Consider the following 143,351-nt stretch of genomic DNA (forward strand, 5'->3'; position numbering starts at 1 on the left):
CCCGTGGATGTGAAAAACACTGAAGTTTTGTGCCATGTCTGCACAACTGCAAACACCTGGGACGTCCAAGTAGTGCTGGACCCCCAGCTGAGCCAAAGCTGCGCTATGTTCTCAAGTTTCCCACATCTATTCTGGGTCACACTCTGGGCAACAAAGCTTTGTGTCACATAGAAAGTCATTCAGCCTCAACACATAAATTCAAATGTGAATCCACGGGGCCAAGTCAAGGGACCAATATCTGAAGCAGATCCTGCGCTGCCGCCTCTGGCCTGTTCTTTCCATTCTGATCTTTTGTTCTCCAGGTAAATCCTCTTGATGCACCACTGATTCTCCAGATATGCTGGGATGCACTCCTCAGATAAGCTGGGGTATGGTTGCACCCCGGCTTTTGTTCAGCCCAGGGATCTCTGCTCTGTAGGTTTCTTGTTAGGGTGGAAAGTAGTGCCAATCACAGCTGATACAGGAGGACAAATTGCTTTGGGAACCAGAGCCTTTGGTTCCTTTGACTGTAAAGATGCTGCGTGACATCAAAGAAGGAACGTCTTAGAGGTAGCTACTACCTGTATCCCAGGCATAGGGTAGAAATATGGGATGGAGAGAGAGAGAGAGAGAGAGAGAGAGAACCAGATCATTGGTGAGGGGGTAGTGGATGAAGCCATGAGATCAGGTAACGTGTAATGGAACATGTGTCAGTTGGTGAAGAACTGGAATGAAATGTCCTGGTGTGATGTTTGGAGTATTCCTTTAATTTTAGTTACACTATCAGGAGGGAGGCTGGCTTGCGTGCTGAGCTGGTCAGGGCAGCTCTAAGTCACACATTGCTGATGAGTGAGAACCTCTGTTATAAATGGAAATGTGGACTGTCAAGCGCTCCTTGGCTGAAACTACGTGCTGCACAGGATCGCCTGTTTTCCTTATTGATTGCAAATAGACGCAGGGAATAAAAAGCTGGTGTGTTTTCCAAAAACACGACTGAGAGTTTTTTTTTAAACTGAAGTGGGTGTGATTTAGACGTTTCATGATTTCTCTGACACCAGAAACATCCTTTGGTGGGGTTCTAATTTCTTATGGAAGTTTGGTTCCAGAAGCTATTTAAGAGCCTAAAGGAAAGACATCAAGTGGATAAGATGTATCTTAAAATATTGAAAGTGGCAATTTCCTAGGTCCTCAGTTCTTCCCTTTCTGGTCTCTCCCCAGGGATCTTCTCCCACACGTGGCGGTTTAAGTCAGCCTCTATCTACAGTTGACCGTGGTCTGACCTCACTCTCTGGAATGCTCTGCCTGCCTCTGATTTTCACGGCATGTCAACATGCACTCCGATGGCATTCCTGACGGGGGATCTCTTTCTCCCGAGCTCTTGAAAGAATCCTGCTTCAGCGACTCCCAGGGAATGGTGGGAGAGGTGTTTTTTAAAAAGAGATTTGTCACACACCAAGGACAGCAGTCATTTACTTTGCACCCTTTTATGCATGGACTATTTGCATGGTAGGCTGTTCATTTCCATTCTCCTATTCTCCCAATCCATGAACATAGTATAGATTCTGAGGTCTTCTTGACCCAGGTCTGAAATCTCTCATGAACACATAGCCCAATGCCTTACACCCCCCAGGGATTCTTATCACATTAGCCTGTGTATTTCCTTCAGAGCAGTTATCACAACCTGAAATTATCTTGTTTGTTTATTTGTTTACATGTTTACTGTCTATCTGCTCCATCTAGAAGGTAAGCTCCATGAGAGCAGTGTCTTCTCCCAGCATCTAGAGCAATGCTTGACCACATAGTAGGAGCTCATGAAATATTTGTTGAATGACTGACTTACAGAATCAATAATTTTAAAATCATATAAAACTTATTAATTAAATTTATAAATTTATAAGGTTAAACTTTCCATTAACTCATCATCAGTATCTTTTCTTGTCTCTCTTAAACAATGATATTGTCCAAATTTAATTGGTATTATGACCAAATGTCAATTAACTATATTAGTGGCTCTCAAATTTTTGGATTCCCTTGACACTCAACAATTATTGAGGGCTCCAAAGGGCTATTGTTTGTGTGGGTTTTATCTACCATTATTTGGTGCAATAGAAATGAAAACTGAGAAGAGTTCAAAATATTTATTAATTCATTCATTACAAAATAATAAACCCATCATATATTGACATTAGTACCATATTTTTTTCTGTTTCCAGAACAAACAAAAAATGGGGAAGAGGGGCTTTGTTCTACATTTTTACAAATCTCTTTCATGTCTGGCTTAATAGAAGACAGCTGGATTATCATAGCTGCTTCTGCATTCAGCGTGTGGTGACATCACATATCGTGTAGCCTTCAGCAAACCCCACTGTGCACTTATGAGAGAACAAGAGTGAAAAAGGTGAGTCATTCCTTGGTATTATTCTGAAAATAGTTTTGAGTTCACAGGTGCCTCAAGAGATTCTTGAGTGGCCCCAGGGATCCTTGAAGCACATTTTGAGAACAAATGAACAATATTCACGGAGAGGAATACTTTTCTTTGCCTCAAAACCCCTGAGTTTTCCTATTTGCTTAAATAAATAAATAAAACATTTAAAGTGTCTTTTTTAAAAAGTTACAAAATCCAAGTCAGATTTATTTCTATGGATTTCCATTTTCATGGAATATCTTTTTCCTTGCCCTCACTATCAGTCTGTATGTGTCCCTAGATCAGAAGTGGGCCATATACGGGTCTTGTTTTTGTATCCGTTCAGCCAGTCTGTGTCTTTTGGTTGGAGCTTTTAATCCATTTACATTTAAGGTAATTTTCGATGTGTATGTTCTTGGTGCCATGTGTTGGTGGTTTGGGATTTGTTTTTGTAGGTTGGATTTATTTCTATAATGAAAGGATGGTTTCACATTCAAAGATCAGTGAATACACTTCATGCAATTTTAACATATTAACGGACAGAGTAGGGGAACATAATCCTCTCGATAGATCTTCTGGTTGATTGATAATTTCCAATTCATTCAGGATACGAATTCTCAGCTAGCTAGGAATAGAAGGGAATTTCCTTAACCTAATAGAAAGTACCTACCAAAAACTTCCAACAAATAGCATACTTACAGTATAAACATGGCAAGAATTTCCTAGGAGTCAGGCCTGCACGCCCTGGGCATAGCATGAAGCATTTCCTCTAAATTCTGCTTTAGCTTCAGCCCAGCCATTTCGATACGTATTCTTGTCATCCTGCTCGTGTCAAAACATGTTCTAATTTCCATTATGGTCATATATATGCATGTGTGTGTATACATGTACATAAATATTTAAAGGAATGCTAAAAATTTTACTTTTTTAGTATTTATATATGTATATATATATATTTTAGGAATACTGAAAAATTTCTAAGCATGTCAAGTTTTTATTTGTTGTTGCTATCTTTAAAGTGGATTTCAAATTTTACAGAGAATATGATAATGTCATGTTTATTTGGGGGTCGCTTGGTTTTCTTCTAGCTTAATGCATCTGTGTATGTGTGTGCGTGTGCGCGTGTGTATGTGTGTGTGTGTGTGTGTGGCCTGGTCAATTCTGGTAAATGTTTTATAGCATTTAAAAATAATCTGAGTGCACTAATTGTTGGGTCCAGAGATCTCTCCATATGTTCATCAGATCAATCTTTGAAATTGCTCAAACCTTGTATTTTCTTGCTAATATTTTGGGTTGCTTGATCCGACAAATACTAGGAGACAGGATGTGAAAAAATCACTTGCTATGGCTATAAATTGTCATCACATTCCATTTAGCATTACCAGGTATCTGTCGCCCAAAGGACTTGTGGACATCTAGTCTGTCACACTGGGGAAAGTAGAAGTCTCTGTTTTCTCCCTTCTTGATTATAAGAGAGATTTTGGGGGGAGAATAGGTAATATATGCACATGGTTCCGAATTTAAAAGTACAGAAAGACATGTAGAACCCCAGTCTCTCTCCCTGGGGGCATCTAGTCTTACCCATTTCTTGTGAATCCTTCCAGAGATTGCCTGTCTGTCTGCCTTTCTCCATGTCTAACATAGTCATTACCATTTACAATATAGATGGTTTCTCTCTTCTCTACCTTGTTTATATTTTTTATTACTTTAAAAAAATTTATTTTTTTATATTAATTTTATTCTATTTTATTTATTCATTTGGTTGCACCGGGTCTTAGTTGAGGCTCGCAGGCTCCTTAGTTGTGACATGCGAACTCTTAGTTGCAGTACGTGGGACCTAGTTCCCTGACCAGGGATCAAACCCGGGCCCCCTGCATTGAGAGCGTGGAATCTTAACCACTGCACCACCAGGGAAGTCCCTCTACCTTGTTTTTAATCCTTTAGAGATGTTCAGTGAAAAAAATCTCACCGTATTTGCCTCTTTTGAATGGCTGCTTTTTCCATTGTGAGAAAAAAATATATTTTTATATATTATATACGTTACTATATGTCTTGTATCTTATGTTTTTTTTTTTTTTTTTTGCGGTACGCAGGCCTCTCACTGTTGTGGCCTCTCTGGTTGCGGAGCACAGGCTCCGGACACGCAGGCTCAGCAGCCATGGCTCACGGGCCCAGCCGCTCCGCAGCATGTGGGATCTTCCCAGACTGGGGCACAAACCCCTGTACCCTGTATCGGCAGCCAGACTCTCAACCACTGCGCCACCAGGGAAGCCCCTTATATGTATTATTTGACTATCTCCCATTAACGGCTCTTTGTAGTGTTTCTAATGAATATTCTTGCACCTATGTCATTCCTGTGTGTATCTGGAGAAAGCATTTCTATGATATGAGCATATCAAAGGCATGAACATCTTAAGGTTTTCTGGACAACTGGCCAATTGTCTCAACATCATTTATTGGGTAGCTCATTTTCCCCTCATCTATTTGAAATGCTGTCTTTATTGTAAGTGAAATTTCTATACGTTTGAGTCTATTTTGATATTTTTCTATTCTGAGCCCCTGATATGTGTGTTTGTGTGTGTTTGTGTGTGTTTGTGTGTGTTTGTGTGTGGGTATTGATGGGCCGTGCTTGGTAACAAATTAATATCTGGAGTAGCAGTTCCCCCTCATTATTTGCTAGACTATTGTTAATTTTTCCAAATGAGCCTTAGAATTAGTTTGTTTACTTTTGCAAAACAAAATCAAAACATAAAACTATAAAACTTTGTGGGTTTTATTAGTTAAATTTAGAAATTTATTTAGGGGTCATCAACACTGCTGTGATGTTGTGGAACAATGAGACGCTTCCCATTTGTTCAAAGCTGCTGTGGGGTCCTTCAGGGGTGTTTCTAGTTTTCTCCATGTGGATCTGTCATGCTTCTTGTTAAATTGATCTGCAGGTCCTTCATGTCTTTGTCATGCAGCTTCATACATTTTCAGGCCATGTGGTTAAGGATGTACCAGTACAGAATTATTACCTCTTCTCTTTTTTTTTGCTCTTTTATCATTATGTAATATATCTCTATTTCTAATACGATCTTTTTGTCTTAACTACTGTATTTTTCTCCAATATTAATAGAGCTGTATTAGTTTTTTTTGACTAGTATTTACCTAATATATCTTTTTCCCATTTTTGGCTTTCAACTTTTTAGTGTTATTTTTAGGTATACCTCTTTTTTATTGAGATGTAATTGAGATATAACATTATATATTTTTATTTATTTTATTTTTTTATCAACGTATAGTTGATTTACAATGTTGTGTTAATTTCTGCTGTACAGCAAAGTGACTCAGTTACACACACACACACACACACACACACACACTATATACTGATATATATATGTACATTTTTTTTCATGTTCTTTTCCATTATGGTTTATCTCAGGATACTGAATATAGTTCCCTGTGCTCTACAGTAGGGCCTTGTTGTTTATCCATCCTCTATATAATAGTTCAGCATCTGCTAATCCCAAACTCCCACTCCATCCCTCCCCCAACCCCCTCCCCCTCGGCAACCACAAGTCTGTTTCTCTCTGTCTGTGAGTCTGTTTCTGTTTTGTAGATACGTTCATTTGTGTCATATTTTAGATTCCACATGTAAGTGATATCATATGGTATTTGTCTTTCTCTGTCTGACTTACTTCACTTAGTATGATCATCTCTAGGTCTATATCCACATTATATTAGTTTCAAGTATACAGCATGATTTGATATTTGTATATATTACAAAATGATCACCACAGTAGGTCTAGTTAATATCCATCACCACACAGAGTCACAAAATTTTTTCTGTGTGTGATGAGAACTTTTAAGACCTACTTTCTTATCAACTTCCAAATGTGCACTAGAGTGCTGTTAACTATAATGGCCATGCTAGACAGTACACTCCGCATTTATCTTATAACTGGAAGTTTGTACCTCTTGATTCCCTCTATCCATTTTGCCTGGTTGGGCAACCACCAATCTGTGCTCTGTATCGATGAGTGTTTTGTTTTTGTTTTTTTTAGATTCCACATAGAGTGACATCATACAGCATTTATCTTTTTCTGTCTGACTTTTTTCACTCAGCATAATGCCCTCAGGGTGCATCCACGTTGTAGCAAATGGAAAGATTTTCTTCTTTTTTATGGTTAAATAATATTCCTTGTTTTCCTCTTTTAAAAAAATTTTAAATTGAAGTATAGTCGATGTGCAGTAATATTATATGTTATAGGTGCACAATATAGTGTTTCACAATTTTTAAAGGTTATACTCCATTTCTAGTCATTATAAAATATTGGCTGTATTCCCTGTGTTGTACAATATATTCTTATAGCTTATTTTATGCCTAATAGTTTGTACCTCTCTACCCCCATCCCTATCGTGCCCCTCCCCCCTTCAATCTGCCCACTGGTTGCCACTAGTTGGTTCTCTGTATCTGTGAGTCTGTTTCTTTTTTGTTACACTCACTAGTTTGCTGCACTTTTTTAGATTCCACACATAAGTGGTATCATACAGTATTTGTCTTTCTCTGTTAATATTCCTTATTTTCTTTATCCACCTATCCATGGATAGATTCTTAGGTTGCTTCCATGTCTTGGCTATTGTAAATAATGCTGCAATGACCATGGGGGTGCAGATATCTCTTTAAGATAGTGTCCTCATTTCCTTTGGATATATACTCAGAAGTGGAATTGCTGGATCATAAGGTAGTTCTATTTTTAATTTTTTGAGGAAGCTCCGTATTCTTTTCCATAGTGGCTGCACCACTTCACCCCACAGATAACATGATTCTGGGACTATTTAAAAGGTTAATTGATCAGTTCAAGAGTTCCCAGACAACCCAGCTACTATACATTTGAGGCCCAAATCCACTTGAGGCTGGAGGTTTCAGGGGAAATTTTCTGTTTTACCCAGAACTCAGAGGAAGACAAGCATTGTCTTTCTGAGCTAATGGATAGTTTCTCTCCCTTTTACAGTGCGGGTAGACCTTCAAAGACCTCGCTTTTATGCAGGGGTCTTAGTTTCAGTTCCCTGCCTCATGTAGGTCTGAGGCTTCACCTCCCATTTCTGTGTAGGCTATGCAATCTAAGCCCGCTGTTTACCAGGTCTAAAAGCCTGTCTCTCCCTGCCAGTCATAGCATCAGCTCGCCCCCTTCCAGGTCTGCTCTTTCTGTTTGTACTTTTTTTTTTTTTTTTCGGTGTGCGGGCCTCTCACTGCTGTGGCCTCTCCCGTTGCGGAGCACAGGCTCCGGACGCGCAGGCTCAGCGGCCATGGCTCACGGGGCCAGCCGCTCCGCGGCATGTGGGATCTTCCCGGACCGGGGCACGAACCCGTGTCCCCTGCATCGGCAGGCGGACTCTCAACCACTGCGCCACCAGGGAAGCCCTGTTTGTACTTTTTATTTGCCATGTTTGCCTGTGTCATGTTTTGGCTCCTGAGGTTTCCCTGTCCTTATTGAGAACTTAGTCATACATTAAAAACGTTGTTATATGGGATCCAAAATTTCCGGGTGATGATAATCAGAAACTTTCCCTTTTATCATAAACTTCCATCTCAATAGTTACTCATCCATCCAGCCATTCATTCATTTATTCATGTGCCTAATACGTGCCAGGCACTGGTGGTACAAAGATGACAAGAATACATAAAACCCCAGGGGTTAAGAATCCGCCTGCCAAAGCAGGGGACACGGGTTCGAGCCCTGGTCCGGGAAGATCCCACATGCTGCGGAGCAACTAAGCCCGTGCGCCCCAACTACTGAGCCTGCGCTCTAGAGCCCGCGAGTCACAACTACTGAAGCCTGCGCACCTAGCACCCGTGCTCCACAACAAGAGAAGCCACCGCAATGAGAAGCCCACGCACCACAACAAAGAGTAGCGCCTGATCGCCTCAACTAGAGAAAACCCGCGCACAGTAAAACAAAGACCCAATGCAGCCAAAAAATAAATTTAAAAAACCCCAAAAAACCCAGCGTCACCACACACACACACACACACACACACACACACACACACACGGTCACTATATTAGTTGATGGCTGTGTTAATTAGCTTGATTGTTTAATCATTATATAAGGCATACTTACAGCAAAACATCACATTGTACACCTTAAAAATATGCAATTTTTAAATTTGTCAATCATACCTCAGTGCAGCTGGGGAAAAAGAGACGATAGAAGCTTGAGTTGACGAAGAAAACTTTTCGGAGGGGGCGGAACTTAAGGTGAATCGTGAAGATTAAGGGAAAAGAGACTGAGGTGTATTGAGCGCTCAGTGTGGCCGGCGCTGTTCTAGGTGCCAAGGTACAAAATGCGAGAGAAGCTCTACCTTTAAGGCTTTCTAAATGAGAAGAGCCAGAGATGGTTGAGGAAATAGGTCCTGGCAGTGTGGCATGGGCCATGTGCTCCGGTGGGGAGGCATAGACTGCCAGGGGAGCAGAGAAGAGGTCTTCAAGGAGATGTTTAAGTTGAATTTTGAAAAATGAGTGGCCATTTGCAGGATGAAGCCATAATGAAAGAGACTAACAGTTTTGACTGCATACAATTGAAAATTTACATATGAAAATAATAATGGTTGATATTTATTGAGCATTTACTATGTGCCAGCTATAGGTTTTTCAGCATTGTGCTTTATCAGGTTGAGGATGCTCTACTTGGGTCAGTTTTAGAAGCTCATCAACTTAGATAGAAAGGGCTGATCATCAGAATAGTGTCCTCCAATAGAGAACAGACTTGTGGTTGCCAAGGGAGAGAGGGGGTGGGGGAGGGACGGATTTGGAGTTGGGATTAGCAGATGCAAACTATTATATATAGGATGGGTAAACAACAAATTATATATAGGATGGATAAACTATTATATATAGGATGGATAAACAAGATAAACAAGCTACTGTAGAGCACAGGAAACTAGATTCAATATCCCGAGATAAACCATAATGGAAAAGAATATGAAAAAGGACGTATGTATATTATAAGTGAATCACTTTGCTGTCCAGCAGAAATTAACCCAGCATTGTAAATCAACTCTACTTCAATAAAATAAATTTAAAAAGAAGAGAATAGTGTCCTTCACCAGAATGCAGCAAAGCACTAACAAATTAGTGGTCTAGTGTGTAAGAGACTGCTGAAATATATTAAGACATCACAGATACATCTGTTTTGCCGAGGACTCAAAGAGCAGCCTGAACTTTTATGATTTGCTGGATTCATGGGCAGATGATGGGCTGCCTTTCTGCTAATTAGATTATTTTACCCACCAAATCGTCGTGGAGAAATCCTGGGAAGAGCAGTAGCGTATGCACACAGTGCTATTTGCCTAGAGGCAAAGGTAAGCTCAACAGAGAAGGAGAGTGGGAGACCATGACCAACTTCATTTCCACAAGGAGTTGGATGCCGGGTGACCTCTTAAACCAGCTATTGCTGTCTGCACCAGGATATCATCGCAGACCTCGGAGCGACTGCGTGTCCGTGGATGATGTTGTGTTAATACAGCAGTGGGTTCGCTTTGTGAAAGAGGGGGGGCAGAGTAAAAGGGAGAAGACATCTGTTACTTCTAGTGAGTTAAGCCTTCTAAAAAATATTTCCTTTTTAGTGACCACTTGTTCTTTCAACCCTTTGATCTTTTGCTCTGGATATAGGGCCTTTTCAACTCCCCCACTTTTTCCTCTCTGTGTTTGCAAAATGGTGATAATGCCTGAACCACAGAAAGAGAGACTTCACTTTGCAACCACATGCTTTTGGAGATGAGAGGTTGTGGGGATAAAGGAAGAAACCTTCTGATTCTTCTTGCAAAGACAGAAGCGCTTCATTCTCAAAAATTGTGTTCATTCCATTGATTCTCAGGAAACACTCGTGAAGCTCCGCGATCAAGTCCGACGTATTTAGTGATTCGGTGAACAGCTGACTGATCAGCATGAGAGAAAAGACCCTCTCAGGAACCAGCCAACTTTGCAATCGATTTCGCCTTCGTCAGGCTGACGTTGGGACTGGGCAGAGAAGACCCCGTGAGGTTTTGAAATGTCTTCGTGAGTATGGAGTCTTGGTCAGTGGCTTTCCAGGGGACTGTGCTGTGAAGGTCACCGGGCCGACGTCTGCTATGATGTCAGGAGATGCACGCTCTTGATTTTAAGATGATGCTTCTCTGTTTTCCTCTATCTCTTCCTCTTCCTCTCTCCTCCCTTCCTTCCCCCCTTTCTCCTCTTCCTTCTCCTCTTTTTCTTTCTTCTTCTTTTAAATAAGAGTTCCCCGTCCCTCTTCATTTCTAAGGATAAATTATGCTCACCGTGGAAAGCAACAACACGGTATGGCTGTTGCTCCAGGATACAGCTTGAGTTAGAAATCTGGTCCCATTGTTGACGAGCTGTGTCAGCTTGCAGAAGTCACTCATCTGCTCCACCCCAGTTATCCGGGTGTTAATGGGTGTACTCAGGCTAGTTACAGCCCAGAGCTGATGTCATATGGATTTCACCAGACGTTCATGTTCACACATATGTGCCCGGCACGTAGCGAGAGCTCCAAATATTGTGCTATTAATTAAAAATCCAAAAAACACAGACAACTAAAGCTACCTGTAATTCGATGGCTGGGAAATACATTTTACCTGCAGGAACATTTTCACCATCTAAGGTTTTCAGATGAAGGTCAGCCAAATGAGTTAATGAATATTTATTTAGCCAGACACTCTGCTGTGTAGTGAGAGGCATGTAGTTACAGCTTAGTCAACGTTCTCTGACTTTCTCCTGAGCTAATCATCTTTCTAGTAGTCATTCATTCATCACACTCTTTCAAAGGTATTTTTAGCACTTTTTGTGTACCAGATGCTACTCTAAGTGTTGGAGACACAACAGGGATCAAAGCAAAAACTTGGCTCTTGTGAAACTTACATTTCTGTGTGTGTGTGAGAGAAAAAGGGGGGAGAGACTAAACAAACTAGCAAAATGTATATAATAGGTCATACGGTGGTAAATATGGAGTAATTGTGTGTAGGATAGGCTTCGTGTTGGAGGTGGGTGGAAGGTTGCGTTTGGAATAAGACAGTCAGCTGGCGTGGGAGCACAGACCCGAAGGAGCTGGGGCTTGAGCCCTGAGGCTGGGGGGGTAACTCAGCGTTGCAGGTGGGCGGAACAGCCAGCACCGAGGAGTATCTGCCTCGTTTGAGCAGCAGCAAGGACGACGACGATGTGGCCGGAGGGTGTGCAGGCGGGAAAGCAGAAGGGCTGAGATCAGAGGGCCGTGCAGGCCGCTGTGAGCCTTCTCTGCCCCATTTCCAAGCTCACTGGCCTGAGATCTGCTTTGACCAGTGAAACGCGAGAGGAACTGATATGGGTCTTTCCTCTACAGAAGCTTCAGGAGCTAAAGCTTCTGTCCCGCTGCCAGGATGTTCTAGAAAGAGGCCACTTTTAAAAACTGAGATCTGGTGTGAAGATAATATGGAACCATATTTCGGGCCACCTGGTAGATTTGTAGTGTGAGTGAGAAATAAACTTTCATATGGCTCTTTTTCCAGGCTGTTTCTGGATTGGGCTTGTCCTGAAGTTGCATTTGCAAAGCACTTTGTATAGCATTTTTAAAAGTTATATTGTCTGTACCCAAAAACGAAGTGGGGAGAAGTTCCTGGAATCAGTGGGCCCTCGCCTTGCCCCTCCCCTGCTTTCTGCAGCCAAGCCTGGGGGGTCATAGCCTCTATTACGTCAAAAGGAGCCCAATTTGTCTCCCTGCCAGACTCTTCCCACACTGAAGCCAAAGTAACATTTCAACATGCAAATTTAATACTGTCTCTTTCCTATTTAAAGTCCTTCAGTGGAAAGGTAAATAAGCATCAAAAATATTAAAAGGGGATTCTTCACAATGGGTAGTGGGGTTGCGGGTGATTTCTAGTGTTCTTTTTTGTATTTTTCCACACTAAAACTGTTTTTAAAAACCCCACATAGTCCAAAAAAGAAAAAAAAGCCCTTTACCAGCTCCCTGTTTCTAGATGTGGCAGATTAAAGATGGCCTAGGAGCTTTGACACTCCTTCCATTGAGAGATCGGCTTCAGCGCCCTTCCCTTTGGAACCGGGCTGGCTGAAGTCTTGTGTTTGACCAAGAGCATGTGGCAGGAATAAGTTCTGGGACTTCCGGGTTAGGTCATCAAAAGCCACGCAGATTTTGCCTGGCTCTCTCGGGATACTCTCTCCGGGAGCTCTGGGCCCTCGTGGAAGAAGTCTGGCATCTTGAGACGTCCGTCCTGTGAGCAAGGCCATCTGAATCCTTCAGGCCAGCCCATCCTCTGGCTCAACACCACCCAGCGACCTCAGTGGATACCACATGGAACAGAAGGATCACGCAACCGAATTCTGCCAAAATTCCTGATCCGCAAAATCAGGAGGTGCCCTACTGCGACTGTTGCTTTAAGTGCTGGGTTAATTCGTTCGGTGGCGATCAATAACTAGAATTCCAGAAGACAAAGCTTGTTGGCAGGGCTGAGGTCCTCCCACATTTGGCTCCACCTACGTTTCCCCTCCACTCTCCCTTCCCCTCCTACTGAGCTCTCTGCTAATCTCGGACTTCTTATAGGTTCTTGAACCCGCTATGGTCTTTACTCTCCGTGCTTTTGTCCACGCTGGGCCTGTTTTTTTTTTTTTTTTTTTTAACAACAGCCTTATTGACGACTAATTGATACCAAAAAAAAAAAATGACATGTTTAATGTATGTGCGTGTGTGGTAAGAAAGCTTAACATGAGATCTACCTTCTTAACAAATTTTTAGGTGCATAATATTTTAACACTAGACACAAGGCTGTACAGTAGATTTCTAGAATTTACTCATCTTTTAAAAAAATTTTTATTTTGTATTGGAGGAGAGTTGATTGACAATGTTTTGTTTCATAAGAACTTACTTGTGTTGCATAACTGACCCTTTCTACCCATTGAAGGACATCTCCCCACGTGCCCCTCCCCCAGCCCCTCCCCGTTCTAGTCTCTGCTTCTAGGAGTTTGACAGTTTAGATTCCTCCTAGCAGCGGCATTTTACATGCTCCGTGAAATAAGCCAGTTTCAGAAGGACAAACCCAGATGATTCCACTTGCATGCTGGGCCTCTTTTCTCCTTTCTTCTATCTGCCTGGACTGCTCGTGCTAATGTACGTTGTACCCGCTTCGGTGGTGCTCGTGCACGCATCACATCTGTTCCCAGGTCCTCCTCTGCCGTTGGTCTGTGTATCAGTGCCTGTTGCTGCTGTATCAAATTACCACAAACTTAGTGTCTTAAGACGCTGCAAACTTATCAGGAGTCCTGGAAGTCAGAAGTCCTGGATGGGTCTCACCAGGCTAAAATCAAGGTGTTGGTAGGGCTGCCTTCCTTTCTGGAGGCTCCAGGGAAGAATTTGCTTCTCGCATTTCACGTTGTCTAGAAGTTACCCACGTTCCTTGACTCGGAGCCTTCTCCATCTTCAAAGCCGGCAATGGCTGGTCTAGTCTTTCTTACGTGGCATCTCTCTGACACCGGCTCCTCTGCGTTCCTCTTCTGTATTTAAGGACCCTTGTGAGTACATGGGGACCACTCAGATAATCCAGGATAGTCTCCCTATCCTAAGGTCATCTGCAGCCTTAACTCCGTGTGGAACCTTGACTCCCCTTTGCCATGTGATATAAAATATCATAGATTCTGGGGAGTAGAAGGTGGACATCTTTGGGGGCCATTATTCTGCTGACCACAGTCTGTGAGCTCTTGCAATACAGAGGCTGTGACCTTCTGCGTGACTGTCCTCCAAAGCAGGACAGGAGCCTGCTGCATACGAGACACCCACGAATAGGTATTCCAGGATATGGACCTATAATAAAATAAATAAAAGGTGGGAGATTTGTCCGGAGCTTACACGCTAGAGCAAGGGTCAGCAAACTACGGTCTATCCTTTGTGAACAGCTCACAGGCTAAGAGTGATTTTCCCCTTTTTAAGTGGTTGAAAAAATCTGAATAATATTCTGTGAAATGTGAAAACCAGAGATTCCATAAATAACGTTTTCTGAAACGTAGCCATGCCCGTTCGTTTACGCATTATCTGTAGCTGTCTTGATGCTATGTTGGCAGAGTTGAGGAGTTGCAACAGAGACCATATGACTGCAAAGTCTAAAATAATTACCGTCTGACCCTTTACAGAAAAGAAAGCAAGCCAATCCTTGCTCTAGACCCGTGTCATCCAATGTAACTTTCATGACAATGGAAATGTTCTCAATCTGTCGTTGTCCAATACGGTGGCCACCAGCCACCTGTGGCACTTGACATGAGGCTAGTGCCAGCGAAGGACTGACTTTTACACTTTATTTTAATTATAATTGATTTCAGTTTAAAGAGCCACCTGTGGCGACTGCATTGGACGGCTCAGCGCTGAGAGAAGAGGAGACAATAGTGGGGATGAAGATGCCGATAGTTCAGGTGCCAGGAACCCTACTAAGAGAACAAGGTCGATGTTCTTCTAATGCCCATTTTACAGATGAGAAGACTGAAGCTAAGGAAAAGGAAGCGATCTGCCTAAGGTTACATGGCTTGTCAGTGTCAAAGGTAGAACCCAGGTAGGTTGACTGTGAAGTTGTCACTCTAACCACAAACCACCTCAGTAAGATGAGACATGTGCACATTGAATTATAACGTGGAATGTGCTGAGTGCCATGAAATAAGGGAAAACAAGGCAGGGAACTACATGAGGGAAGAACATCTGACCAGGGAGGAAAGAGGCAACTTCATGGGTGCCAAACTCCTTAAGCTGAGCTTTGACATTTGGGCAGGATTTTGACTGATAGCTGTGTGCTTGTAGGCAGTGACCTACATCAGCACGTGGCCTTGGGAAAGCAGAGGGCGCTAAGGGCCTGGAGGGCAGGGCCGCTGTAAAACCCATGTCAGAACTTCGCTAGCCAAGGGCCACAGAAGTTTCTCGACAGGTGGGTGCACTTCCTCTTTTCTATCAATAACAGCCATGTAAATGACCTTGTCTCCCTTTCACTTTTTTTTTAAATAAATTTATTTATTTTTGGCTGTGTTGGGTCTTCGTTTCTGCGAGAGGGCTTTCTCTAGTTGCGGCGGCCACTCTTCATCGCGGTGGCCACTCTTCATCACGGTGCGGTGGCCTCTCACTGTCGCGGCCTCTCTTGTTGCGGAGCACAGGCTCCGGACGCGCAGGCTCAGTAGTTGTGGCTCACGGGCCCAGTTGCTCCGCGGCATGTGGGATCTTCCCAGACCGGGGCTTGAACCCATATACCCTGCATTGGCAGGCAGATTCTCAACCACTGAACCACCAGGGAAGCCCCCGTGTGTATTTTTCTGTCTCTCCCCCTAGGGACCAGGGACCATGTTTGGGACCCTTGTAAGGACGATCACAGTTCCTGGCAGGGTAGGTTCACATTAAACTGTCATTGAATGAGTGGTCAAGGCAAAGCATAGTAGAGACAAAAATATATGCATTAGTTTGATGCAAATCTAAATAAAATCACCTGAAGTTCCAGCCGCATAATTTCAAAGCTGGGGTGAATCCTAAGCGCTGTTTATACTATTGCCACTTGGTGGTGCCAGGTTAGTTGGCGCCCGACAACACCCAGCAGCCTTCCTCAGGATCAGTCTTCAGGAATTTGTGCTTTGCCTAAAATGCTGACACCTTGTACTCCCAACTAGGGCCGAAGAGAGATGGGCGGTGGAAAAATAGAGAAGAGCAAGGGAATGCCAGGACAGGAACTCAGACTGTACCAAGGGGGTGGGAGGATAAGATGCGTCTGTAAGAACATGGGCCAGGAGGCCAGCTAGCTGCAAATCCAGAATCCCAAACTCCGTGCAGGGGGCAGGGATATCATGGGGGCAGGAGAGAGAGGAAGGAGATGGTTGAGGATATACGACCAAGTCAGCAAGAAGGGATAAGAAAACATTCAGACGTGGGGCACCGATTTCCATCCTGGAATCCAAATCGAAGAGCAGGCAGGGCTGGGGAGGCAAGCCAGGATTCAGTCCAGAAGGGCCAGCCATGAGAGCTGCTTAGTAAAGCTCACCCATAACCACGGTTAAGAGGGTAGAACGTTGGCTTCCCTGGTGGCGCAGTGATTGAGCGTCCGCCTGCCAATGCAGGGGATGCGGGTTCGTGCCCCGGTCCGCGAGGATCCCACATGCCGTGGAGCGGCTGGGTCCCGTGAGCCATGGCCGCTGAGCTTGCGCGTCCGGAGCCTGTGCTCCGCAACGGGAGAGGCCACAGCAGTGAGAGGTCCGCGTACCGAAAAAAAAAAAAAAAAAAGGTAGACTGTTTATTTCAAAGTGGAAAAGGCACGTAGGGTCTCTCCGCGTGGGCGTTGAAAATTTTTTCATGCTTTTCTCTATCTTAGAGAGGAGAATTTTTTTGTGTTCGTCCTCTACCGTGGAGATGGCCCCTGCACCGTAGAGTGAGGAGTTGTTCAGTGATGGCCCCTGATCGGAGCTCGCTTCTCTGGCTGCCATCTTCAGGCATGGGTGGATCAAGGGTTGACCAAAGTGTGGCCGGCCAGCCTGGACTCTCCACACAGTTGTGACTTTTGACTGGGTGACCACAGTCACTGTCCAGTGTTTTTTTTTTTTTTTTCCTCTTGGTTGACATGAAGACTGCACATTAACGAATAGGTCACTTCCTTATTATCCAACAAGAGCCTGGAGATTTTTATACTGTTATTTTCCAGGACAGGATAAGGGACATATCACTCAGAGCTCTTTCATGTAAGCAAAGAAACAAACCCTTGATGACATAAGTAGAAAAGGAATTTATTGAACGTATATTGGGTGGCTCACAGCACTTCTGGGAAGGCAGGAGAACCAGGCTCCGGCAATGTGCCAGTTGGGGCCAACACCCGAAAGCACAGTGTAGAATTGGTTGGGTGAGAACACCATCCAGGATTCCATCCACGGGACGTGAGTAGGAAAGCAGTTAATGGAAACAATGCAGCCTTGACATTCTGTGTATTTTCCCTGTGCCTTTCGAGGGATACAAGTTTCAAATGGCTTTAATCAGCACAACAGCCTCATGATTATTTATTCTCTAATCTCTTGCTGGCTGGTCATGCAAAGGAGTCCATGTGGAAAGACAGCTCTGAGCATCCTTGCCCCCTTGATTGCAGGTCAGAAGTGTCATCTTGGTTCCCGGTGCTGTGAACTGCCCTGACTCTTCACTTCTTATTCTGTGTCTTTGCAGCATCTGTCTTCTTCTAGAAACACTTGCCCCCCTCAGCTTCTGCGACCCCCATTCTCTCCCGGTTTGCTGCCTGCTTTCTAACATCCCTTCTTCCCTTTATCTTTATGTTCTTGGTCCTCCTCATGCCATCTTCCTTCTTCTCTTTGCTTCTCTCTCAACACCTGCTACCGGGAAGGATGTCACTCATGTCCACGGCTTTGAAATGAATAAGCTGATGAGTTCAAAGCCCTTAACTGTCTCCTGAGCTTCCAACCAGCACACAACTGACAGCCCCTCGTGGATGGCTCGCGGCCCCTCACCCCGCCCACCCCCGCTGCTCCTCCCGGCTTCTCTGACTCAGTAAAGGGCAGCAGCATTGATTCATTGGCTGCGACAGAAACCTAGGGGTCATCCTCGAGTCTCCCTCCTCCTGAAGCTCCACATCAATCCCTAGGTTCTGTCTCTCCTATTTCTTTAGTGTTTCTGGAATAGGCCCGGCTCTACTCACTTGCATCAAAATTTTATTAGTTTAAGCCATTCCCACCCCTCACCTGATTCTGGCAACAAACTCCAGCAGGTGTCTTTGCTCCAAGCTCCCTCATACACCCTGGGCCTGCCCTTGCTTGACTAGAGGCAGAGTGATAAAGTGTGTACTTGACCACGTCTCTTCCCTGCACGTGACCATTGTATGATTCCCCAGTGGCTCTAAGTAGAAAACCCAAACTTCTAAGGCAGGGGTTGCCAAACTATGGCCTGTGGGTTGACTTGCCCACGATATGTTTTTGTACAGCTCACAAGCTACAAATAATTTTTACATTTTAAAATTGTCGAAAGAAAGCAAAAGAATGTGACTTGAAAATTATATGAACTTTATTCAAAATACACAACGAATTCTTAAAACTCAACAATGAGAAAACAAACAACCCGATTCGAAAATGGACAAGAGATCTTAACGGGCACCTCATCAAAGAAGATACACAGATGGCAAATAAACATAGAAAGTGAAGCTGAACATCATAGGCTATTAGGGAACTGCTAATTAAAACAGCAACGACATACCACTACATACCCGATAGAATGCCTAAAATCCAAAACGCTGACAACATCAAATGCCGGTGAGGCTGTGGAGCAACGGGAACTCTCATCACTGCTGGCGGGAACGCAAAATAGTGCAGCCACTTTGGAAGACAGTTTGGAGGTTTCTTACAAAAGTAAACATACTCGTACCATATGATACAGCAATCGTACTCCTTGCTTTCGAGGGCAGGGCCATAGCTCATCCTTCCCCTTCTCTGCATCCCAGGCATCTAGGGCCTGCCCTGTGTATGCTCAGGAAATACCTTTTAAGTCTTCTGAACCTGACGTCCAGGCATGGATGAGCGTCAGTATCTGTGGACCCACTGAAATCAGACGATAAATGTCATATGTGTGTATGCTTGGCATATTTTCTGGGGAGAAAGAAAGCCCTTGTTTTCATGAGCTTCTCTGAGGAGACCATGACTAAAATTTTTTTTATTGACGTATATTTGGTTTACGATGTTGTGTTAGTTTCAGATGTACAGCAGAGTGATTCAGTTGTTTTTTTAAAATTATATTCCATTATAGGTTATTTTATTTTATTTTTTTTTTAATTTTATTTTTGTCTGCGTTGGGTCTTCGTTGCGGCGCGTGGGCTTCGCATTGCAGTGGCTTCTCTTATTGCGGAGCACGGCGCATGGGCTTCAGTAGTTGTGGCGCATGGGCTTAATTGCTCCACAGCATGTGGGATCTGCATGTGGGATCTGCCCGGGCCAGGGCTCGAACCCGTGTCCCCTGCATTGGCAGGCAAATTCTTAACCACTGCGCCACCAGGGAAGCCCTCCATTATAGGTTATTTTAAGGTATCAAATAGAATTCCCCATGTTATACAGTAACTTCTGGTTGCTTATCATCACTATTTTTCTTAAAGCCCCAGATCTGTGAACTACTGATTTCGGATTAGCATGAGTTAAAACTAGCAAAGGCAAAGGAGATCCATCTCTGGGAGAGAATATTCAGAAGACATTCATACAAATATCTGGGCTAGAGTTGACTCACGCTTGCGATGATTAATTTTTACGAGTCAACTTATAGCGAGTCCCTGGTACCCAGTTTTTGGTCAAATACTAGTCTGGATGTTGTTGAGAAGGTATTTTTTAGACGTGATTCACCTTTAGAACAGTAGTCTGTAAGTAAGGCACATTACCCTCTATAAACGCCTTAAGAGAAAAGATTGAGGTTCCCAGAGGAAGAATTTGGGCCTCCAGACCCTCTTCAGAGTCAAGGCTGCAACATCAGCTCCTCCCTGGACATTTGCCAGTGAGAAAAGCAGAAAGACTTTTGGCATTGGAATGCTTGCTGGAATTAGGTTATCTTTGAAACCACAATCTTGGGTTCCAAGGGGAAGCATATATACTCAGCACAAATAGGTGGTGATAGTCTGAAAACTCCTCCTTGGAAACCTGAAATACGTGCATCTGGCCTCACCCAATGGAAACTTTAAACATAAGAAGCACTAAGAAATGGCATGCCAAAATAGTCCTTCCTTTTATACATTGGCTTTCTTGTTTAAAACATTTTTTTTATTGGAGTGTAGTTGTTTTACAACGTTGTGTTAGTCTCTACTGTACAGCGAGGTGGAGTTCCCGTGCTACATGGCCATTTCTCATTAGTTATCTACTTTATACGTATTAGTGTATACATGTCAATCCCAATCTCCCAGTTCATCCCACCACCACCCTCTTCCGCCCTTGGTGTCCATATATTTGTTCTCTACATTTGTGTCTCTATTTATGTACACTGGCTTTCTTAGTTCAACTTCTGCTTACTAAATGCATAACTGATGTTTATTTTGCTTTTAAAATTGTTTGCTGCTGTTTGTTTCACAAACATTGTAACAGCAATTAAGGAATTTTGTTTTGAAGAGAAAAATTTACTTACAACGCCACTACCGTAGAAAGTCATTTTGTGGAGTTTTCCAAGGACACAGATTAAAAAAAAAAAAGAAGAAGAAAAAAAGGGCTGACAGGCCTTGGAATTAAGGGCAGAAGGCCTCTGGAGAAGGGGAAACCACACAAGCTAGGGTGGAACCACCGTCATTTCTGAAATGAATTTGATGAGTTGAAATTCTCGCAGCGGCACGGCCGGCTGCACTGAAACAGCCTTCGCAGCGTTTGGAAACCACCGAGGCTGTTTGGCTTTTCGCAGCAGCTGTCTCAGTGAACTCTCCCCAGGCTCAACTATCTGCTGCCCATTTCCCTTTTTGTCTTTCAAAGCCCCAGCCCAGGAGGATTTGGCAGCTAGAACAAGGTTGAGTGCGACGGACACAGGAAACGACGGCCCGTGGCTGGACTGGCGCCTGAATGCAGCTGAATGGGGACACACAGCCAGGCCTCAGCACGGAGTCAGCTGCCACCCAAAACACCAGGCTCAATGTCACCAGCTTGCTGCTTTCCCTGTTCTAAGCGTCTTGACTCTCTTAGGAAGGTAACACTGAGGATGGGACACAGTGCAACTCAAGTCTTAACCTAGTAGAGTGGGTAGCTCCTGAGGAAGGGGAGAGCAACTGGGAAGCAAACTAATATTTATCTATTGTATCCCGCCCTGTGCTGGGCACTTTCTTTACATACATGCTGCAAAGGAGAGTGATTAGCTCACTGCCTAGGTATGAAACATAGCAGTCACTTAACTGCTCCAGGCCTCATTTTCCTTCCATGACAATAACATAATAATAATACTGATGCTAGAGTTTATTATGAAGATTCAATTAATTATGATGAGTGAAGCACTTAGAACACTGCCAGGAACACAGTAAGTGCTCCAGACTTGTGTGCCGTTATTATCTTTATTGCTTCATTTTAGCACAGCCCTGCTCATCCTTTATGATTGAGGAAGCTGAGGCTCACGGGGATTAAGTCCATTACCGGAGATGGCAGAGCCTGAAACTAAACTCAGATTTATCCGACCGCAGTGTTTTCTTCTCAGAATGCGACCGGGCCTGCTCAGTGCTATCGAATTCCCCCTCCTGCTTGCCAGCTTAGGGTTCAGTTTAATTAGCCTTTCTTTGTACTGACAAGGGTGAAATCATATATACGACTGAGGCTGTGCCTTTCATCTCCCATTCCACCCATCCCTGGCGAAAGTCCCATGGGGGCATAGGTGGGAGAAGAAACTTCCCCCCCTACATTCCCCTCTTATAGGCTTAATCTGGCCTTTCTGATGTGCCTATGCTTCCTCTGACTTTCAGAAAGTCCGTCGCTGGGGGTGGGGGGGTGGGATAAACACAACTAAATAAAAGAAATACTCTGATAAGCAGGGGCCTTATCATACTGGTGGATTTCGGGGAGCAGCTGGCCTGTTAGGACAGTGATGTCCAACAGAAATACTATAAACACGAGTCATAGAGGAAATTAAAAATTTTCTAATAGCTATATTAAAAAGGTAAAAAACAAAAGCGAAATTAATCTTAATAATACTTAACCGAATATATCCAAAATATTACGGTTTCGGCCTGGAATCAGTATAAAAATTATTAGAGGTATTTATATATTTTTTGCATTATGTGTTAAATCCATTGTGTATATTACACATACAGCCCTAGAGCTATATACCCCAAGGGTACAACAGGTACCAGCCAGACACAAAGATACGTGTGTTCCAAGGACCTTCTTTATTCTTTTAGCGACTTCATATGTCCGAAAGCGTCCCCTGCCTCTCATCCCCTTTCCTCTTCCACGGGCGGATACTTGCATGGGAAAAAAAATGGCTGAAGCAGTATAGAAGTCGCTCCCCCGCCCTCCCCTCCATCATCCCCGATGAGGGCAGTTTTTACAGGCGGCTGAGATTTCTCGTGTGGTCACAGACGGTTTGTGCCCACCGGCACGTTTTGTACTTCTCATTATGCGGAGTCGGGGCGAGGATGGGGGCATTCCAGGAGCTAGAAGGACTCAGGCCTCTCTTGGACCCCGACAAAGTCCTTTCCAGCATTTTGTGCCCATAGGGACTGTGTGGCCTCCACTGGCGACAGCACCCATGGAGGGGAGAGCGGCCCGGTTGGCCAAACAGACACTTGGCAGGGCTCGGATTTCCTGGACCGGATGGCGGCCCGGAGCCCGGAGGCCGCGGCGCGGGCCGAGCACAGGATACGCGGCGGGCGTGCGCATCCCGGGATCCGCCCGCGCTCGGCCCCTGGCGCAGCTGCAGCGGATCCGCCTCCTCCTCCGGGGCTTGGAAGCGGCAGGAATTCCCCCTCCCCGGCCCCGCGTCCCCCTCCAGCCCGGGCTACGGGGCGGAGTCGCCCACCTGTCATCCGAGACGCCCCACGTGGGTCGGCCTGGGTTGGGGGCGGGGGTTGAAGGCAGGGAGAAAAGGCGGAGGCGGCGAGGGAGGTGGGAGTGAGGGTGGGGAGAAGAGAGGAGAGGAGGAGAGAGGGGAGCTGCCCAAAGCCGCGCGAAGAGCGAGAGAAGAGCAGCAGAGAGAAAAAAGAGGACCTGTGGCATCCAGACTGGAACAGGTAAGGGGCGGCAGGTGAACAGAGGAGGGAAGCCTCGGGCTAGAGAGAGTGAGGAGAAGACCAGAGGCAAGCGCGAGCAGAGCTGCGGACGAGGGACAAGGCAGGACGGAAAGAAGGGTAGAAGGGGGATCATTCCAGGCGGAGGAGGGGCGAGGGTCCTTCAACGAGCGGCGGCGGAGGACCCGGGGCCGCTGCCCCTTTAAGGTTGCCAAGGCGACGGCTCTGCCCAGAGCGAGGCGCATTGACGTCAGCAGCCGGGCACTGATTGGCTGCGACGCGGCCGTTTCCGGTGGAGCCGCCGAGGAGCAGCTGTAGCCGAGTGGATTCGGGCTGGGAGGGGAGCGCTGAGGTAGCTCCGCCGGCCGCCGCCTCGACCGCAGTCCGAACCCGCCGCCGCCCGCCCGCAGGTGAGAGGCCTCGGCGGGGGCCCCCGCGCGCCCAGCTTTGCCGCCAGCCGCCCATTTGGAGGCGCCGGGCCGATCCAAGATGGCGTCGCGGGGAGCGACCTGCGGGGGACGGCCGCACCCCCTGCGCCTCCCCGCCCGGCGCCTCCAGAGGGCCCCCCGCGGGCCTAGCTCCCTAGCCCGGGTCTGCGCCCCTCAGACCCCCGGGGTCCGCTCCGGCCGCCCCGCCCCTGCGGCCTCCCCGCTCGCCCTCCCGCGTCTCCTGAAGGACGGTGGCGAGATGTCCCCGGAATCCGCCATCGCCCCCCGGCCTTTCCGGCTGCTCCGGGGACCCGGCAGTCCTCGTTTTCCTCCCTCCGGCCTTTCCCGCGGGCGCTTCCCCTTCCTTCCCGGGATTGTCGCCCCGCCCCCGCGGTGGTCGTCGCCCGGCCGCTCCGTGGCTTTCTGTCCCCGCCCCCCCAGGTCTCCCCTTGGCCTTCCGACCCGAGCGGGATGCAGGATGGGCCTCCCTTCCTCTCGTGGCCGTGACTGTGGCCTAAGTGGAGTGAAGGGCACTTCCGTGTCCTTGCCCCCGAAACGTGCGCGGTACCTGTGACCCGCCCCCCCTCGCCCGGCAGCTCAGTGTAGGTGCGACGCCGACCGGCGTCGCCGCCGGAGGGATGCCCGAGAGCTGGGTCTTCTCGGTGCTCCGAGGATGACCCCGAGGAAGGGCTCCTGGCTGGTCTGAGGGTCTGCGGCCTGAATCAGCGAGTTTCTCAAGGTGTCTGGCATAGCGCCTCGCATGTGATCCCTTTGAAACGGAATTGTGTCACAACCGACTTTATGAAAGAAAGAATCTCAGTGTTTTCTGAGGAGGAGAGGCGATGCAGTGTACGTTTTGCAGCAGTTAAATAATTGGGGGCGGGGGGGGGAGCTAAATTGTTAGGCTCTTACAACCAAGTACGAGGACGGACTTAATCTAGGTGTATTCGATTAAAAAAATAAGACCGTGAAATACGGATATTCCGGGGTTCACACGGTGACCTGACTGCGCCAGTCCTGGGGCATTTATGTTAATATGCTACCTTATTTCCAGTGTCCTCCTTTTGGTGTTTTAAATACATTGTTGCAAACAACAAACCAGTCTCACGCTTAGCCCCAGTTCTCTCATTTCTACCACAGACCAGATCTTCGAATGATTTCTCTGATCCGTTGAATACATGTATTGATATTCCTGAGATGGATCTGAATGTTTTGAAGCATAAAAAGATCTGATTCATCATTGTTCTCGGTGGCTTTCAGTACAGTATTTTTTCAAATGCAGAAAATCCTACTGAAGTGGATTCTCACAGTTGGTGTGGCTGTCTGAACTGGAAGAGGGGCTGGTGTAAATCTGTCCGAAAGTACCGTGTTTTTTGTGTGTTTGTTTTGTTTTGTTTTTTGTGTTTGTATTAGAGTGTTTATTTCTGAAGTAGCAGCATGAGTCTTTTTCTGTGGCCTCTTAGTTTACGTGCTTGTCAGGGAGCTACAGACTTTCTCATGGTCTGTTAATTAGTTTACTCGTTATTGACCCTTACCATGAAAGTTGTCAAAACGAGATGCCTAACAGCACGGTAGCTCTTTACTCTGCTGATTCTTTCTCCTTTGACATTTATAATGTCATCTCAGTGGTTTTGTGTGCATTATATTTGGAAAAGACCAACTAGTATTGAATTCAGTTGCAAAGTGGAGGAGACCTCACTTTTGTCTTCTAATCTTAATTACTTAATAATTAGGAGTTGAAAGGAAAACAGTTTATGGCTCTTTTGTTAAATTAGTAAGCTTTTAATTCCAGGGTAAGGTTAGCTGCCCATTGTTATATTTGTTTATTTTACTTCACATCGAGGTAGTTTGAACCTTCTAAAATTCACTAAATGCAGTTTTATCTATTGAGTCTTCATGTGAGTTTGAAACTTAATGTTTTAACATTTTCCTGTCCAGATGAATAAAATGTTTTTTTTCCTGTCCAAATCTTTTATCGTTTACTTAGTAAGGTGTTTCTTTGTTTATGTGGGGTTTTTTTTCTGTTAAGAATTTGCTCTCTTACTAGTGGGTAAGTGTGTTATCATCTAGAGCTGGAATCTGGTAAAAAGAGTCTAGGATTAAAAGTTGCTTTTATAACTCATCTGGGGTTTCTTTTGTGTTTTAAAAAATGTTGATTGTGCTAGTAGTTGGCTAACCAGAGCCTTTGCTCCAGTGGTTTGCTGGGTGAGATTAGGACACTCCCCTGGGATCTGGGTTACGAATAGGGAATGTCAGATGTTCTTTCTTGTGCTTTCTTGCTTTCACTTAGAGCTGACTTGTGTGCCCTTATAATTATCTGTCCCGTTTGCCATGTACACACTTTGCACGGCATCATGATTTCTTTTGTAGGAGGAGAACTGAATGAAATTCCCTTAAGGGCCTGACTCCTCCGCACCCCGCCTCTGCCGGGGATAAGTGGCTCATACTTCCAACGGAGAGCTGAGGTTCTTCTCACTGTGGCTGCCTGCAGAGCCTAGATCCTGTGCAGCAGGACCTCAGTGAAACACTACTTTGAGAGAATGCTATTTCTGTACATACTTGACTCCCTAGCCCTCACCTCCCTGTTTAAAAAAAAATCTACGTAGAAAGAAATCCTTGTGAATCAGTTGCCTAGTGAATTTGTTAGGTCGAAGGCCAAATTGACATTTGCTCTTTGTAAACAGTTTTCACAGGCATCTGTGTGTTTTCCCCATAGTGAGCCATGGCGTCTGGCAGCACCGCCAGCGAGGAGGAGCGCAGCCTCCGGGAATGCGAGCTCTACGTGCAGAAGCACAACATCCAGGCCCTGCTCAAGGACTCCATCGTGCAGTTGTGCACCGCGCGGCCCGAGAGGCCCATGGCATTCCTCAGGGAATACTTTGAGAGGTTGGAGAAGGTAAAAATAAATGGGGCAGAGCATGAGATGACCCTGACGGTTGTTAAAGGGGATGCTGTAGAGTGTCGCTGATTTGTACCTTTTGGAAGAAAAGGAATTCTGACCAAATCATAATCTATAATCATCATCATCATCCAAAATAGAACTTCAGAAAAGAAATGTAGTTAACACACTTGAAGTAATTTTTAACTTTGTAATCAGTAGAATTTATCAAAACCAATCTGTATGCTAAGTTTACTTGGCTAACAGGTTTTCGTCTTCCAAACATATAGTTCCTTGTAACTATTGTAATTAGTACATAAAACTGACTAAATGAAATAACTGACTAGGTACAGTTGATCAGAAGTAGTACAGCACTGTACAGCAGAAACTAACACAACATTGTAAATCAGCTATACTCCAGTAAAAATTTTTTAAAGTACAGCAGTGGTACTGCTGTACCACTGAAGTGAGAAATTCTACAGTACTTGAAAGCATTTAATGCTTTTTTCTTCAGCAAAGGAAGTGAACTTATAGGTTTTATCCCACCTTTTGAAATCACTGTAATGAAACAGTTGAGTCTAGCTTGTGACTGATATTTCAGAAACTCTGAATTAGTGAAGTGTGTTTTACTGTAGAATATGTCTCAGGTGAATCGACTCTAGAACAGAGAGATCAAGATTGATGGTTATCAAAATTTTTTTTTTTAATAATTTTTTTTTTTTTTTTTTTTCCGGTACGCGGGCCTCTCACTGCTGTGGCCTCTCCCGCTGCGGAGCACAGGCTCCAGACGCGCAGGCTCAGCGGCCATGGCTCACGGGCCCAGCCGCTCCGCGGCACGTGGGATCCTCCCAGACCGGGGCACGAACCCGTGTCCCCCGCACCGGCAGGCGGACTCCCAACCGCTGCGCCACCAGGGAAACCCGGTTATCAAAATTTTACTTTACAGCTCTGGTCAGGACTTGTTTCCTCTTGAAAAAAAAATTAATGTAGTTTTTAGTCGTCGTTGTTCATCCTCATTCTGTGTATGTCAGTGGGACCTAAGCATGTGGAGTGTGCTTTTCTAAGCAAAATGATCATTTTTCATCAAGGTCGATGCTTCAGTTCACTTCCCTCAAAAAATGATGAATGAGAAAGTTTGGATTGTTAAATGTTTTGAGTAGTTTGTTTGATTTGCTTCTGAAATTCAGCGAGATAAATTTACAGGTTTTCTTAAGCATATTGAAGTTTTGATGTGGTTCATAATTGTGAACCAGTTGGGGGGCATTTTCTTAGATATATGATTGTTAATTATCTAATTGTATTGCAGAAATATTTGTAATCTATCCCACTGGTTTGGACAGTTTCTTAACCAGCATAATTTACTAGTAAAAGAGTCTGTTTTACTAGTGTTTAAAAAATGGTTGGGTGGCTCAGTGATCAGGAATTTTCTACTGTTTTCTTGAAAAGCTGTTTGTTGAAATTGGTGTCTAGTACCGTGATTAGACTAATCAAAAACAACAACAGGGGCTTCCCTGGTGGCGCAGTGGTTGAGAGCCCGCCTGCCGATGCAGGGGGCAGGGGACGCGGGTTCGTGCCCCGTTCCGGGAAGATCCCACATGCCGCGGAGCGGCTGGGCCCGTGAGCCATGGCCGCTGAGCCTGCGCGTCCGGAGCCTGTGCTCCGCAGCGGGAGAGGCCACAGCAGTGAGAGGCCCGCGTACCGCAAAAACAACAACAACAAAAAACTAACCAGTCCCGATGAATGAATGTAGCCTTGCTGTCTTGGAATTGTGGTAGAAAGTCTGGCTTTCTCTTATTTAAGCAGTTTCCTGATAGTGAAATACTGTAGCGCCAGGCTGCTGTGGGCCTTCCCTGTTTTGAAGTGAAGTGTGTTTCTGGAGACCTGATTCTGAAATTGGTCACTGTAAGGTGATCCCTCTTCTTCTCTTTGGACATCAATAGAAGCCATCTGATGAGGGGATGAGGTTGGTGAGACGTGAAGGGTGTGTCTTTTTATAGGGAGTGCTGCGTGTGTGGTGCTCATGTCAGAGCCTGTACTCTCAGCCCTGTTGAAGCACTGAGCAAGGGGAAAACAAGAAATGATGATTAAAGTAGTTTCTTTGCACGTGGGATTTTTTAATTTAATGATTGTTGGCTTCTTTGCCTTTTAATAAAAGTCACAGCTTAACGCTTTTTCTTATAATTCAAGGATCTTTGTTCACTTGTATACATTCCTTTAGCCAGGGTTGAATGTAAATATCTGGACTTTCAAGTAACTAGGTTTTCAACTTTTCAACAGGTCATTGTTCTGTGCATTAGGTGTTAGGTTATATGTGTGAAAATATGGTCACGCTCTTGTCATCTCTTTCCCTGTGTTAACCAAGGGTCATGTTTCTGGTACCCTCAACTGCTCGATAAGAGATGCACCAAAAAACTCCATTGAAAGCTTCTGCGTTTTATTTCAGACTGTTACCTGTAATTTGAATCCTCTTTTCTGCATATATTTATTAGAACCTCCCTGTCCGATAGATCAGAGGAATTTTAATAGCTCCGACCATGGAGTGTCTTCTGTGTGCCAGGTACCGTGTGAGCACGTTACATACATACATACATGCTCATTATTTCAGATGTGTGAGGTTGGTGGTCATCACCATTTTACAGAGGTAGCAGGTAAAACTAAGAGAAATCAGGTAACTTCCTGTGGTCACACAGGGTAGTAGCTTTATGTTGTACCATACGACCCCCAAATTTCATTCGTTTACTACAGAAGTCCTCATTTCTTGGTCATGTGCAGCTCTTGTGGGCTCAGCCCATCTTCTCTTCTTGGCTCCATGTGTCTTGTTCTGGGGTTGAGTGGAAGGAGCTGCTCCCAAGGCCGAGAGGGATCGGATGCTGCAGGGGCCAGAGTCAGATCTTACAAGAGGACATGCTGTGGCAAAACAAGCCACTTACCCAGCCCCAGGTCCGTGGGACGGGGACGTTTACTTCCCCTACAGGGAAGCATGGAATGGCAGGGGCAGGGAGGGGACACATAGTGATTGTTGAAAGCATATTAAGTAAGCGGTGGGCACAGCACCGGAGCTTAATACTCTAGGATGTGTTGACAGTAAGTGGACCGGGAGGGGTTCTTTTGTCTGTTTTTGTTTTAATAAGTGAGAGAACTGAGGAGGGAGGAGACTGACCGAAGGATGAACAGCAAGAAAACAACAGCAAGAAAAAGGACGTAAAACTGTGTAATAGAAATCGATGATCTCAGTGATGGCTCTGAGTCACCAGGATTAGGTTCTAGCTGATTGCTATTGAAGATGAAAACCCATGGAACAGTGTTAAAATCAAAATGCTTTTGGTACTTCAAAATTGTCTTAAAAATTCAGTTAGATAGAAGACAGTTCCAAATGAGATATTACTTGTGAAACTTTCCGTGAAATTTTTGTGAAATATCAGTGACAGATTTTGGGGTAGAATTTGTGTTTTCATTTATACTCTTGAACTTTAGACTTTGGGGGAGACTTGAGTTTTAAAGTTCTCTGTTAATATGGAATGGGAAAACCTCACCTGTTTACTGGAATTACCGGAATGAAAATGAAGTGGGTTTTCTTTAAAAATGTATTTTTTTAAAAAATGGTTGTATATTTGCACATGGTTCAAAATTCTGCAGGTACAAAAGGATATGACAATAAAAAGTCTTTTCCCCACTTCGTTGTCTTCCTACAGTGCAGGAAGACACTGTGTTCCAGGGATAATATATGGGCACTTACAAATTCATATCCAGCATGTGCATGGTATTCCATTGTATGGATGTACTAGTTTATTTAATCTCCATGTTGACAACCATTTTGGTGGTTTCCAGTGTTTTACTATTAAAAGCAGTGATATAATAAATAACCTTGTATATCTGTCATTTCACACACACGCATATTTTAGAATAGATTCCTGGCAGTAGACTTACTGGATTATTTGGTCAACAGGTAAGTGCATTTGTAACTAAATATGCAAATATATTAAAGTTGTTTTTGTTATAGGCTTTTCTTACTGTGTTTTTAATTGAAAATTAGAAAATCTAGAGAAATGAGAAAAATAAAGCCAATTCCTCCCTCCAAAAAATAAAAAAAAAATCAAACATGAGTCTATAATAGAGATAAACACTATTAATGCCTTGATTGTTATCGTTCTAGACTTTTCTTGCTGCATTTATATGTTCTTTTATTTGTCTTGATGCCAAATGCAGAGCTGAGTACCATGCAGGAGAAAAAGTAGGCAGGTCCTTAGTTTCTTTTTTATCAAAAAATTTTCAGAAATAGTAAATGCTGAGTTCATTTAGAATTTGAAAGACAGCTTAGAAAAATAATGGAGGGTGAGTCAGATGAATGAGAATGTAAATAGCTCACCATTCTTGGCTTTTTTCATTCTGATTTTACGTCAGGGCATAACTCTTTCTTTACTGAAGACCTGCGAGGAATTTCTTTTTAAGGCCCTAGATCTGAAAAATAAGAACGTTAAGTAGTTGATATCAGTTTTAAACGGATTGGTTTAATAAGTTTTTAAAAGCGAGTAAACTTTTTTTTGTTTTAACTTCAAGTGTCAACCCTGACCATAAAGAATGCTTCCAGCTCTGTTAGGAGAAGTATTGTTACATCCGATCTTAGTTAAATTCTAGGTTGCCATCACATTTCATTATTTGTTTACACCTGAGACTCCAGCTACAATATGAGCTCCACAGGCTCAGGACTCTCTCCTATTGGTGTTTTTTTTTTTTTTTAAATAAATTTATTTATTTATGGCAGCGTTGGGTCTTCGTTGCTGTGCGTGGGCTTCTCATTGCAGTGGCTTCTGTTGTCGCGGAGCACGGGCTCTAGGCACGCGGGCTTCAGTGGCTGTGGCTCGAAGGCCCTAGGGCACAGGCTCAGTAGTTGTGGCGCGCGGGCTTAGTTGCTCCGCGGTATGTGGGATCTTCCCGGACCAGGGCTTGAACCTGTGTTTCCTGCATTGGCAGGCGGATTCTTAACCACTGCACCACCAGGGAAGCCCTCCGACTGGTTTTTATGTTCCCCTTGCCTAGTGTAGACTTGGCGTGGCAGATCCAGAGAATACATATTGAATGAATGGAGTAGCACAGTGATCTAGGCATTCTTCTGTTACTTTGCTGTGCCTGAGTGATTATTCCTAGACGGCATTCTTGGGCGGGGCAGGGATCTCACACTAATTTCCCAGCCTTTTGTTTTGCAGTTCATTACTGTTGAGTGCATTACAAATCATTGTCAGTATATTATCATAATGAGTATATAATTTTTTATTTGCATGTTACGTGCCCTGTACCAGTGGCTTTTGTTCATTAATAAATACAGCATCTGTTACCCTCTGAGAAACAGTGAAGTCTTTCCAGAGTATTTCTTTCCAAGCTTGACTCTCCATTTTTTCCCCCATTTGTAATTGACCTTTGCCCCTTAACTTTCAGCTTGGTAATAGAGGGAGAGATTTGAAGTGACTGAGAAGGACCGTCATTGGAGTATGAGAATACCAGCTGAAGAATGCCATGCTGAAGGGTCTCATTTTATAAACTTATAATCTTTTTCAGGAGGAGGCAAAACAGATCCAGACTCTGCAGAAAGCGAGCGCTCGTGCAGACTCGAGGGAGGATGAAATCTCTCCTCCTCCACCCAACCCAGCGGTAAAGGGCCGGAGGCGACGAGGCGCCATCAGTGCCGAGGTCTACACGGAGGAAGATGCTGCATCCTACGTGAGGAAGGTAGTGTTCATATCTGAGCACTGGGACCCACGTGGTAGCCATCCAGTCTTCTCTGATGAATGCGTGCACTGTTTTGAGTAGTAAAACACAAACAGGATGGATCGTACTCCATCCTGTACAGTTCCTGGGTACTTGGGGAACAGGTTTCTGTAACAGCATACCATCAGAGGAAATAACTAACAGTAATTATGAAACGGTGCATAAGTGAGTTTTGGGGGTTTTCTTTTGCATGTTGTTGTTTTGCAGTAGAAGAGCAGGCAGTACTCCTTTTTCTCTTGAATCATGGTGTCAGTTTCTTGACATCTGTAATTCATGTTGTGGCTTTCAGCCTTTTACCCTACGAGCGTCATTTGTCTCAGTTGGCTCTTAGAGCCAGTCTGCCATTTCGAGTTAAGCTGTTAGCCTGAAGGGGGAAGGGAATTGTGCTTGCAAGAGGTTGTGAGACTAACAGTACCTGATCACAGCTTAGAAAATGACCAGTTGTCAGAAAATGCTTAGTTTTGCCTCACTAATCACCTTGGGCAAGGTGATTTTGGTTTGTTCCTTTAGTTGTTGACTAGGAACCAAATACTAGCCTTTAAACACAGGCCTAGATGTAGGCAAAGGGGATTATTGAGTCAATATTTGTTGAGAACTTTGTGGATCAAAGACAGCGTGAGAGTGTTATGTTGAAAATATTTAACTCAAAGCAGCCTTGTTTAAATACCGTAATGTAGCTTGACATTTCATTGTAATTTAGGTTGCAAGCATGAAGTGGTCTTGGTTTATGGAATCGTCATTTTGACTTTCTGTTCTTTCTTAGGTTATACCAAAAGATTATAAGACAATGGCTGCTTTAGCCAAAGCCATTGAAAAGAATGTACTGTTTTCACATCTTGATGATAATGAGAGAAGGTAGGTGCAGGTACTTTGTTACACTATTTTTCCAGTGCAGTTGGTGTCCCAAACTAGTCTCATCACTGTTGCAAGTTTTAAGGCTCTTAGTAATTGTTCACCTGATAACAATCCAGGCTGAAAATCTGGGAGCTTTAATTCTAAGGTTAATGTTTGAAATCCACAGAAGCAGCACATGAAATGTAACGTGAGGCCTTCTCTCCCTTGCAGTGATATTTTTGATGCCATGTTTCCGGTGTCCTTTATTGCTGGAGAGACTGTTATTCAGCAGGGTAAGGGTGGCTGCTTTATGGCACGCACTGTTATTATTGAAGTTGTTTTCCTCTTTAAGCCCACGATTTTCCTTCTGTTATACTACTGGGTTTTCTTATTTCTTTTAATTAAAATCTTCTGAGCTAAAAGGCACACTTTGCCTAAGGGACTAATATTTCCCTAACATCTGATATAGTTTTGTTATGGTAACTGTTAAAGGGAATTCATGCATTTTTACTTTGTATGGAATTCCAGAGCCACACATATTTCACATATCCTTTATATTGCTTATTAACCACTTACAAAGTAAAATAAAGTAGAAAATAAGCACAACACTTCTGTTCTTCATCATCTAGCCCGTCTCTTTGTAAGGTTCTGTGCCTTCTACTGGTTCTTACCTTTTTTGACCACATATAGTAACATGGATCTCATCTTTTGGTGTCCTCTCTTTTTTCCTTTCTTATTTACTCTCGATATTTTCATGGGTCTTCATAATCCATATATTTTCTTGTTTAGTGACAATCTGATATTTGTTGCTTACTATTTGAGTTGTTTCTTGTTTTGTTGTTATAGATGATGTAACGTTTAATGTCTTTGTACACACAAGTGGCTTTTTTTTTTTCCAGAGGCATTCTTTGCCACGAGCTGACTAAAAACTCAGTTTTACGACTTCTAAAATAAATTGCTGGACTTTTTTCTTGAAAGTTTCTGTTCATTTGTAATATACTCTTCTCTCACAGCATCTCTCTGACATAAGTTCATTATTTTACATTAATTTGGTTTGATTTGTGCTTCTTTAATTAATATGCTTCTAACTTTTTTTTACTCTCCTCGCTTTCAGGTGATGAAGGGGATAACTTCTATGTGATTGATCAAGGAGAGATGGATGTAAGATTTAATAATTGTAAAAATATGTTGATAATCTTAAAAGTCAACTTGTTGATATTTATTGCTTCTAAGAGTTTCTGAAGGGCTATTACATCCTTGTATGTTCGATTCCTTTTGCCAAATATTTTACTGACACAGATACTTTCTAAAGGTAATTTCTTCAGCTAGACCTACAGTTCAGAACTTTTGCTAGATTAGTGGTTAAGGCGTGTGTGTGTGCTGTGGAATAAGACAGGTGTCAGGGAGAGTCTAGACCGGTCGTGAGCTGGGAGACTGGGTATACAGCTTTCTTGGTTCTGGAAGTCTTGTTGCTCCCATAAGATTATTAGAAAACTCGGTACCTCCTGCAGGTAAAATGCTTGCCTAGCACCGTGCCTGACACAGTGCTCTGTAAATACATGTGGTTAATATTAATGCTTAGTTCACTTTTTTTGCCCTGGTCATCCTTACAGAGGACTTTTTCTGATCAGATAATTAAACTAGGTAAATTACAGACACTCTGAACTTACTTAACTCATTGTCAGAAGTCAGCTGTTTTGCTCCGTTGTGTACCGAAAATGTAACACATTTTATTTTTTAAAACAAAGTTCAGGATTCTGACCTCTTAAAAAGGTTTGCAGGTTTTTAATACTTACGTATTTGTCTATGTAGAAAAAAACAATGCTTTTGTATTTTAGGTCTATGTCAACAATGAGTGGGCAACCAGTGTTGGGGAAGGAGGGAGCTTTGGGGAACTTGCTTTGATTTATGGAACACCTAGAGCAGCCACTGTCAAGGCAAAGACAAATGTGAAATTGTGGGGTATCGACCGAGACAGCTATAGAAGAATCCTCATGGTAAGATACATGCGTTTTGGAGTGTGGCTCACAATCCAGGCTGTGTGACTAATGTTTAAATAGTATCACCACATTAAAATGAGAATATTTTTTACTTTTAATGATTGAATGCTTGTATTAAGCCCAACTTAGCATTATTCATTATACCGTTTGAGACAGTGATCTTTTAGAACAAAACTTTGGCCAGAAATAACATGGGAAACAAATGTGGTGTATACGCAGTGGTCAGCTTATGTTTGGGAATCTCTCCATTTGTCAGTCAGTGCATCTTCCCTTAGCTGATCTTTACACATTACAGTTGGCCTGAGAGGTGCTGCTTCCGAGTGCATGACGTTATTGAAGGCCACTCAGAAGCCATCAGCTTCTCTAAATGGAAAGGAGGTTAGCAGTGATGCAGGTTTCATGTCCCCTCTCACTGTAAAGGAATAAACGAAGTAATAAAACCATTGGAATGTTCTGCTGATGTAATTAGACTCTATGAGAACTTTCTGACAAATTTATGGAGTAGCTTGGGTGTTTAAGTCCCAGTAAATGGCATTAGTCATCTTAAATGGCTTTCTTAAATTTGTATATTACATGTCTGGCTGTTTGACAGTACGCGGTTGGATGTACTTAGAAAATTTTCTGTACTGGGGGATGGAGATATGTATATCTATTGTGTATATACTTGTATATGTATATGTAATAGATACATATTATATAATAAATATTTACATACTTAGAAAATTTTCTGTACTGGGGATGGAGATAATGTATATCTATTATATATATACTTATGTAATAGATACATATTATATAATAAATATTAAATAATATAAATACATATTATACATATATATTTATAAGTATATAAATTGCCAAGGCAGTTTACTGTGTAAGGGATGTTTATTATAGAGGAACTCTGTGTTTCCCCTTTCTGTCCCCCAGATGTATTTAGCAAACCTTGCAGATAAGACATCTTGGTTTAGTTTGGGGTTACGGCACTTTTTTTTGTCAGGGTGGGATGTTGTTTCTATGGTAGCAGTTGTATTTCCTTCCTTCTGTGGAGGATCAGGGTTGTGGAAAAGGACCCTGGGCTGGAAATATATTCAACTGTAGTCACATATATGACTTGGGTTTTTGTTTCTTTGTTTTGTTTTGTTTTGAGAACTGATTGTTTGCTTTTTTGACACTTCGCTAATTTGTGAATTCTTCGGACATATACCTGGTGTTTCTTTTAGGAGCAAGTTACTAAGAGCTTTTGATTGAACTGAATAGAGGGCTTACCATCTTCAACAGGAAGAAACCAGTCATGTATCAAGCAGCAGTAGCAAGCTTTGACTTCTCTGTTGTTGTTCATTTACTTGAAACAGAGTTTCTTACTCCACAGCGTGATGTGAATTACACTTTCTTTTTTCATTTATAGGGAAGCACACTGAGAAAGCGCAAGATGTATGAGGAGTTTCTTAGTAAAGTGTCTATTTTAGGTAAGTTTTGGAAGATTGCACGGAGAATTGTTGTATTGAAGTGTTAGTCATGCTTAAGGAAACTGATTGTATTTCATAAAGATTACTCCAGTTATCAACTCTTTTTCTTTTTTTAATGGTTAACAAAAACCATATGGAATGCAGAGTTGAAATGTGACTAAATTAGAAGTAATTTTAAAGTGCGTTTAATTTGCTAGTATATGACAGACCTCTAAATTAGAAATAAGTGTTACTTATTCCTCCTGGAGAGACAGAAAGACTGGAAGTGTTCTCCTGAGTGTGGACTTTCACAGTTGTTCCCCCTGGGACTTGTTTCTCTGTTGCTCCGTCAGTGAGTTTATTGGTTCAGGAAAGTGAGTATTTCCAAGAATGCATTTCCTCTGTAGAAAGAATAGGTGTCATTAGCTTGCTTTCTCTGAAAAAATGCTAGAAGTGTGGGGAAATTTAGAGTAAAGTAGGGTAATTGGAGGCATTTCTACATATTTTGTTATGTGGACTTAGAGACATTATTACAAGCTGTTCTTCATTGGGAGGGGAAATGGCGATTTATAAGGTAATATAGTCTTGAGTCATTGCTTTGTTACAGTGAATTGACTTTTTTGCCCTTATTTGTCCTTTCTCTGAAATGGTTACATTTGTTTAGTGTCTTGGGTGTTAGTTTGGCCTTTGGGAACAAAAGTTATTTTCTAGTTACTCTTGTTGGTTTTGTAAATAAATTCTACTGAGGATTTAAATTGATACATTATTTCTCTGAATCTCTGGAACTATTACTTTTGGGTCCTGTAATTGTAGGTTCGATTTGCATTGATGGCATTCTTTAGGAATACTTAACCGTTACATTTTTCTTATCCCTGTACCATCGGACGCAGTTGGTATAGGTTAACCTGGCCACTTGGCTACTGAAAGAAAGCTCTAGGGTCATCTGTAAGTAACAGGAGGATCTTGGTGAGACGAGAGGTAGTTGAAGACAGGTGCCATGTTGGATTAGAGCCACTACTAGAGTATTTTGGTTGACTTCTTTATACCTTTTGTTTTGAGATTTTTTAGCAATACCAAATAATGCAGAGAAATTCTTTTGATTCCTGCCTTTTAGAATCTCTGGACAAGTGGGAGCGTCTCACGGTAGCTGATGCGTTGGAACCAGTGCAGTTTGAAGACGGGCAGAAGATTGTGGTGCAGGGGGAGCCGGGAGATGAGTTCTTCATTATTTTAGAGGTAAAGACGGGGCAGCACTGGGCGGGGAATAGGGGGACACCAGTTCTCATTTACAGCTACCGTTCTTAAGATAAACAGTTTTATTTAAAAATTATCGTTCCCTTTGAAATGTCGTCGTTTGGTTTTCGGCCAGGCCACCACATTTTAAATGAGGGCTTTGCATGAAGTAATAGCCGAATTCTGACCTACTCGAATTAATTCTCCTCACAGAAGCCAAACAGAACTCAGCCATTTAGCACACAGGCTGTGACGTACTGCACCGTTCTTGTTAAAATCATGCATTTGGGCTAATTTGGCAAACAGGATCAAAGGCAGGTATTTAAATTCTAAATGTTACCATGTTTTATATCGTCACAATCCATGGAAATGTCTAGCAGATACTCTTGCCAGCCAAGGAGATCCACAGAGCAGATTCGCTGAATGTGGCTCAGTAGATGCTAATTGCTGTTGTTTAAGCCAGGGGTCGAGGAAGTCTTTCTGTAAAGGGCCAGACAGTAAGTAATTTAGGCATTTATGAGCCATAGTGTTTCTGTTGCAGACTCAACTCTTGTCATAGTGGGAAAGCAGCCATGGACAGTATCTAAATGAGTTGGTGTATTGTTCCAATAAAATTTTATTTATAAAAGCAGTGAGCTTGGATTTGGCCCTCCTTCTGCAGTTTGCTGTCCTGAGTCTGAACCCTCGAAGTACCTCAGCGTGATGAGAAGTACCTCCTAGCAGGAACTGTGGGGGTAAATAAGCGTCAAGCCTGTAGTGACTCTTCAGTTAACCTTTTATCCCGTGAACACAGAGGATTTGAAATAACTGCTGAGTCCTTTTTTTTTTTTTTTTTTTTTTTTGCAGAGTAGCTAAAATTGCATAGGATATTTAAAATGCCACCCAGGATTTGAAAGTATTAATGTGTTTTGCTTTTTGGTGATTTTGTTATAGGGTTCAGCTGCTGTGCTACAGCGTCGTTCAGAAAATGAAGAATTTGTTGAAGTGGGAAGATTGGGGCCTTCTGATTATTTTGGTATGTGGATTTCCTCACAATAAACACAGTTTCTGTAAGTCACTTCTCAGTGAGCTATCACAGTCTTTCATAATCTTGCCTTTTCTTCTCCTGAATTTTATTTATTTTATTTATTTATTTATTTATTTATTTATTTTTGCGGTATGCGGGCGGGCCTCTCACTGTTGTGGCCTCTCCCGCTGCGGAGCACAGGCTCCGGACGCGCAGGCTCAGCGGCCATGGCTCACGGGCCCAGCCGCTCCGCGGCATGTGGGATCTTTCCGGACCGGGGCACGAACCCGTGTCCCCTGCATCGGCAGGCGGACTGTCAACCACTGCGCCACCGGGGAAGCCCTGAATTTTATTTTTTATTTTAGTTTTCGGCTCTCAGAGAAGTAGTGTGAGATTTTGACCTTGACTCAGTTAATAATTAAGTTATTGATTGTCTCATATCTGTCAGTTGGTTTTTTCCTGAGGTGCAGATGTAGTGTGGCCTGTACTGAGTTACTAGGAGGAAAAATACGGGTTTTCTTTTCCCCGGAGGGCGCCCCTCAGAAGACGTTTCTGAGGGAGCTAGCCTACTCTCAGCCCTTTCCCCTCCTGCAGGCGAAATCGCGCTGCTGATGAATCGTCCTCGCGCTGCCACCGTGGCTGCCCGTGGCCCGCTGAAGTGCGTCAAGCTGGACCGCCCGAGGTTTGAACGTGTTCTTGGCCCGTGCTCGGACATCCTCAAACGGAACATCCAGCAGTACAACAGTTTTGTGTCCCTGTCCGTCTGAAACCTGCTTCCCGTGCCTCCCTTCCGCCTCTCCCTGTCCAGGCTTCCCCATGCAGACTGCTCTCTGGCCCCTCTTTGCAGCGCCACGTGGCCAGTGGCATCGCAGCTTCTTGTCGGTTTCTGTTAAAAGTTGCTCTTATTGCACCATTTTTATTTTGGAGCATTAACTGAGTGCTCATACACAGTTAAATAAATAGAAAGAGTTCTGTGGAGACTTGGCTGTTCCTGCTTCTCTGTGCAGTGTTAGTGTTCACCCTGGGCCGCGCGTGCCATGCTTTCTGGTGAGGGCAGACCCTGCGCCATATGAGTTACCATAGAGTCATGATGTAACCGTGCAAGATTGCCTTTCAAGTGACAGAAGTTTCCTGTTACCATAAGCAGATTCTAGACTGTGGCCATATATGCTATATTTCTTTATAGAATAAACGATCTCTCATTAAGCTCTGAGGATTAGGAAAAACAGATATAGAAAAATCTTAGTGTAGTAGAAAGACATCTGCCTGTATTTAAACTAGTTTAAGGGTGAAAAAATGCCCATTTTTGCTAATTATCAGGTGGAAATGATCTGTTCAGTTCTTTTTTTTTCTTTTTAACAAGAATTTTTATTTGTCAAGTGACTTTGCCTGGTTTTGTTTATATCTTGTTCTTAATGTTTCCTCTCCAGTTCTAAAATATGTTGAGGAGTGGCTGTCTATACCTACCTGCCTTTTAAGGTTCACACCAAATCATAAGCTGCAAACATTGGGTAATGATTTAACTGCATCTGCCTCAGCTCACAGACTCTGATCACACCTTCATTTATCCAGCTGGTGCCAAGTGTTGGATCATCACATGCTGAATTGAGAATAAGAATTTGAGGTCTGCACTCTAGGTTGCTAACTTAGACTTTTTGGTTAATGTATATCCTTCAGTTGAGTCCAGGATAATAATCTCTTATGCTCTTTAAGCACTGATTCCAGGAGATTGGATTTACTGGGAAAAGACAGACTAAATGTTGTAACCGAAAAATGGAGGTGGGATTGCTAAAGGGAGAAGTGGCAGGTGGACAAAGTTCAGTGTCGGGAGCTCTGCTCCACTCAGTTCACTGGGGCAGGAGATTTGGGAAGAAGTGTTTTACTTTAACCTTTCCTCCCCTGTTTACATCAACTAGAATTTATGGTGGGTTGCGGGGTGGGGTAGGATGTGTTTGTGTTTCAAATTGGTCTAAAAGGCCATCCTACTGAAAAGTTCTGCTTTCCTATCTACCACCTTATTTCTCTGGCAAACTTTTTTGTGTAAACGAGTGTTTTGAGTCTTAACTTTATTTCAGTATTTTCCAGCCTTATCAAGGTTATGTGTTGTTACATTATTCCATGTGCACCAATGATACCCAACTGTTTATTTTTATTATTGTTATTTTTTGAAACAAAATTTCACAGTTCCATGATGTAGGCACTTTTATTTGCATTGTGATTTATATAGTATATAGGGTTATATTGGGGGTGACTGCAAGCATTTTTTCCATCTGTGTGCATCTGGCTCTGATTTTTAATCCCCTCTCCTTCCCCTTTCCCAGGTAATTTAAATTGGTCATGGTACATTTTTTCCATAGATTTGAACAGCTTTTGGGTTGTTACTAAGTTTGGAGTATAAATCTGGGAAAGAGATTTTATTTACATTTTAGTGTGGGATAGAAAGCCACCTTATTTCAAATTTTTTATTTTTCAAAATAATCTTTACTAAATGAGGATTTTCTGGTCTGTATTTTGTGTTTAGCTTTTTATATTTAAAAGATTAAAAATAAAAATTATGTTCTTATTAGCTTAAAGCTTGATTTGATCTTTGTTTAAATGCCAAAACTGTACTTAACTAAATTATTTAGAACGCCGTAAGTTTGCAGAGTTTCATATATGTATATAGTCATGCTCCTGTGTATGTTCAGATTCATAACAGTGATTTCTAAATGGGTTCTGTTCTTAAATCATTCGGCTTTGCTGTTTACTCCCTTTTGTAATTTTTAATCTAAGAAAATTTAAGTCTGAATTTAAAAATGATCACATTTAAAGCCTTATCTTTGTGCAGTCTATGTGAGAAATCACGATTGGCATCATTTGTCTCAGTGGATATTCAGGGCTTTAGAAGTCATTATTTCTGGGCTTGGTAAGTGGATTTATGAGCTCCACTGCTCTAGAAAGCGTAGATGGCCAAAGGACCATTTTGTATTGTTTCCTGGTCACTAGTCTGATTATACTGTGTGTGCTAATATACCCTCTTCTTTTTGTTATAGATTGTCTTAATGGTAGGTCAAGTAATAAAAAAGATTAAATAATTTAATTCTCTAACGAATCAGTTTTTCTTCCCTTTCTCCTTTGCTCCTCTTCTTCCTCTCCCCCCAACCCCCCCCCCCCGAAGCTGCTAATCCGGTGGGCATGAATGAAAATCGAAAGTGAATTAGGGGATCGGTGTTTTGAAACAATGATGTGTTTGTTTTCAGTGTTTTCCAATTCAGTTTGTCAAAGAATGAATGTAAAAACCTTTCTTTAAGAGTAATTGAGATGTAGCAGATCTGTACTGAGCAGTGGAAGGAAAACAATAAATCGGAGGCCAAAGATTTCCTTTCTATGAGGGTAGACTGGTGCTCTGGCTTTGGGGCTTTCCCACACTTAGTGGGGGTGCCATTTCTAGGTCAGCATACTCTTTGGTTTAAATTTAATATGTGCATTCATATATTTAGGTATGCTTCTGTATTTCGCATACATATAAAGTCATTTCTAACATTTCTCATTTCTGAGGTGGGGACGATTAAATTGAATTCATTAGCGTATTGGAATTAATTCATTTACATCCAGTGAAGTTGGAGATAATGTTGTATTGCCCAGAACATTGCTTAAGTTGTGCTACTTTGTAACACATGCACTTTGTCCAGATTCAGTAATCCCCTCCCTCAACCTGCTGGAGTTGGAACCTTTTGAGTCACAACAGAATATAATTGAAGAACATTTTCCTGGGTTGACTGTACTGGTTGTAGTTTAATTTTCCCTCGAAAACACTGGCTTATATGAAATCCCTTTTTGTATTTTAATGGCTTAAATATTGACAGTGTAAAATTGAAGTAGTATGATGTTAGTTTTCTTAATATTGCTTTCTCTCCAACCACAGATGAACAGCTGAACCCTTTTTGTATTTTTGTTAGGCCCTGGCAGTGTACTTCTAGATGGGCCAAAACTACTAAAACAACATGGAGAAGCAGTGTGTTGATCACCATCATGATAGCCACCAGGAAAGACTGTGGAGAGAACATAAAAGGGAGAATGGTAAATCTCTCCCTTCTTACCCTAAGGAGTTTCACACAGCAGTCAGTGTTACTGTGTGCGTATAAAGTTAAAATTTGTGGACTGACAGAAGTCCAGAGCTGTGACTGCATCCTGATGCTGCCTAAAAACCCAAACCACTAATGAGCAGAATTTTTTCGTTTTGCGAAAGCTCTCTGCCAGTGTAGCTTAAGTAGCTTTGTGGTTTTCTAAGTCACCACTAGATGGAGGGCTTTTTATCATCTTTGTTAGCCTCAAAGTCAGTTACAGTCGGTCCTCGTTGTTCACGGATGCTGTATTTGCGAACTTTGCAAATTTGCGTACTTGCTGAAATTCATTTGTAACCCCCAAATCAGTACTCCCGGCACTGTCACAGTCATTCCCAGACTTGAGTGGAGAGGGGCCCGCGTCTCCCGACACGCGAGTGCCTGGCACAGGTCAGACCAGGCACACTCTGCCTTCTAGTTTCAGCTGAAATCAGATGCCCTTGTTTTGGTCTATTTAGTGCCACTTTTTTGCATTTTTGTACTTCCTGTTGGTGATTTCTCTATTTAAAGTGGCCCCCAGAGGAGTGCTCGTGTCCTGGCTGGGGGTCCCGAGGGTGAGAAGGCTGTGGTGGGTCTCTAGAGGGGTACGTGTTAGCCAGCTTCTCTCAGGCGTGAGAGGCAGCGCCACTGGCCGAGCTCAGTGTTCGTGAAGCGACAGTGGATACTAACTGAGGTGTCAACAGACCGTAACACAGGAATCAATGTCACCAGAGGCTCTCACAGGAACCTACAGGCCTGCATCGCTTCTAGGGGAAGGCGGCACAGGAACCTACAGCCCTGTATCGCTTCTAGGGGAAGGCGGCACAGGAACCTACAGCCCTGCATCGCTTCTAGGGGAAGGCGGCACAGGAACCTACAGCCCTGTATCGCTCCTAGGGGAAGGCGGCACAGGAACCTACAGGCCTGTATCGCTTCTAGGGGAAGGCGGCTGTCTCCGCTGATTCCGTGTCCTTGGTGACTCATCAACCATAAAACTACCACAGATAAGAGAATCAACTACCCTTTTTACCGTCTTCAGACTCAGATTGTCCTCCTGACTTTGGGGGAGGCTAAGTGAGTTCCTCCAGACCCCTTTCTCCACCAGCTCGTGGGCTGTCGGTTCCCTTTCATTTTTTAGTTTGCTGTTAGTAGTACTGACAGGAAAACATGAAAAGTTCTTAACACAGAGACAGGAGAGTTTTTATGTCATGGAAAATTGAACAGTGGTCCAAAGTGAGCGTGTTGGAAGAACTTGATAGATCTAAGACTGGGGTCTCTTGTTTTCTGGTATTTCTGACAAATGGTAGTGGCTTAATTTTGGTATTAGTGAAAAAATAATGGATGGGTGAATAATAAAACACGTAGGTGCGCGACATACTGCGTCAAACCCAGCCCTCTTGCTCTCAGTCTGTGAAGCACGCCAGCATTTTCATTAGAGGCCATCTGAAAACTAGTCCGTTGTCACGGGAGAGGCCGGGTCGAGGTGCAGCTGGGCCTGCCTTCCTGAGCCTCTGCAGTCTGCGAGTTCAGACCATTTTGTGCTATAGTCTCTGAACACCTTCGCCTGAATATTCTCCTCTCACTCCGCTGCGTGTGATTACCTGGCTCCCCCTCCAAGAGGAAACGTAGGCTTGAAGTAGAAGAAACCATCTGTGAAGTGGGAGGCCTTGAGCAGCAGTAGAGACGCCTCAGTAACACGAGGCTCTGGGATTGAGGTTCCTCTACTGAAGACTGGTTTTTGTTTTAAAGCCAACAAATACAACTGCATGAATTGGGTGAGATGCTGCTGAGTTTTGCATTACAGTGGAAAGAACGCTTTGGGATAGTTTTGAATCATTAAGTTGCATGATTTTAGCTAACCTTCCTGAGCCTTAGTTTTCTTGGAGGTACCCTGGGGGTCAGGGATCCTGTCTGTCGGGGAGGATTGGAAGCCTGCGTTTGACTTTCGCACGTGGAGAACGAGCTCCGTGAATGGAAGTGGTATCACTATCATGGGGACGTAGGTTCGGGGCAGCGTACCAGTGATGGGGGCAGCCGGGCTGGGCCGGAAGCGCCCCTGTCTCTGGGCACACGGCAGACATCTTGGATGACGTCCAGAGGCGTCTTGACCTCATACCCGCTTTAGCGACAGCTTCTTCCCACCCTACTCGTACTGGTATTTGCGCCTCTGGCCTGTACCAGAAAAGCTGGGCTGATGAAATCAGCCGTTTTTACTTGCTGAGTGATTAATGTGAATACACGCCTATCCTGTGTGTTTTCATGGATTGTTGAATAAGAAACAGCCTCCTCTTCAGACACAAGCAGGTCAGCAGGGAGGAGGCTGAAGAGACAGGAAACCCCTGAGATGCCCACTTTTGAGGGAGGCTTGGAAGGTAAACTTGACTTAGTGCTTTCTGAGTGAGCAGAGGGGAGTGGCATCCAGAGTGCCAGGCCTCTCCAGACAGCCCGCTGCGCTTGGGGACGGGGCGGTGGGGACAATGCCTGAATCTTAGGGGAGGAGGACTCACCGGTGGGCTCGGGTCGGTCCTGGCTGTGCTGCTTAGTCCAGGCTCATGGACCTGCCGGACCCGTTCTTCCGCTGTCCCCCCTTCAGGGCCACCCTCGCTTTGCCTTCTATTGTTACTGGATGCCAGCTTTGACAGCCTTGATGTTATTTCAATTGACATTTACTCTTCGGATTGAAATATCCCTTTGCTGATATTCTGAGCAAATCCCTATGTTATTTTCACCTCTTGTAATAACACTTCTGAGAAATTACTTTAGGACCAGTCAGTAGGGATTATTGTGTTCAGACTGGGCCACAGTGTTTAGAATATGAATAGAAAGTGTGCAGACTACTTTGAACCAGTTGGAGTTACCATATTTAGGTTTTTTTGGGGGGGTCTGCTTGTGAGATGCCAGATGTTTATTAATCTGGATCGGGAATTATCCTTGTAGATGTAATAAAGATCTGGGGGTGTCCATCTGATGTCCCGTAATTTTATTTGTTACAGTTAATGCTCTCTCCTGGGAGCCAGGCTTCCAGGCTGGTCCCGTGTCCAGATTTCCCAGTGGGCTCAGCAGGTGGTCTGTGGCCTTGAAGCAGAGCTTCTGGGGAGATAGGGAGCCAGGGCAGTGCTCCAAGGAGGAAAGTGCAGTGGGTCCCACTTCTTCTGCTCTTTTGGAATCATCCCAGTGCCCTGCCTGCTTCGTGAGCTCCTGACCCAGGCCCCAGCCTGGCCTGGGGCCCGCGAGGACACTGTGGTCCACACTCCAGAGTCCACCGCGGGCTCCAGGCGTAGTTCCCGAGGTCGGACTCGTCCAGCCCCTAGCTGGGGCCGGAGTCTGGGGCCGACTGTCCCGTGGGGCCGTTGGCCACGACGCTGTGCTCTCCGTGGGCCTCAATGCAGCCCCGCACGGTCCTCAGGACAGTCTGGAGCCTGCGATCCAGGGCGAGGAGGTGCGGCTCTGTGAGAACAGGCGTGAGCTGGTCTTCCAGCAGCGACTCCCTCATTACGTCGCTGAGTCTGTAGTCGGCTTGGGCCAGCAGCTGCAGGTGCGAGAGTGTTTTCCTTTTTATTCTGGAAGGACAAAGTCAGGGGACCAAGTAAGTAAACGTAAAGAAAGAAACTTCTCGAACTTACTTCCTTCCCCGCCGACAGTGGTGGGGGCTGACGTCTGGAGAGCCTTCGCCCCCAGTGTCTTCTCAGGCACGCTTAATGCAAACCCGGTAAGAAGGGAATGGACGAAGGGTGACAGCTATAGGACTTGGCGGTCCTTGGCCCAGTCGTCCCGCCAAGCATCTGCTGCTCCTCGGGGAGTCCGAACAGAAGTGCTGTGTAATAACGACTTCTCAAGGAAATTGAAAGCTAACGAGAGAAGTTTCCAGCAGGTGAAATGATGGAGATGTTTGCCGTCTCAGAGGCTGCGGGTACCGCCGGGCTCCAAGTTGTTTCTGCTCGACTTTGTAATTCTGATTTCTCTGTGTCAGATTCTAAAATCAGGGATGGAAACGGGGTAGGGCCAACCTTGCCTTTAGTATTTTGATTTCTTTTTATGTGGGAATGTGACCTGGACTCAGATGTGTAAGCAGCTTAGGTGTCCACGCATTGTCATACACAACTCCTGCCTTTCCTACTCAGGAGGAGAGGAAGTGGGGTGGGAGGGAGGCACACGTAAGCTACCCCAAGAAGTGGAGAAAGAAAGTTCAGGCTCTGCTCTGAGTTTTCCAGCTGGAAATAGACACCGTTTTGCTATGCGTGGGCCACGTATTTCTAATTAGCTCCGGACACTGCAGCTGAGCAGGTGGACGATCTTGACCAGCTCGGCTGAAACACCAGAGAGGTGTAGAGGCAGGGCAGAGATTCTCTGGAGAAATGCTGGCCAGGCAGAGGCCTGAGGACTTCCTTTAATCTGACATGAGTTTATGGGACTTCAGTCAGGATTTTGCTTAGCTGGTGATCAGGCAGTAATACCTATGAGCTTACGTGAGTGCGGGGCACAGCAGAGGTCTGGTTAGTCCTGTCAGAGGCCGTCGGGCTCTTCGAAAAGTGAGTGATGATCTGAGTGTGTTATTAAAGTGGGCGACCGAGAGGTTTTAAAAGATTAGATCCTAAGTCATCTGCTGAGAGATGAAGGTGTGAGAAGTGGGACAGTTCTGTGGTTGTAGCACAAGGAATGAGGTTGTTCCTGTCATTCTACCCACCCACATCCTCGGCCAGTGAAAACTGATGACCTGCACAGCTTGGTGGCAAGCAGGACGAAGTGTCACAGTTGTGACCCGTCCCTGAACGGAAAGCTCACCGGCAGCACTGGGAGAGTGGCGAGAGGATGGAGACTTCGTCGTGGGAGTGCCGTCCAAACCTGCAGGGAGGAGAGACAGGCTTTCACGGGAGCACGGGGGTGTGGGGGGGACAGGCACCGCCTCCCGCCTCAGTGCTTCCTCCTGCCTCCCCCTCTGCCGTTTTTGAATCCCAGCTTGGGGTAAAATGCCAGGGATCACGGCCACTGCCTCTCCAGCCCTTCTCCGTCAGGTCACAAGAGCCTCTGTCCACAGCTGGCCAAAGCGAGCATCCGTTCGTTCATTCATGCACCGGCCGCACAGGGCCAAGGCCAAGCACGAGGATGATGCGCTGGGCCTCCGGGAGGGGCCCGTGGGGCGAGTTACAGAAAACGTGGATCTGCTTCCTAGCGCTCTTAGGCTGGAGGAGAGTCAGGCGGTACTCAGCAAAGATCAAGAGCAGAGGAAACGGGGCCAGGAGGGCCCGGAGGGGGCGGGACGCGGCCGTGGAGGCCCTGGCTCGGGCCCTGCTGCCCCCGGGCCGCTGCACAGCGGTGCCGCCGCCGGAGAAGGGCCGTGGGGACGCTCACCCCCTGGCGTTGTCGAGGTGAATCAGGAACCCGTCGTCCCCAAATTTGGTGAACGTCTCGTAGTGGTGCCGGTCCATGTTTCCTGTGGAGGAGGGGAGGCGTGGACGCGGGCTGCAGCCCTGTGAGACCCCGCGGGGCTCGGAGGCCTGCGGGCTGCTCAGAGGCCGGAGTCGGAACCCGGGCCGCCAGCTGTTGCGCCCCCAGGTGGCCGGTGGAATCGCGGAGTGGGCAGGAGGGAGCCAGGCGGGCGGGCAGAGCCGCTGTGAGCTGCCGTCCCGTCGGGGGCTTTTCCCACCCGCGCCGGCGCCCCTGCGCTGCGCAGGCGCGGCTCCGGGCCGCCTCCCAGGACGCACAGCGGCCTTGCCGAGCCTTCCGTTCCCCGGGCCGCGCCGCTGCGCCCGCTGTGCGCCTCCCCGCAGCCCCCTAGCAGGAGGGCAGCCCGCTCACTCCTGTCCCCGGGGCCTCTACCACTTGGAGCCCGTGGATGGCGCGAGGTTATGGAGGCCGGGTGGCCCAGGCCGCAGGGTCCCCGCCCGGCCGGGCCCCGCGGGCGGCACCCACCCGTCAGGAAGTCGAAGATGGCCATGTCGATGATGTTGAGGAGGCGGCCGCTGCTGCTGTGCGGGTAGACCTGCTTCACCGTGTCGCAGTAAAGAGGGTTGACTTCCCACCTGAGGGGAGAACAGGGCCTGGGCTGCAGAAGCCCGGACGGCAAGGTGTCCGACCCGCATCCATGCCCCCCGGTCCTGCCCGGGCCGCCGGCGGCAGGCGCCCCCACCAGGACGTGGGCAAGGACCCGCGGGACCGGCAGACGCCCTGGGTGAGAAGGGGTGGGGCCCTTTCTCCGCGCGCTTCCGAGCATCGCCTGGCTGGGCGCCGTACTGCCCGTGTGCCGCGAGGGCACCCGCTCCCTCTGCGGCCCCTCGCCCAGCCTCTCGGGCGCTTGCCCTCCGGTCTCCCGAGCCGCTCGCAGCCCCCCTGCCAGCCATCCTCTGCCATTTCTCTGCCACATGGGCTCCTCCGCCTAGAACGCCCCCAGGTCCCTTTTCGTCTGAGGGGGGGGGTCTTCCTCAGCCTTCACGAGTCCCTAAGGATCTGTCACATCCCCCAGAAATTCTGGCCCGGTTACTCCTCTTCCCACCACGGTTGGGGTGGCTGGATCGACGAGCCCATTCATTCAGTCACCTCGTATTAACTGAGGACCTGCCCTGTGCCCGGGAGTGTGCCACGCCCTGGGGAACAACCGTGAGGTCCCGGCTTCACGGCGTGGACTCAGCAAACCCGGCTCCCCCCGCGGCCTCCCCGTGGGCATCTCTGCGGGACAGCAGGTGGGCACTGCGTTCTCACAGCCTGGCTACCGTCTGCCGCCCCGCTGGACCGCAGAGCTTCTTGAAGGGACAGCCCAGGTCTGTCCTGTCTCCCCCAGCATCCAGTGCTGGGTACGCAGTGGGCTCTTTATAACCAAACGCATGAACGAAAGGGACAGAACGGACACCAGGATCCACGTGAGACGAGGCAGAGGAGGACTGAGGCAGCGTCAGGGCTCCCCAAGCCAGGCGAGCGAGTCCTTGGTCCAGGGGCCACTCACTCCTCTTTGCCCGCCAGCGAGTAGGAGCGGATCCAGGGGCTGGGGACGGACAGCCGGGGGGCCAAGTTGAGGGACGGCAGGAATGCGGACAGGGAGCCCTCCAGCAGGTGCGGGTTGCCGCATACGGCGTACTCCGTCTTGCACAGGTACGGGCACTTGGCGAAGAAACACACGTTGCTGGCTAGAGGCAGAGAAGGAGAGCGGTAAGCGGAGGACGCACGCCGTCCTCCTGCCCCACGAAATCCATGAGGAGGGAAGGGGAACCCTGAACCCGCGGCTCGGGGGGGCAGAAGGCCGGGGAAGAAGAAAACAGCGCCTTTTCCCGATGCAGGGGCTTGTGGATGCTCTTAAACTGAGCATCCTGGGGACCAGTTCTCAAACGTCCGAGTAGAGACGGTGTGGGACCAGCCTTGCTGCATCGCGCCCACGCGACCAACCCGGCCTTTGTTCAGATGGGTGGCATCTGATTCGGGGGCGGCCGGCATCAGAGTTCAGGGCCCAGGCTGGTGAGCATCTCACGTCCAGCCGTCTCCCATCCCCAGGTCACCTTGTGTGACGCCCAGGTGGCCTGGGGTGCGAGTGTCTGATGGCAGCATGTAGCCACCTGATAGGGGATGGGGCCACCAGCAGGAGGTCAGACCACACTGGCCAACCACATTCTTAGACCCAGAGTGTTGCTTTGGCCAGAAGCCTACCTGGAGAGATAAAGAAAACACTCTGCAGGATCTCATTCTTGGTGACCTCCAGGATTTCCTTGGTGACATTGACTAGCCTCCCTACGGTCGGTGGTACCCGTCGGAAGTCCAGAATCCTGAAAGAGGGGGAGCCCAGTTCACATCTGGGGGATGATCGCCCATTAGAAACAGACCTGCTGCGAATTCCCGGGCGGTCCAGTGGTTAGGACTCCGCGCTTCCACCGCAGAGGGCACAGGTTCGATCCCTGGTCAGGGAACTAAGATCCTGCCCGCAAGCCACGCGGCAGGATCCAAAAAAGAAAAGAAAAAAAAAGAAACGGACCGGCCTTCTGACCACACCCAGCCGAGGGTGGGGGTCTCCGCAGTGCAGAGCTGACCGTGCCGAGGGCTAGCCTGCATCTAAGGGGCTGGGAGAAGGGGTGGGAAAGGAATCCTTATCCCAGGAGGCCTCCCGGGCAAAGCTTCCACCCTCCAAGCTGTGTCCTAGCTCAGTGCTTCTCACGCTCCAGTGTGCACATGAGTCACCCGCAATCTTGTTCAGATGCAGCTCTGAGTCAGTGGGTCCAGGGTGAGGCTGAGAGTCTGCATTTCTGAAGAGCTCCCAGGGGGTGGCCAGGCTGCTGGTCCCCAGACCACACCTCGAGGAGCAACGACAGGAAAACAGAGGGAGCTAGGAAACTGAGGAAGGTGCTCTCGCCTTTTAATATCGTAACCTTGAGACCCTTTGGGGAAATGGCCGTGGGCACATTCTCGCCACTTTCAGGGCAGGAAACTAGAGCCGGATCACAATGTCAGGTTCAGGTGCAGCTTGGGCAGTCTGGCAGGGTTAGTTTTCTTACTAAGTGACTCTTTTCATTACATTAAAAGGCCTTGTGGGGCTTCCCTGGTGGCGCAGTGGTGAAGAATCCGCCTGCCAATGCAGGGGACACGGGTTCGAACCCTGCTCTGGGAAGGTCCCACATGCTGCGGAGGAACTAAGCCCGTGCACCACAACTTCTGAGCCTGCGTGCCTTAGAGCCCGTGAGCTGCAACTGCTGAACCTGTGAGCCGCGACTGCTGAGCCCGTGTGCCACAACTACTGAGCCTGCGCTCTAGAGCGCATGAGCCACAACTACTGAAGCCCGCGCGCCTAGAGCCCGTGCTCCGCAACAAGAGAAGCCACCGCACTGAGAGGCCCCCGCTCGCTGCAACTAGAGAAAGCCCGTGCACAGCAACAAAGACCCAACACAGCCAAAAATAAAATAAATAAATAACAAAAAGGCCTTGTGATTTTCGATCCATGGGGTTGGATGGGTCATGTTGGGTTTGAAGGTGTTGGGACCCACGAAGAAGATGAAGTACCAGGAAGAAGTGGGGGCGGGCCGGGTCTCCCTGGGGCGCCCTCTGGGGATTGGCCTCCGCAGTCAGCGCCGCCTCCCTGGGGCCAGACCCTACCTGTCCAGATGGAAAGCTGCAATCTCAGCGTTGTGTCTCTGAAAATCAATGAAGTAGAAGAAGTCCTCAGGCGTCTCTTCATCTCGCGGCTGTCTGGAAGGAAGGAATCACGCCCTGGACTCAGACCTCAGCTGGGAGCCTGAGAAAAGAGCTGACACACGTGACCAGATGGAAAGGAAGACACGCTTTTATGCTTTTCAGGGATGCACAGATGATGGGACAGCACATCAGGAACAGCCCGTGGCTCCCTCGGCTGGAGAGACCGGCAGGCGGGAGGAGCAAAGCTTCTTGCAAGATGCGGACCATCCTGGAGGCCCCCGGGTGCCAAGCCTCCTTCTCGAGCAGCTCTGGTGATGGCCGCTGATTCTCTGAAAAGCCCAGTGGTTGGAGGGAAGAAATCCATTCTTCCGCAGATACACAGAAGACAGGGCACTGGCTAACACACCAGAGGTTGTGTACACCCGGGGGCCAAGGACTAAGAGAGGTGGGGTACGAGACAGAACTTTATAAAAGGAAAAGTGCCCTACAGGTGCGATTTAGCATGACTGACACGGAAGAGCGAAAAGTTCCGGGTCTGTGAATCGACCGTCTACTCAGAGGCACCTCACCTGGGTCGTGAGAGCGGGTCCTGCCAGAGATTGAAGGGAGGCTAATGCAGAGGATATGTACGTATGTACATTAAAGAATCCCTACTAGATTCCTGAAAAGCACCATCCTGCCTGGTCATGAAGGGCCGGCTGGGTAGGTATGTTTAGGTGCCTCCCAGTAATAGGAAGGGCATCCCGGCTGCTGCCCCAGGTTGACTGGCCCCAGTGCTGATGATAATCCTTGGAAGAAGGATGGTCTTCAAGTAATTTTATAATCCACTGTGCGGGGCTGCACGAGGGCTGTGAAAGCAATGCAAATGTAAATCAGCGCAATGTTGTGTAACGAGCTGTAAGTACGCGGCGCCCGCAATGGAAACAGTGATGGGCGCTTCGTCCCAAACACCAGCCAGTCCTGGAAGCCACGGCAAGGGGCTGCCCAGAGTGGGCACTCTCCTTTAGAAGGTGCAGCCGCACTTAGAGTACGGCCCAGGCCTGACCCAGGGCTGCTTACAGCATCGCCGAATGTCCAGGTCAGCAAGGACTGTCCATGTGTCCTCAGCTCGTTTTCGTTCCTGAATTCTGTATGTAAGAATACACAGTCTGGGAATTCCCTGGCGGTCCAGGGTTTAGGACCCGGCACTTTCACTGCTGCGACCCATGGGTTTAACCCCTGGCCAGGAAAAAAAAAAAAAGGTAAAGAAAAAATAAAAATTAAAAAAATGAGAGAATATACAATCTCTGGGATGCCCTTTAGAATTTTCTAAACCATCATTTCTTTCATTTTTGTATGGCATATTTAGGCATGATTTTAAATTTGAAAATCATTTCTCCTTTACGTCGGTACTTCCCAAAGCTTGAGAAGCGCAGATGTATTTCCCATTGCATCTATTGAATTGTATCACATTAAAAATATAAGCTTTGTGGTCAGAATTTGTGTTACCCAAAGATAAATTTCTACTTTCCTTTTTTAAAAAGGGACAAATGCTGTTTACTTTACATTACTTGTAGGAAAAAAATGCATGCTTTTTCAAGAAATACATTTTAAAATGATACTTTGGCTTGGGACTAAAGTTTAGAAAATGCAGATTAAAGTTTGTGTTATGGCGTGAGCGTAGATCAAATGGCTTTTGTGACCTAATGTTGGAAGCTTTTGCATTATACTCAGGGAAACAGCTGGTTCAGTTGAGCACTTTTTGCGTTTCGTTCGTAATTGACAAGGCAGAGAAGAGATTTCAGGCTGTTATTTCATGGGCTTTCTTGCAAATAAAACACTACAAGTGTGAGTGGTTTTTCCTCCCCCAAATAGAGCTCATCCACTCTCTATTAGCTTCCAGTTTTTAAAATTACAGACATCTTCATGTGCCACCTATGAATTTTGCTCAGAGAACGCAATTCGTGGATCTGGCGATAAATGGTGAATTCGCAGATTTATCGTTATTTTGACGCTTCTCTTGAACATCTCGTGTTTCTACATCAGTGTTCCTTCTGCTTCCTCTCTAACTGATGCTCAGTTAGGACTCTACATTAAACATGCATGACTAACCATAACGATCATTTAAAACTCTCCAATGGCCCAAACACGTCGGTGGCTCTGTGTCCAGCTGAGTGGCACCCAGGAGTCTTGTGCCTGCTTCTGGACCTGGGCTGATGGCCCTGTGTGCGCAAAGCTGTTGCTCTCTTTTAACAGGAACACAGTTCTTTTTAGTACTTTATAGGCTTGCATATAAGATGAGAACCCCCCTCCCCAAACTGTCCCTCAGAAAAGGGAGTCTTAACGTATTCAAGGGCTCCCTCTCAATTTCTTTATTTTGTTTGGGACAGATTCATTCAGCTGAGATGCTGCTTTTATTACCTGACTGAACTGGTTAAAACAGGCTGCTGGTGGTGACAGGGGCAGAATTTAACATGGATTTAACATTGACCCCAAACTCGACTCCAGCGATGCTGAGGACCAATGTCAAAAATTTTGGACAAGTGACATGTGAGACTGGGTGGGGGGGAAGCAATATTTCCAAATCTCTGTATTGTTTTATATGATGAGATTTTTTTTCATCGGTAAATTAAATACAGGCAGACATTCCCTCGTTTCATGTACATCGTTATATATTTATTTATTTATTTTGTAGTACTCCATCTGTTTCTTTTCTTTTCCTTTTTTTTTTTTTTTTTTTTGCTGTACGCGGGCCTCTCACTGTTGTGGCCTTTCCCGTTGCGGAGCACAGGCTCCAGACGTGCAGGCTCAGCGGCCATGGCTCACGGGCCCAGCCGCTCCGCGGCATGTGGGATCTTCCCGGACCGGGGTACGAACCCGTGTCACCTGCATCGGCAGGTGGACTCCCAACCCCTGCGCCACCAGGGAAGCCCTGTTTCTTTTCTTTTTTGAATTTTATTTCTTTTTAATGCAGCAGGTTCTTATTAGTTATCTATTTTATACATATTAGTGTATATATGTCAATCCTAATCTCCCAATACATCGTTATTTATTTAAATTGACCAAACAACTAGATTTTTGGATTTTCACATGGAAAAATGGAGGGTCTCCTTGTGTGGCAGTGGTTTTCAAGGCTGTCCTGGCCTTGGGATTAGAGGGGGCCCCCAGACCAATCCTATTGGACCCCCTGAGGGTGGGATTCAGGCATCAGGGTTTTTCAAGGCTTCCCAGGTGATTCGACGCGCAGCTGATGTATGATAAAGCTCTCCTTAGTACTTTATATGCCTAAGTATGTAAGTGCTTAGCGCTTTATAAGGGCTTTTGCTAGGGCAGTGCAGGGATCAGAGCTAAGGCTTTTTATTTAGTGCTCATTCGACCATCAGACCCACCTACAGGGCCTTCAGTATGCCTCTCCGTTGACGGAAGTTTTGGAATCTAAGTCAGCCGAATGGGATTCCACCGGAAGACCGCGCCTTCTGGCAGAAAGCATGACTTGGGTAATGAGAGCCCTCCTGGGCCATTTTCTCTTGGGCGTGTCGTGTCCAGGGGACCATTCCTGATTCAGGAATCTCAAACCTCTGCTGCAGACCCTTTGGGGGCCAGGAGCCCATACGCACACCAAGCTCTGTCTGTAGACTGAATACCTATTATCTCGCCCACATAGACACACTACAGAATTTTAAAGGCATGTATTTGCTGTTGTTACAAATAAAATAGAAATTAATTTAAAAGTGTGATTGGCTGTAGAGAACAAACGTATGGACACCAAGGGGGGAAAGCGGGGAGGGGAGTGATGGTGGTGGGATGAACTGGGAGATTGGGATTGACATGTATACACTAATATGTATAAAATAGATAACTAATAAGAACTTGCTGTATAAAAAATAAATACATAAAATTAAAAAAAAAAGTGTGATTGGCTTCAGGGTAGCCTTTCTTCATGGTCTAGTTTTTCAATCAAAACAAGTATTGTTATGTAGAGATCTCTAACTCTTTTGAGGGTCCTAGCCCTGGAAAAAAGCGAGGCTCATTTCTGGAGGTAGAGTGTGAATTTGGCAGTCCAGCTGCCTGGTTTGAATCCTGCTTCCACTGCTTGCAGCTGGGAGGTTGGGGCGAGCTGGCCTCTCCTGGCCTCAGTGTTTTCATCCATAAAGTGGACATTGTAACAGTCCCCGACTAATAAGATGGTGGATGGTCCAAAGGCACGATGCATGTCAAGTGTGTAGCAGAAATACCAGCAAAGACCCAGCTCTTACTATTTTGAATCATTATCACCAAAACAGTCGTCTGCTTGTGCAGATGGCCCCAAAGAGAGTCTATAAATGCTTGGCTTAAAGATTTTAGACCACTTTTATTCATTTTTGGTCAGAACTCCCCCAGGGCTGCCACAGCTATGCGTATGGAGGTGAGGAGAGCAGTCACTTACCTCATAGGTTTGAACATGGCCTTCCCGAAGTCCGAGAACCTCAGAACCAGTTTGAGGTGGACCCCACTGGGTTTCACGACTGTTTGGGGAGAAGGGGGAGTGAACGATGCTTCTGGGCCCAAGGTCCAGGCTGTGATCATTTCCTCATTCAATAAACCCAGCCCATTTCTTCTCTTCACCCTTCTTACTTGAGACCCTAAAGAGTGGGATTTGCTCACAGAGCCTGCAGGGTACAGTCCAGCGGGTCAGGCCATGGAGAGTGTGTCCAGCGACTCAAGATAAAACTTTCTCTGCTGTTACAGGGAAAGGGCAAAACAGTGCAGGTTTCCCCAGAGGGACACTCGCTGAAAACCCCAAAGGATGTTTTCCTAAGAAGAGCTGACCCCTTCCTCTTCGCTTCAGCTGTGCCTTAGAGACTCTGACTATGGCACCTGTTACATGGCATTAGACTTGGTTATTGATATCTCTTCCTACGTAAGACTGGACACCTGGGCTGTGATGGGGCTTGGTGACACCTGAGGTGCACGTGCATGGTCCTGCCAGTGGTTACCGCCTCCTGATGTGTGTCCTGGGCACCTCACTCGCCTGGCCCTGCCCCTGCTCTGCCGTCAGCCCCGCAAGGGGCGGGATAATGCCTCCCTCACCTTTGCCTTCTAAAAAATGGCAAATGGCAGGGGCGAAACTAAAGAAAACGGAAGCCCCAGGCCCTACAAACTTGTGTCTTTAACAAGTCGTGACCCACAGAAATTTCTGACGTGTGCTCAGTTCATCGAGGTCACTGGAGGGGGCTCCTCGTGGCCGGCAGTGACTGGTGGGATCTCATGTCCAGGCACACCTGTACCCAAGTCACAGCGCCCTGGCAGGGACAGTGCTGTATCTCACGCCTATCTTTTTGATTCTACTCATCATTTACCCCAGGGCATCTCAACCTTGGCTGCATGAGGATCACCTGGAGTGTTTTTATATAAATGCTGGTGCCTGGCCTTCCCCTGGCAATCGAATCAAAACCCCTGGGGTGGGGACCAAGACGCAGCAATTTTTAAAGCTCCCTGGGTGACTACTCTGCCGCCGGGTTGAGAACCACCGTCCTGCACCATTGCTTCTTAAATCTGAAAATGTACTCTAGTCCCCTGAGGATTTTGTGAAAATCCACATTCTGACTCAGAAAATCAGGGCGGGGACTGAGATTCTGCGTTTCTGGCAAGCTCCTGAATGGTACGAAAGATGTTGGGCCAAGGACCACCTGCCGCCCAGCGGGGTCCTACCGAAGAGCTCCTCTTAAATGCCTTTTCTTTTGTGCGGGAAGGTGGGGAGAAATGTAGGTTCTCAGAGATGAGGCAGAGGGACCCATGCTCCTCAGCTGCTGACGGAGCCCCACGGAGTGGGCAGCGGGACCTTCACGTTGCTGCCAGGTACTGGGCTCCACAGGGCAGTGAGGGGATGGAGGGGGATGGAGGGGGCAGGGCGGGGCCACGGCGGGGGCGGGGCCAGGGCATGGGCGTGGCGAGGCCGGGGCCAGGGTCCGGGGGTGGGGCGGGGCCGGGGCCCGGGGCGGGGCCGGGGATGGGGCGCGGCGGGCCGGGGGCGGGGCCGGGCCACTTACTCTGGGTGCAGTCGCAGGCTCCAAGCAAGGCTTTCTCGTCCTGACTGTAGTCTGCGAAGGAGGGGCAGGGCGCTGAGAACCCTCGACTCTGGTTCAGACACCAGAGTGGGAGCCTGGAAGGCAGCCTGGGGCCCTTGCGCATTCAGTAGGGGACCTCCCCGAGCCCCATTTGGGGCCGCAGCCTCCCAGCCTGCTCCATCCAGGCCCCATGCTCTCTAGCCCTTCCGTGGACGCTCCAGCAACAGCTGGTGGGGAAACGGGTGCTGGCTGGTGTCTGCAAATCCCTCAGTGTGTCCCTTAGGCTGGCGTAGTGCTCGAGGCCTCAGGCAGCAGGCCGCCACTGGGTCCTCGGCCAGGTCACTTTTAAACTCTCCGAGCCTCAGTTTTCCCATCTGTAAAGCAGCAGTGGTAATGTCTACATCATGAGCTCACTGTATGAGAGAGTCGCCAGATTCAAAAGGAGCAGTGGATCAGTAGCGGCCGTCACCTTTCTGTACGCTACGGACACCTCCTGTGCGTCCCGTATGGGGTTGTGAGGGATCACGGTTGTAAGATCTCTTTCAAAGGGAAAAAGGTCACTGTCTGTTTTTCTGCTTCTTTCTCTCTTGGGTGTCAGGACCAACCCTTTACTACTTCACCCTGGAGCCTGGCCTGGTTGGGTTACCCAGCCTCTCTGGGAGAGAGAGTCAGTCCATCCCGCCTGGTCCTGTGACCCTCACCAGCGCTGATGGTGGGAAGGTGCCTCATGTCGTGGAGAAGTTTGCTGACGACGGGACTGGACCGGGAGTACAGGCCGTGGCGGCTGATCCCCAGGTGGAACTGGATCCAGCTGGTCTCCAGGTGGAGCTGCAGTGGGGGATCCAGGGAAGTGAGATTCAGCTGCTCTTTGTATATCCTGTGTCGCCTGAAAGAGCCGGAAGAGTTTTTCTTCAGCTGCGGGAACAAGAGAGCAGAGACCTGCCGAAGCGCCTTGTCTGGACTCTCTGTCCTTCATTCATCTGGTACCTGATGTGTATGAGGCTTGAGGCTGTGCTTAGGGTCCCATGGGGGACAAAGCAGCCACAGGGCATCCCTGCCCTCAGAGGGTTTACAATCCAGTGAGCGAAACACGCAAACAGTTACACAGGGCCACACACACATCCACAAATACCTAACCACAGACCATGACGAATACTGTGAGGGAAAAGCGCAGAAGGTTAAGAGTCAAATTAGGGGCCTTGTGTAATCTGGGACCTCAGGGCGTGATCCTGGGCCGCTTCCGGCACTTTCCCATGAAAAAGTCTGTATTTTATACTTCCCAATATTTCCTGACCTTAGGAGTCAGGAGGTAGGAGAGAGAAGGTAATTGATGAGAATGAAAAGAATGAGGGTCAGGATCGTTAAGGAGATTAATCAATACGTCCTATGAGAAAAGAAGAATTAATTAGCCATGTACTGTTGGTCCTGCTTAGGAAACTTTCCTGTCAGGATAAAAAGAAAAAGCTGGGGCTTCCCTGCTGGCGCAGTGGTTGGGAGTCCGCCTGCCGATGCAGGGGACACGGGTTCGTGCCCTGGTCCGGGCAGATCCCACATGCCGCGGAGCGGCTGGGCCCCTGAGCCGTGGCCGCTGAGCCTGCGCGTCCGGAGCCTGTGCTCCGCAACGGGAGAGGCCACAGCAGTGAGAGGCCCGCGTATCACAAAAAAAGAAGAAAAAGCTGAAAAACAATGCCACCGCCACGCAGAGGCTCAGAGCCCAGTCTGGGAGACAAGCAGTACGTCTATGAAATCATCAGAGCAGAATATAAGGCAGTTGTAATCAACTGCTGGACATGTGTTCAGACAAAAATGCCTTAACATTTTGGGGAAGGGAAAGACGATTATATGGTGAAGTAGTCAGAGGAAGACTCCGATGGGAGAAAGTGGGCTTCAGCTGGATCCACGTGGGTGGTGTTTGGATTGAAGGGGAGATGCGGGGTGTGCTCCTGGATTGGGGACAACGTGGACATTACGAGAGGCAGGCGAGGGACAGGTATAGCTGAGGATTAGAGAGGAAGGATGGATGAAATAGATGGCTGAGTGAAAAGATGGAGGTCGTCTGCCTGGAAAGCAAAGGCAGGTCGGCACATGTCATCTGACGAGGTGAAGCTGACCGGGACGGGCTAAGTGGGATTATGGGGCAGGGTTTGCAAGTCCCTATACATCCGTATTTATCAAACCGTGATACCTTACCTCTGAGGTCTGTGATGGGGTCCATAACAAAACAAACACGGCCCATATTCTTGGCGTGTCAAATGTTCTCACTGGTAAATAGTTTTAAAAATTACTTTTATATTAAAATAAATATAGACACGTTATGGGGAGGGAAATGAAACAATCAGTTTTAATAAAAAACAGTAAATTTCCAAGAAAATTTCACTTGGTCACCTCAGATTTTACCTCCAAGAGTCCAGACCCTCAGGAGGGAATGGAGTTTTGTTTTGTGTTTTTTGTTCTGCACTCACCTCGCCCTGTGTGAACACAGTCAAATAATAACGCTGTCCTGGGTGAAAGTCATTTGTCTTGCGGAAGAGGCTCAGGTTTATAAACTGATGCGGAAGGATGGCTGTCTGGCAGCTCTTGGTCCTAGCCTTTTTGGTATCTGCTCCAGGGTCCTGGTGGCCTCTGGGTGCCCCTACTTTTGGAGACCTTCTCCTTTTATCATGTCACACATATTAAAATCCACCCCTCATTCAATATTTGTTGCTATCTCTTTTGAAAATTTTCTTGTATCATTCTGAATCTGTTAAGAATAAAGTATCAAAATAAACAACAACAAAGAATATATTATCTAGTAGTATAACCAAGTCAACACTGGCTTGTTGTTCTGTGGACATTTAATTATATATTAATTCATTTTGTTTTGGAGTTGTTTTTTTTTTTTTTTTTTCCATTTCTGAGCCAATCCATTTTCTTTGTTCAGGCCTCAGAGCATCGTCAAAGCTTTTGTATGTCTCAGGCACCGTGTCCACATTGTAAATGGATGAAGATCCCTGACCTACTGTCTCTGTCAGCTCAGGCTGCACAAACAAAACTCCACAGGCTGGTGGTTCAAACAACAGGAATTTATTCTCTCACAGGCCTGGAGGCTCAAGTCAAGATCAAGGTGTCGCCAGGTTTGTTTTTCCTGCAGCCTCTCTCCTTAGCTTGCAGACGGCCACCTTCTTTCTTGTTGTCTCCTGCCACGGTCTCCTCTCTTGAGGACACATCTCCGGTGTCTCCTCCTTTTCTTATAAGGACACGGGTCCTATTGGATTAGGGCCCCACCCTGTTGCTCTTTCTTCCAGACTCTTACTGCCACGATCCTTCCTAGAGAAACAGCTCCATTGGCTCGATCAGATGAGTCCTCCTGGGACGACCCTTTCTTCCTCTCTTTCAATCTGTCGCTTTGTATTTTCTATCATTCAAGCCGTAATTCTGAAAATAGCCAACCGGAAAGAAAGATCTGGTGGAGGTGAGCTCCAGACTGTGACACAACATTATGGTTGAGGACAAGGACGCGCAAGCCAGGCGGAGGAGACTCAAAAGGAAGGCTTGGACCAAAGAAGCCAAGTCTGTCGGATAATGAGCTCGGGCTTGGAAGGGATCGGAAAGACCCTTGAACCCAACGTGTTATTCCATTTACTACATTCCTATCCAGGAGTTGCCTATTTTGTACTGGATCAGCTCCAGTGAAGCAGATGCAGCTACTCTGCATCCAGAGTAGCCCAGTCCATCAGGCCAGCTCTATTAGGAAGCATTTTCCAATTCCGGGCCAAAGTCTGTCTAGAGCTTCCATCAAGGAGTCCTGGCTCTATCCCCTGGATTTATGCAGAACAAATCCCTTCCTTACATTGTAGCCTTGTAAATATTTGAAGATGGATGTCACGTGACCTCAGTTCCCATCTTCAGGTTGAGTTTCTGCATTCCTTTCACCACCTTCTCAGGCCACGGTGTGATCCATTTGTGATTTTGGTTATGTGGGTCTGTTTCCCTCTTCTTCCTTTCTTTTTTTTCTTTTTAAAAATATTTATTTATTTGGTTGCATCGGGTCTTCCTTTCGGCACTCGGGATCTTTCGTTGCGGCACGTGGGCTTCTCTCTAGTTGTGACACGTGGGCTCTGGAGCACACGGGCTCAGCAGTTGCAGCGTGTGGGCTTAGTTGCCCCGCGGCATGTGGGATCTTAGTTCCCCGACCAGGGATCGAACCTGCGTCCCCTGCACTAGAAGGCAGATTCTTAACCCCTGGACCACCAGGGAAGTCCCACTTCCCTCTTATTTCTGACACCCAGAATGAAATGCAAGAGCCCAACATGGATTGTCCAGTGCAGAGCAGAAGAGGATAATTACCACCCGCATTCAAGATGTTTTCTTCCTATTAAGGTAGTCAAATAATGAATAAATGTGGAGAAACCACATCACATGTCTCTGAGAAAACAGAGATGTTGTGGTTGGCAGAATTCTAGAACTGGCCTTCAAGGTTCCACGCCCTCATCGCTAGAACCTGTGAACATGACCTGTCACTCCCAGGATTATTCTATGTCGTGGCACAGTTGACCGGGGGTGAGGAGATGAACCAGCAGGGCCTAATGTAGTTACATGACTCTTGAAAGCAGAGAGTTTTCTCTGGCTGGTAGCAGAAGGAACCGAAATGTCTGTGGATGGATGAATGGATAAAGAAAATGTGGTATATACACACAACGGAAGATCATTCAACTTTACAAAAGAAGGAAATCCTGCCTTTTGCAACAATATCAGTGTACCTGGAGGGCATTAAGCTGAGTGAAATAAGCCAGACACAGCAAGACAGACACTGAGTGATCTCACTTCTATGTGGACTCTGAAAAAGTCAAATTTAATAGCAGCAGAGAGAACAGTGGTTTCCAGGGGCTGGAGGGAGGGGGAAGTGGGGGGATAGTGGTCAAAGGGTGCAAAGTTTCAGCTGTGCAGGATGAATAACCCCTGGGGATCTAATATACAGCCTGGCGACTCTAGTTAATCACACTGTACTGTATGCTTAAAATTTACTAGAAGCGTAGGAGATCTTTGTTCTCCAAAAGGAGGGGAGAAAAGATGGCTGGGACGTCCCCCCAAGACAGCAAGCTCTGGGCAGGCAGCCTTCCAGCTGTGGGTGGAGGGCGGGCTCGAACCATTGGTGTAATTATCCGAAGTGTCTCCTGTTAAACTGCTTCAGTCCTAGCAGTTTACTAGGTCTGCAGGCCACCGGCCAGCTTTTCCTTACTTTATGCACATTTATTTTTATTTTAAAAGAGAGCCAGGCCAGGCTCTAGTTCCCAAGGCTACTTTGAGGCTTAAACTCTGGGACTGCTCGACTCTCTTGGGAGTCTGGTGGAAAGACTGCAAAGTCCTGAGCGGAGTTAGTCACCCTGAGCTAGAGCAGCAGAAAGAGAAACAATGATTCTGGGATTTGGAGCAGGGCTGGGGAAGAGGTGGGGTTTTCTTAAGCGGAGCTGCAAGCTGATGGGTTCCAGCTACAACAACAGTCCAACAGCCGGGGCTCCAGCCTCCAAATAGAAAAACAAATGCGGCAAATTGAGTGTAACTTCCTCAGGAGGACAAATCGCTCTTTAAAACGTTCGTATTTACTGTTGGGTGGGGATGCATAGCTCTCTGGTTAGCGATTCTGCCCTTCCCAGGGCCAGTGTCACAGCCTGGGCGGGGGCGGTGGGGGGGAGCACAAAGAAAGGGCATCACGGGATCCTTCACACTGGGTTTTTTTGTTTGCTTTGGGTTTTTTGTTTGTTTGTTTTTTTGTGGTACGCGGGCCTACTCATTGTCGTGGCCTCTCCCGTTGCGGAGCACAGGCTCCCGACGCGCAGGCTCAGCGGCCACGGCTCACGGGCCCAGCCGCTCCGCGGCATGTGGGATCTTCCCGGACCGGGGCACGAACCCGCGTCCCCTGCATCGGCAGGCGGACTGTCAACCACTGCGCCATCAGGGAAGCCCCCGGTTTGAGTTTTTTGTTTTTAATGGTTAAGGTAGAGCTGCTGAGAGTTGTCTATTTTTTTTTTCTTTCTTTTTTTTTTTTTAATCAGAAACATTGTCTGTGTGCCCTTTGTTCCTTGGGGACAACCAGCAGGGGTGTGCTGGAGCTGGCTTGGACAGGTAGCTTGACATCTGCCGTTGTGGGAGAATTTACACCATGGAAACTGGCAAATGTGACAGGTCGGGGCTTTTTGGCCCCTAGAGGAGAGCCCGTTCCCACTGGCCTGTGCTCTGATTATGGTTGTGTGCATGCAAACATAAAAATGGTAAAAGAGATAACCAGCAAGGACCTACTGTACAGCACAGGGAACTCTGCTCAATATTCTGTAATAAGAATCTAAATGGGAAAAGAATTTGACAAAGCATGGTTATATGTACCTGTATAACTGAATCACTTCGCTGTACACCTGAAACTAACACAACATTGTTAATCGGCTATACCCCAATATAAAATAAAAATTAAAAAAATACGGCCAACACAGAAATTACCTGCTTTTTTTAACCTGTTTGTTATACCCAAGGAAAAAAAGAAAGTAGATTTCTAAAAACGCAGCTCAATGTGGCAAAAGTAAATATAAAAAAATATTATATATTAAAACAATATTATATATATGGGGCGAAGATTGTTATGTACAGTATCAGCCAAGATAATCCTGGTCTTTAAACTAGCCTTACTTTTAAAGGAAGAAATAAAGTCGATACCAAAAAATAAAGCACAAAGTATTGATGGGATGTTGCTTTCATTCATAAAAAACCTCGGTTACAAGTCCCATGACCTTGAGGTGAGGGGTAAACTCCACTCTGCTCCTTACCCTCGGAAGTACTGGAGTTTTCCACAATAATTGTTCTGAATAGGAAATATTTACACGGTTCAAAATTTTAAATTTCAAACATCTCCCTTCCATCCCCGTCTGCCCGTTCACCGACTTCCGTCTCCAGAGGTAACTGATGTGGCCAGTATTTCCCCTTGTTTCTCTCCCCTTTTACCCTTATAGGTTTTGTAGCATAAAATCCACACTGTCCTGAAACTTGCTTTGCTCTCGTCACTAGGTTTTGGCAACTGTTCCAATGCAGCACCCAGAACGCTCCTTATTCCTTTGTAAGGCTGCACAGTATTCCAGTGTTTGGGAATCACAGAATTCACCTTATTCCTTATGGGTAAAAATCTAGGTTGTTTGAATTCTTTTGTTACCACAAGCGATGCTGTGAAGTCTAACCTGTACCTGTGACGTTTCCCTCGTGCGGGAGGATGTCTGTACAGTGAAATTCTAGAAGCGGAATTGATGGGTCAAAGGTAGATATGAATACATTTGTCATTGTTACAGAAATTACCAAGCTGCCCTCCTCCAAGGGTGAGCGCTGTCTGAGACTATTTTCACGAAGCTTTGCCAACAGTGTTACTTTTTGATCAACCTAATAGGTGAGAAATGGTATCTCCGTGTATTTTAAATGCGCGTCTCTATCTTGCGAGGAGTGAAGCTGAGCTGATCACTCAGCTGAGCATCTTTTCATGCGTTCAAGAGTCATTTCCATTTCCTCTGCCCATTTGTGCTGGGCTGTTCATCTTTTTCTTACTGATTGTGCACACGTAGAAAATCAGCTCTTTCTCCCTACTAGGATTTGCAAATATTTCCCCCACCCCAATTTTTGGACTTTATTTGGGGTGATCTTTTTCATGCAAAAATGTTGATTTTTATAAAGGCTGAAATGACCACTCCTTTTATTCAGGCTCTGACTTCTACGTTATACTTAGAAAAGCCAGTCTCACTGTGAAGTGACGGGAATACAAAACGAAATCAAAGCAAATCATGGTTCCTCCTAGTATTTTCTGGTTTCATTTTTTCCATTTAAATATTTAGTAAAAGGTATGTAGAAAATATTTAGTATGGCATGCACCTTTTTCCCCGCTAGATAGCTAGCCGGTTCTCTAAAAATCATTTATTAAACAGTCCATTTAAAAAAATCTCACTGATTAAAAACATCATCTTTTTTCACACGATAAATTTCCATTTATATTTTGGGGTCTATTTCTGGGCTCTCAGTTCTGTTTCATGTTCTGTCTAGCCATGCTCCGGTAGGATAGTCTGAACTTTTTAAAAAACTTCATAAAACACTTTAATAGCTGGTAAGGCTAGTCCCTCTGTATTGCTCTTTTTAAGAGTTTTCCTATGTAGACCAACTTGTGTAGTTACCTACATGAATTTTACGATTATAAGATGCTTTTAAAGTGGAAACCTTAAAAGGGTTTAAACAGGCTTACTGAGTAGCATCGAGTATAATGCTTTCCTGCATTATTGATGAAAATACTTCGGTACATCTTTTCAGAGGGCAACTTTCCATTTCCAAATTTATAATGAGTTTACCCTTTGACTCAGCAGGTGCCCAAGGATGGCTGCCAGTTTTAACTATTATTACTGCTTATAAAGGCTAGAGAGCAGGTAGATCATCATATTTGCAGTGGGTCACTAGAAACCACCGGCTTCACGAGCCACAGCACAATCCTCGGAACAGCCTGTAAGCAAGAAGGGAAGGACCTCTGTCTTACTGCTGCGCTACCCACTGCCCTTCGCCGGCCCTGGTACGTCTGCAAGGTCACGGATCATCCCAGGGACCCGGGAATCCCACTGTGGCTTGTCTGCGGTCTCTAGGTGTGCTAAGGAAGCAGTAGCCAAGTTATCTTCGGGGCATTAGAGAAAAATGCTTTCTCCATCCTTTGACTGTTCAGGCAGGTCTGGCCTGGGGTTGGGTGGGAAGCCTGGAGCCGGGCACCTCAGCTGCTGCCGCCCAGCTAAGTGAGGGCCTGGGTCCTCTTCCTGGGATGTGGGGAGCTAAGAGTGTGTGGAGGATGCCATTCCTGGCTTTGGTCCCTCCTGGGATTCTCAGGGCAGAGCCCCTGGGGTGTGGTATTCAGGGGCCAGGTGCTGTGAACACATCTGGCAAGGAGGGGAGACAGCTGTGACTCAGAGGGCTCAGGAAGGACCTGGAAGGTTCTCAGAGGCTTGGGTGCCACCCTCCCCCACGCCATGCTCCCAGTCGCTGAGCGCACGGCTTCAGGCCTGAAAAACTTCCTCGGTTCCTCGATTTCCGGTCCGGAGGAAAGACAAGGGGTAGGATAGACCCCCTCCCTGCACTTGGTTTCAAGGTGTAGATGCCTCCACTGTATTTAGGTTCCTCATGGGGCGGGGTCAGGCTCTTTGGGGATAATTCTGGCACCAGACCGTGCAAAGAAATACGCAAGAATACTGTCTGATGGTCCATAAAGCGGAGAGGCTAGGGCTGGACCAGGACAGGCAGTCGAGGTCCCATCAGTTCTAGGAACGAGCTAGTCACTGCTCGGGCGACCTGGCCGCGAAGCGCAGAAATCTGACTCCTGTCCCCTCCAAATCATTCCTCAAAGCTGCAGTTTCACCTCTGCAACCTCTACAATGTTGCTCTTCCTCCTGTTGCCCTGCCACCTCAGCCCTCACACCTCGCCTGGAGCCTGCAGTGGCCTCTTAACTGATGTTCAGGACTCAAGTCTTCTCCCTCGTCTCTCCAGGCTCCGATCTCAGCCAAATTATCTGGAAATCAGAGCTCCAAGCACGCGTCTCCCTCCTGCAAAATTCTTTGCCATGTCCTCGCTGCCAGCCCTGATTCTGGTATCCCCCAAGAGCCCCTCTGACCCCTTCTAGTCTCCCCCCGCCCCCATTCCCTTCCTACCTAAGCACTATGTTTAGTGCTCCCAGACCTTCCTCCCCACCTCGTGCTGTTTCTCCCATGGGAATGCCTACTTCCACATTTTCATCTCCAGATTCCAGGGTCAAACTCTCAAGGAACGTCCTCTCTGAAGCTTTTCCAGTTCTGCACGTGGATGTGAGCTTTCTCTCTCGCCCCTACAAATCCGTATACACCTCCCATCTCTTCTGCTGTTCTTGCTGTATGCAACAGGTGCTCAATAAAGTCTGGGGAACCAATGAATGTGCTCCGTACCTCACCCACAGTGGGTGCACAGCGCTGTAAGAACTACCCTCTGTATTCTTCTGGAAAGACAATTAATGGGAATCACAGGCGTACTCAAGGGCAGCTGACGTGCATGCTTTCTGGATAGCGTATGTTCGCTCTAATGCTAAAGTTTCCAGAACTCCTGCCTGCCGTCCTTCCTTCTTTCTAACCGTAGCATCTCGTAAATTTCCTGGTTCTCCTGAGTCAGGACAGACTGAACTGATCCTGGGAATTAATTTCTGTCCTTTCCGGCTGAAATAACCAGTCTCTCTTTGGCATTTGGACACACGTTCCCTGCCAAAAGCAACGAGGCCAGGCCCTGGCAGGCAGAGAGCCATTTCAGCTGCATGCCTGAGAATCTATATTTTGCTACATTCTCTCGTTATGAAGCTGTGATGAGAGATGACATACTCTCTGCTTTAAGGGCTCACACTGAGGTCCCCTGGGGAGGAATCTGGTGAAAATCCATTAATTATTTTCTAATTGATTGACCCCCTGCTTGTTTTTTAGAGCCGTTCATTCCCAGCATGGCGGGGAGATGCCGCGCCTGGTGGAGAAGTACGATGGGGCTCCCCGAACCCCATCATCTGGCTTAGGACGGATCATCTGTGGAGGTTCACAGAGCCCAGACCGTCTGCTCCCAGCAGCCTGAGCAGCCGGAGGGAGGCGGGGTTGTCAGGCACTCAGGCAAAATTTCCTCTTTTGGAAACTCAGTTGAGTGGTCGTTGTGCTGGAGCATCGGGCAGGAGATGGGGCGACAGCGAAAGATTTCAGAGCCATGTGGGTTTTCTTCCCAACAAAGCTCTACGTTTCTCGAGGGCAGGAGCCTGCCTAAGATTTTTACATCCTCCTTAGCATTTGACAAAATGCTCTGTGCGCAGGAAATGTTCTATAAATAGCTGGTTCTTAGATGCCTGAACAATTTTCCTGCGGCAAAAACTCCATCAGACTCCAAAATACTAGTATCAAAACTTGGGGCGGGGGGGCCAAGAATCTCTTGAACACAGGCATTGCACTAGAACTCTATCTCTGTTAGAAGGGAACTCATAAGGTTACTTATTTATTATCTTACTCATCTTATGAATTTCCAAAAGCACTCTGCCATGATGAAAATTATAAAAGCATTACAGTGAGCCTCTAAGGGACTCGGCTTTCGACCTCAGTCTGTGCATCTGTTTGATCCACGGGTCTGTTTCAATATTCTTAGCCTTGACATTGGTCTTAGAAAGAACATTTTCCCAGAGTTGCTTCATTTGGGTGGTGACGAGTTTGGAAAAGTCTTCCTTCGTCTTGTGCTATTTCTCCCGTGAATAAGAAGGAGCTGGTTCAGTGGAACTGACGCCCCCATGCCCAGGAGCTATCACTGGGTGGGGGGCAGTGGATGCTAATGGGTTGGAGAGAAGCTACTGCTTCTCCATCCCATCCCGAGTTCTGCAACGTGGCTGCCCACTGAGCCCTTTAAATGGACCTGGCTGGCCAGTGAAACAAGCTCCCAGGAGAACACGAGAGCCATGGCAATGGCTGGCCCACTCCTCATGGCTGTCCCCGGCTCTGCTCTCACGTGGAGTCATCACGCCAACACCGATGGGGCTCCGTGCCCACCCCTCAGGACCCTCCTCCCCCTCCGGAGGGGGCAGGGGCACCGTCGGCCTCATCTCACAGACAAGGAGGCCGGCACGGGTGAGCTAGCTCCCGGTCATCTGGCCGGAGAGTGCCACCCCAGAGCAGACACAGGTGTGAACCTGGCCAGTTGGCTTCTGAGGTCAGGTTCTGCGTTCCCACTCGACGTGCCTTCCACACTGGGGCCTCCGCCCCGCCTTCCGCTCCTCACGTGGAGGCAGCGCCGAGCCCAGGCTCCCTCTGACCTCCCAGCTCGTCCCCAGGGAGAGGGACCCATAGGCACTTGATGCCACCAGAGCTCCATCCAGCGGGGGAGCGTTGCTGGAGACAACTTCCACTCACCTGGGGGCTGGCTACTGTGGAAGACGTTACTAAGTGGAGTTGGGGATATAGGGACAAAGGGACTTGCTGGACTCACACAGAAATCCGAGATAAAGCGAGGAATCTCGGTCCCCATGACCCAAAATGTGATCTTTTTTTTTTTTTTTTTCTTGGTCTTATCAAAGTGGTTAGACTTGCCCGTTTTGCTCAGACCTTGCTGGGTTTTTTTCCGATTTATTTATTTACTTATTTTTAATTCTATACAATTTTTAAAGGTTACTTTCCATTTACAGTTATTACAAAATACTGGCTGTACTTCCTGTGTTGTGCATACATCCTTGAGCCTGTCTTACGCCCGACAGTTTGTATCTCCCACTCCCCCCCCAACCATATTGTCCCCCTCACTGGTGTCCACTAGTTTGTATCTGTAAGTCTGCTTCTTTTATGCTCTATTCGCTAGTTTGTCGTGTTTTTTAAGATTCCACATATAAATGACACACAGTATTTATCTTTCTCTGTCTGACTTATTTCACTAAGCATAATACCCTCCAAGTCCATCCGTGTTGCTGCAAATGGCAAAATTTCATTCTTTTTAACGGCTGAGTAATATTCCACTGTGTATACGTATACACATATGCATGTGTTGATGGACACTTAGGTTGTTTCCATGTCTTGGCAACCGTCAACAGACCTTGCTGATTTTGGATGAGCTGACAGAGCGAGGACACTCCCGGAGCTGGGACTGTGGTCTCAGTGAGAGACTTGCATCTCTACCCTCGCAACAACTTCCAGACCTATCGCCGAAGATGAGGGCAGACTGGACATCCTGGAGAAGATGGCAGGTCTTCTTAGATCCTGGTCTAAGGGATCCCCAGAGTCGAGGTAGGGACCTAGCAGAGAACTTCTAGCTGGGCCACGTTTCCCAGATTCCGGTCCTGGGCACAAAGCAAAGCACCTGCACAACTAACACACGTCACTTGCTCCGTAAGAGTCGCAAACTGCAGCCTCTCTGGGAGAGTCCCAGTTACATAAAGACAGTAAAGGCTCTGAGAAGTCCTGCAGTCAGCCTTCCTGTGCAGAGGACACTTCCTAAACCTTCCCTTTACAGAGCCCATGACGACACGCACTGGATTCTGTGTGGCGCACAACACATTTTGAGAAACATTAACACTGAACGCTCAACCTCATCACGACGTGACCATTCACAAAGCCAAGGTCCCACAGCTGTGAACTACATTGTTCCATGGGATACGGCCTCCATGGTGTAGACCAGAGGTGGTCAACTAGGGGCAACCTCACCCCTCACGGATGGCAATATTTGGAGACATTTTTGCATCACAGTTGGTGGAGAGGGGTGCTAATGGACGCTGCTAAACATCCTCTAACGCATTCTCCTCTTTTATTTAATTTTCTGTTGAGCCTAGCACGGCAGAAAATCGTCTGCCCCAAATGGCAGTAGTGCTGAGGTTGAGAAACCCCTGGCTAGAGTTACAGAATCATGAGCACAGAAGGCACTTAATCCTCTGATAATGACCTGAAAATTGCTATGATTGATTCTGGTCTCTGCACAACTTAATATTTTCCACAGACAGCATAAAAGCCTTCCTCGGGGTCTCCTACACTCCTCCGAGATCCTCTGCACAGCAAAAACTTTAAGTATTATTTAATTGTATAAAAAAAAACAAAAACAAATGTGGGTCAGCCGTCATTTAGTTGTCAGGCTTCTACTGACCTAACAAGCATATGGATAAAATACCAACACACGTGTTACTTGCAAAGGAGGCACTACTAAATTCTGGTTCTTTCCTCTTCCAACTGTGCAACCTAAAATAGACGAGTGTATGTTTCACACACACACACACACACACACACACACACACACACACAGTTAGCAAATGACACTGACGCTGGAATTGGATGGCTGTGTACCCTCCCTCTCCTCCACCATTTTCCCGAGTGCGAAAAGCAGAGCTGAGGTCTAAAGGCAGCGCTCAGCGTGGGCTGAGAACAGGAGGAGACTAAAATTCCACACGCTGGGTCCTTCAATAAACAAACGTTGACCGGAACATACGTCTTTTCCGAAGTGTCTCACCTTTGCCTTACCGCCTGTCACCAGGCGTGGGCATCGGAAGGAGAGAAGGATCTGACTGCAGGGGCTGGGGGCACGTATTCTCATGGTTTGTAGGCAAACTTCCTTGTGGCTTCCCCACAGGTTAAATTCTTTCAAGTCCTTGGCCCATGCGCTGGCGCTAATTTGCATGGTGTTATCTTTCCATCTGATTTACACGCGGAGAGGATCATTGGCCTCTTTTCCTCCGGAGCATATGAGAAGTCACCCGTGGGGTAGGATAATTTATTGAGATATTAATGTGGTTTTTGTTCTTGTGGAATTTTACCCACCTCTATTCTAAGAAGGGGCCGGACTTTGTGCTTCTTTGTCTTAGGGGGTGTTTATGATCCAGGACCAGGCAGACATTTAGACAGGCTTCCCCACTCCTTCTCTGGCTTGTAAAATGGTTTTATTTTCGGAAAGCCTAAACTCAGCAAAGGGAGAGGCTAGACAGGGGAGAGAGGAGGGAAGTGCAGGCAGAAGCACACGCTTTGGGGGAACAGGCAGATTCGCTGAGATCAGGAAAGGAAAGTTGGCTTGGGGTGGTGAGTCCTGGAGGTGACCCTAGGTGGCGGGAAGCGGCTGTGCGGTGCACCTGGGAAGGCGCATTTCAGGCACCAGGAAATAGTCCCGTGCCCGAGCTCGCCACAAAAGCAGCACTGCCACCCTCATGTACAAGACCAGGTGACAGAATGAGGACCTCACACCTTCTGCTCCCTAAGACCCTAAGGACATTCCCCGACACTAGGGGGTCTAGGGAAAGGAACCCCAGTGACGACTGAGATTGAATTTCCAACCAACCTCACGGGAAACGGGCTTAGAGTCCCACTGGATGTGATTTTAGAAATAGGAATCCTCGGTACATGTCTTCGACACTTGCATTTGGAGAGTAAAATCAGGTTCTGGGGAGAAACAACATGGTCCTGACAGCTCAGTGGTTTCACACAGCAAAGGTTTATCTCTTAGTTGTGCTGCTTTTCTAACGAAGGTCAGTCAGTGGGGATTCTGCTCCACAGAGGGACTCAGGGGTCAGCTGGATGGACACACCAAGACCCCCGCTTGTGGTCTCCCAGCCAGCGGGGCTACAAAAGAGAGGAACTGGAGGGGTTGGGTCCCGGCTTTTAAAGGCTCTGGCCAGGAAGCGATGTCGATCATTTCAGCTCACATCGCATGGGCTGGAACTCGGCACAGGGTCCCCCCAGCTGCGAGGGGGCTGGGACACCCCTGGATCCCGACGCCTCTCCCATAGCCTTGTGCTGCTTCTTGAACACAGGAGGCGTCGTTGTAGTTAATACTATCGAACTCTGCATTTGCGAAGAGCTTCCTGTAAATGTATTTTGGGGGTTCTCTCCCTGTGCTGTCGAAGCCCTGTGACTACATCACTCCTCCAATCCACAGAGGAGGAAAGGAAGGTCTGCACAGTGGAAGCAGCAACACGGTCCATGGAAAAGGAGAAAGTGAACAGCCAGGGTTCTGACCTAAGCCTTTTCTGCCCTTCCACGGAGGCTGCAGAGACGGAGACGCTTTGTCAAGGTGCGTCGGGAACATTGATGGAAACTCCTGAAACATCAGGGTGGTGGCGGAAACTCGGAACCTGCTTATCTGAGAAAGTAATAACTGTACAGAGGTTTCAGTGAGATTTTGCCAAACGGGCTGATTTCCCGGCACAAACCCCTTGCTTTCTGGCTGAAATACAATCGCTTTCTCCTCTTGGAGCTGTGTCGCAATGGGCCACTTGTTTTCACTCCGGGCTTCGCTGGGTCCCTGGCCCCATGCTGTTGTCCCAGAACCACAGCTCTGGCCTGGCGGTGGCATAAGCCCTGCCCAGAGATCAGGGCTTCCGAGCTGGAGCGGACGGAATGGGGAGGGGCACGTCAGAGAGCATCCCACGGGTGGGAGCCACGGGGACCTCTGTCCCTGTGAACAAACATCAGGCGGAAGAAGAGCCAGTGGCCCAGGGGGGTCCACAGGTCTGAATAATAACAAGGAACACAGCTCACCCTCCCCTGACACTTACACTGCAGCAAGCGCTGTCCGAAGCACTCTGCAGTTTTAACTCTTTGAGGCCTCCCAGGAGCTCCACAGAAGGTCAGTATTATTGTTACTACCTCGGGGCCCAGATGAAGGCGGTCCAAGTGAACGGTCCAAGGTCACCCTGCTAAGAAGCGGCAGACCTGTGATTAAACCCAAGCCTGGAATCAGGACATGGGTGAGAGATTCTTCCAATAAAGCTTTTTACCCTGACGGTAAAAAACAAAACTTTAGTCTAAAGATGAACAGCAGCTCTACGGTGTATAAGGACGGACAAGTTGGGCTCTTTGTATAGCTTTTGAGCTTCGTGACAACCTCGTCTCCGGAAGGACCACGGCAGTCCCCACCTGCAGAGTCCAGGACCGGAAGCAGCTCTGCCCTTCCCACCTGTGGGCCTCGCAGGGCTGGGGCTCTGATCGCCACCCACTACTCTTCCTGCGCTGAAAGTGCACCAGGATCCGACCTAAGACGTGAGGCACAGTCGGCGTGGAGGCGGCACCTCTGCCTTGGAAGTCCGGGTTCCGGTGGGACCCAGCTGGTCTGAGCCTCCCATCTGAGGATGGACTACAGCGCCTCTCTTATGGGGCAGCTCTGAGGCTAAAGGAGACGGTCCGGGGGGTGGGTCGTCTCTGCGCCGCGCACGGAGGGAGGGTCCGCGCCCCCAGCTCAGCAGAGGCGGGGCCCGGGGAAAGGCCTCCAGCCAGCGGGGAGCGCCCTGCTTAGCTGGCTTGGTACAGGCCTTGGGAAAAGGAGACAAGAGGAAGGGAAAGGAGGGTTCCTGTCAGGTCAGTGAGGAACGTTAGCTGGCTGGTTTCCCCTCAGAAGGGTGTGTGTGTGTGGGGGGGGGGGCGTGTGGATGTGTGTGTGTACGTGTGTGTGGATGTGTGTACGTGTGTGTGTATATGTGGACGTGTGTGGACGTGTACGTGTGTGTGGATGTGCGTGTATGGATGTGTGTACGTGTACATGTGGATGTGTGGATGTGTGTGTGCATGTACGCGTGTGTGGATGTGCAAGTATGTGTGTATATGTGTGGCTGTGTGTGTGTACGTGTGTGTGGAGGCGTGCGTGTGGATGTGTGTGTACACGTGTATGTATGTATGTGGAGGCATGTGGCTGTGTGTGAGGATGTGTGGTGTACATGTGGATGTATGTGGGTACGTGTGTACACGCGTATGTGTGTATGTGGAGGAATGTGTGTGTACATGTGTATGTGGATGTGTGGATGTGTATGTATGTGTGGATGAGTGTGTGTGGATGTATGTACGTGTGTGTGGATGTGTGTGTACGTGTGGATGTACGTGTGTGGATGTGTGTGTACGTGTGGATGTATGTGGATACATATGTACACGTGTATGTGGAGGTGTGTGTGTATATACGAGTGTGTGGATGCATGTGGATACGTGTGTACACGTGCATGTGTGTATATGGAGGCGTATGTGTGTACGTGTGTGTGTGGACATGTGGATGTGTGTGTATGTATTGTGTGTGGAGGCATGTGTGAAGATGTGTGTGTACACGTGTACGTGTGTGTGTGTGGGTGCGCGCACGCACGTACGTGGGGATAGAATTGCTGACGTCAGTAGACTAATTGCAGGCTGCCCCAGGTCTGTGTCTTCCCCCGCCCACAAGCTCTGGGTATCTGATGTCAAAGTGACTGCGGAGAGATGAACACGCGCACATTCTCTCTGGCAGCAGCAGCTGAGGCTGAGGCCAGGCAGGCCAGGGGCTGGGCTGGAAGCACGGGTGCTTTTCCCTGGCGTCTGGGAACCACAAAGGCTGTTTCTTCCTCCTCTCCTCCACCCACTGGGCATCAAACATCGATGAATGCGGCTGGCTGTTGGTGGCTATCAGATAACCCATACGGAGCATACCACAATAACTAACTAGTGTTCCCTTACCTACTGGCGACTCAGGGCCGCAGGAAGCAGGTGCCCTGCCCCGTGTGTTACACACGTGACCTCAATCTGCCCTCCCGACACCCCCAGGGGTAGGTATGCGGCCCACTTTACAGGGCAGGAAACAGAGGCGGGAGGAAATGAGCCTCAGGCCTCCCAGTGCTTCAGAGGCAGAGTCAGGATTGAAACCCAGAGCTGCCCAACTGCAAAGCCTCCGAGATGCTCCCTTATTCATTCGTTTACCAAACACTCAGTAAGCACCTGCTATACACAGGCAGCGTTTTAGAGCCCGGGGTTACACTGCCCAAGAAGCTAACAGCATCCCGCCTTCTGTTCATTTCCTGTGGCGGCCCTAACAAATGACCTCAAACTCGGAAGCGTCACAGAAATTCATTCTCAGAGCTCTGCGGCCCAAGAGTCTGAAATCGTGGCGTGGGCCAGGCCCTGCTCCTTCTGGGGGCTGCAGGGGAGAATCCATCCTCTGCTTCTTCCCGTTCTGGTGGCTACTGGCGTTCCTTGGCTTGCGGCCACATCACTCCAGCCTCTGCCTTCTTGGTCACAAAGTCTCCTCCTTTTCTGTCTGTGTCTAATCTCGCTCAGCTTTTCTCTTACAAAGACACGGGTCGTAGGATTTAGGGCCCACCCACACAATCCAGCAAGATCTCCTCACGTCAAGATCCTTAACTGCATCTGCAAAGAATTTTTTTCCAAGAGGTAACAGTGACATGTTCTGGGGATCAGGACATGGCTGTATCCACTCGATTCAATCCCTCCTTGAAAAGCTGATGAGGATATACACAAAGCGTATCAATAGACAAGAGGGCATGTGTTAAGAGCCCTGATGAAAATAAAGCAGGAGTTGGTAAGAGAGGGTCCTGGGATCCCTTATGCTGGAGGGGCGGGAAAGATCTCTCTGAGTGGGCAGTTTTGCAAGTTGACCTGAAGGAAAAGAGTCAGCAGATCATCTCCAGTGGGCTCCAATGTTCTGGCCCACCTGGTTGTTTACTTATACCTTAATGAGTAAATAACATTTTGGGGGGCTTCCCTGGTGGCACAGTGGTTAAGAATCCGCCTGCCAACGCAGGGGACACGGGTTCGAGCTCTGGTCCAGGAAGATCCCACATGCCGCGGAGCAACTAAGTCCGTGCGCCACAACTACCGAGCCTGCGCTCTAGAGCCCGCGAGCCACAACTACTGAGCCCGCAAGCCACAACTACTGAAGCCTGCACACCTAGAGCCCGTGCTCCGCAACAAGAGAAGCCACCACAATGAGAAGCCTGCGCACCGCAACGAAAGAGTAGCCCCCGCTCGCCATAACTAGAGAAAGCCTGTGTTTAGCAAAGAAGACCCAATGCAGCCATAAATAAATAAACAGATTAATTAATAATAAAAAAACCATTTTGGGTGCGTTAGGCACAGCGTCCCCTGCCCGGAGAGTGAGGAAGAAGCATTTTCATAGATGCAGATAAAAGTGGTTGTAATATCACAAATTACAAGTAGCCTAAACAGACCGCTAGCTTGGTTCCTGCCAAAAAGAAGGTCTGCAGATCAACTGCTGTAAATCCAAGATCATCGTTTTGGGCTGACCCCCCAGACCTTTCAATGGATTTACAGCCCATCACAGAACAGAACGCCACCTCATCCAGTTACCTGGGGTGTACAGTTTGCAATGAGTTTAACCCAGAGGGGCCCCTGGTAGGTTACACTGCTCACATTAGGCATCCAATGGTTGCTTTATTGATGGTTTTCTAATACCTAAGGTGGGCATTGGCTTATCATCTATTTTTAATATTTTTCCAGCCAAACATTTTGCAGTCGCATTCCACGGCACATGGCTTTGATGCACTGATCACCTGTTGGCTCACCTGTCACAGCAGGTCCAAAAGAATTTTCCGAGGAGAGTCCAAGCTGCTCCCGACCCTTCGGCCCCTCTCTGGACAGAGGTCCGTGGCTTGAGTTCACTCACTGATCCCGTTTGACTCCGCGACCTTCGTAAAGAACCTTTGTTCCTAAGTCCAAGTTCAGCTAATTACTAGGTCTATGTCTCTGTTCCGAATGACAAGCCTGACGACCTACATTCCAGGCACCGCCGAGCGTTTCATCCTAAATGCACTGCCCTGAATGCCTATCAGAAGCTCTAGCAGAGAAAGCAAGATCTGTAATGTAAACGATAAAATACTCTTTTTATGTAAATCTTTTAGGTAAACGATAAAAGTCTCTTTAAAAAAATAAAAATAAAATGGCACCTGCAGGGCCTTTATGGTCATCATAACACACGACTGTAGCGGGCTGCACGCTGCTCCACCAAAAGATGTCTGTGACCTGATCTCCGGAACCTGTGAAAGTGACCTTATTTGGAAAAAGAGCGTGTGCAGAGGTAAGTAAGGCTCTTGAGATGAGATTGTCTTGGATTACCAGGTGAGTCCTAAATCCACGACGTGTGTCCTTAGAGGAGAGAGACAGAGATACAAGAGGAGGTTATGTGATCAAGGATGCCGGAGCTGGAGTGATGCAGCCACAAGCCGAGGGATGCTGGCAGCCAAAGAGGTTGCAAGAGGCACAGAATGGGTTCTCCCATAGACACTCTGGAAGGCCTGCTACCCTGCCCACACCTCGGTTTCAGATCGCAGCCTCCAGAATTGTGAGAGAATAAATTTACGTTGCTTCAAGCCACCAGCAGCGACGTAAACAGTGGCGACCTGTCACGGTAGCCCTAGGAAACAAATACAGTGACTGAATTCTCTTTTTAGACCCTGCTCAGGAAATGCCAAGAGATCCGATGGCTTAAAGACTTGACTCCCAGCTTCCTAGAAGTGCGATGTGTCAGGCATCCAGCTGTCGCTGTGCAGCTCATAAAGCGATCCCGGAAAGGGGTCCAGGTTACTGAGGCAGAAAAGTTTGTCGTAGAAAACCCATCCTGGATGGCATATTTAATTTTTTCATAGCAAATTACATGAGAAGATCTCAGCTTCTCACCATTATATTATAATAACATAGTGATATAATGAACAGGGAGCACACACTTTTCCATGTGTTGCTTTGAGGGCCTCGAGTTGCACTGACGGCGTTTTTGTCCATTTCAGTGGAGAGTTCTCTGAGAGGTCTGGCCTCTTGAGGGTCTAAGGACAAGGCAGCGCTTGTGGTTCTTGCTGAGTTTTTTCATCAGGGGTCCCACACGGAGCTCACGGAAGCCTCGCCAGCCTGGGGCAACGCCAGGGGATACTGCTTTATAATAAAATATGGATTGACTGGACATCTTTCCATGGGGGTACACCGGTCAACCTCTTACTGGCTGTAAAACCCAATCTTTTTCAGTAATGACCTAATTATAGACTGTTTAAAGAGCTTCAGGAAGTAGAAAGGACTCTGCCTATTCATGGTGTTAACAATATTAACAATTATTTTCACAGATGCCTTATAGATAAATGGACAGATAATGGCCTTTGGAAATTTGTTTATAAAATACAGGCTCTTAATACACCTGATAAGGAAGAACAAACCTTCATAATTGTTCTAAATATTATGTTGGTTAATACAAAAGGTTGGTTAATATGAAAGTGTTTAAAAATTTATAAATTTATAAAAATTTATAAAAATTTATAAAACAAACAAAACAAGGATGTCTCACAACATCCTTGTGAGAGGATGCTGTGTACTCATTCCACTCAATCAGAGCATCTGTGGCCTTGGGGAGGATTAGAGTTACTATAGGAGGAATGCAAAGAGAAGACAAAGGGCCAGTTTTCAGCTTTTGACCTCAAAGATGGCCTGCAGAAGAAGGTGGACTTAAAGTCTATCCATAAATAGGCAGGTTGAAAAGAGAATAATTGAAGAGCTAAACACGTGGCCCCAAGGAAGGGGTTGAGCCCATCTTGTCTGGGAGTCAGGGAGGCCGAGAGGCCTCTAGAGGCTGGAAGGACCGTACTGGGAGGAGGGAGACAGTTTCAGAGATGGCTTTCGGCACCCTGCCCCGGGCACTGAGGTGGATACAAGCCTAAGTCAGCACAATTTGTGGGGACACAATTCGGTCCACAGCAGCTTCACTAGATTTGTGAAGGGTTATATTATTTTTCCCATTGACGCACAGGAAGGGGTCTTACCCCTGAGAGCTGCCTGTCCAGTACCCAACAACTCACCAGGAGAAAAGACTACCCTCAAGCCTTTGCTCACTAGAAGAGGACTAAGGTGTGCAGACCACCTCCACTTCGATGGCCATGGTGGCTGCATCTCCCCAGGTGGCCTTGGATCTCCTGGAGCCAATCGAATGTCGCAGAAGTGACATTCATCAGGTTTTAGCCAGGACCTCAAGAGGCTACGCACACTTCCGCTCTCCCTCGGTACCCTGCGGCCACCACGTGAACAAGACCGATTGGCTGGACTGGGGGATGAGAGGCCACGTGGAGCCGTGATCATCATCTCAGCCCAGGTCCTAGACACGGGACTCCATAGGAGGAAGTACATCCCAGATGTGGACCACTGATGCCTGAGGGAGCCCAGCAGGGACTAGAAGAACTGCTTGGCTAAGCCCAGCCCAAATCATTCACCTGCAGAATCACGAGTTAAGTAAATGGTTCTTGTTTTAAGTCACTAAGTATTGGAGTGATTTGTTAGGAAACAAAAGCAGAGAGTACACAGGACCTAAAAGTTGCTCTTTTATGCTCGAGTGGCCAGAAGCATTGGCAAAGTCATGGTGGGGGCCTGGTTATCAGAGAGAATGAGTGATAACAGCTGGGGCTGGGAGACGAGGGGGGCACGAGGCTTGGGTTGCAGGCACATCGATTTTAGGAGAAAAGGAAAGGAATCTACTCTATTTCTGTATCTGCCAAATCAGGGGTTTTCAAATTTTTTCTATAAGTGGGACTTTCTTTTCAAAAGAAATCTTACACAGAATCCCCAATGTATAAAATAGGTCAAACTTATAACTTTTGGGTATAAATTGAATTTATATGGTCAAATATGTAAAATTATTTTTAAAAGCTAATAAGAACAAGAGGGATAATAGGATTATGGACTCAAGCACTCAAAATCGGGGGGGAATGGAGGACAGAATAGTCTTATTTCAGTACCCACTTAATTTCTGCATATTATTTTGGGAGCAGAGTGTAAAAAAATCCTGATAAACACACAGAAGTCATTGGGACAGGAGACAGTTTTTTAACAGCTCTCCTTGCAATGTCAGGACACTCCTCAATGAAACAAAGATGGGAGGAAAGTCATCTGTCCACATAAATTACCCGTGGCTGGCTCAGTGTGCTACAGTGTGCAGAACACAATCAGGTGTGCATTTTCTCATATTACGTCAAGATTGCCTTAAAGTATATACTTTCAAAATGCAAATTCAATCCATCATTTGCAGAACCTGTGAAGCACCTCCAGGAACCCTGGAAGTTCATGAGACACACTGGGAAAATGCTTGTCCCATATGTTCACTCAGAAGAAATCCTGGTTGAAGATATGCAGAGCTTGGAAAACAGCTGTCAGAGCCTTTGGGAACCACAGACTCACCCTCTTCATGTCAAAAGGAGGAACATAGGCCTGGAGAAGGTAAGTGTTTCTCTTGGGATTAACACTCAGGCATCTTGGTTCTCAGTTGAGTTTTGGGAGAAAGAGACACTAGTCCATTAATGGGTCCACAGGAATTCCTTCTTTAGGCTCCCATGAAGAGAGCACGGCTGATTTAAGAGAAAGCCCAAATAAATAAAGATTCCTATCTTCTTGCGGTAATTTTAACGGCTGGTGTAAAAGTTCTGCACATTAGGAATCTGTTACGAATGAATTTATTTTTAAAAATGCAGCAAGCACAAGTTGAGAAGCTTCCTAGCATCACTCTGGTCACATAAGTTCTTCTGGGTCACTTGAGGTCTGGGCACCCAGCCAGGTTTGGGGGAACTGCTCTTCCCACACTGAGCCACGTGGCTTGAATGGAGAGCTCAGTGGAGACTTTCCAATGACTCCACCTCCCCGGCGTCAGTGATTGGTTGAAGCCTGGGCACGCTCCTCAGAACTGGACCAATCATAACCCTCTAGAGCCTAGTCGTATCCCCAGGCCTGGCCAATCAGTGGCTTTGCCCAGGGTCTTTCTTTTCGGGAATTTTAGAAGCCCTTTTCTCTCTCTGGTCCCAGGGTTTTGGGGGCTTGAAACCGCAAGAGGGGATTACAACTAGAGGAAGAACTAAGCGTAGGGAGAGTAGAGACAGCTGACGTCACGGAATTTTGGTTACTTGATTCTCTACATTTCCTTTAAGTGCTTGCGTCGGTGGGAGTTGGGTTTCTGTCATTTGACATCAAAGTACTCTGATGAGTGTAGGCAACACTTTGCAAATACAATGTATTGTTTCCTAAGAAAATAAACATATGCACAGAATGCAAAGTACGCATAAAACTTAAGGGAAATACAGACCTCATCACTTGAACTCAGTAGGATCCAATGACCCCAGTTAAAAAAAAAAAACAAACACAAAAAAAACCCCTGCAACGAAAGGGTGGTTAATCAGGGCTTGACTTGACGATGGAGTTGTGGCTGGTCAGTCTGACTTCCCCCAGCATCTCTGAGCGCCCGAGAGGAGCACAGAAGAGGCATAAATAAGCAGCCGCTGGTTGTGCAGAATTCTTTAACTCAGAGTGAAAAATCATCAGCTGGGCTGTGAGTGCAGATAAACACACTTTCCCTACAGGATTTGTCACTCTTCAGCCACTGAAGAAGATGAACCAGAGAAATAGAAAAGCCCACTGAAACTGACGAAACCGGGATGACTGCATTGGCCAGAAGAGACAATCTGTCCCTCCGTACAGGCTCCATTTTTTTTTTTTTTTTTTTTCGCGGTACGCGGGCCTCTCACTGTTGTGGCCTCTCCCGTTGCGGGGCACAGGCTCCGGACGCGCAGACTCCGCGGCCATGGCTCACGGGCCCAGCCGCTCCGCGGCATGTGGGATCTTCCCGGAGCGGGGCACGAACCCGTGTCCCCTGCATCGGCAGGCGCACTCTCAACCACTGCGCCACCAGGGAAGCCCCAGGCTCCGTTTTGGTGAGCATCACGAAAAGTACTTACCCACGAACTACAGAGCTTGACCCAGGTACAGACAGCTGAAGGCAAGTTTGTTCTCTGAGAGCTGAACTTGACTTCCCAGGGCTGAACAGCTCTGGTCTTCTTCTGCCAGCAGAGCTCTTTTCTAACCCATCCACCTCTCCCACGCTGTCTAAATTCCCATCTCTCCCCAGGCCATCTTGTCTTTTATGGTCCAGCGCCTCAATTCATCTGCCCCTGTGCCAACGACTCCTCAAGTTTCTCTCTACTCTCCACATTTTGCTGAATTTTATTACAGGTTCCTGGCTTCTTGGGAACTATAGTCCTGTGCTATTTTCTATCCCCTGTGACTTCCCAAATTTACCTGGTTGGTTACCAGAGAATCTGATAAAATAGGCCCTTTTCTGGTTCTTAACTGTGCCTCGCGCTCAAGCCCGATGATGCTGGCGGTCTCCAGTTCTTGGCTTCCAAGGTCAGCCTCCAGGGATCGACAGTATTGGATGTTGGCATCTCCAAGGCACTCAAGCTCAGTTCTGTCTTGATTTCACGTTTCAGCCACAGGACATCCTGCCAAGTGGCAGGCCATAAAAAGAAGTAGGCCTTTTCTTTTTCCGCACTACGGTTCTCCTTAGGCATATGTGTGTGTGCCTGCCTATACCGACAGGTACGCAGACGCCCTTACTCCCAGGGACTCCTGCTCCACTAAGGCTGCAGCTGTGTAGAATCCTCGCTCGGCTTTTAGCCACGCGAAGGCCGACTTCAGCAGGATCCACAGGTTCTCGTCGCCCTCCAGTTTAATGAATAATCCCAAGGAAAACACAGGTCAGCACCTCCCAAGGGGTGAGTGGGGACTGCTCTGGCTAAGTCAGGGTCTCTCTGTGGTTCCCACTTTTCTTGAATGAGTGACTTTCGGGCGGCTCCTCCTCAGAAAGTTCAGGGAGCTGAGGCAATTCTCTCTTCTTGGCAAACGGCACCTTTTCAACTTTCCTTCAGGGCTTTTTTTTTTTTTTGGAAATTGATTTTATTTACGCTACTGCAGTAGGGAGAGCACCCCAGATCCAAATTCCAGGATGTCTCAGCAGGCTGGCTTTGCCTTTGCCTTTTATAAGGAGGAAGAGCCAGGTGATGGGTGGGATAATTTTACGGTTAAGATTGTTTTCGTTCAAGGCTTCTTCTCTCCCATAGGGGCACAGGCCATTGACTAAGGGCCCCCAAATCCTGAGGTCGTCTGTCCCCCATTATCTGTCCCACAGATATTTACTCTGGCTCTCCCCTACGGGGAACCATGAAACAGATGTATTCGTGCAACCATGTGCAAGCTGGGGGCTTTTCATGCCTGGAGCACATGGCCATTCATGCTCACATGACAGCTGCCATGATGCTGCACGGTCATAACAATTAATCTGATGGTATAGGGAGAGGATGAGTCTAGTCAGGGAGGGACCAGAGTGGGTGGAAGTAGTCGGAAAAGCCCTTCCAGGAGCGGAAAAGCGAGCACCGTGGACGTCCAGGGATGCAGAGGGCGAGAGCTGCTGGTCAGACAGCATGGATTCTAGAGCCAGACCCTCTGGGTGCAAAGGCTGCCTGAGGTTTGCTAGCTGCCTGACTTAAGAAGACAAGTTATGACCACCTTCCCATCCCCAGTTTCCTCCATAAAATGAAGTAAACACAGTGCTGAACTAGTTTTCCAACCTTGTGGCTTTAAACAATATCCACTGATTAGCTCCCCGAGCTATAGGTCAGAAATCGAGCTCCGCGCGACGGAGTTCCCTGCACGGGCTGTACAAGGGTGAAGTTACGTCATCAGCTAGGCAGAGTTCTTGCCTGGAGATTCTGGGGAAGGATCTGCTTCCGTGTTCACTCTTGCTGTTGGCAGCATTCATTTCTTGTGGCTGTAGGACTGAGGTCCCTGTTTCCTGGCTGGCTGTCGACTGGGGCCCATCTTAGACCCTGAGGGTCACTCATCTCTCCTGCCACATGGCCCCTCCATCTCCAGGTCAGCAATGGGACATCCAACCCTTGTCATATGCGGAGTCTCTGACCTCCTCTTCTTTGACCAGCCAGAGAAAACTCTGCTTTTAAAGGGCTCATGTGATTAGGTCCGGCATACCTGGGTAATCTCCCTAACCCAAGGTCAACCGGTCTGGGACTTCAGTTACATCTGTAAATTCCCTTTACTGCAGTACCCAGATGAGCACTGGATTGGATAATGAGGTGTGTGTACACCCAGGGCCTGGCCTCTAGGGAGCGCATCTTGGAATCCTGCACCTACTTCTCAGGAAATTGTGAGGCCTGAGTTAGCAAGTGTACGTCAAGTACCTGGCACCTACCAAGCATGTCTCAGGTAGGAGGATTTGCATGCAAAGAACTACCAAGTGGAGTTCCCAGAGGGATGAGAATTTGGTTGGGGTAAAAGGGGGCTGTCAGCGGTTGGGACCAATGGAACAGCTGGTGAGCATCTTCCAGTTCTTGGCCGACGGGCTTCCTTCTGATGCAGCTGGAGACCGGAAGTGCCGTCCTCCTTGGATGAACGCTGGTACCCTCCCTGGTTTAGGTCTTTGCCGAGCTGACTGCAATGAGAACTGAGCTCTGAAATGAGGGAGCAGGAACCTGGAAATGGCCTCTGGACGAGCTCTCTCTGAAACCATCTGCTTGGAGCTTTTGGCTCTGAGAAGAGTGGAGAGGTTTCCTCCAGCTACAAATCCAGGGATTCAGAAACCACTAAAATCACAGCTTTTCCCAACCGGCCAAGCAAGGCTCTAATTGGGAGAAAAGAGAAATGGAAGTCCAGATCCCCACTCCTTCTGCTAGCCACACACAGGTGGTGGCTGAGGCCCCTCTTCAAATCCCAGGAGGCTCGTTTCCTTTCTCAGCCTGGCATCACTGGCGGAAGAATCGAACAAGGGGTCCAGGTCCTGCTGACTCTGGGTGAATGTCAAATGGCCGGCACCCCTGAGTGAGACCCCGGGCTTTTATCTGCTCTGTGAGCTGAACTGCCTGTTCTCAATAACTCTGTGTTCCAAACGATCTCGGGCCAGCATGAGATAAGGTGGAAAGAGATAAAAAGGAGGGGATGAGAACAAAGAGATTTTATTTTCTATTCCCCGGATGCCACGGTGGGAAGAAGCTTTTTCTCCAGCAATTCCTAGACCAGACCACGCTCATGCCCAGCTGAATTCTTGCCCGTCTCTTCTGGCGTCACCCCCCCCCCCCCACCCGCCGGCCCCGCCACCTGCTGCCGCTCTCCTACAACTGCTTCGGCTTCTGGATCTCCTCATAGCTTCTCCGGGAAAAACCGGAGCCAATTTACTTCCCTCAAACAGCTGTCATTCTTGCAAAGCTGTCTCTTTGCTGTGATTTTCAAAGGGAGACTCAGGGCCAGGCTTTCTTCAGCGAAGGCAAGCGGTGGAGGTGTGAAGGTGGAAGACAGGGGCATCCGATGGAGGGAAAGACACAGGTACACACACGTGTTTGAGAAATGCTGACTCGGTAAGTGCAGGAAAATATAACCTTCTTGATCCCTGAGGATGAGGTCGAGAAAGAAAAGCACAGAGTGGCAAACTTGCATCTGTGCTGTAGCTGCCGGAGTTCTGACACCAGGCAGGCATGACCCTGTCTGACCTTGACTGTCAGACCAGAGGGTTACAGAGGAACCGACCAAAGATATGAGGGCAAACGGCCAAGCCAAGCTGACCGGCTCTGACATGTCAAAGGACAGATGTTGTCTGGCTCGGGCAGCTGCTGGGCGGGGAAGGAACCCAGAGCTCAGCCTCTAAGATGTAAGGGCAGTGACAACATGAACCTGGGCTCCAGGTAAGCGCTGCCCTCCACCACCGCTTTGAAAGGAAAAGGCTTCATCTGGCTTGTTGGTTTAAGGTCTGCAATAGTGACGACCCCACTTCCCGGGCTCCCTGTGTGCTCTCTTCTCCAGTCAAGAGAGGTGCCGAACGTGTTGGACCGCTCGCTGTGATCAGCGGCCAATGGCGCGACAGAGACATTTTCCCCGACTGCATCTTTAACTTGGATTGCTGCCGCACTTAGTTACATCGCGAGGGGGAAAAGAGAGGAAGGGAGGGAAGAGCAGCTCGTTGAGGAGGTCTGCAGAAAGCTTCGTGACAGCACGAGGATAGCACACCCTACCCAGCGTGTCAACCACATGTTGACACCCCGTGAACAAATACCGATCGAGAACCTGAAACGTTCAAAACAGTGTATCAGCTCCATCTGCCACTGAAGTCAAAAAGAGACGTGCTGCGGAGGAAAAGGCGGGCCGTGTCCTAACTCCTATCGGTGACGAGCTCAAGTTATAGAAAGATAAGTTCTGACTTCATACCAGTACTTATTAGTGTGGTGGTTTAAAATAAAAAAATCATTCACTCAGACTAATGGGCTCCTCTGGGCCACTGGGGAGGAAATGCTGATTTGGCTAGTTTATTACCTGCGCCTCTCCCGGTGAGGCAGATTGGTTTACTGCTACAATTATTCTGGATAGCAGTTAATGATGCTAAGTAATTACTGGTAGGGTGGCATCCACATATGTCTAGAAAGGCCTGGCTTTTCAATACTGGCTGGGTTGTGGCTGCAAACAAGGGGGGCTTGTCTGTGCAAGAGGGAAACAATTGGCAAGGTCACTCCCTGTTGTTGTTTTTTTCCTTTGCTGTTCGTTTTGATTGTCTGCACTGAAATCTGGAGCGTTGGTTGGCCCTGCACATCGCAGCAGGTACTTTTTATGTGTCCTCACATCGTCAGGGCGCTGTCTCACTTAAGGTAATGAGTGACTATCTCTCACAATAGAACTTTGAGTGCAATTCCAATGCACCCTGGCTAATGAGTCTTCCACATTCCATTTTTAGCCCTGGTATATACACGTATTAAAATCCTTGCCTTGACATTTACAATGCAGTTTGGGTGAAGGTTCTCTGCCTCTGGGGTCCGGTTTCAACACTTATAAGTGTAGCTCCCCTCCTGTTATAGCCCACAAACCTCACTTGAGATCTCAAGTATTAAAAGGTAGTGATGAGTAGGTATCACAACTGTCACGTTCAACCAACCACACGAAACTACTCTGTTAGCGCCGAAGACAGCAAGGTCACCAGTCCCCATCAAACCTCCGTTAAATGCCCAAGATCATTCCTGGTCAGTAAATGTGTTTTTCTGACCTATAATGGCACAGAAATCAAGCTCAAAACTCTGTAGGACAGATTGGTGAGAAAGACTTTCGCTTTTCTTCCAAAATATTCCCTTCGACTCTCCGTAAGGACAAAAGTAACGTAGGGAAGTTTAAGGCCACAGGAATGTGAGTTAAGTGACTATCGATCGACATTGACAAAAGCAAGCAACTTCTCCCACGGTCCCTCCTCCAATCCTCAATGGATGTGGAGATAATTTTCCAAGGGCAAAACTTCTAGCTCACTGATCTGCACGTTATTGATGAAATAAAGGTAATATCGAAAATGACAGTGCCTGAGAAGCAATCTCAAACTGCCTTTTTATTGCGGCCAATCAGCAAGAGAATCGAGAACCACTTTCTTTTTAATACAAAATCACCAGCCAGTTGCAACTGAAACACACCACAGTGACTTCAGCCAGTAACTCTCAGTTTTTTTTCTTTTTTCTTTCTGAAGGCCCCCTCCACCCCTGGTCAGTCTCAGCACTACAGAGTAACGAGCAGTAAAACTGGGCTAGCGCTGACCTTCCATAGACGTTTATGTCTACCCATCCTCCAGAGGGGCTATAAAGCCAGCAAAGACATCTCATCTGGAAATCTCTTGTATTAAGAAGAGTGATGGGCGCAGTCCGAAAGTGGACTGAGTGATCTGTAGACCAGTGTGTACTTCAAAACAGAGTCCTAACTCCTGTGAAGGCCTTCTGTCATCAGCTGGGGACCTCAGAACTGACCATTCCAGCTTCTCCAAAGGACCCTCCCACCCTATCCTTTCACACACACACAAAATCCTTCTTAATATTAGCCTACATATGTTTGCCATTTTTTTCCCTCTATATTTTGCCTTGGATTTAAACAAAATTCCCAGGTAGATTTTTATCTTCCCCGTGCCCAAATCCCCACGATAATAAAACCGCCTGCAGGTCGTAACACTCACGGGACAAGCCACTTTGTAAATTGCACAGCGTGGCCACCATTTCAGGAAACTGACCACTGACCTTCTGCCCGGCTGACCTCTCGTGATCTCTGACCCCGGGCAGAGGAATAAGCAAAGGGGAAGAGCCGGGTGGCGGGTGTAGCCTCGGTTCGTGGAAGGCGCCCAGGTCTAGAGGTAGGTGTCGGGTTCGAAGCAGCTCTCTCTCGAGTTGCTCTGCTGGGGAACCTCATTCTGGAAAACCGAAGTCCGGCAGCGGCTTTCCACATCAGGGCCAGGAGAAAGAGGGGGGAGATGGCCCGGGGGACAGAAGGGGCTCAGGATGGACCCCCAGGGGCTCGCGGGGAGAGGAGCTGGGAGCACCTCCTGCTGGCGCTGCTGCCCAGAAGCTCTTCCTCGCGCGGAGATCGGCTCGGGGGCTGGGCGCCGGGGCGCGGGGTCTCACCTGTTCCAGCGGGCCACCTTCCTCCGGTAATAGCGCAGCGCCTCGGGGCCGGCCAGGAGCGAGTCCTCGGGCCCCAGCAGCGGCGGCTTCTCCGGCTCGTTGTACAGCGGGTGCGCGAAGAGGGCCCGCAGCTTGGAGCCGGGGCCGCCGCCGTTCGGCTCGGCCGGGGGAACGTGGCGCGCGGCCGGCCGAGGGGCCGAGGTGGCGGCGCGGTGGGCGCACGGGCAGCCGGGCGGGCGCTCCCGGGGCCGCAGCCGGCGCCGTACCCGGGGGCCGAGGTGGAAGTAGAGGTCGGCGGCCAGCAGCACGCCCAGCAGCAGCAGGGTCCGCAGGCGGTCCCGGCGCAGCCCCGGCATGGCCCCGCCGCGGGGTGGTGGTGGTGGGGCGAGGCGCCGGAGCCCCGGGACGGGGCGCTGCCCGCGCGGAGAGCCCCCTCCGAGGGCGGTGGCCCTTGAACTCTGGGCCGGGGCGCCGAACGCGCGGGGGCTGGCGGCGTGGAAGGGCGTCCCCTCTCTGCGCGGAGCGGTCCCCGAGAGCCGCTGTCTCCCGGGCCCCTGTTTCTCGCACCTTCTCTGCCCCGCGCCCGGCAGCCCGGGAGTCCGCGGCAGGTGGAGGCTCGGGGCGCGGGGACGGGCGGCGCTCGCCTCTCGGAGGAGGGGGAGGGCGGCTGCGGAGCCCGCGGCGTCTCTCCGGAGGATGCGGCCGCTCGGGCTCCTCCTGCGGGCGGCGGGGACGCCCGTGCCCCCGGCTCCGCGGGCCGAGCTGGTGTGCGCGCCCGGCCCCCGGAGGAGGGTGACGCCGGGTCGCCCCCGCCCACTCCCGCTGGCACCTGCCTCCGGCGCCGCCCGCCAGCCAACTCCGAGCCCTCTTCCGGCCCTGCCGGTCCACCTGGTCACCCGCCCCGCCGCGCGCGCGCCTTCCGCCCTCGCCCGGGACCCCCGCTTGCCCTGCCCGGGGCTCAGGCTGGGCGCTTGGTGCGGGGAAGGTGGGGCTCCCGCGGTGCGCGCGCGAGACCTTCGATTTTCATGTTGATTTCCTAGAAAACAAGACAGCTCCCGGAAAGCCTTTCTCCTCTAAGATTTGCCAGGTGTGTGTGTGTGTGCGCGCGCGCGTGTGTGGTCTTTTCTCTCTTTGCATCTTCCCGCAGAGCACCCACTTGATCCATAAGGACTGCGTGTCGTGTGCATGTGCTTGGCACGTACTGGGCGCTCGGGAAACAGCCGCTTAGCCAAGGAAAAAGTTTGACCTTTAAAAAAAAGGCATCGGTTCCACCTAGCATCTTGGCGACTTCCTGTTTGGAGGGAGTTTTGTGCCAACTGCGCCTGCACTGTACCGAGAGGAAATCTGTCTTGCAGCGAAGGAGGGGGGCGTCCACCCCCGCCCGCATGACCCCACTCCGAACTTTTACGGTGAGCTGGGTGTGAAGGCGGGTCCGCCCACATGATTCAGGCTTTCTCCCGATATCCTGTGAGGTCACTTCTACTTCCCCACTCCATTTTCCCGTTGAGGAAGAGGGAGAGGCAGTTGCCTGGCCCTGAACTCCGGGCTCCTCTGTTTAATGACCTGGTGGGATGGCGAAGTGCTCACCGAAACCCCCGGCGCCTGCTGGGTGTGGAGCGAAAGGCATCTTCGCCTGAGCGAGCTGCCCGCTCAGGCAGCAGCGGTTCCCTCCCGCGTCTGGGGACCCCGGTCTTTAACCCCGTCCTTCCCTGCTGGAGTCAAGAACCCTCAGACACACTTGGACTTGTGGGTTCAGACCAGAGTTCTTGCTCCTGTGGTTCGGCGGGAGATCCTTGTGGCCTTTGCCATCCCCATCATTTGTAAGGGAACATGGTAATAGAACCTACCCCACCGGGTTATTGTGTGGCGTGAGCCACTCAAAGCCTAGAACTTGCTTTGAACAGCACGTGGTACGTGTGAAAGATGTGTTTGCCAGAAATATGATTACTTCTTGGTTCTTGTTGTACACCGGGACAGGTTCGAGACGGTGAGTGGGACGAAAATAGAAAAGTACTGAAAAGGAAGATGCCAAAAAGGGACGACTGTCAGCAACACAACGTAGTGGCCTAAAATGCCTCGTCCAAGTGAGCAGTCCCGAGGTGATACTATTGCCAGCTGCTCCTCTCAGCTGGGTACGCTGGCAGGATTTTTAGGGGTTTTTTTTTGAACCACCTTCTTCTTTTTCTCTGCAGTTAATTTCGAACTGGTCTCCAGTTTCTAAGAAACTTTGCAGCTTCGGATGTGTCTAATTAGGCATCCATGCTAGAGGGTGAGGAAGTTAGGCGTGGGTCAGTGTTGCATCCGTAATAACTAGGCTGCGTTTCTGGGCTGGCAGAGGACGTGGCCACGAAGCCATCACACGTCTTATGACTTCACTTCTTGCGCACCCATGGGATCCTGCTCGCTCAGTAGAGTCTTTTGTATGAGCTCAATTCAGGAAACCGTATTCCTGACTCAAGTAGGGACTATCGCAGCGTGTTTTCGCTGCGCTACAAAGGTCAAGGGCAAAAGGGCGTGTGGAAGTCGGATATGAAGTGTGAATAAGGTTGGGGTGGGAGAGTGGAAACCCTACAGGCAGAGTTGACCAGGCAGAGGTCACTGTCCTCAGGGTTTGTCTAAATCTCTCCTTTCTCCCAGAAATGAGCCTTTTCCTTGGGCTCCTGCTCTGACTCTCCACGTTTTGGGCCCTGGCTTCCTCCCCAGCCTCATCTGTGTCCCTCATGTTGAGTTTAGTGGTTTATTTGCTTTATGGTTTGAATTTTGTACCCCCCCCCCAATTTATATGTTTAAATCCTAACTCTTAATACCTCAGAAGGTGACCTTACTTGGAAGTACGGCCGATGCAGATGCTATTAGTTAAGAGGAGGTCACACTGGAGTAGAGTGTATGACTGGTGTCCTTATAAAAAGGGGGACTTTGGACACAGAGGCGTATGCACATAAGGAGAATTCCACGTGAGGAGGAAGTTAGAGATCAGGGTGCTGCTTCCACAAGCCAGGGAAGGCCAAGGATGGCTAGCAAACCACCAGCAGTTAGGGAAGGGGCATGGAGCAGATCTGCCTTCCTAGCCCTCAGGGGAGACCAACCCTGCCAGTTCCTTGATCTGAGACTCTGGCCTCCAGAACTGTGAGACAGTATACTTCTGTTGTCTCAGCCACCCAGCTTGTGGCCCTTAGTTACAGCAGCCCTTGCAGTCGAATCCAGTGCACATCTGCATTCCTCGCTGGAGCATGACCTCCTAAAGTGTACAAGGAGGCTGGTACCTAAGGACTGGGGGCTCTGAGGACAGGGCTTATCACTTGGGAAATGCTTGAGAAGTTTTTGCAGAAGGAATGAAGGGAAATCATTGGAGGCAGGGATCTCAGGCTATACCTCTGCAGCTATAGCCTCTCACACAGAGCCTGGTATCCCGGAGGCGCTGACCTATTGGTTACAATAAAATAACAACTTGGGACCCTGTAGGAGATGAAGAAGAAATACAAGACATGGTTCCTCCCTTGAAGCATCTCTTATGGTTATTAGAGAAACCAGATCTGTCTGTATCCAGGAGACAATGAAGACAGAGGTCCCTGAGCAGGCTAGGAATCTGAGCCACGGCAGAAATTAGGAGGAGGAAACGCAAAGGGCACTTGTGTTTCCTTTCAGTCTAGCTAAATATCAAGCCCTCTATTTCCAGGAATTAAATCAGGAAAACAACAGTCAACACTTAAACACAAGAGCTCTTCAATCTGTGACGGTTGCACTAATTTCTGTTGTACACATGTTCATATGTTACTTAAAACACGACTAGTTGTTTCTTGTTCGTGTGGTTGGTTTTCTACACTAGGCGCTAACTCCACGAGCACGGGGCCGACGTGTTCCCCCTCCTTTTCCTGCTTTCACAGGAACTCTTACTTCGAAGGCATGGAGCTGAAATTAGCAAACACCTGTGGAATAAGTGATACCTGTATATGTGGGTCCGTGTGTGCTCAGGTATCCGGGACGTGGTTTGAAAAAGAGTATTAAAAAAATCTGGACTTTTGGGACTTCCCCGGCGGTCCAGTGGGTAAGACTCCACGCTTCCAGTGCAGGGGGCACAGGTTGGATCCCTGGTCGGGGACCTAAGATCCCGTATGCCATGCAGCGTGTCCAAAATAAAAATAAAATTTAAAAAATCAGGACTTTTAAGATCTGACCCCAGAATATGTTAAATATTATATTTAGTTAGAATATCTAAACCTTAGGAATCCTGATGGACCTATTGAAAGAGCAATAGGTAAGAGACATAGAATGAAATAACTATGCTAACTGCAGACATCTGTGTCCCTAAGAGATTTTGTTACTGTATAGATGTGTATGAGGAAAACGTTACCTTTACCTGCTGTCTCAGCAACCAGTGAGAGAGGAGAGAAGCAATTAGACTACTGTCAATGGCAGATCCAGAACAGAGCGGGATTCAGAAAACTGATACTGATTTGGTGTTGGACTCACTCTTCTCTTATTCTGAGCTAGAAAGTCCAGAGTTTTCTCTTCATGACCAAAACATAATGCCTCAACACAGGCCAGAGATTTCTCAAAGTGCAGCCTGTGGATTTGAATTACCTGGGGTGTTTGTAAAAAGGTAAATCCCAGGGTCATTCCCTAGATCTAGTGAATCGGGGTCTTTGGAAGTGGGACCAGGAATGTGCAGTGTCAATAAGCTGATTCTTACCAGCTCATACGGTTCTGCACACACTGAGGTCCAATTCTGATACACGCTGAAGTTTGGGAATCATTGGTTGAGAGAATAGTGCTAATGAGAGCAGAGTTATAGATTTGATTCCAAACGGTCCAGCTGGGCTGCATTGCCCAGGGCTGGTGTTCTGCCTTGTGTCATAAAGTTGAGAGAGAGGGAGAGAGAGTAGGGGTATAAGTTAGTTTGGTCCAGCACAGTCCATCCCCACTACTAGGGAACAAATAAACAAGCAGCCCCCGTGCCTGCTCTTTGCAAGTGATCTTGCTCTAAAAAGTCACGGCTTTGCTGCATTACCTTCCCTGGGCCTCGGTTTCCCCATCTGAAACACGAAGCACAGATATGAGTCGTCTCTGAGGTCCTTCTCAGTTCTAAAAAATGATAATTGTACAGTTTTTTCTTGCACTAGCATGCAATAATCCAGCTCTTTTTGCACAACTTTATTTCCAGTGTAAAGTAAATAATTGAGGCAACGTAAGAGCACTGAGCTGGGAGTCAGGAAGCAGGAACCTCGATCCTGGCTCAGGCGATAAGCAGCTCGGTGACACGGGGGCAAATCATCTGATGCCTCTGGGCTTCATTTTCCTCGTATGTAAAATGAACACTTTAAGTTAGACAATTTCAAAATCCCCTCTTAGAATTATTATCCTTCATGAATGATGATGAAACACGAATAAAAAACAACGAAGAGAATTCATTGCCAGCAGGCTTGCTCTAATAGAAATGCTAAATCAGTTTTTCAGATGGAAGACAAATTCTACCAAAGGGAAACCTGGAACGTTAGGAGTGAAGGAAGAGCAACAGAAATGCGAACTATCTGGGAAAATATAATAGATTCTTTTTTTCCTCATAAATTAAAACAAATATGTATGATAGTTGAAAGCATGTCTGATGGCGTTACAACATCTACAGACTTAATGGCCACTAAACATAAAAGGAGGGTAAAGTAAAGCCGGTAAGGGTTCTGTACTCTCCTTGAAGTGGTAATATGAAGGCTAAGAAGACTGAGAAATGTTCCATTCATAGATTGTAATCCCTAAAAAAACCTCAGTTCACCAGGAAGGCATAATAATCCTTACTGTGCATATTTTAACAAGATGTATGTTAACATGTATGTTTTTAACAACATGAAGCAAAACTAATAAAGCCAAAGGAAGAAATGGACAAATCCAACAATTATAGCTTGAAACCATTTTTTTTCTTCTCTGCAAGACAAGGATACAGTAGAACTGAACAGTGCTTCAGCCAACTGGATCTAATTGACATTTACAGTGTCCGCCACTCAACAGCAACATAATACATATATATATATGTTATTATTTTTTTGCGTTACGCGGGCCTCTCACTGTTGTGGCCTCTCCCGTTGCGGAGCACAGGCTCCCGACGCGCAGGCTCAGCGGCCATGGCTCACGGGCCCAGCCCCTCCGCGGCATGTGGGATCTTCCCGGACCGGGGCACGAACCCGCGTCCACTGCATCGGCAGGCGGACTCTCAACCACTGCGCCACCCGGGAAGCCCCAATACATATTATTTTTAAGTGTATATGACATATGCCAAGATAGACTATACTCCGGGCTATAAAACAAACCTTAAAAAATTTAAAAGAATCAAAATCATACAAATTATGTTCTCTGATCATAATAAAATTATACTAGAAATTAATTACAGAAAGATACCTGTAAATTTCCAAGAATTTGGAAAGATAAACACAGACTTACCATTAGACCCAGTAATCCCACAGCTAGGTATTTACCCAGATGAATCGAAGACTTGTGTGGGCACAGAGACCTGTCTGTGAAGGTTTAGAGCAGCTTTATTCATAATTGCCAAAGTTCGGAAGTAATGCAAATGTCCTTCGATGGGCACAATAGATAAAGTGTTGTACATTCGTACAATGGAATACTACTACTTAGCAATAATAAGGAACAAGGTATTGATGTGCGCTACAGCATGGCTGCATCTCAAAGGCATGGTGCTGAAAGGAAGCAGCCATTAGTATGATAGCCCAGAATTGGAAAAACTGTGGTGACAGAGAATGGACCAGTGGTTACCAGGCATCGGGGCAGGGACAAAGGTGTGATTACAAAGGAGGAGCCTGTTAGAGTTATTTTGGGTGATGGACCTGCTCTGAATCGTCATCGTGGTGGTGGTCACACCAGTGTGTGCATGCCTTAAAACTCTCAGAGCTGTACCTTTTTTAAAAAGGTGAATTTTATTGGTCATAGTATTCTCTTATCTATACCTTAAAAACAAAAGAAAATAAAAAACAGAAGACGCATACATCTGTCCAAAAAACTTTCCCTGCAGCCTGCCTTATGATAGCAAAGAAGTGCAAAAGATCTAAATGTCTGTCCACAGGAGAATAAGCAAATCAACTGCGGTGTGGCCATACAATGGGAAGCAGCCGCTAAAATGAAGGAACTGTATTTTCTGACCATAGATACATCTTCAAGTAGAGAAAGGATGGGAATATTTATATATGAGATATAGGTGTGTGAGTGTGTGTGTCGTAGTAGGATGCTATTTAATAAACTTCAAAACTGGCAAAGCAATTCTCAATATTATTTATGGATAAATATAGATTTAGTGAAATTAGAAAAACCTTTATGAGAGGGACGATGACCAAATTCAGCATAGTGGTTATATATGGGACTGAAGGGAGAGCAGTGGGATTGTGGAAGATTATACATGGGTCTTCAATAGTGTTGGTTATGATTTATTTCTCAGAAAAAGAGATCTGAAGTGAATATCACAGAACGTTTAAATCTGACAGAGTTGGGTGGTGAGTATATGGATGTTAGTCGTATTATTCTCTGTGCTTGTTTGCATACTTACAATAGTTCCTTAAAAACTTGATTTCCCTTGTGGCTCATACCCTGGGGTATTCGATCTTTTTAAAGAGACAGTTGAGCTAAAGAGTTGGGCTTTGATATTCAGATTAAGCGGGTTAATAAAAATCTACAGTCAAGAAACTTGAACCATTTCTTTAACAAGGAGATACATGATAGAGGGCAAAGAATACGTGTGAGAACCATCTTGACTTAAATCAGCTGCATAATATTAAATTCTATTTTGAATTGGAAGAAATCCATAAACTTAAGTGTAGCTGCTTCCAAATCCTGTAATTCTTCTAAGCAGCACACCTGTGCATGTTATGTGAGTTTTATAATCCCACCGAACAACAAGAGATGCGTTTTCTCTGGTTCACTTTTTGCTACTTTGATAGCATAGCTATTTTCAGAAGGTGGGAAGTTGGGATGTTGGGGGTCTTTAGAAAGCCAGGTCTTTAAGCATTTTTCACTGCTCCTAACCCATTATGCAAATTCACAGCTAGCGGGTGAGACAAACATTAGACAAATGTAACACAAACAAATATCTTGTTCTGGCTCAAAGTTCAGCCACAGAACATCAACACAGCTGAAATAAATAGAAATGAGTCCAAAAAGCTTTGAAAATTAACCTGCCTTTAGTCAATGTCTTTCGAGGGGGGTGGAGAAGTGAAAATTACCTTGCTGCGGTTTTTGATGATTAGTGTACCTTTCTAAACATCTGGGTAATTAAAGAATCTTTCCTCCCTGAAAGGAGGATTTCAGATATTTGTAACACAATATTATCATATTTTAGCCCCATCAGACAGAGAATTATACAATTCTCAGTTGTGCTAAGTACAATTCCATCCTCTTAACTCTTCATGGTTTTCGGTTTTTAAACATTTTAAAAAATTAATTAATTAATTTTTTGGCCACGCCCCGCGGCATGTGGGATCTTAGTTCCCCGACCAGGGATCCCACCCACGCCCCCTGCAGCGGAAGGGTGGAATCTTAACCACTGGACCACCAGGGAAATCCCAGTTTTTTGTTTTTAATTGGGAAGCAAGGATGAAAGGTGTGACAGATGACTAATCATTTTGGAAGGAGGTAGATGACTGTAGCCCATCCCTGTGCAGAACTAATCATGTCCTCTTCTCTCTGGGTTAGACGAAGTCCCACGATTCAAGATCTCCAACTGTGTTCGCCTCACAGTTGGGAAAAGGCACTTGGACCCTAGATTGGTCTCTATATTCTCCTTTTGTTCTCCCCAAGAGGTATGGTGAGCGTAACTCATGAACTAAACATCTGAACTTAGGGTCCAGCCCATGGTTTCACATGTGCTCTAACAACGTCCCATCCCCTGAAATACAGGAAGTAGAGCTGCTGTGACCAAGGACACATGCTGGGCCCTCATTTCCTTTCGGTGTTCGAGATGCAGCCTTAGAGAGATGAGGGCTGGAGCCTGAGGTTACAGGTCTAGATAAGGCACTTCCAGAGTCGGTTGCTCAGCTCTGCTAATGAATTTAACCACTCTGACTCGTACCAGCTAGAGAGAGGTTGCGACAGCACGTTGTTGTCATGATGGATTATGCTTAATTATAGAAGTAATCCATGACCATCTTCTCTGTGTATAGTATTGGGACAATATATAAGCTTTTAGAGTAATAAATGGACGGCCCCCTTCCCCCTCCCTCTCGTTAACCGCAGCCCCTTCCCAGGGGACAATATTATGGGCTGGATAGAACTCCTTCCAATACAGCATATACTCACATAGTCTTTCCTCCACCTTCCTAGTAATCAAGGAAGTGCAAATGAAAGCAATCGACGAGGGATACTTTCTTATCCTACTGTCATTGCTAAAAATGAATGAAAATATCCAGAGTTGGTTAGAGCCTGGGGAAGGCATTGTACATGGCAGCAACCGTTCTGGAGCTTAATTTGGTCACGTCAGTGCATTGAGACTGGATTATCAGCCAGGCTCAGTTAGGAGACTGAAAGCACATTGGTTATTTGAATGAGAAAGATTTAATCAGAAGGACTGTTAGCTAGTAACAATGATAGGGCGCCTTTCAAGGATCCAGAAGTAGCGTGTGCATCTAGGCTGAGGAGAAGTGGACAGTGAAGGAATTAAGGTTGAGGAAGATTCTCCCACCCCCTACGCAAGGCTGAGACTTAGATCTCCTTGGAGGTCATGTGTCCACTACTGGAAAACCCAGCCACGGGTAGCGGAGAAACTGTGCACACGGCACGCCGTGTGGATCTGTAGACGTGTCCATGGAAGGTGAGGCAGATGTCTGAGGCCATGGCCAGAGTGGCGGTGGAAACAGCTACAGTGTGGAGCTGCTCATGTGGCTGAGCCTGGGGTTGGAGCTGGTCTGTGAGGGCGGCCTCTTTGCTGCCTAAAATAAGAGGCGCTGGGACCCAGAAGGAAGTGTCTTCCTGCCTCTGTCGCCTTGCGGTTTTTCTACGGTCGACAAAGCCCCACATTGTGCCAGCTGGTCGAGGAGAAATGTTTACAGGGTCCAGCTCTGGTTTCACAAAGCAGGGGCAAGAAAGGTAGATTTGGAACTGAGACAAGAAATTGATAACTGGCACAGACTTTGACCTCCAAATTCCATTTTTAAAAATTTAAGGAAATCATCAAACGTGTACGTAAGTAGTTAGATAAAGAATGGTTATTGCAGTATAGAAAAAAAAATGGAAATAAGGTCAATGTTCCAAAGTTGAGAACTGCTTAGGCAAAATCTGTAAGATGAAGCTCTATGTGTTTATTATCATGAACATGTGTCTATATTATTAGGTAAAAGGATGTATTAATAGCAACTTTTACATTATAACCCATTAAAATATATTTATACATATATTTCTGTGTATGGGTAGAAAAAGACTTTGAAAGGTTTGGTGTCTTATTCTTCAACTCCTGGGTATAATATCTGGTTCACAGCTGTTGTTCGCTATTTACTGAGCAGATGTATTGTGTTAGCTTCCTAGGGCTGCTATAACAAACGGCCGCACACCTGGCACCTTTAAACGACAGAAATTTATTCTCTTGCAATTCTGGACACCAGACGTCTGAAAGCAAGGGCCACGCTCCCTTGTCTTCCAACTTCTGGAGGCCCCAGGTGTTACCAAAAGTGGGGCGTGGCTCCTCCCTGCACGAGAGGCTAGGTTGGTGGAAAGGAAAGTCTGCTTCATTCCCGAGGCTGGCAACTGCGGGGAGGGCAGACTCGTGTCCAAAGGCCAACTCCCTGACTGACAACCAGGGCGAGAGGTTTTAAAGGGGAGTTTCAGGGGTATATAGGCAGAAGGAGGGGGCTACATGTAGAGACAGCACAGTCAGCTTGACAGTCGTCTTGAAATGGATCCTGCGGTGTCTGGCCAGCATCATCTTGATTGTTTTAAGTACAGTAAGTCTTCAGTGCCAGGGTAGGTTTGTTCCCATTTCCCTGAGGCCTTGGAATTGTGGCAGCTGATGTCACAGCTACAGTCTGGTCATCATGTAGTCAACTTCTTCCGCCTGGTGGGGTTTCAGTGTCTCTAAGGCAGCTCACAGGACGTGGCTCAGAATATCATCTATAGCCCTTGAGAAGGAGCCAAAGGTCTTTGGCCCCGTTTAATGACTCAGCTGTTATTATTTTGCCCTGTTTGCTTTCCTTGGCTTCTGCATTTTCTCGCGTCTCTAATTAAACTTATTCTTTGGCTAAAGTTTTTCTACGGACAGAAGGCAGGTGGAGGACATGGGCGGGAAGGGCCACAGGGCCCCGCTCCGGTCACAGGCATTCCTTGGCCCGTGGCAGCACCACTCGAGTCTCTGCTTCTGTCTTCACGTACTTTCTCCTCTCCTTATGAGAACACGAGCCATTGGATTCAGCACCTATCGGATAATCCAGGGTGCTCTCATTTTGAGATCCTTAACTTAATTACATCTGCGAAGAACCTTTTTCCAAATCAGGTCACATTTCCAGGTCTAGCTGACATATCTTTTGGGGGAAGTGGATGAGCACATTTGACCCACGACACGTATGACCAAATACATAGCAACATGTTACAGTGGCTTCCTTGGGTGGTAGGATTTAGGGATAATCTGAATTTTCCTCTGTCTTTTTTTTGCTTACCAGTATTTTTATGATTTTTATGCAAAGATCTTTGTATTCTGAAATAAAAAGTAAAAAAATAGTTGGCATATGACAAATGAGGGACTACGTTGAGAAATGCCGATCTCATCCTCTTGAAGATATGGTTGAACCCACAGTTCACAAAACCCCAAACAACTGTATCCACTTTGAGAAGAAAACGGGGAGGAAATAAGGCATCTCAGGTGGAGGGGCAAGTTCATCACGCAGAGACCTGTGCTCGGTTATGCTCTAGGGCAAACCTGAAGAGCTCCCAGCTCAAAGCTGGACACGGAAGTCGGTAACCAGACGTCCACGCTTAGCCTCCTGGGCACCTGAGTTGAGCAGACTTGTGGTCTGGGCAGCCCTCACCGCCTGTAGCAGCAGATCAGGTCTGGAATCTCCCTGCATCTCTTTCTTTCAGCGTAGACCTCCTCCTCCTTTTCCATCTCATTCTCAGGCTATGATTCATTGATTAATTCCTAGGAAGATGTTGCACCATTAAAATAGGAAGGTCTGTGACGTCAAAAGATCCGGGGATAAAAGGCATTTTAAAAGGCTGACATCTTCTTTTATTTAGAGAGGCAATCTTTCCAAAAGGAAAGAAAGGAAAACATGGCAGTTAGGGTATAATTATCTTTTAATTTTTTTTAAAGCTATAGTTTTATTTCCAGTCTCTTGTGGAGGTTAATCTTATTTTGTTTTAAAGCTTGAAGTTTAAAGCTAGCCTAAAACATGGATGAATATAGAGTGCTATACTCAAGATTCTAAATGTCTTCTTGGTGATAGATTTTTAAAAATTAGGTTCATTAAAAAAATAATAATCACGTATTAATCAAAAGAAAAGAAAAGTAATTCATTATGATCTTCAAAAATCATTGCCGGGGCTTCCCTGGTGGTGCAGTGGTTGAGAGTCCGCCTGCCGATGCAGGGGACATGGGTTCGTGCCCCGGTCTGGGAGGATCCCACATGCCGCGGAACGGCTGGGCCCGTGAGCCATGGCCGCTGAGCCTGCGCGTCCGGAGCCTGTGCTCCGCAACGGGAGAGGCCACAACGGTGAGAGGCCCGCGTACCGCAAAAAAACAAACAAAAAAATGATTGCTGATTTCAGATTGACACATTAACAATGATGTTAACATGTTAAGGTATCAGTTAAAATGTTTTGAATGGTTAATGATGAACGAATAAATACCTGAAATGTGAGAAAATGCCATGCTTTTTAAATTAGGACAATTTTTGTTGTTGTTGTTAAGAGCCAGATAGTAAATATTTCAGGCATTGTAGGCTAGATGGTCCTTGTCGCTATGATTTAACTCTGTCATTGTAGTAGGAAAGCAGCCAGAGACAATAGTAAACAGACAGCATCTCTGTGTTCCAGTAAAACTTTATTTACAAAAACAAGTGGTGGGCCAGATTACGTCCATGGGTGGTAGTTTGCTGACCCCTGAAAGAAAAAATCAGAAAGTTGCAATAGGATACCAGTAATACAGTACTGGCTGTCTAGAATCTGGGAAAGCAGATTTTTATCTGCTTTGTTGTTTTTCTTTTTCTTTTTTTTCTTTTTATTTATTTTTGGTTGCGTTGAGTCTTCGTTGCTGTGTGCTGGCTTTCTCTAGTTGTGGTGAGCAGGAGCGACTCTCCGTTGCGGTGCGCGGGCTTCTCATTGCAGTGGCTTCTCTTGTTGCAGAACACCGGCTCTAGGCGCGCGGGCTTAAGTAGTTGCAGCACGCGGGCTCAGTAGTTGTGGCTCGCGGGCTCTAGAGCGCAGGCTCAGTAGTTGTGGTGCACGGGCTTAGTTGCTCCATGGCATGTGGGATCTTCCTGGACCAGGGCTCGAACCCGTGTCCCCTGAATTGGCAGGCGGATTCTTAACCACTGTGCCACCAGGGACGTCCCTGTTGCTTTTCTTGTAAGAAGGAAATGCCAACATATTTGTAGCTATATGTGCTTTTCTTGGAAGATTAATCTGGGATCAGTGATGATTGGTATAAAAGGAAGAAAGAGAAAATGAACCTCTGTCTTTGTGAAATAAATCGTTAGATGCTCAGAAACAAGAATCTTTTCAACTAATTCTCTTGGCAATGCTTCTGCCCATGATATTCTGGGAACAGATTTAATACCTGCCTTGTAAGTTCACCTTACTATACAGAGCTTTTGCCATATGGAGCTATGTGTTGAATGACTGTGGTTTATGTCATAAGATAGCTGAGTCTGGAAAATAATCAGTGATGACATACACAAAGGGGCTTGAATGAATTCTTTTCCATGTGATTTATTTATTCATCCTTGTTTATTTTTCCTACATAATATTTGGTTGCAAGATAAAATTTAAGAGGAAAGTAAAACAATAGAAATTGATGATGTTTTGGAGAGAGTATCGATGGAATATGGTTATATTCTGGGTTAACAGAGATACACAATCAGGGAGAATAGAGACGTAGACATAGATAACAAATGTATGGATACCAAGGGAGAAGGGGGGAGGGGAGGGAGGGATTGGGAGATTGGGATTGACACATACACACTATTGATACTACGTATAAAATAGACAACTAATAAGAACCTACTGTATAGCACAGGGAACTCTCCTTAATGCACTGTGGTGACCTAAATGGGAAGGAAATCCGAAAGAAAGGGGATATATGTATACGTATGGCTGATTCACTTTGCTGTACAGCAGAAACTAACACACCATTGTAAGCAACTATACTCCAATAAAAATTAATTTAAAAAAAAGAACCAGGGAGGACTGAGCACATTAATTAGAAAGTGAATTGCTTTGAATAAGAATATCTGTATTTGGTAGTTTTGGTGAGTTGAGGAAATCACTAACCTCTTACCTCTTTACTTTAATACCTATTAAATGCTTATTTAAGCAAATCGAATAACAGGCGTGAACTCACGTCCTTTGCGTCCGTCGGGTTCTCTGGGATACAGACGCTGCGTACACAAGATTTACTGGGCAGAAGGGGCCATGTGACTGCGATGAAGCTCCGATAGTCTCCACCAGCCCAGTGGAGAGCTCTGGAGTCCTGTGTTGGTGGGGATCTTGCACCATGCTTTGGTCTGTCACTGGCAGGGCTGCCTCAGCTAAGAAGTGATCTTGGCAACCGCTGCCTGGCTCAGTTAACTGCCTTCAAAGCTCTGGTATCTCAGGCTTTCATCTTCCGATCCATTCTTCATGCTGTTGCTGAAGCTCCTTCTGCAAAGTGTAAATCTGTCATGTTGTTCCACAGCTTAAAATCTCACACCATCTACACTATTAAGGCCTAACCCTTTAAGAAGGCGTCTCTTACGGTCTCATGACTGCTCTCATTTGGGCTTTATCTTTGGCCACTTCCTGCTATGTACCCTGTGTCTCATCCGTGTCTTTATACCCATATCCATCATGAAATACCTAGCATACCCAGACAGAGATAAGCCTCATTAAGACATAAATCTTAAATTCTGTCTTACCTGTCTGCATAATTCCCCCCGCCCCGACCCATACCACCTGGGAAGTTCTAGCAAGGTTGAAACTCATGTTCTTCTAATAAAGCTCAAATGGTTTCTTAATCTTTATGAAGATGACAAAAGGCTGGCTGACTTCAGTGGAAAACTGATGAGTGTGGATTTGAACATGGTGCTTTAAGCTGATGGTGTGAAACCCGAGTGGAAACACCGAGGACTCGGGGAGTCTGGGGGTGGGAGAGACATTTGGACATAAGGATCTTGATGAGGTCAGCATAGATATCACAGTCTGTTCTGTGAGAATGGATGAGGTAGAGTTTTGGAAGAATGCTTCAATGTATTTGGGTGCAAGTAATAGAAGTACAGTCAATAGTTGATTACTTAACTCTAGACCTGTTGTTGTTCAAGCATATGGGAAGTTTCAGCGTTGGCTTGGAATTTCCTTGATGTCAGGGGACAGTCTTGGCTTCTATGTTCTTCTCTTGACCTTCCCTCTTGGTGACGAGATGGCATGGCTGGATACTTCATGTTCTTATGTGATGACATCCCAAGAAAAAGGGAATGGGCGGGAAGAAATGCTTTTCTCCTTGTATGCCTCTCTTATAGGAAGTACAATGTTTCCCTGAACCCCTAAGAGGTCTTCCCTTTATCATGGATCAGAAATGGTTCACATGCCCATCCCTGCACCACTCGCCGTCAAATGGGAACATTTTGCCATGATTGGGTTGAACACCTTGTTCTATTAGTCAGGTCACATGAGCACAGCAACCACGAACGCTTGCTGTAGAGTTTACCAAGACTCAGGACTGGATCACAGTTTTGAGAGAAAGAAGAAAAGACTAAGACAAAAAGACAGATAAATAAGCCGGTGGTGTTGGTCGGGTAGAACGTGGCCATCAGTGTTGAATGCATCAGAGAAGTCAAGAGGAACGAGGGCTGAGTAAAGACTGAAGAATGTGACAATGAAGAAATTGTTGGTGAACTTTAAGAGCAGTTCTTTCCACTGAATGCTTGGGTTGGAAGCAAAAGGTCGTGGAGTCCTGGAGCAATTCAGTGATGTGGAAATACAGGTAGAACCTGTGTAATGATGTTTTTAGAGCTTTGACAGTGAATGAGAGGGCGGTGAGCCGGGAAGGCAGCCGGGAAGGCAGCCTTCATTTGGGCAACAAATGAAGTGAAAAGTGAGAGGGTTTTCAAAACGAAGGGATCTGGGTATGTTCAAAGGCAGGTGGGAAGCAGCCAGGGGAGAAAAAGAAATAGAAAGGATGTAAAAGGAATGGAGAAAAGTGGGTCTCCTGGGTTCAATGGAGGGTAGAAGTGAAAAGCTCACTTTGGAGGAGAAGAGGCATATGATCAAGGAATGGAGAGAAGGATGAAAAATGTTGGTGGATGTTTTGAGATGTTAACAAAAGAAACGCAAAGGCTCAGAATGGATCTAAGAGAAGCAGGAGGTCTGGTCATTTCTAGAATTTACAGAGGAATAAAAGTGGAGAGTGGAGGTAGAGGGAAGGAATAGGTTAGAAGTGACAGATTGAGGAGACAGAAGAAGATCTGGAACGTCAAGAATCGGGAAAATTTTACAAGTTTAGAATAGAAACTAAAAAAAGGAAACACAAACCTCCTGGGAAATTAAATTTGATGACCAAAGAGAAACGGGAGCCAGAATCCTATAAATTTCCCCGGGAAGGGGAGGATTTATAGATGAAGAGGAATTTGACATGGAAAATTCACTTTTGGCTTTTCCCAACCGCCTGCTGTTTGTGCAATAACAAATAGTGTTTCTCAAACCCCAAATGTTTCAATTTCCTCAGTTGAGAGATGCCATGTTGCTGTTGTACTATTTATAAAGTAAGGCTTTGTTTGTTCAATCTCACTCAGGATGAGAAAGCTGAAAATAAGTCTCTGGGACAGAATTCGAGCCAGCTAAACCAAGGCTACATATAGGATACACATCGTCTGTGTGAGACACTAGGTTCTGAGAGGGCCTAAAATATAACACCCCTCTAACCCGCCTTAATTGGGAAGAGTTGAAAAATGGACGTAAGAATTAGACAGATGGAGGTAAAAAGATCACCTTTCTTACTCACAAAGCATTGTATTGTAGGGCATGGGTTAATCTGGCCAATAGGTTTGTGTACGTGCCCCTGGATCAAACTTGCATTCCTCCCCAAAACTGGAGGCCTCCTTTGCTGGAATGATCCTACCCCAAACTTTCTGGGTGGCCAAGAAGAAATGAGAATTCAGTGAGAATACAGGTTAACTATAGGTGGCTGGTTCCTCAAAGGGAGAATGGAGGGGGCTGGGTGCTGAGTTGAGCAAACTCAGATCCTTTTGCCAAACTCATGAGTCAGATAAGTCATTGTCTCCTTCCCTGGGGTGGAGTCATTAAGGGGGGAAGGGAGAGCCCTGAGTATCATGCTAATAAATATTGTTCCCGTAGACTGTGTATTAAGTACCCCTCCCCAAACAAGGCACTTGTATTGGGTGCAGGGGCACAGGGGGTTGCAAAGACAAATAACACATGCCCTAGGGTTCAAGGAACTTATAATCCAGCATGAGAGAGTAGATACAGCATGATGCAATGGGTAAAAATACAGAGATGCATTTTTACCCATGTAGGGCATTCAGTACAGGGTGAGGGAAATGGCAGAAACTGATGTTGAAAGGGGCCAGAAGCGGCCTTCACAATCTTCATTAAGGAATTTGGTCTTTATCAGACAGGACTAAGGAGCCATGGAAAGTTTCTGAGTAGCAGAGCAAACAGTTGGGTTTTGTTACGGGTTATTGAATGTTAAGTTCGTGTGCCCAACACATAGTGAGTCCAAACAAACTGAAACATGGGAGTTTGGAGCAGAGAAAGGTTTATTGCAGGGCCGTGCGAGTAGATGGGTGTCTCCTGCCCCCAAAGCCCCAAACTCCCCCAAAGGGTTTCAGCAAAACCTTTTTTAAAGACAAGGTGAGGGAGGGCTGTGGTTGGCTGTTGCAGACTTCTTAGTGCTGGAATCCTTTGTTCTTGCAACTGTCCACATAGCTCAGATCATGGTGTTCCTGTCAACCTTCAACAAAACAAATGTTATTCTCTGTTCTGCAACTTTTTAACTCTGTGTGAATGGAAAAGGGTTATTAAAGGTCAGACACTTGAGAATGGGTTGTCCTGTATATTTCTGGCTATAGGCAACCTTCTTTTGCAAAAGGTGCAGAGTCAGCATGACTAAGCACAGGCAACACAGCACAGAGGTGGAAGTACAAGAAAGAGATCCACACGGAGTCAGATGTACTCCTCCCCGCCAGAGTCTTAGGAAGGAGTGTGTAGGATGGGCTAGAATGGAGGAGAGGCTCAAGGAAGAGGCAATGAAGACCTGACTCAGGCAGAATTCAAGAGAGAGACCAGAGATGGAAACCATAGCAGAGGATTGGTTTGGGGGTATTGAAGAACGTGGGACAGTTAAAGGACCTTCCAAGACAGGCAGGAGCAAATGAGGAGAGGACATTGAGTTTGGCTTTGTATGTTTTGAGCTGGATAGGTTGGAAAGGTTTGTGCTCTCTTAGCAGGGAGTTAGACGCAAACAAAGAAACACACATAGAGGAAAACAGATGAACGAGCACTTAACCGTGAGCTCAGCCCTGTCTTAGGTATTAGAGACACGAGGGTCAAGATGTTAGATTTTGTCCTTGTCTTCATACAGCTCACCATTGATCCAAAATCTTCCCATCTATGAATGGCAGGCTCTCAGCCCTAATTTAAATGATTTCCCAGATGTTGACGGGACTCTCTCAAGGGGTGGGTCCAGGAACCAGTCTGTCCCCTGCAGTGCATCTGTCCTGCTTGGACCCTCCCATTCCACCTCCCATTCCTCTGTTCCATCCCCACTGCCTGAAAAACCTGTGCTCGGGGGAGCATCAATGTCAAGTGCAAGGGTGCCACCCTGGACTGGGCTCCGTCTATGCTTTGTCTCCTGAGGTTGCGAAATATCCCTTTTTCTGTCTATAGTTTTACAACAGCTGCCCTGGTTTCTGCCTCTACTGTCTTCCCTCCTGCTGGACCTGAAAGGGACCCCGTGCATGGACACGGTTTCATTCGTCTTCATTTGGTTTATTCTCCAAATTTCCTCTTTCAAATGCTAGTTACAAATGGAGGAGGCTCCCATGCATGTGAAAGGAGATAGAGATGTGTGTGCCTGTGTGTGTGTGTGCACGTGCACACGCATGGTCTGTACTAGCAACAGGCAGATCAAAGTACTTTGCAACAAAGTACAATGACTAGGACTTCCCTGGTGGCGCAGTGGTTAAGAACCCACCTGCCAATGCAGGGGACACTGGTTCGATCCCTGGTCCCGGAAGATCCCACATGCCGCAGAGCAGCTAAGCCCGTGTGCCACAAAGCTCTCTCTCTAGAGCCCACAGGCCACAACTACTGAGTCTGCATGCCACAACTACTGAAGCCCTCATGCCACAACTACTGAGCCTGCACTCCAGAGCCCGCCAGCCACAGCTACTGAGCCTGCGTGCTGCAACTACTGAAGCCCGTGTACCTAGAGACCGTGCTCCGCAACAAGAGAAGCCACCGCAGTGAGAAGCCCGTGTGCCGCAATGAAGACCCAATGCAGCCAAAAATAAATAAATAAAAGCAATAAATTTATATATTAAAAAAAAGTACAGTGACTGTTGTGTGAAGGGAAGTAAAGAGCCCCACAAAGACAGATGATAGTGGATCTAATGGTCTAGGACAGAGATTCCCAAACTTTCTGGGTTCACAGAGTCCTCAGTGCCTTAGTAATTCTTCCGCAGTGCGTGAGGCCGAAAGAAATACCCAAGTTCTGTTTGCTAAGTGATCAGGTCCAAAAAACTTAGGGTTTATGTCCTAACAATTTAGTAGAAGTTTGAAAAATAATACACAGAAATCGAGAGAAAACTCTTTTGTTTTGAAAAATGATTACTTGCTAACGTTACATGTGTGCTTGTTGAGGATAACTTCTCAAATGTTGGCATCAGATCAGACCCCGCCACTCTCAGGTCCTTTCCCACAGTGATTGTCAGGTGGTTCTTTTTTTTTTTTTTTTGCAGTACGCGGGCCTCTCGCTGCTGCGGCCTCTCCCGTTGCGGAGCACAGGCTCCAGACGCGCAGGCTCAGCGGCCATGGCTCACGGGCCCAGCCGCTCCGCGGCATGTGGGATCTTCCCGGAGCAGGGCACGAACCCATGTCCCCTGCATCAGCAGGCGGACCCCCAACCACTGCGCCACCAGGGAAGCCCTGTCAGGTGGTTCTTGCTTTTGGATCATGCCAACTGCCCTAATCCCAACTTTGCTCGAATTTGATCAAAAAGAAGGCAGTGATCTAACGTTGAAACTGCAAAACCTTGAATTAGGAATTATGTGTCCAACAGATGTCAACCCCTGTAGGATTTCCCTTGAAATTAAAAAATACCCCAGAGTGTTCCCTGTGAATTTGCTGCCGTGCTCCAGGGCATCACAATGCATTGGGGTAGGGGCTCAAAGGAGGCCTCTGCGTGAAAGGAGGTTCGAACGAAGACACTATCATTAATGAACATGAATTAATGGGTAGGAATAGTCCAGGCAGAAGGGTCCCTGTAACAATGCAGTGAACAGGATGACGTTTTGTGAGGGTCTCGTTCACGGAGGAATGTGGATTTTACAGCCCTTATCATGATCTGAGTTTTTATATATATACGTATATACATATATGTGTGTATGTATATGGTATATACATATATACGTATGTGTATATATATGGTTATATGGTTATATGTGTAATGATATTTTATATGTAAAATATTTTAGATATTTTATATATTACGTAATGATATAGTTTGTAATACAGAATTATATACATTATTTATATTTTATATAGTATGTAATATACTTTACAATATGAAAGCAGCATATCTACACACGTGACTATACACTCACATCCGACTGTCTTCTTACGGCCATGCAGGGATGGGAAGGTTGTTGGCTGGGCGTGATGAGCCAGAGGGTGTGCCCGGTGGAAGCTGTGAGTCCTGGGTTTGTAGCACAATCAGCACAGTTTTAGAACTTCCTCTAGCAACACTTGGGAGGAGGAACAGAGAAAATGGATGGTTGGCTGTATTCAGGGTCAGGAATGGCTAAAAAAAATAAAAATAAAAAAAGCTGCGGCAGAAAATCCAGGGGCTTGAAGGTGTGAAGATTTCGGAAGTTTGCTGTCTTAACCTTCACAGTGCCTTGTCGCGAGGGCGCTGTTGGAGGGCTGCCTTCTGTGGCTCTTGATCCCTGATTGTAAAATTCTGTGAGGACGTGCCTTTGATGCAGGTGTCTTTTTGCTTCTGACGCTGGGCTCCTAGAATGCTCTTTCAACCTGGTGGCTCCTTTCTTCTTGGATATATATATTTCCTACCTACTGTTTTCTGTTTGGAACTAGAGCTCTTGTTATTGTTTGGCTGTTCAACCTTCCGGATTGATCCTCTCTCTCATGTCTCTCCCCTGCCACCCAATAGTTTTCACCTCCTTATCTCTATTTGTTCTCTTTCTGGGAGAGAAACTAGGATGAACGTCATCTTCAAGTTCATCAAGAGAAATTTTTATTTTGAGAGCTTTCTCTTTACTTTTTGAGAACTCTCCTTTGCTCTCTGATTAATAAATTCTTGTTTTATGGATACATTATTCTCCTCATATCTCTCCAAGGATGTTAACATTTTTTAAAAATCCTGCATCTTCCATTTTCCTGTCCTCTTCCTCCCTCCCTCCCTCCCCTCCTTCCTTCCTTCCTTCTTCCTTTGTCTCTCTCTGTCTCTTTCTCTGTTTTTCTTAATTAACCAAAGTTCTGAGAAAATTGAGAAATAAGACAGAAACCTAAGGCAGATGGGAGATCAAAACACCACTTTTCTTAAACTATTAAAAGCTCAGGTTGAGATGTGGCTTAGAGTGAAAGCCAAGTGGGCCTGTGACCTGAACCCTGGAATTTGGAGACTTATATACCCAGTCATGGGCAGTGCTGGACCCAGACAGGCCTCCTCTCATGGTGAGACTTAAATCAGGGAAGAGCAGAAGGAAACATGCTGTCTCCCGGACAGACTCTCTCCCAGGAAGAAATGGGGGGCGGGGCGCTGAACTAAGCGTGGCCAGATCTTCCCAGATTAACCATTCTTGCCCTGTGGGAGGAGCAGGTGAGAGTTTGGGAGAGGCCAAGAGTGAGTCACATCTCCATTCAGAAGGAGACACTGGAAGCTGGTACGTTTCCCGCTGGCGTCTGCTTGCGGGGAGGGTCCTTGCCTGCACAGGAGTAGGTGAAGGCGTTGATGGTGACGAATATCGGCTTCCACCGCATACTCTCGGGTGACTTCCTGTGACCCCCTCCCACACTCTGTGACATCAGATATCCCCAATTTATGTGTGTCTGGGAAGTCCAGCAGTGGGGAGAAGCAGTTCTTTTCTCAGTCCTCTTCTTTTATTCATGATGTTCTCTGCCCGGCGAAATAAGCCGCTCCTCCTGCCCTGCTTTCCATTCTTTAAGCTTCTATTGATCCATTCAAGGATATCCCTTCTCCTGAAGCCTCTGTCCTTGAGAATTTATATTTCTGTTCCCTTACTGTGTAAAGAGGTGCATTAAAGCGCAAGCTCTGGATTCTTACACTTGCTTTGCCACAAACTAATTGTATGGCTTTGGACAAATTCCTTAGATTTTTTTCATCTGTAAAACAGGTTGTTATAAGTTTTTTTTTTTTTTTTTTAACCAAGTCCAAGCTCATACCGTTTGCCACATGAAAGGACAAGAAATCGAAAAACTAGTTATTGGGGCAAGGAATCGTGACTTTGTTTGGAAAGCCAGCAGACCGAGAAGCTGGTGGACTAGTGTCCCGAAGAATCCTCTTCCCCGAGTTAGAATTCAGGCTTTTATACTAAAAGGGGAGGGGGTGTGGTTGGTTGTGGCAGACTTCTCGGTGTCAGCATCCTTTGTTCTTGCATCTGTCCCCATAGGTCAGGTCATGATGGTCCTGTAAACCTCCAACAAGACACATGTTATTCTCTGTTCTGCAACTTTTTCTCTATGAGTGAACGGGAAAGTGTTATACCTATAAAGGTCAGGGCCTTGAGAATGGGCTATCCCGTATATTTCAGGCTATAAGCAACTTTCGTTTAGTGATTAACTTACAGCAAAAGCAATAGAGTACAAAGGTTAAAGTAAAAGAAACAGATCCGATATGGAGTCAGATTTGTTCTTTCCTATGACAGTTTAATGTTATAATACCTGTAAAACATTCATATCAATGTCTGACACATCATGATACATTTTAGTTATCATCATTAGAATCTCATTATCTTCTTAGCAGAGTTTTGGGAAGGATAGGGTGTAAATGCGAGTGTTCTATCACCACCTTTCTATTCGGTCTTCAGTGTTCTCATTTTGATTGGTGTTTCATCCAGACTGTTAATTTCCATGGAGGCAGAGTCGATCTTTCTCTTATTCGTTACTGTATCCGTTGCACTCAGCACAACACACAGCCCTGGAAATATTTGTGGAGTGAGTCAGTGGAAACAAATTCACTCATGACGCTCTTTGTAGGAGGCCATATTGTGTAGTACTTGAGAACATGGGCTTTTGAATCAGGCTTCTTGGGCTTGACTTAGTGCTGGGTTACTAACTGGTTGTATAACCTTGGACATGTTCTTAATTTCTCCAGTTCTCAATTTCCTCACGTGTAAAATGAGGGTAAAACAGTGCCTGCCTCCTAGGGCTCATATGAAGACAAAAAGAAATAAACTATATGAAGCCCTTGGCCTAATGCCTGGCGTGTCATAATTGCTCGGTAAATGCTAGCTGCTCTTCTTGTTGTTATAATTGTTCATTTCCTGCACACCAGGCCCTGGGATAGGCACAGTATACATGTCATTGATCGAGCGCCTACAGTTTGCTGCGTCCTGTACTTAATCCTGTAGTAGTTAAGAGTGTGGTATCTATAGTCAGATGGCCAGGGTTTGAATTCGGTGTCAGATGAATAATTTTGAACCAGTTACCTGATCCTGTTGAATCTAACCATCTTACCATCAATGCTTGTGGAATGAGGTTCTAAGAAACCCTATCTGTTGGGTAGTTATGAGGCAAACCTTAGCACAGAGCCTAGCACAGGGTAAATACATGCTCAGTAAATATTAGCTGGGTTGATGACCACGATGCTGGTGATCACTGTCGTTACTGACTGGGGTTCTTGGCCTCCTTAATCAATAGAAATTGACTAGAGACCAGACAAGAGATTCAGGCAAGGCTTTACTGGGGCCGCTGCTGCAGCAGGGGGACTCAGAACAAACAACAGGTCCCCTTGCTGGCTGGCTGAGTGTGGGGGCAGCTGGCTCCTTACGTGGGGTGAGGGTAGGGGTGCGTCCGGGGGTCGGGCGGGAGTGGTGGCTCAGGCGTTCTGCCCACCCCTTGGTGGTGTTGAGTGCAGGGGGCCTGCGCAGCACCCTGCTGTCGCTCCCGGCTCCTCAGAAGTGGCAGTTGGGTTCTTTTGGCCTTTTTGTATCTTGTTGTCCAGAATTTGCCCCAACTGGGCATGCACGCAGTTATTTTTAGTCCCATGTAGTTTCTGTGTATTTTGTTGCTTGAGGAGACGTTTGTCCAGGTGCAAGCCCTGCAGCAAAGGGTCCCAGGTCCCAGCCTGTCTCACTATGACAGTGATGATGATGACCACGACAGAGTCATGGCGATGACAATGTCGACCATGATGCTAGGGACGAAGGTGACTCTACTGACTCGTGAAGTAGCAGAGTGTGGAGGTCATATGCTCGGGTTATAGCATCAGAAGGTCCTGGAGTTGAGTATCTGTTCTGTCGCACTGATTGTGTGGCCTTGGACAAGTTCTTTTCTCTAGTTACATTTCTGCATATTCATCTGTAAAAACATTAACTATTTCACAGGGCTGTTGGGAGGTTCAAATAGGACACTATATGTCATCAATTCTAGGCTGTATATTGTCCATAGTTTAACATCTCTGAAGTCAAGGATGCATCTTACAATTATTGCCAGACAGGTGGCACATGAATTAGATATTTGTGAAGCAAGTATGCATCAGTGGAGAAATGACCACAGTTCCATGTTTTGTTCTTGCAAAACAATGACGGTTTCATGAGACCCTAAGGAAGGGATTTGATAAAGTGAGTCGATATCGACTCATTCGATATCGATGAGTAGATAGAGCTGCGTTATTTATTTATTTATTTTGGAAATACACACAGAAGGATTTTTTTTATCCCTTGCTAAGCTATGTGACTGAAGGCAGGAGAAATTGTGACGTTCCACAGACTAGATGGAAGAAATTTCAAAGCAATGAGAGGTTGTTGTGATTGATTGTAGTATAATCAAGAAAGCACCAACATCGAAAGCTGCAGAACAGGTGTCAGTGTTAGAAGAAAATCCCAGAGGAGAATCATTGGTCGCCTGAATTTTGTGTGGAAAAATGTGGACGTTGATGACAGATTGAAAAACGGTTTAGAACGTTCAGACTCAACGTTTTAAATGTCTTATATTTTTCTTTCTCATTAAGACACACACAGGGCTTCCCTTGTGGCGCAGTGGTTGGGGGTCCGCCTGCCGATGCAGGGGACGCGGGTTCGTGCCCCGGTCCGGGAAGATCCCACATGCCGCGGAGCGGCTGGGCCCATGAGCCATGGCCGCTGAGCCTGCGCGTCTGGAGCCTGTGCTCCGCAGCGGGAGGGGCCCCAACAGTGAGAGGCCCGCGTACCGCAATAAAAAAATAAAATAAAATACAGTAAAGTCTTGTTTCACTGTGTGTGTATGCACATCGGGATCAAAATTCATTGACTGTTACATTGAAGATTTTGTCCTTTCCTATGTGTATATTATCTCTTAATATATTTTTGTACATTATATGTATGTTTTATATTTGATAACTTGATAGGTGGGAATAATACATCTGTTTGTTTGACCTTGCAAGTGGGTCATCGTTACACCTGAAAGAGGGCCACCAAATTTCTTTGATTGACCATCAATACATTTTTTTTTTAACAATTAGAATTTTCCTCTCTGGCAAGTTAGTGAAAGCCTTATTTGTATTGTATCTGCAAATCAACATGAAATCTCCTTGGTGGATGCAACTTAAAAAAAATACAGTAATGTCTTGGAAATGTCTTTCCATGTCAGTGAATAATAGACCATCATTGGGAATGAATGCAGAGTGTTTCTTTGTACGCATCTGCCATATTTTGCTTAATCGATCCTCTAGTCATGGACTTGTAAGTGATTTCTAATCTTTCTCTATTGCATAATAAAGCATGCAGCGGTAAACATCCTTGTGTAATTCCTAGAATTATGACTGCTGGTTAAAGGTGTGCTGGTTTCCACTTGGATACGTATTCCCAAGCCGCCCTGGAGAAATATTGCTCACTGTTGTTTCATTTTTATGTAGTAAAATCGATCTCTTCACTTTTTTTTTTTTTTAGATGTTGGGGGTAGGAGTTTATTAATTAATTTATTTACTTTTGCTGTGTTGGGTCTGAGTTTCTGTGCGAGGGCTTTCTCTAGTTGTGGCGAGCGGGGGCCACTCTTCATCGCGGTGCGGGGGCCTCTCACTATCGCGGCCTCCGTTGTTGAGGAGCACAGGCTCCAGACGCACAGGCTCGGTAGTTGTGGCTCACGGGCCCAGTCGCTCCGCCGCATGTGGGATCCTCCCAGACCAGGGCTCGAACCCGTGTCCCCTGCATTAGCAGGCAGATTCTCAACCACTGCGCCACCAGGGAAGCCCAATCTCTTTACTTTTTGATTTCTTCTATTCAAACCTTGGTAGACGTTTTCTTTTCAAAGCCTTGGCGTATCTTTTTGTCATTTTTTTTCTATAATTCGAGTTTTTAAACAGATACAACTTTAACCCAACTGGAGCTTGCAGGCTTTTGATTCCCAGTTTTATTAGAAATAAAGTGACTAACTGTTTCTTCAGGGCAGTAGTCAGGTGGTTGAGGTAGGGTTTACTTTTGTGTAAATATTTATTATTATTCTTATTTCTACAAGTTGTTCACGACTCTTTCTTGTGAAAAAAATGCAAAAACAAAGCACAAAGCAAGAGATAAATAAACAGCCCATGGACCTCTTCCACCACCCCTCGACCATCACATCCATTCCTCTCCCCAGAGGTAACCTGGGTTTATTACTTTTGTGTGTATCCTACCATGCGCTTTCTTTTGTATTTACATATATGACATGTGCATATAAAACCATGTAGATCTTGTGTTTTTGTTCTAATATAAATGCGATCACGCATATGTATTCTGCAGATTGCTTTTTCTACCCAGTAATATGACATGGTTCACTGTCTGTATCCAGACTTACCTTACTCCTTTTAACTGGTACATAGTCTCTCACAATACAGAGAGTTTGGTTTACTTAACCATTTCAACTAATGGACATGTAGGTTTTTGCACTATTAAAAAAGATGGTGCTGTCAGCAACCTTGTATACGTGCTTCTTTTGAGAACCTTTTCTCTAGGAGGATAAGAGAAGCAGAATTTCTAGGTCAAAGGAGAAGTCCATTTGACGTACAGTTTCATTTCATTTTCAGTGTTTCTCGACCTTTTCTTCCCCCATTATCGCTGCCCCTGAGAAAAAAATTAAATTGTTAAATGCAATTACATACTTCAATTAATTCAAATTAAATGTGTCTCTGATGAGAAATTAACTTCTAGGAAATAAGATTCTGTGGGGTAGAGTTGAGCTTTGAAGGGCCGCGCACTGTTCTCACGGCCAAGGTCTTTTCACCTCTAAGAACCGATTTTCCTCCCACCGAGAATGCATGATTTAGATAAACACAAGCTGAAAACATTTTTTGTCGGGTGGAAAAGACACATCCCTCGTTTGTGATGACTGCAGGATGTCACATGGAAGTCCTGTCACCGGGAAGCACTTAGCACTTGTGGCTTGCCTGGAACCCTCAAAAAATAGTTACTCAGTTGAACTGAATGTTGATGGTAACCATGTCCAAGGATGTTATCACGCTTGTTCTAAAGCAGAGCAGAGAGACACTACTAACTTGTCCTCCTTCCTCATACCTTAATTAGTGTTGTCAAGGATCACTAGACTATTGCTAGGCAATTCACAGAGGAAAAAATGTGGAAAAGAAATAACTGGGCTGGAGGCTGTCACTCATGGGAGTTTGCTCACACATTCCTTTTGGAGTAGCTTTTTTTTTTTTTACATGTTTAAGAAGAATGGAATCTGAGGCCCAGGAGACGCAGCCTTTGAAATATGCTTTGTGACAAGCAGGATGGCAAGAACACCAAGCCATTGCGTTGGTTCTGTGAAAAAAACTTTGATGACTGACTCTGGAAGAAATTGGGCCCCTCGGACGTTGGAAAACTGCAACATGAAAGCCATGACATTTAGAAATAATTACTTCTAGCTCTGCAGTATGAACGCACCAATCATCCTGATGTGAAAGGAAGGCGTTCTAAACAATCGCAGGAATGAGACACAAAGTCACCAAGTGGGGAGGCTTGGAATAGGGCTGGAGACACAGCTGCTGTCTCAGTGCTGTCGGGGCAAAGAAGGATGCTCACCCCTTCTGTGTTTCAGAAAAGCTGTGGTCTCTTCCTCCCTGCACTGGCCGTGTAAATCTTGGGCAAATCGACTGGTGATTCTGATCCCTGGCTGAGCTGGACGAGCTGGAAGCCAGAAGGTTTTGCTCAAGTCACTTGGGTGGAGAGATTTAACGTCAAAACATTTAGAAGTGCCGCTGGGAGCTAATAAAATGCTCACGTAGGAATGAAGAGACTTCCTCAAGTTCTCAGTCACACTTTTATGCATATGTGAATGTTTTTATTTCCATAGTTATGGTTTCCCTTTCACATGGATTAGAAAAAAAATACAACTTAGCACATCAAACTACTGATTTCATAGGTCTTATTTATTGCCTAGGATGTGGCTTCTAAAACAAACCAAATTCATTGTAAATTGATTTATGTAAAAATAATGTATAAGGGTTGTATATGGAAATGGTTGAAAAAAATGAAGACGTTTCTAGAATGACTAGTTTGAGAAACAGTGATGTAAGCCATTCTTTCCTAGAGTTGACTACACTGCCCACCATTTAGCGTGGACCCGACAGAAGCAGTTAAAACCATCTACTGTGTCTTCTGCCGCTGAAAAGGAAGAGCAGGGAAGAAATCTCCAAGATGGTCTCAACTCCTTTGTTAGGTATCGACATACAAAACACCTCCTCTTACAAACACTAAAAGCTGACGTTTCCTGAGAGCTCACTGTGCCAGGTGTCGTCCTAAATGTTTTTAATGTATTTTGTTCCATCTAATCCTTTCGACAATCCTGGAAGCTAAATTCCATTACTATCATCATTGTCCCCATTTTACAGATTAGGAAACTGAGGCCCAGAGAGCGCTTTGCTTAAAGCTGTAGAGCTGATAGTAAAGAGGGCAGGGTTCGATCTCAGGCAGACTCCCTCCAGGCCTGTACTCCTCTGTGTGCTTATTATAGGGTTTCACACAGCTCCCACCGTGAGCTGGAGCAGTTGGGGGTCTCATTTTTTAAAAAAGACTTTATATATTTTTTAGGGAAGTTTAGGTTTAAGACAAAATTGAGAGGAAGGCACAGAGATGTCCCACATACCCCCTGCCCCCTCCCCCCCACAGCCTCCCCGTGTTCCACATCCCTTACCAGAGCCGGACGTGTGTTACAATGGATGAACTTACATTAACTCATCGCCTGAAACCCGTCGTGTACCTTTGGGTTCACTCTTGGTGTTGTATATTCTGTGGGTTTGGACAATTGTATAATGACGTTTACCTATCATGAGGATGTCATACAGAGTATTTTCACGGCCCTAAAAGTGCTGTGTGCTCCACTGTTGGGTGGGGCCCAAGAGTGGAGCACGGAGGAGCCGTTTGTAACAAGCTCCCAGGTGATGCTATTCCTGTGGATTCTTGGACCACACTTTGCATATAAAGACCCAGAATCCTTTGTGACTGCAGGAAGCACCTCTCTTGTCGTTTCTGTACCTGTCCTGTCTGTAAAGCAGCAACTGAGTTAAACGTGTGCATGAAATTGGATCCACACTCAGGATATTCGGCCATCAGAGGGGAACCAGATGCAGCACCTGTTTTTTCTGTGGATTTCTCCCATCCTTTATTTGTTGGCTAAAAATGTAGCCTGTCTAGCTCCTCTCAAAGAGAAAAGCAAACAGGGGCATCAAGTCCACAGAGCACAAAGGCGGAGGCTGCCCCTTCCAGGGAAACAGGGTTCCTAGTATGTTTGGAAAGGTTCGCTGTTCGTCTTGGGCCTTGGGCTGCACGTTGGTGTTTAACTTTATGTAACATTTTGGCGCTTTCCCTAAGAAGAAGTGTTTCGAAATTGTTTGACGTCCCTGCTCTGGGATGTCTATAAAGAAACAAATTGTCCTTTAATACGAGATGACTTGGCAGTAAAGCATGGCCTGTCCCTTTTGCTGTCCAGAAATATCCCAAACTTGTGGCCTGTAGTCTTCCTTTCCATCCTTCCCTGAGATACCCTTTGAGACAGGAGCCTGCCAGGAATGCTCGCCTGCTTTGCATTCAATTGTATAAATTGTCATAGGTGTGAATGTTAGCCCAGAAGCCTGAGTGTACAAGAAAAACAACTTACAATGTATTTTTGAAATTCAATCTAACTTCTATTTCAAACCCTTATTTCACCAGAGTGGAAAACATTTAATCTCGGTTAACTGTTTTTTTTTCTTTTTCTGCTCTAGGATTGTATTTAAATTTGGGGGAACCAAATGTCCCACGGGCTTATCTGCTCTTTAATGAGGTTACAAGGGCATTGGATGAGACAACTACCACCCGACTTGGTCTTCCTTCATTGGCCCAAGCATGTCCCCGTAGGGACTTCCTTGTTCCTGTTGCATGGTTCCTACCTGGCTTTACTCTTACTCAGGATGTTTTCCAAGAAATATTTTGTCTAAGCTGAGAGTCCTTTCCAGGGCGCTAACATCCTGGGCTTTTGAAACATCACGGTCTGGAAAGTATTATTTTTTCCCTTTGTTTCCTTCTTTACATCATCCCTGAACCATTAAGCATGAAATATCTTTGCTGTTAAAAACAGAAGAAGGGCCCAAAAGGAGAGAACAAAAGTTAATAGTATTTGAAATACATTACGTTGCTACAAAATCTAATGCCCCAGGTGAACTGCCGTGTAGTTTGTGTAGATCCGGGTGTGTTTTGATTTTTTCCACCCTGTAGGCATTTTAATGATGCTATAATTCTCCTAGAAGCTACTCTTCATGTTTGGCCTTCTTTCTTAAGGTTCACCCGATGTCTGCTAAAAACGTGTGGCGTCTGGAGAGGTGGGAGCTCCGGAGCTGGAGAAGGAAGGAGAATAAGAGAACTCTCCTGGAAACTTTGCCGGGTTACGCTTTGGAAAACGTGGCTTATACTAATGGCCCAACCTATGTGCGTTTGTAGCAAGGTGAGATAAACTAATTAACTCAATTCCATTCATTGAGATAGTACTGGTGGCACGTTCATTTTACTGTGTGCTGTAACTGGGTGGTAGTTAAGGACATCAGCTTTGGAGTGAGAAGGCGTGTGCTCGATTCCTGGTTCTGACGCTTTTCACATTGTTGGCCTGGGGCAAGCTACTCCACCTCGCCAGTTTTTAAAATGGGGATAAGAGGAGTACAGTATCCGCGGGTTTCATATCCGCAGATTCAACCCATGGAGGATTTCCTGCCCTCCGTATCCGCGGGTTTCATATCCGCAGATTCAACCCATGGAGGATTTCCTGCCCTCCGTATCCGCGGGTTTCATATCCGCAGATTCAACCCATGGAGGATGTCCAATCGCGAAATTACGATCTGCGGTCGGTTGAGTCCTCGGATGCGAAACCCCGCGGATACGGTCGACTGTACTCGCTTAGGACAGCATTTTATATGAGGGTCTTGAGCACCCGCAAATTTGGGTGTCGGCAGGGGCTCCTGGGACCCATCACCCAGGGATGTCAAGAGACGACTGTATGGGGTGGGGCTGTTTAAATGTTTGAATGAGTCACTCAGATGCCTGTTAAGAGCTTAGTGCAATGAATGCCTGGCCTTTGGCAAGCACAGAATAAATGTTAATTTATGATAATCATCATACAGATAGGGTTGGTTTTCTGAAAATTTCCCCTTTTTAGTTAGCATCAAGGAGGTCCATTGTTTGGTCCTTGTTTATGAAGATGGAAAAACCCAAGAGGCACAAAGACCTTTATTTAACTGTGCATGAGTCTGAAAGCAGGCAAAGCCTCTGATGTACACTAGCCATTGCCTTTTTCACCATGGGAATTATGGCTCTAACGTTTTATTTTGAGCATGTTGATTTAGCAAACCTAAGACCCTGGTTTTAATATACAAGATCTGAAGCATGGCCTCTTGTAACATATTCGCAGATGCTTGCGGTGGGCAGACTAGGTTAGGCTGTACCTGTTGACATCATGACGGGTCATGTCCAAGAAGCAAGACACATGCTTTGGAGTTGGCAAAGGAAAGGGTATTTTCACCCTAAACACACGGTTCATTTCAGTAATTGAGGCTGGATATTCACAAGTTGCAAAGTTCACAAGCCCATGAGCAGGGACTGATAAACCCACAGAGCGGTGAGCTGAGTCTTATCATCGGAGAGTTCATACCTAGGCAGGAGTCTCCGTCTGCTGCCACGAGTGTGATTTCTGGGCTCCTGCGCCAATTTTATGGACTCCTTCTCTCCAGGAGCCTAAGCTTGGGAATGACGGACATCTGCCAACCTCTGAGTTCCAGCTAATCCTTTTGGGATGTGTCCTCGGAGCCCCACTGCCCACCTACACACCCTCCTTCACTTCTTTAATATTCCCCCCGTCCTTCCCTCCCCCTTTGCTTCTTTCTTCCTAGCCTGCTCTCCACCAAAACAAACATCACAGAAATTAACCAGTATCATCTGGTAAGGCACAAGCTGCATGGCTGTGCGGCACAGTAGTGTAATACTTTACCTCTTTCCAGAGAAAGAGTTTGGAATTTTGGTCCTGCCTCCACCCATTTCAAATTAAAAAGGCTGACAACAGCAGTGCCCGTGAGGATGTGGGGAAATGAGAACCGACTTCGTGGCTGCTGGGAATGTAAAGCTGTAGAAACACTTCAGGAAACAGTCTGGACAGTTTCTCATAAAGCTTATACACTTACCAGACGATCTGGAAATTTCACTCCTAGGTGTGCACGTGAGAGAAATGAAAACATACATCCACAAAAGGAACTATACAGAAATGTTTATTGCAGTTTCATTTATAATAACAACAGCAAAAAAAAAACCTGGAAGCAGCCCAGACGTTCACCAGATAGTGAATGGATAAAGAAATTGTGATATATCCATTCGGTGGATATAAAGCAATAAAAAGAAACAAAAACTACTTTATACGTGCCTCAGCATGGCTGTATCTCGAAAACATTATGATGTGTGGAAGGAAATAGAGTAAATGGTATCCATGAAATTCTACAGCCGACAAAACCAGTCTAGAGTGACAGTTCAGTGCTTGCCTGGGGCTGAAGGTAGACATGGAGGACTTTTTGCCTTTTTTTCTTTTTTTTTGCGGTACGCGGGCCTCTCACTGTTGTGGCCTCTCCCGTTGCGGAGCACAGGCTCCGGACGCGCAGGCCCGGCGGCCATGGCTCACGGGCCCAGCCGCTCCGCGGCACGTGGGATCTTCCCGGACCGGGGCACGAACCCGCGTCCCCCGCATCGGCAGGCGGACTCCCGACCACTGCGCCACCAGGGAAGCCCGGACTTTTTGGAATGAAGACAAAGTTCCACATCTTAACTGTGGTGGTGGTTACACAGATGTGTGTGTTTTTCAAAACTCACTAACTGTATATGTATTTTCCCAGTTTTATTGAGAAATAATTGACAAACATCACTGGATAAATTTAAGGCGCGAAGCGTGCTGGTTGATTTACATATACGGTGAAATACATGAAATCACCACAGGTTTAGCTACCATCTATCATCTCATGTAGAGACAATAGAAAGAAAAGAAAGAAAAAAGAAAGCAAATTTTCTCCTTGTGATAAAAGCTCTCAGGATCTGAACAACTTTCCGATGTATCGTGCAGCCGTGGTAGCTGTTATCATCCTATTGTGCATTATATCCCTAATGCTTATTTACCTTTTTAATTTTTTTTTTGATGGAAGTAAAGTTTATTTTACAATGATTCGGTTCCCTGCAGAGAACCCCCTGTAAATGTCCATCTCAATTATGCTATATCCTTAAAATTTGTCTATCCTTAAATTTATGGTTGCAAAGAACAGGCAGCAACAGGGAAAATGCTTATTAAAAAAGAACATGTTACAAAATCGGACCCCTTCATAACAACTTTATTTGAAACAGATGCATCAGAAAAAGGATGGGAAAGATGTACCAAATCCCTTAACACTGGTACTGCTAGGATGGTAGGATTCTGGGTGATCCATGTTTCTGTCCCTCTAATTTTTACCCAAATAAAGAAAATTCAAAGGCAGCCATTCTGTTCAACTGTAGGGTCCACTTCCTTCAGAAATACCTGTGTGTAAAGGCAAGCTGGGAGGGAAGACTGAGTGAGCTGACCTTTGGAAGGACTTAGATTTACCTCTTGCCTTTTAATTTTTAAGAGCATAGTCAAATGATACAAGGGTAGACAGTAGCCACCCTTTCCAGCTTCGGGTCTGAGAGGAGAGGTACACAGCTTTCCTTTCCAGATTCCTCTCTCCCTGACCTGCTATGACCTAGAGATTTCAAGGGCTGTGGGTGGGAATGGAATTCTAGTCCTGATCTGGAGAATAGGAAGCAGAGGAACAAGGAATGAATGAGATTCTCTCATTAGATAACTTGTTGCCTAGAGCCAAGAAGGAAATCAACAAGGCAGTGTAGGCTGATAATTCAGGATAATTCAGGCTGCTATCGGCTGGGACACATCCTGTCCGCATCAGCTCAATGGGAAGACCGTGGGCTTGGGAGTTAGATAAACCTGGGGCGAGAACCGTTTGACCTTGGCCAACTCACTTGCCTTCATTAACCCTCAGGTTCCTCACTGAGAAAGGGGGATAGTAACATCTATCAGTAAAATTTAGACTTGTTTTGTTACAGACATTGGAACCTCACCCAAGACAACTTCAGCAATTTATCTTAAGGCTGCTTCTGTATCTATCTCATGTAACTTACGAAAAAAAAAGGAATCAGGAGCAGGAAAGCCACTGGAACTGCGGGAAAAAGAATTTCTTCTTTCTTTTCTACTTTTCCCTTGCCGATATTTTCATTCTCCCATCCCACCCTCCAGACCAGCTTCTAAACTACTTATGGGGGGAGGGGGAGTTTGGGAGGATATCTGTATAAACTTGGCTGTGGAAGTCATTATTTTAAAATGCTCGATTGGGGCCTTTCCATATTGGTGACACAGGTCTTCTTCAGAGTTGTTTCTCGTATTGAGTGGTGTGCTCCGGGTCGCACGGCTTCTGCTGCATGTATTAGTGGCCGCAAAAAGCCTGCTTCGGTGCACAGGAAAAGCCACACCGCGTTCTCCGACGCATCCAAGGGAGCTGTGGCCTAGGAAGCGCTTCGTCTGTTTTCTGTGTGCTGTTTCATCCAGCCACAAGCTGGTCTTGTTGGCTTATAAAATTTCAACAGCTGGAGGAGAGTGGGGCTGTGGATGAGGAAGCCTACTATTGTTACTGTTCTTTAAACTTGCACCATGGTGGGGGGAAACTACATGACAAGTACTAATGTTTTGTGAATTTCCCTACCCGCCCCCCTCGCCCTGTGCATGTGCATGACCAGAGAGAGAGAAGGAGGGAGAGAGGGAGGGAGAGAGACAGAGAGATCAAAGCCAAAAATACATAACAGGTTGTGATTTCAGTCTTAGCTCTACTGATAAATTCTCCGAGGTTAGTCAGTGGAGTGCAAAAATCCCACTTTTAATAACTGTAAAGAGAAAGGTTGCCATACCATTTCAGGGTTAAAGTTAACAGCTTTGGTCAACAGAGAGGCTGGCCTTTTGCAAGTTTCTAGAAGAGATACTCTGATTGGACCAGCTCGGGCAGCCACCCCTTTCTGGACTAATCATCTGTGACCAGGGGCTGAGGTCACCGTGTACAGAATGGATTCCAGGGGTTCACGGCTTTGCAAAGGGACACAATGACGTGTCATAGGGTGCTGGGCCTATCCTCTTCCAAGTACCCACCACACAAGCTCAGGAAGCGATGTGGAGATCAGATGTATGTCAAAACCCCAGTTTGAGACTGAAACAAAACAGCAAGCTTTTGTTTCTTTTCTTGAAGCGAAACCCTGTTTCCTGAGAGCTCAGGATGAGTTGTCCATTCTGCTTCCTCTTGGCTCTGCTGACACACCAATGCCGGGATGGGGTAAACCATTGGTATTTCTAAGAAACCATTCCCTGAAGAAACCATTTCCTGAAGGAAGCAATTACCCGTCATAAGTATCTTTCAATTTTCATTTTATTGCACAAAATACTCAGTCTTGATAAAACTCCAGATCTACATTGAGCTTGACCTCCTAGGTTACTTCATGAATCCTCACAGGAATCCTTTAGAAGGACGGTTATTATCCTTCTTTTGCAAACATGTTAATTGGAGATCAGGGAGGTGAAATGGCTTGCGTTAGGTGGTTTGACTTAAGTCATCCAATTCCTAGTTTCATGCCATCTTCATTAGACAAAGCGGGGTCCTTTTAAGAGTCCCACACTCTCATAAATAGCTGAAGTTGTTTATTTCGTTAGAATTTGGTGTTTGATCACGGCTTGGAAAGTTGCGCTCATTCCACAAGGACCATGAGGCACAGGCTGGGCATGGTCTCTGCCCTCGGGTAGCTTACAGCGGCAGGACTGTAATATTGCTGAACAAATAATTATAGGGCAGTTTAATTATTTTTATCCTGAGTCCTGTGTAGAAAATGTACAGCGTATTTTGAAACATGCCTCTTAAAAATAGAGAACTTGGTGCCCTGGTGGTGCAGTGGTTAAGAATCCTCCTGCCAATGCAGGGGACACGGGTTCGAGCCCTGGTCCGGGAAGATCCCACATGCTGCGGAGCAACTAAGCCTGTGCACCACAACTACTGAAGCCTGTGCGCCACAACTACTGAGCCTGCGCTCTATAGCCCGCGAGCCACAACTACTGAGCCTGTGCTGTAGAGCCCGCGAGCCACAACTACTGAAGCCCGTGGACCTAGAGCCCGTGCTCCGTAACATGAGAAGCCACTGCAATGAGAAGCCCGCGCACCGCAACGAAGAGTAGCCCCCGCTCGCCGCAAGTAGAGAAAGCCCGCGCGCAGCAACGAAGACCCAATGCAACCAAAAATAAATAAGTAAATTTACAAAAAAAATAGAGAACTTAAAAATCTTCCTACACCTTGATCACGAATTCTATTTGCAGGCGTTTCTAATGTTTAACTTATTTTTTAATTTTAATTTTTTACAGTTTTGAAAGGTTACACTCCATTTACAGTTATTACAAAATATTGGTTATAGTTCCCGTGTTGTACACTACATCCTTGAGCCTGTCTTACGCCCAGTGGTCTGTACCTCTCACTCCCCCACCCCTGTACTGCGGCTCCCCCCGGCCCGCATCACCGCCACTGGTACCCACCAGTTTGTTCTCTGTATCTGTGGGTCTGCTTCTTTTTTGTTATATTCACTAGCTTGTTGTGTTTATTAGACTCCACATATAAGTGATATCATTACAGTATTTGTCTTTCTCTATCTGACTTATTTCACTTAGCATAATGCCCTCCAAGTCCATCCATATTGCTGCAAACAGCAAAGTTTTGTCCTTTTTGATGACTGAGTAGTATTCCATTGTGTGTGTGTATGTCTATATGCCACATCTTTTTGTTTTGAAGTGAACTTTTTTGTTTTCTACATGCATCTTTGTAGTACTGGCACTGGTGTTTTCTGAGGATACACTCTTAGAAATGGAATTTCAGATTCCAGGGACATGGGCATTAACGAATTAATATTTGTGCGTTTACAGTCGTACCAAGAGTGTACGACAGTGTCTTTGATCTTGCCTTTTTGCTAACAGTGGATGTTATCAATATCATGAAAGTATTTCCTGTAATAATTTTTATCCCGCTAGAGTTTCAATGAGGTTCAGCATTTTTTTCATGTTTGCTCATGATTTGGGTTCCTTTCCTGTCGTCTGTTCTTACCGTTCACCTGGTCTCATTTGTTTGTTGGTCTTCTGTTGTGCTGTTTCCCCATTTCTCGTTGATTTGCAATAACTCTACATTCTGGATATTATTATTTTTTTTTTTTTGCGGTACGCGGGCCTCTCACTGCCGTGGCCCCTCCCGTTGCGGAGCACAGGCTCCGGACGCGCAGGCTCAGCGGCCATGGCTCACGGGCCCAGCCGCTCCGCGGCATGTGGGATCTTCCCGCACCGGGGCACAAACCCGCGTCCCCCGCATCGGCAGGCGGACTCTCAACTGCTGCGCCCCCAGGGAAGCCCTGGTTATTATTTCTTTATATTTTATTTGCTGAGCATATTTTCTTTCAGGCCTTTATTGGTTTGCTTGATTTTAACTTTATTTATGGTCTCTTTTGTAGTGCAGATTTTCCATTTTTTGTGTTGTCAAATCTTTTCAATTAGACCTCAGTTTTATGTCTTGCTTAGGAAATCTTTCTTAGCCTTAAAATTATAAAAAATTTGTCTATGTTTTCTAATGCTTTTGTAGCTTGTGGTTTGTCTCTGGGTATTTAATCCATCTGGAATTCATTTTTGTGTATGAGGGAGGGATCTAACTCCTTTTGCAAAATGGAATATCTCAACACAATTGTTAAACAGTGTTTCTTTTCCCCTCCACTTGGAAAATGCTACATCCTATACTATATGCCCACACAGTCATGCTTTTGTTTCTGGGCTGAAAATCATTAATTCTAATATAGAACTGTCACCAAATCAGTATTGCCTATGCAGATGTGCCGTTTCCCCAATATCAAAACAAACTAATTTTCTTGCAAGAAACAGTCCCCTTCCAGCTCTGATTATTCTTTCACCACTCGTACCTTTAGCATGTGTGGCTGGTTTTCTTTCTTTTGTTGGTGTGGTACTTTGTGTTACTCCTGAAACATTTGACCTTGTGAACAGGCTTAATTTCCCCAATAAATGGTGGCGAGCCTGGTATTTTTCTCCTGCATATTCCCCAACTCTGAATTTAGCCACTTCAACAGACTTTGCCTCTGGATTTTTCTTTCAACCTTGTTCTTGTTTGCTTCCAGGAGAAATCACCATATGCTGGAATCTTAGGAGTGGGGAAGAGTCATAGGTTATCAGGACCACATACAGATTCCCAGGTCTCACCCCTGAAGTTTATTGGTTTGAGGTTTAGCCCTAGAATCTGCACCTTTACAAAGCTAGGCCTTTGCTCTTTCTGCAGGCTAATCTCTCGTTTGTAAATAAGATGACAATTGGGCAACCAGAGCTGTGAGAACAAAACATCTGGTGCAGCAAATGATTCTCTAGGGTCGCTCTTCTAGTTTCCTAACAAGAGATGCTACAAATAAACTCTTGGGTCCTATTATTCCAAAGGCCACTTTGACATTTACTTTAGTGAAACAAGATGGAGGTATCTTCCTAACAAAAGTAACCAGCAAAGCCAAAAAAAGAAAGAAATCCAAAAGCACTAGATTGTAAGCATCTCTGTTGAGTGTCTTGCGTCCTTTCAGCGTACGTGGGGATTACGCATTATGCCTCCACACTCCTCTCTCTTCTGAAGATGTCACTGAAGAAAGATTCCAATGCTAACATCAGTCAGTTGCTTGGAAGCTGACCCCGGCTGAACCATTGCTTCTTTTTCCACTGCCTTTTCTGGAAATTATTAAGAGATAAATGACAGAGACCAAAATTTAAGAAAATGCCAGGAGTTTGTTTATTCTGATCTGGTTCCTTAGAGATGCAAATGCATCAGTTGTGAATATGATGGGTGGAATCATAGTATTTCAACCTGCCATCTCTACATCAAGGCCTAATTGGGTCTTGCTAGGAAAAGACAAACAGGTGCTCTGTTTGTCAAGACAAGAGAAGAGACTTCTTAGAACTTTTACCTCTGATAACTCAAGTCCAGACTCAACAAGTTAGTTCATTTATAAGGGTTCCATTTCTTTTTTCTTTTTTTCTTTTTGCGGTACGCGGGCCTCTCACTGTTGTGGCCTCTCCCATTGCGGAGCACAGGCTCCGGACGCACAGGCTCAGCGGCCATGGCTCACGGGCCCAGCCGCTCCGCAGCATGTGGGATCTTTCCCGACCGGGGCACGAACCCGTGTTCCCTGCATCGGCAGGCGGACTCTCAACCACTGCGCCACCGGGGAAGCCCCAAGGGTTCCATTGCTTAATGCTAATGTATATGCAAATAAGCACCCCTGTCTCCGTACAGATATACGCACAGATGCACACCCCTAAGAGTGTGGCTTTTGTATTCATCGTTGCAAGGTAGCCTCTATACCTAAAATTGCATTCTTATTTAGGCAGGAAGAAGGTGGAAGGGCAAAAATCAAGCCAGTTGAGTCTGTCCTTAAGAAAATCTCTCCTAGAATCCTTCACACAGGTCCCCGGACAACTCCAGCAGTAGACATAGCTGAGGATAATAAGCTTGCAATATTCCTGCCTCGAACAAAGGTGAGACTCGTAAGTGAAAAGGGGAGTATGGATCCTGAGAGTTAAGTAGCAGTGTCTGTCTTGGGGTTCCTCCAAAAAATTTCCCAAACCTCTGGGCTTTCCTGCGTCTCACCTGCAGCAGCCCAGTGGTACCACGATCCACTCTCACCTGCATCCCCTTATAACTAACTGCTCTCCCTGCACAGTGACGGGTTATCTTTTTATTTTTATTTATTTTGTAGTTTTTAGTTTATTTTTTTAAACGGCTTCACATTTCTTTCTTTCTATTTTTTTTTTTCTTTTGGGCCGTGCCTCGTGGCTTGTGGGATCTTAGTTCCCCGACCAGGGATCGAACCCAGGCCTTTGACAGTGAAAGCTCGGAGTCCTAACCCCTGGACCGTCAGGGTATTCCCTTGTAATCTCTTTAAAACGGTGCGAATTTGGATCACTTTGCTGGTTAGAACTTTTTATGACTTCCTATTTGAGTTAGAATAAAATGCACACATTTTTCAGTGACCTAAAAGGCCCACGTAATTGGGTATCCTCCATTTAATTTTGCTCTTTCTTCCTCCTGGCTTATAACAGGCCAGGCACATTGGCCTCCCGGCAGTACTTTAAACCCACTGTGATCTTTCCAGTGTTAGGGCCTGGGTAACTGTTTCTCCTGCTCGGCTTCTCTCTTTCCACAAGTTTTTGTCCAAATGTCACTCTCTGGGACCATCCCATCCAGGACACTGCGATGGTCTTGTTGATGTGTCAATTTAGCTAGGCTACAGTCTTTAGTTCTAGAGCCAAACACAAATCTGGGCACTGCTGTGAAAGTATTTTGTGGATGTGATTGAAGTCCATAGTCAGTTGATGTGAACACAGGGAGATTTTCCTAGATAATCTGGGGGAACCTGATTCAACCATTTGAAAGGCCTCAAAAGCAGAGCTGAGGCTTCCATAAAGAAAAAGAGGGCTTCCCTGGTGGCGCAGTGGTTGGGAATCTGCCTGCCGATGCAGGGGACATGGGTTCGAGCCCTGGTCTGGGAGGATCCCACATGCCGCGGAGCGGCTGGACCCGTGAGCCACAACCACTGAGCGTGCACGTCTGGAGCCTGTGCTCCGCAACGGGAGAGGACGCGATAGTGAGAGGCCCGCGCACCACAATGAAGAGTGGCCCCCGCTCCTGGCAACTGGAGAAAGCCCTCGCACAGAAACGAAGACCCAACACAGCCAAAAATAAATTAATTAATTTAAAAAAAAAAAAGAAAAGAAAAAGAAATCTCACCTGTGCTTAGCCATTTAAGTCCATGTCCAAAGTGTCAGCCTGCTCTTCCCAACAGGCTGCCCTATGGGTTTTGGACTTGCGTAGCCAGGGCCCACCATTGTGTAAGCCAGTTTCTTGCAATACATGTCGTGATATGTATCTGTACTGGTCCTCTTCTCTGATTGACCCTGAAGGACACATCCCTCTTCCCCCACCTACCAGTTGCTCTTTATCACAAAACCCCATTTATTTCCTCCGAAGCACTGAATTCCATCTAAAATTACCTTGCTTATTTATATATTTACTTGTCTATACATTTCTGTCTTTTCCTACTGAAATGGTTGCTCCCAGAAGGCAAAGTCGGTGCCCGCCGTCCTCACCACCGTATCTCCAGTACTTAAACAAGGTTTCATCCGTAGTCTGTGCTCAGTAAACATTTGTTGAAAGAATGGATGAATGGAAATCGGTAATAAAATTTGGCCCACAATTCCCTTCCAGATTACACATAGTTACATTTCCAGGCTACATCCAAAGAAATGATTTGGCAAGACTGCCCCCCCCAAAAAAGTTAAATAAATTGTGGTGTATTCATTCACTGAAATGCTAACTGTTAACAATGAAAAGGTGGCTCTGTATTTGTGGATAAGGAAACAAGCAAAGAAAGGAGGCTACTGGACAACATACACGGTCATTTTCACAAATGTTTAAAAGAAAAGGGTAATATTAGAAGTATACAGTTTCAAATGGATGCTTTATAAAATATACTTGTGGCTAACAAAAGTCCTAAAATAGTTTATAGATTTGGAAATTGGAAAAACTGATGGCTACACATCTGTAAGAACAAATTTGCTTGTAGCTTTGACTGGTCAGAGAATATATACTCCAAACTTTATATGTGTTATACAGGTTAATTTGTCCTAAGATGTGTGACTCGAAGAAACACATTCCTTGCATACAGTGGGACCCACCTCCAGCTGGGAAGGTCCAGCTGGGATGGGTGGGAAAGCTGGGGGGCATTGGTGAAAAGGTGAGTGGTCTAGCTTGGTGGGAGCACAGAGGAGAGGACACTGGGGCTGGAGAAGGATTTTAGGAGTGCCCACGGTGGGTCTCCAGCTCCCAGGAGGAGCGCTCATGCCTAGTTTAGTGGGCAACAGGGGGCCACCGGAAGTTCTTGAGCAGGGCAGTGGCACAGGGGGGCCACCGGAAGTTCTTGAGCAGGGCAGTGGCACCTGCCTGAGACTGTAGCTGCTCCGTAAAGTTGAATATTACGTGAATGATGGGTCGCAATGATCCTGTTGAAAGTTACCTTTACAGAGCAGACATCGCTTGAGATTGACCTCGGTCCTGAGAGCCAATAGAGGAAGAAACACCTCTTCTGCCAAAATAAATTGTGTTGTACCCCCTCCCCCTAACCTCCACCCCCCTTACCTACCTCCACGGAACCAGCAGTGACAGGCACTTGTCCCCATTTCCTGGACTCTCAGAATCCTGGGAAATCAAGGAAACCTGCTCTGAACTACGTCTGGTCCATATAAATGACAACTCATTTTTTTTCCTAATAAGATTTTTTTTTTTTTTTTTTTTGCTGGCAGAATCACACAGCTATTTTCTAAATCCAAGATCAATTTGTTAGATTATTTTTTACGGGTGGCATAGGGGTAATGGCTTCTGTAAAACATCTGTTCTGTAATGAGAAAACAAAGATTTGTTTGCCCCAACTGAGTGCAGTTACCTTTGGCTACCAGAGGGAAAGTTGTAGGAGCAGCGTCAAAATTCAAGGAGGATTGTTTGCAACAGAATTTTTTCTTTTCTATTTTTTTTTTCAACAGTAGCTAGGAGACTGTGTTCATTAGCATTTTATACGCTGTCATAGAATAAAGCAAAACTCCCAGATCTGTGTGGGCTTGTTCATACAAATGACTGGTGAATTAGGTTCCGTCAAGTCAAAGGAATTCTATTTTGAAAAGAAGTGAGGGGAAATCCGAGTTAGGGGGCTTTCCTGCAAGTCCGTACATAGTTTTAATTCTAGGGTATCATTCACCCCCGGTGAGTTTAGGGTCTGCACTGGCAAAAGAATGACTACTCTGGAGGCACCAGGCTTGCTCTGATTGGTTCTTCACGAGCCAATCAGATTGGTTCTTCATGAGCCAATCAGATTGGTTCTTCACGAGCCAATCAGATGTAGGCTCGCTGTGATTGCGCACATCCTGAGAGGGTGCTTCTCTGCTGTTCGACTGTCAGCGGTCTTCTCAGTGTGTCACTTGCAGCATCCTTGCCCCTGCACTCTCTGCATCCTCTGTGTCATCTTGTTGTTCTCCCCCCCATCACACCCAGGCCCTGATCTTATTCTCTTAATTCATTTTTTTGATCTTCCCAGTCACAGCTCCTACCCTGATTTCACCAGTGTCGAAAATTCATCCTCATCCAATTTCTCATTTCCACCTTGCAAGTTCTCCAAAAGTCGACTCCTTCCTGGAGCTTTGTCCAACACACTGAAGACCATGCATTCCTCTCTTGTTACTTTTCCAAAGTCCTTGTGCTTTGCAGACCGCTCTTCCTCTGACCCGGAGGATTGGTCTTCTTCATTGTTCTGTCCTGCACTCTCTCTCACTGTAGCAAATACTACAGGCTGGTGGCTGAAAACAGCAGACATTGCTGGGAAACAGAGTAATATTAGAATTACTTTTATTGGTGAAAATAGTACCTTGTTAACTAGAACGATGATTGTTAGAATCAGCTTTCATCAGAGAAAAGAAAGTATTCAGGTTTGGGGTGTTGGCTAAAGTGTTTTGGAGACATCTGTACCTTCCAACCCCAGGGTATGAAGATCTTGCAAGCCTGTAGCCGGTACTCTTAGAGTGAGTAGTCTTGTGTCCAGCTTGTGACCCTGGAACATTTCCAGTGGCCTGAATCCAACTGAGAGAATTGAATCCTGCTTCTGGAGTTGTTGTGTCTGTCTTGAGCAAACCTTTCTAATAAAGGAACTGTTCAAAGCTCCCAAGAGACAGAGAGTTGGGACTTCATTTGAGTCTGCAGAACTGATTGCGTGAACTGTTTTGTGTCTGCTTGCCAAGAAACGTTTGTTGAGTAAATGTCCATGTGGTTGGAAGACTTTGGTCTGAGATTTTCTTTCCTTACGCCCTGGCAGGAAGGTTGTAAGAGAATAGCTAAACCTTCCCCACCCTAAACTTCTTTAGCAGCTGCCATGATCTCCCTAAACAGCTTACAAGTTATGCACGACCCTTAGGCCAGTTCACAGAATAGGTAGACGGAGAGATAATAGACCATTTCGTTCATCAACTTATGAATCGAACAGTTAGACTGCAAATGGACAAGTACAAAAGCCTTTCTCTGGACAATTGAGAGTTGTTGCTCTCAAGGAAACTTCTCTTAAGCCTCGGGAGATGGGTAGCAGAGGGTGGGAGAGGAGAAATTCAACGACTAGCCGATGGCTACATTAAAAGCCGTGAGGGCCGGGACCCGGACGCCCACTCTGGGGGAATAACTGTGGCCGAGGCTGGCGAGATGGAGTCCTCGTGGATCCAGTGGCAATGAGGAAAAGACTCTGGTTGGGAAACGCGTGGCCCATGGCAAATATCTTTGTCCACAAAGATCTGTGACTTATTTCCTTCTCTTAAATCAGGACCAGACCGGCCCCAAATGTCAGCAAGTCCATAACAGCAGAGACCTACCAATTAGCAGGACCGTGAAATTAAGGACAGACCCATCTGGTGAGAGGAAACGGCCATTATGGTCCAAACCCTGCCTTGTCTTTGTCTTCTCATTCTGCATTTCCTTTGGTTTGGTTATGAGGTCAGTATCTAGGGGACCAAGAGGTGAGAGATTTTGTTTCTGGGTGAACGTCATCTCGACTAAACAGATGTTTGTGTATTTTAATCTCAGGACAGTGGTAAGGATGGGAGGTGATTAAATGAAGGGAGGATAGACCTTCCACTCACCCATCCCTGCATTTGGGCTTCACTGTTACTAAACCCGTTCCACACTGATGTCACTCCCTTCAAGGCAAACGGCTTTATTTCTTATTCAGTCATCACAGTGGACCGATCTGTTATAATTAATTAATTAATTTTTGGCTGCATTGGGTTTTCATTGCTGCACGTGGACTTTCTCTAGTTGCAGCGAGCGGGGGCTAATCTTCGTTGTGGTGCGTGGGCTTCTCATTGCGGTGGCTTCTCTTGTTGCAGAGCACGGGCTCTAGGTGCGTGGGCTTCAGTAGTTGTGGCATGCAGGCTCAGTAGTTGTGGCTCGCGGGCTCTAGAGCGCAGGCTCAGTCGTTGTGGCGCAGTGGCCTAGTTGCTCCGCGACATGTGGGATCTTCCCGGACCAGGGCTCAAACCTGTGTCCCCTGCATTGGCAGGCAGATTCTTAACCACTGTGCCACCAGGGAAGTGCCTTAGTTATCTATTTTATATCTAGCAGTGTGTATATGTTAATACCAACCTCCTCCTAATTTCTTCCTCCCCCTCACCTTTCCCCTTCAGTAACCGTAAGTTTTTGTTTTCCACGTCTGTGAGTCTGTTTTATAAATAAGTTCATTTGTATCATTTTTTTTAGATTCCACAAATAAGAGCTATCGTATGGTATTTGTCCTTCTCTTTCTGACTTACCTCACTTAGTATGATAATCTCTAGGTGTATCCATGTTCCTGCAAATGGCATTATTTCATGCCCTTTTATGGCTGAGTAATATTCCATCGTATATATATACACCACATCTTCTCTATCCATTCCTCTGTCGATGGACACTTAGGTTGCCTCCATGTCCTGGCTACTGTAAACAGTGCTGCTTGCTGTGAACACTGGTACAGCTTCGTATTGATTGCTGTAACCTGGCCGTCAACTCCACACGTAGTTACAGGCAGCAACACTCCTGGAATGGGAGTTTCGATTGAGAAAAAAGAAAAAATTGAAGTTGAAAGGCAGGGCTGGGGTGGGGAGGCTGTTAGATGGAAGTCTGAATGATGTAATAAACAACAACAGAGACCCCGACAGCTAAAACATGTTTATCGTGTTGTTTCATCAGACGACAGCCCACAGCATCCCACTAATCTTCAGGTAGAGGGCTCATAAATGGTGTGAGCTGACGTCTTTGCGCCTCTGTCCTTTCTGCTTGTGAGTAGCCCTCCAGCTCTCCCCTTCTGCATGCTCACCCCGCGTTTCCTGACCTCGTCCCAGCTCCAGGCCTGCCTGATGTTGGTGCTGGATTCCCCTCCCCTGCACCCTTCTGTGCTGCCAGAGTTGTAACCTCTCATTACCCTACTGGAATTATTTACCTGTGTCTCCGACTAGACGGGAAGTTCCATGAAGACTGGACTTCAGTACAAGAGAAGGACTTCAGTCATGAATGAGCAGGGAAGAGAGGAAGAAGAGGGGAAGAATGAAGAAAGGCAGGTCAGATGGCACCAAAGGCAGACGCTGTGATGGTCTCTAAGGGTTGCTGGTGCCGGCTCCTTTCCTTCCCAGAGTCTAATCTCAACAAGTTAGGTCTCTGCCTAATACCCCCTCCTCTACCCCGTTATTTCCCTCTTCTAGTTCAAGTGAGTTTGGGGGAGGGAGGCTGGAAGGCTCAGCTGGGTCTTTGTGTTCTACTTCTCAGAATAACTCAGGATTAGGGGTGCACGGCAGTAAAAAGAAGTTACGTGAAATGGAGTGTAGTGGATGATGAAATATGCCACTGAGATCCCACTTCAGGACCAGAGGCTGTTCCTACAGATGTCCCGAGGGTTGCCTGGCTCGCGTTGAGCCCCCAGCGCCCCCCTCACTGAACAGAGCATCCTTACTCAAAGCACGTCCTCCCGCACGGTAGCCCCGTCCAGTGACTGGTTGATGCAGAAGTCCAAAGACTCAGCTTTCTAGAAAGAAGGACCATCTCTGTTTCAGGACCCTCCATGGGGTGGGAACTGAGGCTGCAGTTGCAACTGCCTCAAAGCTCGAGCCTCCCTCTCCCCGTCCCATGTCCCTCACTCCTTTACAAGCACGGCTCCTAAGGGCACTCACCAGCGAGCCTTCGTCACAGGTGTCTCCACCTCGGCGTTGTGTCCTAGGGCTCCTATCCTAGGACAGGCAGTTCATACTCCAAATGTCCACATGCCCGTCTATACACATAGCCTGGTGAGAATTTTTCACTTAGCAAATATATTTAAGAATCTTAATGCAACTCATGGTATCTCCAGCCCGCCCAGGGGTCAGAATGGGTTCACATTAATAATAGTAATAACGGATGCTGACTTTGGATGTGCCTTGCTTGTCGTTGAAGGATGAAGGGCTCCCTTCTATATCCCCACCCGTTATTCCTGGCTGTCCTCAGGGTGTCCTCTTACGTGCCCATAAGTAAATCTTTGTGCTTCACCTGGCCTCTGCCACGTTCTTTTCCTTCTGCCTTGGCTCCTTTGATGATATTTTCTGCCCGTGGAGCTGTACCCAAGGACTTGGCCACAGCACTGCTGTGGGAGGGGCCCATGATTAAAAATACTGGCATCTCCACCGAGGGCACTGACTTTGGTCCAGAGTCGCCATTGCTTCTTCCTGCTTCCCAATTAGCTATGGGTTCCGGGGGCTCAGACTGCCAGCGCTGGAGCCTTGGGCGCTGCTAATGGGCTGGTGGCTATGAGGTGTTACCGTGTCTCGGTACCAGGCCATCACTGTCATGGCCCCCACGATCCCATAATATTTCCATCATTTTACTTGTAGCCCCTTTCTTCCCGGGACTCAGTCCTAAGTCCACGAGGGGTTGTTCTGAGTGACAGATCCCCCTGCAGGGCCAGAAGTGGCCTCTTGCTTCCCAATGATCGAGGCCTCCAGTGATTCCTGCTCATACCTGAGTCCTCAGGGAAACACAGCTTAAGTTCAGGACAAGATCCTTCCTACACTGAAAGCAACGCCAGTTTGCTTTCCTGAAACTCTTAGAAGAGTTTTCAGACTCTTTTGTACCTGGGAAAATGTCAGAATGGTCTAGATTCGTCAATACGTGCATAACCTCAGGCACACATTGTATAAAGAATTAAAAAAATTTTAAGTGTGATAAAATACACACAACATCTACTGCATGAACCGTTATAAGCGTACAGCTCAGTAGTATTAAATACATTTACCCTGTTGTGTAACCATCGCTACCATCCGTCTCCGGAATTATCTCCGTCTTGAAAAGCTGAAACCCTAAAGCCATTCAACACTGACTCCCCATTCCTCCCCCCGCCAGCCCCTGGCTACCACCAGTCACTTTCTGTCTCTGAGTTTTACTAATCTGGGTCCATCATATAAGTGAACTCATATAGTATTTGTCTGTTTTTGACTGGCTTATTTCTTGAACATAATTTCCTCAAGGTTCGTCCGTGTTATAGCATATGTCAGAATTTCTTCCTTTTTTAAGACTAAATAATATTCCGCTGTATTTATAGACTACATTTTGCTTATCCATCCATCCACTGATGGACACTTGCTCCCTTCCCCATTTTAGCTATGGTGAATAATGCTACTATGAAAATGGGTGTACAAACATCTAAGACCCTGCTTTCAGTTCTTTGGGGGTACATACCCAGAAGTGGAATTGCTGAATGATATGGTAATTCTATTTGTAATTCTTTGAGGAACTGCCGTACTATTTTTCACAGTCACTGTACCATTTTACCGTCCCACTAAAAGTGCACAAAGGTTCCAGTTTCTCCACATCTTTGCCAACATTTGTTGTCTTCTGTTTTTGGTGTTTTTTTTTTAAGTAGTAGCCATCCTAACGGGTGTGAGGTAGAGAGCGACTACATTTGAAAGCAACTCTGTTGTAAGGGCAGAAGACCTAAATAGACCTGTGTCCAAAGAAGACATACAGATGGCCAATAGGCACAGGAAAAGATGCTCAATGTCGTTAATTATTAGAGAAATGCAAATTGGAGCTATAATGACATACCATCTCACACCAGTCAGAATGGCCATCATGAAAAAGTCTACAAATAACACATTCTGGAGAGGGTGCTGAGAAAAGGGAACCCTCCTACACTGATGGTAGGAATGTAAGTTGATACAGCCACTATGGAGGACAGTATAGAGGTTCCTTGAAAAACTAGACATAGAGCTACCATATGATCCAGCAATCCCACTCCTGGGCATATATCTGGACAAAACTCTAATCGAAAAGATATATGCACACCTATGTTCGTAGCAGTCCTATTTCACAATAGCCAAGACATGGAAGCCACCTAAATGTCCATCGACAGATGGATGATAAAGAAGAGGTGGTACATATACACAATGGAATACTACTGAGCCATAAAAAATGAAATAATGCTATTTGCAGCAGCATGGATGGACCTAGAGATTATCATACTAAGTGCAGTAAGGCAGACAGAGAAAGACAAATATCATATGATATCCATTTACCATGTGGAATCTAAAAATAAATGATACAAATGAGCTTTTTGATGAAGCAGAAAACGACTCACAGACATAGAGAACAAACTTACGGTCACCAGAGGGGAAGAGGCGGGAGGGATAAATGAGGAGTTTGGGATTAGCAGATACAAAGTACTATATATAAAATAGAAAAACAACAAGGTCCTGCTGTATAGCACGGGGAACCATATTCAATATCCTGTAATAAACCATAATGAAAAGGAATATACATATGTGTACGTATATGTGTAACTGAACACGTTGCTGTACACCAGAAACGAATACAACATTGTAAATCAACTCTACTTCAATAAAAAAATTAAAATTAGGAAAAGAAAGCAACTTTGTTCTCCGCTGAACAACCTGATGATGATTTTTTTGACTCCTGTGACTATGAAGAAGGATATTTCTCCAATCTGTCTGTCAGGGTTCAGATATGATGCTATCGCTATATGAAGACTGCACAGGCAGATCGAAGCAGAAAGACACCTCAGGGGCCCAGGCCATGAGAAGACAGGAGAGAGCCAAGCAGAAGACCTCTTCAGAGGGCAAGAGAAGTTCAGTGCAAGGGGGGACAAGACCCAGCTGAGCTGGTGACTGCTGTGCAGCCGTCGGGTCAAATTATATCTCTTGGATGAAGATCCTCATTAAAGTCCTGCACCTCAGAGACATTTTGGCCTCCCGAGGTGCATCATTATGGAAGACGAGGCACGATAACAGTAATTTAAATGGAGTTGAAAGAGCAGTCTAACTTAGAAAACGTATTCACGTTTCAATCGCTCTCAGGAAGAGGCTGCCTGGGATAAAGTACATTGACTGAAGGAATCGTGGGCAAGATCATCGTTCGAAGGCAAATGTTCCCTGTCCTGGTGAGCAAGAAACATGGAGCACAGCCCCTGGCTGTCAGGGTCGATCGTTTTCTTCCAAATCATTTCATTCCAGAATAATTTTCATGTTGTCGGTGGGAGGGGCCGGTTTATCAAATGCTACCTCGTACTCAGAAGCACAGCCGTTGCTAAGGAGCTACACGCTTCCCTGGGAGGGAGAGTTGCAAAATGACTCTCTTGAGGAATCCTGGCTGGAGGATGGAGCATTTTCCCCAGTACTGTCCCCAGCTGTGCTCCCCTGCATTCCCTCACACTCTCTGAACCCAGCAGGGCGATGGTAAGACAGCTTCTCGGGAGAAAGGGAGCAGGCAAGTGTCATTTTCTTGCTGCACTTGATGACACCCAACAGAGGAAATGCAAAGCACAGGTGTGGGAGTTTGGCTGACTTGCAGTAAAAAATAAACGTGGTTTCCTGTTTGTTGCTTATTTTCATTCCTAAGTGGTGATGAGCTTCTGGGACTTCCTGCCAGGACTAGCATTTTCTGCAGACAAAGTAGGTGTCATTTGGGGACCAAAAAATCGTCCATACCTGCAACTTTCCAAAAATGCTCACATCTCACACTCATCAGTGTCACTCCTTAAAGTAATATAGACTATTTTTAATTGGGTTAAATCGTTGTGTTACTTGGAGTGTTGAAAGACTGGCACCTTGAAGCACTAAAATTTTCTCACGTATCTGATGAACTTAAAGCAATTCTCGGTCCAGAGAATATTCAGTTGTCCATCCGTCTACCCATTCGTCGATGTACCCACCCAACCATCTATCCATCCATCCATCCATCCGCCCATCCATCCATCTGTCCATTCTCTAGGTGCCTCTTTACTCCCAACTCATTTTATACGGTCTTCCACTGATCTGATACGGTCTTGGGTCTTCTAATAATTCCAGGGATATATGCTGGCTTTTCCAAGCAGACTGAGGTCTCCTGAGTGGGGAGAGAATATCTTCTACTTAAAAACTTTCATCAGAGTGGAGAGCAAAAGGCCAGGTCGCCAACAGGCGTGCAATATATTCATGCTGAAATAAAATGGGACCTGGGAAACGATTTGCCCAGCCTGACAGCGGAAGGCCTCCCAACAAAGCCTTCCTCCTGTTTCCTTGCAAGATTGCCGCAACGTGGCCATTTTCAGACTCTGATTTACAAGATGGGTAGAACTGCCTCAGTTACACAAAACACACGAGGCTGCTTAAGGAAGCTGCCGGCCGGTTGCAGGGGAGCCTGCTGACGTCCAGTTGTAGCTCTTGGAGCTTTCAAACACCCCCACGTGCACCCCCTCCGTCACGGGTACATTGACCTCTGAGTCTCCTTGTGCTTTCATCAGCATCTTCTCCAGTGCCTGGTAACAGCTATCCCCTTAGTGCAAAACCACACCTGATTTTCCAAAGCCTGGGGGCCATGTTTTTCTTTTTCTCATTCATCCTCTTCTTTGCCAGACATTGAATGAGTAGGAGTAGGAGCGTAGGAGGACACGGGGGCAGTTAATACATCACTGATGCTCTTTGGGAAATCAGAGTCCTCAAGACAGACAACGGATAACCACGACTCATTGCGATAAAGATCGTAACAGCGGAGAAAATAGAGGCACGGGTCCTGCCTGTGAGTCGGGAGGAGGCTTCGCAGAGAAGGTTACTTTCCAGCTAAGTCCTGAGGATACGCTGGAGTTCCCCAGAAGATAAGGAGAGGAAGGACAGTCCTGGCAGAAGGATGATTCTGTGTAAACGTAGAGAAGAGCGTGGGCATCCAGGATATTTGGTGGTGCAGAGGGGTCAGTGTGCACGGAGCAGGGTGGATGTGAGGGGGCGGAATCGAAGAAGCTGGGTGGGAAGAAGCAGGAGATGAGGCTGGAGTGGATGAAGAAGGGCCCTGTGTGACTCGCCAAGGATTTTGGCTCCTACTGTTTAGAGGCAAAGGGGAGCAATTTGAGGAGTGGGGACCCACAATCACACTTGTGTTTCAGAAAAATAGTTCTGACAAGGAGAATTGCTATGGGGCTCTTGCAAACGTAGAGAAGAGATGGAGAGGGTTAAACTAAGATAGTGGAGAGAGGATGGCGATGAGGGATGTAGTTAAGTCGAAAGATGCTTAGAAGGGAAGAGAAGTGGGTCACACACACACACACACATACACACACACAGAGGAGGGAGAGAGATGTTAAGACTTCCCCAAGATTTCCTTTTCTAATAACAGTAGACGGCAGCTTTATTAAGTGAGACGGGGAATATAGGAGGAAGGAATAAAGACTTTGGAGGGGGTGTGATGTTTGGAGTTTGGGACATGTTGGACTTAGAGATACCCAGACAGTTCTAGAACCCTGGGAAGAGGGACGAAAGGACAGACGGTGCCGTGCTGTGGAGCGTCTCTGCACCTGACTCACAGGTCAACAAGCTTAGGGTGCAATGGGAGACTTTATCTTCTTGAGCGTCACGTGGGCTTGGGCTCAAGAGCTGTCACTGTAAGTTACGTACAGCCTGACGTACAGCAAGCTGACCCGCAGCCAGCCTGCTCGCACGCCTGAAAAGTGGAGGATGCTACTCCCCAGCTCTGTGCTGAGATAGCAGACCGTGGGCTGGTGTTGAGGCCCTGAGGCATGGACGGCGCTCTGCAAGCAGTGGTGTCTGTGGCACAGAGCTCTAAAGAGACGCTTCTAAGCCCTGAAGTAGGCTCTGGGCAGATTTAGCTTTCCCCAAGATTCTAATTTTAAAAAAAA

The 143,351-nt window shown here is 46.5% G+C and overlaps 2 protein-coding genes across 4 annotated transcripts; one reads left to right on the forward strand and one right to left on the reverse strand.

Annotated features, from left to right (window-relative positions):
• Positions 1 to 22,996: 22,996 nt before the first annotated feature.
• Positions 22,997 to 41,726, forward strand: PRKAR1A (protein kinase cAMP-dependent type I regulatory subunit alpha). 2 transcript variants are annotated; one of them, XM_082861184.1, is made up of 11 exons: positions 22,997 to 23,086; positions 26,228 to 26,407; positions 31,943 to 32,113; positions 32,916 to 33,007; positions 33,218 to 33,279; positions 34,101 to 34,147; positions 34,825 to 34,983; positions 36,389 to 36,449; positions 37,543 to 37,664; positions 38,595 to 38,676; positions 39,262 to 41,726. In XM_082861184.1, exons 2-11 carry the CDS (start codon positions 26,234 to 26,236, stop codon positions 39,432 to 39,434), a joined length of 1,143 nt encoding a protein of 380 aa, XP_082717310.1. In that variant the 5' UTR covers positions 22,997 to 23,086; positions 26,228 to 26,233; the 3' UTR covers positions 39,435 to 41,726. The 2 variants fall into 2 exon arrangements, with proteins under 2 accessions (XP_082717310.1, XP_082717309.1); XM_082861183.1 differs by lacking the exon at positions 22,997 to 23,086 and adding an exon at positions 23,358 to 23,493.
• A 4,014-nt stretch (positions 41,727 to 45,740) lies between these two features.
• Positions 45,741 to 90,446, reverse strand: FAM20A (FAM20A golgi associated secretory pathway pseudokinase). 2 transcript variants are annotated; one of them, XR_014326972.1, is made up of 12 exons: positions 89,392 to 90,446; positions 58,582 to 58,766; positions 57,863 to 57,913; positions 56,260 to 56,338; positions 51,816 to 51,908; positions 50,382 to 50,497; positions 49,687 to 49,867; positions 48,660 to 48,769; positions 48,099 to 48,180; positions 47,532 to 47,591; positions 46,373 to 46,722; positions 46,169 to 46,278 (listed from the first exon to the last, which is right to left on the reverse strand). XR_014326972.1 is itself a non-coding variant. In XM_082861175.1 (11 exons), the coding sequence occupies exons 1-11, from the start codon at positions 89,745 to 89,747 to the stop codon at positions 46,057 to 46,059; spliced, it is 1,566 nt and encodes a 521-aa protein (XP_082717301.1). In that variant the 5' UTR covers positions 89,748 to 90,444; the 3' UTR covers positions 45,741 to 46,056. The 2 variants fall into 2 exon arrangements, 1 of the variants encoding a protein (XP_082717301.1); XM_082861175.1 differs by lacking the exon at positions 46,373 to 46,722 and having other exon boundaries at positions 45,741 to 46,309; positions 89,392 to 90,444.
• Between the last annotated feature and the right edge of the window lie 52,905 nt (positions 90,447 to 143,351).

The sequence above is a fragment of the Leucopleurus acutus genome, assembly GCF_964270905.1.
Source record: "Leucopleurus acutus genome assembly, chromosome: 19".
Lineage (NCBI taxonomy): Eukaryota > Metazoa > Chordata > Mammalia > Artiodactyla > Delphinidae > Leucopleurus > Leucopleurus acutus.

Coding starts and splice junctions, on each gene's coding strand:
- FAM20A (XM_082861175.1), bottom strand. CDS start 89,747: ATGCCGGGGCTGCGCCGGGACCGCCTGCGGACCCTGCTGCTGCTGGGC. Junction 57,914..58,581: donor CCTTCCCACCATCAGCGCTG/GTGAGGGTCACA, acceptor CCTCCTTCGCAG/ACTACAGTCAGGACGAGAAA. Junction 49,868..50,381: donor TGTTTTCTTTATCTCTCCAG/GTAGGCTTCTGG, acceptor CTCTGCCTCTAG/CCAGCAACGTGTGTTTCTTC.
- PRKAR1A (XM_082861184.1), top strand. CDS start 26,234: ATGGCGTCTGGCAGCACCGCCAGCGAGGAGGAGCGCAGCCTCCGGGAA. Junction 36,450..37,542: donor TAGTAAAGTGTCTATTTTAG/GTAAGTTTTGGA, acceptor CCTGCCTTTTAG/AATCTCTGGACAAGTGGGAG. Junction 38,677..39,261: donor GGGGCCTTCTGATTATTTTG/GTATGTGGATTT, acceptor CCCCTCCTGCAG/GCGAAATCGCGCTGCTGATG.